At 40.0% G+C, this 117700-nt stretch overlaps 1 protein-coding gene across 3 annotated transcripts; it reads left to right on the top strand.

Annotated features, from left to right (window-relative positions):
• Positions 1 to 1206: 1206 nt before the first annotated feature.
• PHACTR3 (phosphatase and actin regulator 3) lies at positions 1207 to 114865 on the top strand. 3 transcript variants are annotated; one of them, XM_080403943.1, is made up of 13 exons: positions 1207 to 2049; positions 62524 to 62685; positions 63569 to 63646; positions 67866 to 68048; positions 73318 to 73521; positions 77787 to 78051; positions 79033 to 79280; positions 85702 to 85855; positions 105946 to 106001; positions 109840 to 109901; positions 110763 to 110903; positions 112644 to 112720; positions 114730 to 114865. In XM_080403943.1, the coding sequence occupies exons 1-13, from the start codon at positions 1941 to 1943 to the stop codon at positions 114743 to 114745; spliced, it is 1755 nt and encodes a 584-aa protein (XP_080260069.1). In that variant the 5' UTR covers positions 1207 to 1940; the 3' UTR covers positions 114746 to 114865. The 3 variants fall into 3 exon arrangements, with proteins under 3 accessions (XP_080260069.1, XP_080260067.1, XP_080260068.1); XM_080403941.1 differs by lacking the exon at positions 114730 to 114865 and having other exon boundaries at positions 112644 to 112801; XM_080403942.1 differs by lacking the exon at positions 114730 to 114865 and having other exon boundaries at positions 77790 to 78051; positions 112644 to 112801.
• The last annotated feature ends 2835 nt before the right edge of the window (positions 114866 to 117700 follow it).

The raw sequence follows: 117700 nt of genomic DNA on the forward strand, positions 1-117700 counted from the left end.
GAAGGGATAGCACTCATTGAATGAGAAACTCTTTGATATTTTGTTTCAAACCCTTTGTTCAATTTCTGTTCTTGTAACAACATTCAGCCTCATTGTTAGATGCACCAGCTTACCCCAGCCATGGGCAGACATCACTGGAACAGCCACGCTCAGGCCTTGTTCAAGTGGAGTCTTTGAAGCAAATTTTCTTATCATGCTCTACATTAAATGCAGGCCCACAGACTTTTTTTTTTTTTTTAGATCACATAGTTGACCAAACCACAGTGAATATATAGCCCACAGGTGACCCCTAATGAGACGTGTGCAGCTAGATAATTTTGCTACTCCTATCACACTGAGAAATGTATTTCCCCTTTTTTCTTTAAGCAGATGTGGTGAATTTTGGGTTAAAACCTCCAAAAACACAACAAAGGGGCAACACCACAGAACTACTTCATTTGCCCCTGCTTTCAGAAATGGCTCAACCACATCTGCTTTATATACCACACGCAAAATATTTCCCACACGTTTCTGTAAAAACAAATACATACGCAAGCCAATGACGGCGTTGGTGGAACATTCTCTGACACAAAGTTTCATCCCCTAAAACTTGGCAAACTTCTACCTGCCTCAGGGTAGGAGCTCGGTACAGCCACTGCTCCCGTCTGCCTGGGGAAGCTCCTTGCAGGTACGTGCATTGCCGAGCGCACGCTCCGTACAAAGCCAGAAGCGACGCTCGCTGCACGCCCCCGACGCTACCCCGCTACTATAAATAAGGGGAGAATCTACGTGACCCCCCCCGCGTGCTGCCGGGGGTTCTACAGCACTTTACCAGGACAGCGAGTAAGAAGCGTCCCTGGGTTTTACGGGTCAAACCCCCAAGCAGCTCCCAGCTGGAGCCACGGGCGCACGGAGCAGCCCCCGGCTGGCGCCCGCCGCCCGCGGTGAAGAGTGCCCGCTCACCGCAGGAGAAATTCCAGGAGCGCAGTCACGCCCCGTGAACAGATTCCCAAACCCAACTGCAGAGTGGGAGCCGACATGCCCCGTTTCCCAGGGTCACCGTGAGACACCTCCCGCGTCCCGCCGCTGCCCCCGCCTGAAGGGCGGCTCGGCACAGCCCCGCCGGCTCCGCGGCACCGCCCGCCGGCGCCTGCCCAGCGGGGCGCGGAGCGGGGCGCGGAGCGGGCAGCCACCACCCGCACGCCTCCCGCCGCCGAGGGACCGGGCCCCCTCCCTCAGCCCCGGCGGAGACCGGCGACGGACACCGAGCCCCGCGGCTGCGGGGGCTGCCCCCGTGCCAGAGGGTCGCGCTGGGTCGTCCCGCAGGGCGCAGCGTCCCGAGGGCTGCGAAGGACCAGCCGGGGCAGGCGCTGGGGGTCCTGCCCGGGGGTCCTGCCCCCTCGTGGGCGGGGCGGCCCCTCCCCGCGTCGCCGGTCACGTGCTCTCGGCCGGGGCGGAACCCCGGAGCCGCGCGCACCTGCGGCGGCCCCCGCCTTTGTGCAGTGCAGGTGCAGCGCCCGCCCCCCCGCCGTGACGTCACGGAGCCGCTCGCGGGGCACCATGGGAGAATCCCAATGTTTTCCAACGGATGCGCTCAGCAGCGCGGCGGCTTGAGGCGACTCCGGGAGCGACGCTCGGGGGGGCGTCCCGGGAGGGGGCGTCCCGGGAGGGGGCGGCGGCGGGGGGCCGGGCCGGCGGCCCGCGCCCCGGCTCTTCCCCACCCCGCCAGGCAGCATGGCCCACCCCCCTGAGGCGCCCGAAGCTGCTCCCTGAGTGCCCGGCGCCGGCGGAGCGCCCCGCCGCAGCCTGCCCACGGCGCCGGGGAAGATGCTGCCGCGGCTGGTCTTGCCCGGCTGACGCCCCGCCGCCGCCGCACCCCCGTCCCCATTGTCCCCCGGCCGCCTCCGGCTCCATGAGCGCCTCCTCCTCCCCCCGCCTCTGAGCTTCCCGCCCTCCACCTCATGGCTGCATCGGAAGAAGGGACCGGCTGCTTTCTCCCGCGAGGCAGGTCGCAGAGTGACCCCAGCATCCTCACCGACCCCGCGGGCCCCGGCGTCGGGGAGCACCCAGGTAACGGCCCCGCGCTCTCCGGCAGCGCTAGCCGCGGTGGGGGGCGGGCGCTCCGCGGGGCTGTAGCACGCCTGGCCGCGGGCACGCAGCGGGGACCGTGTTTTGTGCAAGTGCTGAAGTGATGCGGCGGCGGAGCCCCGCACCGGCTGGCAGCGCGGCGTCCCCGCGGCTCCCCGGCGGGCGGGGGGCTCCGCCGCGCTCCGGCCTGGCAGCGGGGCGCGCTGCCCCAGGCGCTCGCTCGTCTCCTTTGGTACTTTGGTGGGGTGAGGGGAAATAAGGGCTAATAAAGCCGGCTGTTTGCAGGGGGTCACCATGGAGACGGGGGGAAGCAGAGTCATAATTAAACGCTTTCTCCCCACCAGAAGGTAATTTTCACTTCACAGCGAGAAGCGCAATCTTAGGAAGTGTAGGCACAGAGGGCGGTGCTGGGGGACACAGCCCAATCGCTCGTATACAAATAGAATATTGTGATTAGATTATTTTTTTTCCCTTTAACAATGGTTAATGGTGTTTTCAGCTTAACTTCACTTTCAGGAATAACTCCAAATGTCTGTTGGTGGTGACTCAGTAATTTCAGATTGTCAGAATCTAAGCAATGATAAAACCCCTTTAGAAAAAAAAATACATCACTTTGATGTGATGTGATTGCACGGAAAGGAGCAACAACAAGCTAGAAGCAAAGGCTGAGAGCCAGTTTACTCTCAGTTTATGTGAATAGGTGGTCATACAAGAACTGGAAGGTTTCTTTATGAGAAAAGGAGTAATCAAAGCAGCGTAAGACAATGAATGGGGTGTTGAGCATCACTGCCCATTACACTGAATTCTAAACCTAGAAATGGGTTTGCGTTTTGGGATCAGCCTGGAGGAGACAGACCCTGAATGCAATTTTGGATTGAACTTTAGTTCCAGCCTTTCTCAGATTATTGAGTAAATAAAATATTCCAGGCTCTTTTCATACACCTGCTATACTGCTTCCTTCTGAGTCAATGAGGATATTAATATTTGTAACTATTTTAAGTTCTATTTATTTTGCCTTATCAAGCAATTCTGAAGCACCTCGCTCTGGAGTGAATTACAAATTAAATTAAGGCAAACAGTAGATGATTTATCTCTGATGCCCAACTGTTCCGATATCCTAAGTGAAGGGAACAAAGGACTCTTCTAACATGAACTGCTCGACTCACTCCCAAAGGGGCAATCTTGACTGAAAGAGGAATTTATGTTTCTGCCATTTGATTTCTGGAAGCAGAACTAATGAAAGGAAGGCATATGCAATCTCAGTTTTAATTCCGCTATATTATTTTCTGCTAATTAATTGTTTTGGCCTTTGTGAAACATACAACAAAGAAAGTACACAACATGTCTGACAAATAGACAAAGATAGAAACATTATTACGCTTTTTGTAAGAAGAAAGAACTATCAATACTAAGTAGCATTTTTTTCCCCCTAATACAGACTTCATCAGATAAGACAGTGTCCCATTGCATGGCAGAAGCTATACTAATACGCAAGGAAAGATGTCTTTTGTGGTATTGACTTATACATACACTATGTGGAGAGAAACAAAAGGTGATAAGTACATATGGTTTTTGTCCAGGTAGGTATAAATAGTTACTAGTAGAGTTAGCACATTTGGTAGGCTTTTCAGGTTTTAAATTCCTTTCTCAAATAGTATTGAACATCTGTGTGCTTCAAAGTGATAAAAAAATGAACATAGATGACTTAATTTAAATGATATTTTACCCTGCAGTGTTGTAATTAATCACTTACTATGAGCAATTTCATCCAATTGGCTACTCAAAAAAACGAAATACAATTTATACTAGTGTAAGAATTATGTATGCCATATGACAGAATTGTAACTTATTTTATTATTCTGGAAAATAATTATCATAACACCAACATAGCAATCTACAGACTCTTAAAAGAAAGTCTTAGGGGCGCTAAATGATACATGCAGAGTTTGTGTTTACATCCCAACCCTTCTGGCAGATGAACTATTTAGAGAAGTAAGCTTGAACATATAGGATTCTTTGATAATTTATAAACTAAATTACTTTTAATTAACATTTAAGTCATGCATTTAAATTACACAGACAAATAAGCCAATAAAAAAATATGGATATAACTGAAGGATCACTACAAAAACATGCCTGTATGGCATTTGAATGGTACAATATTCCCACTGGAGATGCACTCTTGTTTTGCAACATTTTCTTGAATATGATGGGGTGAAGGATTATTCTGCACCAATTCATTTGGTTATGTCTACTTTAGGGAAGTATACAGAGGTAGAAAATGTGGTAATAGATGAAGCCAGCATATACTTTAAAGAATTTTATGGGGTTCATGTGTGTTTGTTTAAAGACATCATTTATATTCCTGTTCCTGACCTATACAATTACAGTATTATTTTTTTTTTAGCCCAGCTTTATACAGGAAATTTCAGTGACATAGCTGAGAATGTAGAGGTGGCAGCATACAGCTTTTCATGTATTTACCCAAGACGATTCCCTGATGCGATGCTCCATTTTCCCTTCTCTGTTGAAATGCCAGCTTAACAGTAGTATTGACTGTACACAGCATGATTACAAGACTTGCTGGCTGGCTTGCGTAAGTTCAGAATCTTCTGTCACTGGACATATGATCTCTTTTTTGCTGATACTGAGTAATGTAAACATCAGATTCAAGGAACTCAGGATGAACAGACTGCAGATAGTAAGTGTTAGTTCACCTTCCTATGGCTTTCATTTGCAGTTTTTTAAATGAACTATTTGCTTGACGTCAAATCCCAAAAGGAGTTTCCCATATGAGAACAAAGCTCAGATTTTTGAGTATTTTTGTTTGTGGTTTTGTTGTTTGTTTTGGGGTTTTGGTTTGTTTGTTTGTTTTTTTAAAAAAGGACTCTTTTCTTCTTTCAACAAGAGCATGGAATAACTAACTGGTTCAGATAACCTTAGATGTTTGTTTTTGAGAAGTTCTGGACACTCGCAATCCTGACTGGTGCCAGCAGAACTGCAATTACTCCAAACCCTGAACAATCGGGGCTTCCTATCTAGTGTGCTTTTTTTCATAAAGCATTCACTGTAGAAATGAAAACCTATTTTACAACGTTGATTTACTGTAACAGATGTAATCTTTCAACTACAGTGAATTTTATCACATGCAAAAAACTTAAAAAATCAACACATGCCACTATGAGCTTATTAAAAGTTCCTATAGTAAGATAAACAAGGTGTTCAGTAAACTACACTAGAGGCAGTTAGTAGCTATTTATTCTAAAACAGAGATACTGGTTCACTGATTTAGATCCTTCACATGAAATTTTAGTTAAACAGCAGCTTCTCACAGTGATCATTTAAGATGTCACAGTAATGGTCTGAGTAGAAAATATGGAATTAAGTTATCTGTACAGGTTCTAATGACAGATAATTTCACCCAGCATTTAAATGGTGAATTTAGTTCCTATTGATAGAGAATATTGGAAATAGTATAAGAAGGATAAAAAGGAATGAATGTTTCTTTGTTTTAAATGAATCAGTTATTTTCTCCTTTAAAACAAAATAATGCATTTCAGCCTTTGATTTAAGTGAACTATTTTATGGCCACGGAGCAATATTTTATGAGAATTACTATAGCACAGTGAACACTGGACTTCATATTTCAGTCTTTATTTGAGCACAGTCACTGAGTGAGCAAGCCTTAAAAAGCAGTATTTCCTGAATTTGAGAAACACACATCAAAATACTTGCGTCTTGCTTAACTATGGACTGTCCCTAGACTGTGCTGCTGTTAACAAAGTGAATTTCATTTTTCTTATTGTGCCAGAATCACAGGAGAAGAATCACAATTAACACATCTTTCACTTGGAAATCCTCATAGGAAGGAGTTCTGAAACCAGTAGCATCCTTCCCTGCTGCCATTAAGATGGCTGTTCAATGTCCCATTGTTTTCACTTGAGTCTGGGAGAAGGCCAGAATATCCAAATGTATCAGATTTTGTGTGTAAAGACCCAACTTGATTGATTATAGATCTGGGGTTAGCTCTGAGCTGAAAAGCTACTCTAGAAGATATCATATCCTGCCATAACATTAAGGGGAATTTTTTGAGGCAGTTAAGATAGTGTAAAAATGATAAAATACTAGTTAAGTTCTAATTTAAAAAAAAGTAAAGGTGATGGAAGATGATTTAGATGACAAAAGACAGCAATAACTTAAGAAAACATAACATAAAGAGGGATTTCATTAGTTCCAGAGATCGTGATTTTTTCCTTTCCCCTTTCTTGTTCCCCTCCTCCATCTTTCCAGGAAAGGATCAAAAGATAAAGGAGAGTCTGAAGAGGGCAGGAGTATGAAAATCAGAGCAGATTTCAGTTATCATCATCTATCTGAGAGACACTTGAAGGAAGCCAAAATATTGCTCTCATTATATCCTTTCAGCAGTCACAGGACATAGAAAAGATTGACAATCTCATTTGATTTGTAGTCATAAAAGATAGCGCTCCACAGTCTGGAGAAGAGCACACCACGTCAAAACTCTGTATTACTTGAGGAGATACAGACAACCCTGACAATGTGTGAAAATGTCACCCCCTCCCTTAATTTTGGGATAATTCATTTTAATTTGTGTAAGTATACATTGGTACCATCATGTTTTCTCCCTATGCTGCTACTTTTCCTCCCAGGCACCATGCAATTAAAGAATGCTTTTTTTGGGATGGACATTACTGAGTTCCTCAGTGGACCTTGTGAGTGGTCCACCATGTATTCCTTCTCCTCCACTGTAGGATCTGTACCAAGGCAAGGAGCTGTTGTGGTCAAGTGGTAGTGATAGATGTTGTTAACAGCTATATTAATGTAATTTCTTAGGATTCTTGTTGGAGAGGACTGAGGAAGGGGGCATCTAAGCCTCTACACTATTTGCTGTGGTGTGCTTCAAGATCTGACAAGTTAAAGCGACTTCAGAATAGTTGTTCCAGATACGTACAGCTATGTAACTGCCAGACTCTATTTCCCTTTTTATTTCTATTAATACCGCATGTAATCAGCAGCACTGTGCACTGAATTAACTGAAGGAGAGAACAACTGCATAAAACTCAAGGCTCCTTCATGGCTGTTTCTAGTTATCATAATTCAAAAGTTTTGTAGCAACAAACGTTCTTGTAAGTAGCAGGAAAACATGCTAGGATGCTAAGAAGAGAACTGAAGCATTATGTTCCTTTACACAGTCTCTCTTTGGCTGAAGGATGATCTGTAAGAATGAAGCAAAGCCTCACAGGCAATATAAGGGCATCAGCCATCTAAGTAATGCTGAGGGAAAGTCATAACACAATAAAACGTCGAGTATAGGAATACTCTGTACTAGGGTCTTCTCTTTATTCTTCTGTTTTAAGGCTGTAACCTAGCCTGAATGGACTGTACTACTCCCTTCATATGCCAATTATTGTTTTCTCATAACTTTTTAGGGTTCATTTATGCTACTAAAGATCTACACGTTGCTGACGTGTTTTTGTTCCTTCAACAAGTTTTGAGTCTTGTGCATAGTGTTAGGGGGCTTGTTAGCAACTGGAAATCTATGCTTTTCCCCCTTAACCAAAAGGACACTGGTAAACTGCACGGTGTTAGAAGCTACTGGCAGGGGAGGTTTGAAAATGCAAAAGCGTATTAGAAGTATAGTAAGTCTGTGCTGCAGATGCTTGTAAAGAACAATGCAAAGGCAAAGAGAAAGGGGTACAACTGGAGTGCAGATAGATTGATGCCACCTTTCTGAATCTGTTCTAGTCATTTTTGTTGCAAATCTATTCATTCCAGGGCCATAAATCAGAAAGTCATGTAACCATGTGCTTAACTTGAAACGTGTGCTTAAGATGTAAGGAAATTGAGTGAGCACCAGGAGAGAAAAAGATGCTGTTGGTGCCCTGCCTGTTGGTTGGCTGGTGCTCTCATCCATTTGCAGTCACTTAGATGACTGCAACTTAAATCAGGGACCTGAAGGCTCATCTGTGATGTCTTTAGCTGTTGCATACAATTTCAAATTTGATACTAATACTTCACCCATGTTTTCCACCAGAAACATTTTGGTTTCCATTTAATTTTCCTGTATCAACAAGTCTATTCTGTTAACAGAGTTTGTTTAGCCTCCATCGTATTTCTTCTGTCTGAAACGGGAAGTGTACCAGGTTTCCTACATCCTTTCCCAACACTCTTAATTTACGACCAAAATTAAATTAGCTAGTCAGTGCTTTTGCTCCACTTTATGACTTGACCCTATGTTTCATATATGTCAAGTTTTGCGATTCTCAAGTTCTCTCGCTCAAAGTTAGAACATACCTGTTCAACCAAAGGGCTCCCAGCAGAAACTTACTGTGCCAGACATAATGGGGAGTGTGCTCAGGAATACTCAGTAAAGACTAGAAACATGCAGGGTATTAGTTTACTTAATATCCCATATCCTTTTACATTGAAATCCAAATTTCAGTCCTGTAAGGCTCCCCAAAATATTTATTTGTGGATATGTAGAGGGTTTTTTTAATGACACAGCACCAGAAAAATCATCACCATATTACCAAGTATTGCAATGCGAGTTTTACTTTAACAAATGGTCAATTGTGCTTTTGGAAAGGTCTTTTTCTTTCTCATCAACTCCCTGATCCCTTGCTGGTCTGATTTAACTGGAGCCCAAGTCCCTGTGATGCAGAGAAAGTTCACTGGAAGCACAGAACTCCCTTTTTTTTCTCTGTCCCACAGTGGAGAATCTCCTCCTACTCCACAAGCCCTCCTCCCCGGTGCATGACTCATCTTGTTTGCCTGGCAGTTCTTCTCCAGCGTGTTCCAGGAGGGGAGAGAAGGAAGAGGGGAGAGGAAATTTCCATTTCTGGAGAGGAGAATGGCTACAGTGCACTTGGGCAAGCTGCATAGATGTGACTCGATGTAGATTCTATTGCTCTGAATGTGTAGTTTTAGTACTGCACATATTTCGATTTGTGGCAATGGTGTGTTGTCATTATGTTGCATATTACTCAACAAGATGAACACTTAACACAAACTGCTTCATGCTGGTTGCCTGGGTATTTTACTGACTGAAACTCTACTTAGTTTATTTTTTGGGATTCAAGAGAGAGCTTGGTGAAGTTATGTTTTCATGCTACTTTTGCAGCAGTTAAATGAGATCGGTTAATAAGTATGCTATGCATGTTGAGGGTTGTTTTTAGGCTTTTCCAAGGTATGACTGTTCCCAGTGTTTGGAGATTTGTATTTAGCCAAATATTAGAGTTCTGTAAATGAAATAGAGACCTTTAATGGGAAAAAAAGAAAGTGTTTTACAGTTCTCTTTTATCCTAAATCCCAAGTTGGCAAGTAGTTTTAATGTTGCTGAAAAGATACTTACACCATTTAAACCTCTTTATCCAAGAAGGGGAAATACTGGTTATACACCCTTATAAACCTAGACTGGATTTATGAAAGTGAGGTCATCAAATTTGATTTACCTGGTGTTTTATGAACTTTTTTTGCACCTATAATTACTTCTGCATCCTTGAGTAATAGCTGAGGGTCCTGATTTCCTCCCAGCTTTACAGTCATTGTCTTCTGAGCAGAAAGACTGGACAGAATCCCACTTTGAAATGCAGAAACCTAAGGGACCAACACACAGTGCAAATGTGCATCTGCTCCCACATTCAGAGACCCAGTGCACCGCTGTTCTGATACTCCAGATGCTAGTTGCTTCTCTTATTCTCAGTGCTACTAGCAAAGCTCTTAGGACACGTAAAGGATTGGGTCTAAATTTGAATGTAGCAGAGTTAGAGTAGGTAGTCTTATCACGTGTCAGAACTTTTTCACTAGTTGTCTGATCTAATAGTTTCTGTTATCCCTTGTTGAATCAGAATAAATTTATTAGTTCTAGAATGTCTTAAATAGTATGTCTCCCCTAGTTCCTGGGAATCCTTTCTCATGCACCAGAAGGAACCTAGTTACGTGCACACAAGTTTTTTCTTCACACTTCTGTTTGGTTGCAGCAAATATACTCTTGCATTAACAGCAGCAGGGATAACATTGCACACTGTGAAAACAATGCAGGATTGATTTTTAAAATATTACATTGATATCTAAATAATGCATTTGCATCTTAGTGAAGAAATCTTTAGGTCTTTACAACCATCAAAGCAAGCTGTATCTCATACATCACACAGAGGAGTATTACAGGTCTGTCATACACTCTCTACAAAGGGCACTTCTGTTTCTCTCCTTAAGTCTTTTCACGCATCCTAAAAGAACTATCACAACTCACAAAAAAGATGTAGGCTCAGATTCTCCAAATACAGATGTCTCATCTGAGAAATACCTGTGGGCTATATCTGAAATAATGCATGATTGTGCCAGTTGCTGTGCAGCATATAAAGAGAAACTGTCCACACTTTAAGTAGTTGCAGTCTAATTTGAAAAAGACAGAAAACAGTGAAAAAACCCAGGTGTTTCTTCTATTTTACATATGGGGAATTGAGCTGCAATTAATTGCCTTATCTGAGTTTCTGTAGGAAGCCAGTGGCACCACTGAAAGTTGACTCTAGAGGCTTAGTCCCATACCTTACCCACAGAAATCATACACAGCAGTACTACTGTTGTGATGAATGCTGCTTGTGTATCTAGGTGTTTCAGGGTCTAGTAATCAACTTATGGGAAAAACTGGAAGGGAGAAAAAATTGCTTTTTATGGAAAAGGAAATCTGTTCTCATTGTAGAGAACTTTATTTATTTATTAAAATCTAGCTGCAATTTCTTGTTCTATGGCTTCCAGTGTTTCATGTTAATAATAATGGAGAAAATAGTTTAGGCAAGTACATCTTGGAAATTTGGTGAATTAAGGAAAAAAATATTTCTGAAACTCTGCTCTTTGCATAATGTTACACTGGGACAGTTTATTTAAAATCACAGGCAAGTCCGGTCTCTCACTTGGAGATGTTGGACAAGAATTTTTATTTGTTAAAAGTCTTCGGAGATTTGGTCTTTGTGCTGAATATTGTTTCAGCTAATAGGAAAAAAAGGGAAACCATGGGCTTTGATGTAAGATGGACAAGAATTTCTAATTACCTTTTAGTACTTCTCCTTCCTCTTTGTGCTAATGTACCTTCTAATGACCTTTTTTGATATGAAGTAGAGGTAGTTGTGAACTTGACATAGAAAATTTCAATCAGAAAATATGTATTTGTCCACATGTTCCCACCAAGCTTTGGGCAGGTATATGTGTGCCAGTTTCAGTAAGGACAGAATTTAAAGAAAAAAAAGAGATCAGTAAATGAGCATCATTCTCCTAAGTTAGGCAGAAAGGGCACTTGAACAGAATGGAAATGGTTCAGTGTATCAGCTGGACTACAGAGTACTGAAACCCTGTCTTATCTTTCTCTCTTTAATGTTACAGGCTTTATTTCAAAACAAAAGTAAACTCCAAATTTGATTGCACATTAAGTACAAGTACTCAGACTTAATTTGCACACATAATAATTTCTGCACACAATTAGTTGCTTCTCTGTGCAAATAAGATAAACTTATATGTCTGTCAAATAATAAAAAACCTTCACACTTCAGCTATGAATGAAGATAGTTAAAGATTATCCAGTCAGTTAATTTTGCACCATACTTTGAAAATGCCATGAGTTACATAATACTGGAGTCATGTTTATCTGGAAACTTAACTGTTTATGTTTGTGAGTAGTTAAGTAAAGTATTAATCTTTCACAGTCTTTAGCTTTGGAACTTGGTTTTAAGAATGCCCAATTCGTGCTGTAATGAACAGGCTACACCATTTATTTGTTTATTTATAACATCATGGCATTTTTAAACCAAATTTGTGGCTTTGTATTTTTAAAATTTAATACATAGAATTCATTACCCTGGCTTCTCTAAGCAGGTCAGATCTATAAATACCAACATGTAAGTAAAGCTAAATACGATACCTTCATTTTGCTTCTAAATGTAGCTAGAGTTTGTATGCAAATACAATGGATTCTTTGTGCCCATTAAATCCCATGCTTTTGTTTGAAATTCAAGTTGATTTATGGTCTAATGTATACACAATTTATATGTGCCCTAGAGAGAACATCATATACCTACTTGACGCAGGTCAATAGCTTCATGCTCGAGTCTGCATGAATATTTCAGTAAGATGATCTTAATCAAGGGGAATTTTATCTTGCTTTCTGTAGTACAGTAATATCCTGTAATCACACATAGTTCACGCATGCAGACCTGTGATTATAACTAAAGAAAGGCATGTCCTTATGCATAAAGCACTTCATGATTGTTGCATATAATGAAGAGACAGTTCTTGTGTTAACTTCCTTATTCTAATTTATTTTTTTTAACATCCTGAAACTGTTCTGTTGCTGCATAAACAGCAGCTGGACATAGATCACTGCATTACGTCAAACCAGTGAAGCCTTCAACCTTTTCTAAGAGCTGCTACATCCCTCAAGGCCGTGCAGTCTTCCCTGTGCCTTGCCCATGTTGATCTGTTGGGAATGTCTGTCACAATTCATTCAGTTGCTCACAGAAGTCTGCATCTTACCTCTAAACTAAACAGCCTGCACCAAGACTTGTGGGTTTTATCCTTATAAGAACATAAGAAATGCTCTGCTGGGTCAGAACTGTGGTCCATCTAGTCTAGGACAGTGTTCTTGACGGGGTCAGCAGAAGATGCTATTTAGGGAGAGCGTACTTGCCTGGGCTTGAAGCTTGAGACAGGCTGGAAGCAAAGTGCAGGGTGGCTGAATGAACACATGAGAACACCAAATTAAAATATTCAGGGTCAATCTTCTGTGTCTGACTTCAAATAACATAAGTATTGATGCTTTGGGCAAGCTTGCTCAGCATCTAGAACCAGCCCTGCCTTCTTGGGGAAACTCAGACTTCATTAGTAGAAGTCAGTCTAAGAGAGTGTCTTGGCTCCTGCAAGTACTTTTTAATTCTTTCATGATGAATTATATGGATTGGTGTGAAATATTTCATTTAGCTAGAGCAAACATTCTCAACAGAAAGGTTAACCACTATTCCGCAGAAGAATTATACGCTCTTCCCAATTTCCAGGTCTTGCCGTGTAAGAGATGAGATGAGATTGTTCCACAAGAAGTAACTGTCTAAGCCAGAATAGCTCAGCCTCCAGAGTTAAAATGCTTTTGGTTATGTATGATGGGCAGAGTTGGAGAAGATGACAGCAAGTCCAGGACTAGAGCCTGGAAAATCTCCCACACAATACTTAGTGTTGCAACTTTATTTCTGTTGGACTTGACAACTGTGGTGAGGGAACAGAGAAAAGGAATAGTTAAAAGATTTCTTTTCAACCAGCACACATTATGGTCAGCTGTGTAGTGGCCACTGCTGAATATGCACTTGAGGTATCACAGAATTACCGTAAGCGTTGCAGTGAATTGTTCCCTGCATTTCGGATGAGCATGGCAGAGTGAGACAGGTGGATTAAGAACCTTAAATCTTGACTATCCCAAATTGTTTCAGCAGCAGAGAGAAAATGACAGGACAAGTGAAAAACACATTCACTCAACAGTGTGCCAGTCACCTCTAACGATGTCTCAGAGCAAGGGGGGATTTCACAAACTACTGCAGAAAAGGGGAGAGAAGTTGGGCAGACTTTCACTGGCAGGCTTTGGCAATCTCAGCTGTTGAGACTGTTTGACGAATTCAGTTCTGTATGCTTGCCTTCCCTCCAACTACCTAAATTCTCAGCCCCTTTTGGGTTGCTCACAATGCAGGATAGCGTATGTAACCCTGACTTAACCGTGTTTTTCTGAAGTTTGTTCTTTGCAGGTGGGATTTCCATAATTTTATAAGCTCTGCATTTATGATAGAAGAAAAAAATTGTTTTTTTTTTTTTTTTTTTTTTTTTTTTTATTATAGCAGCTATGCAGACTGGGTAGCAGCTTTCTGGGATTGCAGAGGTTTCAAGGAGAAAAGTGTCCTATTTTTCAGATACAGCAGCTCAGCATAACTTCAGCTAAAATGTTTACGTCCGTAACAGTTGCTCATTTGACTGCTCTGTGTTACAATGCCTAGAAGCAGAGAATAAGTACTCATATTAGAGTTCTAACTATGCAGAGAAAGCTGTAGAAAAAAGGAAAATGGAGCCTAGTCTTTCACTCATACAAATTCCTCACTTGTTCACCATGAGTTTTAAATGCCTAGTTTCTTGTTGTAACTCAAGAAAATTTTTGGAAAAATCAAAACTGAGATAAACTGCGTATATCACTTCAGATTTCATGTATGAGACACTTAACTCTAGAGAACCTAGCAATCTGTTACACTTATTCCTGCAAGTGAGGAATGTAAGTGAACTTACTGTCATCTGGGTATCCCCTGCATTTAGGAACATAATAGAGGTCCTGAAGAACATACTATTTTACTGTAAACTCCTGATACTAATTCAGAATTGAATGATGTGGTAGAAAAAATTATGTCCTCACTAAAACCATCACTCTGCTAGATCTGTAATAAGAGCAAATATCAGCCATTGCCTGAGGCTAGTTTACTTGAACCCTCACAGTAGTGGTTAACTTGAAAGATGACATGATCAGATGCGTATTTTCTTAAGGCAAACATAGGGTATGTGAACAACAGCTGTCAAGATAGATAGCAAATAGACTTCTTAGTGTTACGGTGCACATTTTCTGCTGTAATTCAACCAGAAGAATAAACTGAAAGGAAGCCAAGTAAAAGAGATCATTTTAACAAATGAAAATACAAAGATTCATTCTTCAAAAATCCAGAATATTGTGTGTGAATGAAAACTTTTTAAGAAGGGGCCCTAACTTTTCTAGAACTCTATCCTGTATCTCTTCTGTAGTCCAAGAAGCTGTCTTTGCAAGACAACACAGGCTGATCTAGAAAACTGGCATTCCTCCTGTCTGAGTTAATGCTTTTCTAAATTTTCTTGTTCTCTTGCAAAAGAGTAGAGCTTATTGCAACTTTTTTTTAATTTTCAGTCTGTTTTCTCTACAGATTTTTCACTTTTCTACCATCTAGTCTTGAGTTCATTCGGTCAACTAGCACTTTTCTTCTGCCTTAGCAAATGCAGGAGTCTTCTGCTCCGGATGCCTTTCTCTTGAATTATTCTGTAAATAGAATGGGTGTTACTACTGTAACAACAGAGAAGACAGCAAAGCCTGCCTTCCTATAGTTTCAGCATTTTCAGACCCCAGTTTGATCTTAAACTGTCAAAAATCTCACTTATGACTTAAGATTGGATCCTCTATTGTCTAATGAATTGTCAGTCTGACTGAAAACTATTTCCTTAGGGAACTTAGAACATCTCTCCTGTGTGGATGCTTTAGTGTGTGAGCAAAACTGACCTCACACTGAGGCTTTTCCTACAGGTAATACTTAATAACATCAGTAATGTCTTTTTTTCATGAACTATATCCTTTGTTGAAAGTTGCCAGTAAGCTCCAAAGTTATTGTGGGCGACATGAGTTAAAAAGTCATTAAACAACCCTTGTTTCTGAAATAAGAACCCAGGAGCAAAAAATAGAAGACTGTTTTCAGTAGCTTGGTGTTCCATTTATATTTTTCTCACTCTTGCTCTCATAACATTACTTCTAGGATGTGATTCGGCTTTATTACAACACAGCAAAAATTTTTAGTTCTACCAACCTCTTCAAAAAAACCCTGCACTATGACCTGGGGCATTACTCATCTGATGTGGGAGATGATGTTTTATATAATCAGCTCTCTTGTGTCCTGCACCTGCAGAAAATTCATTCTACTTCACATCCTGGAATTTAGTATTTCTCTATTCCTCTATTGTTTTGCCTGTTGAGCATGTTAGATATATTTTGCAGTAACTTACTAAAAAAACCAACACCACCACCCCCCCCCCCCCCCCTCAACCCAAACAAAAAACTCGCTGTCAAGAGCTTATTCATTTTGAGATCATGGTTTGTTTGGGTGCTCTAATTAAATGATTTAAAAAAAGTTAAGTTACTGAATATGCTCTTAGCAGCTTAGACATCGTGAAGATATCAGCAGAGAAATACATCCTAGATTTTTGAATAGGTATGCATCGGATGATGTTTTCACTCTGTACAAAAGGACAGATCTATCATAGGAATACTCCCCCTCCCCCCCCTCCATCGTATGAAGATAAATAGGAAGGTCACTTCTGGTGGGTTTAATTAATTAGTTTTTAATTCAGATTCCCCTCCTACCCTCCCACAAGAAATTCCCCTGCAATTTGCCATCATAGCATTGCAGAAATCTTTTTTTGATCTTGGTAGCTGATGTAAAGTTGTCTGAGAACAAAAACTACTTTTGAATAAGGTAATCTAAATATATGTATCCAAGTAGAAAAAAAACCCCAAAGTCGATACTTTAAATCTTCAAAATTGACTTTCATTTTCAGTACTTTCTTGAAGAAATAGAACCTCAGGTATTACATGATGTTTTTCCAGAAATACTAATTTTTAAACACTAGAAAACTTTTTTTGTCCTGCTTCATGTTACTGATCTGATCTTTAGCCTGATAGTGTCTGTTAAAATGAAATCATACAGACTTAGAAATATCTTTTCTGACAGAAAGAGACAAGTCTAAGTATATCGGAGCCAATGGGAATGCATGTAGTTTAGGGATTTTGTTGTTGTTATAGATCATAATATTCTTATAATATAAGAGAGATTACAGAAATATGGCATAGTCTTATTTTGTCTGACATTGTAAAAAAAGACTTAAAGGATTAGTTGTGGTAACTTAGCTGTTCCTTTGCAATGTATTGTGATATAATAGGAAATAATGCAGTGCATATCCTGAACATGAAAGAGAGCCTCTGGTCAGAATCTTGTTAATGCCAGAAATGATTTAAAGCTAGCTAACAGCCCCAGTTTTCTGTCCCAGAAATGACAACACAAGATGTGACACCTCTTACTCTAATGCTACATAAGAGCATATCATGCATATGATTAAATATCATTCAACAGGACTAATTCCTCAAGATTCACTTTGCTTCATTGTTAGAAACCTGAGGACAGCATAAGAAAGCAGGATTAGGTTTTAGATGGTAGCTTCTGTTTTGACAGGGAATGAAACTAACTACTTTCTTTTCCAATGTCTGTTGAGAGGGATGGGCCAAGGAGGCAAAGTGAACTGTTTTCCACTCAAGTAAGCTAAGCACCTAATTTACACATTCATTGGACACAAAGCTTTACTCGCTGTGCTAACAAATCACCATAATGATGTATTTGCACACCCACACGCATTTATACACATGCTGTTGCTCAGCTTGCACCTGCAATGATGGTGAATAGATGTGTAATTGCATATGTAAGTTGTTGAAAGAACAGCTACTAGGCAAGGTCTATATAGCTATAGTAAGTGGCTGCTTTTTTCTCCACATTGCTGTGGTTGGCAACTTTTTGGAAGCTGTTTTACTACATAAATCCTGCTCTTCGATTATACAACTCTGAAAGACTTTTCCAAGGAGCCTGTATCAGCTCTACAGGTGTTAGTATTGAGTCATGAAAATGTGGGGTGACTACGTGATGGGCTTGGGTCTCTTGCAGAGTCAGAGAGCTGTGAGTCTCCCAGCTCCGGACTCTGACAAGCTCAGAGCAAAAGCAAGTGCTACATTCAAGTGTGCTGAGATCTTACAGCTAAAGGAAGTTGTGTAGAAGAGGTCAAAAACTGGTCCTAGAAGATTCCCTGAGAATAACAAATACTACATGCTGAAATCTGCAAAATTTGTCTTGTATGTGTTGCTGATGGCAGTACTGTATTTTCTGGCTTACCGGTTCCAAGCTTCCAAGTCAGATTTTGTAGTCACTTGATACCGCAGAGAAGTAATCCCGTCTTCAGAGGGGCCACTAACATTAAACATCAAGTCATGTTCCAGACTTTAAAATTGCAACTGTTATTGTGAAATTGTTAATTATACCTTCTCAAAATCAATTTATTGTTCCCTTATTTCCCATGTAACGTACACCTGTGCAGAGAAAAAAATCATTGATAACTCAGATGTTTTGTATCCTCCAGAAATAGCACTGAGATTCCTTTGTGGGTGTTTTACCATTGCAACAAGCCTGACTGACCCAGTGCTCCTGCTCTCATCTTGTCATTAGGATAGCTTTCAGAAGGTATGACTTCAAAGCAACTGTTCCAAAATAGTATGTCTGGAGTGGTTTTAAGTGGCTGCTTTGTTTCATTTCATGCCCGTAACACACTCTGCCTTCTGAGGTGTGAAGAAGGCTTCATCTATTACACTGCCATCTAAGCCTACTTGAGGTGACAACCTTGTTATTTAGGATTATTTCTCATGACAGATGGGTTATTTACAGCAGTTGTTTCCCAAAGATGTACATAGTATCCATTTTCATAAATTGTCAGTGGCTTTGGGATCACAAGTATCACAGTGCATTTGTTTAGTCATACCTAGTTATCTGCAAACCAGCAAATTCATAGTGGCTCCAACATCAGATTCCAATGAAAATTATGTTTGAACAGTAATTATATTCTTTTTTTTAGAGTTTTTTCTGAAATGTAAGTGTTCTAACTATATATTTTAATGGGCATTTCATGTCTCCATTTGATACTGCTGTCCACCAGTTTGAGGATAATGGAAGCTCACAGTTGCTCAACTAAACCAGTGTGTCGCTGCAGAACTATTTGCACTATTTAAATGTATGGACACTAAACTGATTCTCTGTCAGGTCTTGTGCTATCATATAAAATATATCCACTGAAAATTGATTTGATAGGCATAATCACTGTTTAATTGTAGTATCTCCTAAGAAGGGTATTTCATATAAGTGAAAATAATAGTGTATTACAAGTATATGGTTTTCTCTAATAAGCAAGCTATTCTGATTACCCTGTCCTAACATCATAATTGCATTTTGTATGGTCTGTCCTCAGCAATAACTCTGGTAATTACAGTCTACATGTAGTGCAGATCCTGATGGGAGAGGAAGGGGTTTGGGTTTGGGGCTTTGATACTGTTGATGTTGTTGCTTGAATCTGAATTTTAAAAGTATGTAGCTAGATTTTTCTGCATTGCAGAAAGCTCTAGGATGAACTCTAGGATAATGGGGGAGGGTAGCCATCAGGTTTTATTAATTTTTCAGGTTTTACCATTGTTGCTGAAAAAATAATTATTGTGGCTTTTATTGGGGGGGTGGGTGGGAGGGGCAAGTGGGAAAAGGAGAGGTAAAGAGGGAGTGGGAACTGTCACCTGGTTACCTTTATATTTTGGTGTGTTTGCCTGTCAACATATCAAGTGAGAAGCACAACCCAAAGGGTAGCCTGGATTTCCCACATTTCCTTTCTTCAGGGCTCATGTCACTATAAATCCATCAAGCCTGCAGTCACATCCTTGAACCAGCTCTGAGTGAGCTTAGGAGGGGCCAACTCAGAGCACCAACTTTGGCCCTAAGATCCATATATAAGAGGTTGCTAAAACTTCAGCTGTATTTAGTACTGAATTTCAGACAATGAATTACTACTATAAGAGCTGTTTCTCTAAAAAAAATTAGAATACAGAGCCAAGGATGAAGCCATTTGGCCATCATAAGAGATGAGAACAAAGCTTTTAGATTCGAGAGGATTTAATTGTGCAGCAGTCTTGTAGAAGTGCTTGGGCAAATCTAGTCTGCTAGTCCTTAAGAAATATTACATAACCATCCTCATTTTCCAATTTTTTCCACCATTTGCACTTGTAACACCTATTCTATTTCCAGAATATTCTTATTCTCCCCTCCCTGAAAAAGACTCCAGAAAACCCAACCCCAACCAAACTCTGACCGCTCAAAAGAGATGAGTCAAGCAATTATGTCAGTAAAGAACTAAGTTATTGCTAATGGTTTTATGCAGAAAGTGCTCAGATACTCAGATCATAGCATAAAAAAAAAAAAAGTCGATAACAGCCCTAGCAGAACACCCAAAGTTTGAAGTGGCCCAGATAACCCATCCTGATGATGTTCCCATCAGGGGATGGGAAGGACTGGAAGGACAGTTTCAGTGCCACTGCATGTGGAATTCTTGTTCTGGAAACAACAGAACCTCAGTTCTTCTGCAATCACTTCAAGAAATAATAGTTTGAGATTTTTTAGTTTGTGATATACACTTTGTTTACTATACAATAAGAGATTTGATGAAATGGCTTGGGGACTGAAACAGAATTCTTCAGCTGTTCATAATTTTGTCACTGATTTAACCATTCACCTAGAATTGTGATGCAGAGCAAGTAATTGCACATGCTAATGGCAATTACAATAACTAACAGGCATAATTAAGTGGTTTGCATATGCGCTCATGGGATTTTTGTGCATACAAATTATTTGTGTATTTTGGCATCTGATTTTACAAGTTTTCTTCATTGTATGTACAAGAACTCTCTTTTATATGTTGTTGCCATGCTTATACCATCTTACACAATATATTATACTACACATTCAAAGCATTTAAGCACACAGTGACCACTGATATATATTTCAACCGAAAGACTGTAATTGACTGACTGCTTAACCGGATTGGGTGAAAAATGTGTTTGTTTTTGTTTTTTTTTTTTAATCAAAGACTGATTCTTACATGTTTATCTAGTTATCTGGTAGATCAAGGACTGTTATTTACTAGAAAACACAACTTTTAGAAACATGGTTTTGTAACTGAACTTTGAAAAAAATCCCTTTATGTATCTTTGGGACCTTTCTTGAGTATCTACCTGGGGAAGAACTTACTAAAGAGTTGATAACACAGAGGCCAGAATTTGGCAGACTGCTTTTCTTTCTTTGGTTTTGTTTCATTACTTCAATGTTCCTTTATTTATTTTAATTTTTTATTTTTAAGACAGGAGAAGTCATGCTACTAAATGATTACCCCATCCTTGCTCTTTTAAGTTCTGTTTTCAATTTCTCAACAGTCAGTTTATTTAATCTTGTCACAGGGGTTTAAAATGCAGCAAACACCGATTCTGAACCGGTGAGGATAGATTATTTGTGCATTGGTTAAGCACAGAGTGTCTGTTCTGGAGCTGCATACCTCTAGAGTGTGATCATCTCCTCAGAGGCAGAGAAGAACAAAGTCTCCTCATTCCCATTTACAAAGGGCCAAATTTTAATTTGAGTGGCACACACATTGTCTGAATGAACCAAAACACAGAAGCTGTCATTAAGCTTAGCAACTTTGACTTACTCCTTTCTCCACATGTAAGTTATGCCATTTCCTTTCCAGAGTAAGCCAGGTAGAGTCTTCCTGGAGACCATGGCTAATGTGACTGTTACTGGTAGGGTATGGGTTTTTCTCTGTATGTCTTCATTTTTGGAAAATTCTGCTGAGATTAGCCTTGAGGTATCTGCATAACCCATTTCACCATGAAATGGAAAAAACGAAATGGGAAAGAATCCCCAAAATTCAGAGAAGCAGCTTGTACAGGAGGATAATCCAGAAAGTTTTAGCTGTATCAGTTGTATGGCTTGGCAGTTTTATAATGCAGCTTGACTTTTTTTCAGGGAGCAGAATGACTCACTGCAGAAGAGACAGCTAATGATGGTTGAAGAGTTCTAATGATGCCTTTTGTGTACAAACAAAGTACAGATCCATTATATTCTGCTTTCATTTTATTAATCAGTCTTTCCTTAAGCAATGCACTATCAGCTAAGCCTCTCTGAAGAAATTCTTACTGTTCTTCTGTTCCTTGGATTCGTAATAAATATATCAGTCTCTGATTAAATACCTCAATTGTTAGAGGTCATTTACAGGATACAACAACCTGCCTCTTTACAGTATGACCCAAGGCCCAATGACATAATTAAAGCATGCTCCAGTGGACAGACCAGCTACCCACAGTGTGCATCCTCAGTGGTCTCATCCAAAGTTGTAATGGTTCTACCTAAAATCAGTCTCCAGGAGTGTCTCAGTAAGTGTATGCCTCAGAACACACTGAGTCAGCCTGTGCTGGAGTGAAGCATGTAGTAAAATCCAATAACAATCCACATTTATTAAAATCACAAATTCTTATTTCGGAGCATTTGCAAACAGGCAAAACATCTAAATTCTCATGAGCAGGGTACCAAATGGTCATGTTAGTCTGGGAACACACTCAAATGGTTCAATCTATTCTGATTTGGCTAATTTATCTTAAAAGTTATATTGGTCTCTCCCATTTAACAAAAATAGGCAACATCTGTACAAAGCAAGGTTTGAATAACCAAGCATATGTTTTGTACACAGGCAAGTAAACTTAAGAGTTGCACTCAGTCATAGAGCTGAGCAATGCCATTTGTATTTGGCTTCTGAACTCATAGAATATACATTTTGAACACTGCAGAAATAATCTAGCAAGTGCAAGTTCATGACAGTGTCAGGCAAACTGTAATACAATCAAAGGGAATATGCAGACAAAAAGTAAGTATGTGCAAATATATTACTCATCAGGAATTATTTGCTCAGCTATAATAGATATCATTGCATCTAACTCAGGGCTGTAAAAACAAATCTGGGTCATTCTATAACCTTCATTGGCAACTACTAATCTTCCTAAACTTACTGCCTTTTCAGCTAGTCAAAACCCCCTAGCCTTTTGCCTCCAGTTCCCCAGATGACCTGTAATAACTTTCAGATTGCATTTTATTTAACTCATGCTGACTTGAAACATGAACAAGTTCTATCCTTCTCAAAAAATACAGAAATAGCTAAAAATGAGAATCAGAGAGAAAGCCCTCCTTACTTCTTTTTATAGTCACAGTTTGAATTTCATGCATGGCAGTAGCTCTAAGGCACTGAAGCTATTAGATCATTTTTAGTTCTACCTATTATGTGAGCTGTTTTAGAAGAGAGAAAAACCTACTCAAATATATTTAAAGATAAAAGCAAAACATGAAACACAGCATTCTGAGTGTATGCCAGCATCTGCATCAATGGCATTCATGAACTAACTGCATTCTAAAACAATCACACAGAGCCTGAATTCACAGCCTTTACATTACAGCAAAAACTGCCAGATTTAATGTATGCGGTTGTTTAATCTCCATTGTAATACTGAAAGATGGCAATCATACATCCCGACCACAGTGCTTCATTTTGTCATTAGTTGACATCAGTTTTTATCAGTCACAACGATCTAGTGCAAAGGCTGGCTTTACACTCAAATGGGGGCAAGCTGCAGGAAGGAGAAGCCACCTAGTTGCACACAGTGTGACTGGTACCAGGCAGACTTGACCATCTGTGATTTCTAATGGGCTGGATTTTTAGCTCATGGAAAATGGCTGTCTTCAGTGGAATCGGGAGAGTTAACTCAAGCTGAGGAACTGGTGTGTTCTCTTTTCTTATCTTTCACTTTCTCCCACATACACCCCCATTGTCTTTAAAATGTTTTAACTGCTTCAACTGGGCAGATGAGATGAGAAGCAAGGTAGTTTCTTGTCAGAGTAATTGCCTTATTCTCTGTTCTAATTGAGATGATAGGCCTGTGTACCCTCACATTTAAGAAAGCAATCTTGAATTGCTGTTGAAGAACCAGCCTGGAAAAGTCATCCAAATATGGGTAATGAAACATAAACTGAATGGGGTGCATAAACCCTCTCTTCTATTGCCTTTGCAGAGGGCCATTAATTCTTAGAACACAGTCATGAGTATTCTGTCTCCACCTGAGTCTGCAAGCATTGCACTGCATGCTGCACTTTCTGTGGAGGTCTGAGGTAGTGGGACAATCCTCTTGCAAGTAATGCTTGTTCGTCCAAGCTCCTGGGCAGTGGGGAATACCCACATCAAATGACAAAGTTGTCTAGCTGCTTATTTTCTTCCCATATACTAGAAGGCAAACGTTTACCTAATGGAGAGGTAAAGAGACAGGCTGTTTTTTCTGAAGTCTCTTAATAGTATTTAACTCAGTTGTGCACCTTTTTCTATTTGTGCTTCCTTTTATTTCAAAGGGATTTGGGGGTGCTTAGGGCTTCACAATGTTGTGAACACAGTGTATAAAAGGAATGTGAAATTCAGACTTTGGAACCCATTCCTGCACAGAGTCCTGTGAAACTCAACAGGACATAGTCTTAGAAATAACCATTTCTACTAGAAGGACTGCTTGTGACCCAATATGCTATTTAATTTTTTCTTATGTTTTCATAACCTGTGGGTATATGGCTTGTACATATTTTATATACACTGACTACTGTTTTTAGCCAAAGGTATTTTTGCTTCAAGAAGATGCTATAGCATTCTGATGGGCCTTTTCCTTTGATCTGTTACAACCTCTGGGTTGACTTGGTGCACTAATGAGGTCTTCCTCAGATACTTCCTTTACTTAAGTCAGACATTTGTGAAACAAGAAATTGAAATGTACAGGAACTCTAGTGAAGATGAAAAGAATCTGTATCTTAAATTTCATCTTTCATTACTGCTATGCATGTGAAAACAGAAAAATATTTTTTGCCTGTCCTCTGCATCATGTGATTTTAGACACAAAGACTTTCATTCTGCAGATGCAGTAGAAAGATGCTAAAACAGATTTCTTGTTAAAAACTACCATTCACTCTATTTTTCTAATACAAGAACATCTGTGTTTTCATGAACAGAAGTTACGTGTTGCTAAAGTAAGAGCTGAAAGCATCTTCGTTTCCATTGAAGAAAATTGTTGAACTTCCATCTACTTCAAAGAATCTCTGTATGTACTCCTGGCCATTTTAATGGTTGTCTCTAATAAATCTGAAGGCTAGAAGATCAGTTGTCATGGGAACTGGCAACAGATGACTCAAGAAAACAAAATTAAATGTTGGCTTGATGTCAACAACTAATCCAGTGCCCTGCCAACTGAAATCACAGTTAACACGAACCATGCCTAACAAGCTGTGATTTGAACAGAGTTGCAGCCAAAGATAGAGTTTCTCACCCCATGCATTTTAAAAATTGAAACTAATGAGGGGACCCAACAAGTTTGGAAACAGTAAAACTTAAAACATTGTTTGTAATTGTTGAGTTAGAGCCTTAACAGCTATAAATCAAAGTTTCTTCTTTGACATCAAAATCATGGTATCAAATTAATTACCATGTCAAGACCTGTCTTAGCATTTTTACAATCTATAAGATTGATTTCAGCTGGGATACAGTCCAAAATTGTTTCAAATTGTGGTTTTAGTGCATCTGTTATCTAGAAAATCCAATTCTTACGCTATAAGCTATTTTGCAAAGGAACATCTTTAAGCATATAATTTTTAGTCTTGGAATTTAAATAAATACTTTTTTTCTAAAGAATCGCATCTAGTTTCTTTTGTTCCTCATCAGTATACTTTAAGGCCCAAAGGGCTACATTAAGGACTGTAATTCAGAGAGTATATAAAAAACTGTCTTTTAGATACAGTCACGGAAAATACAGTCTCAGTTAGGAACTATCCACTAATACTTGGCTCCTCCTAGTGACTGTTAAATTAGCCCATATGGAGTGTAATAGAAAATAGAAGTGTCTTGAAATAACATGAGTGTGTTTAGAGCTTGTTTACATAAACATGGAGTATGAAAATCCATGCAGTTTGAAAGTACAGTGGATTAATTAATGATTAAAATCTACATGGACACTTATGTCAAGAATTAAAGTGAGCTCAGTTTAATTTAGCTTTATTCTTTTCCAAAGTAAATGAACTTAAATTGAATTAAGATTACTTTAACTCTAGGAGTGAGTATTCATGCAAATTTATTGTGGTTTAATTAAGCTACTCCAAGCAAACACAGTTAGATAATTTGGATTAGGTTTCGTAAGCATTGCCATGTAAAAAAGTCCTTAGATTCACATAAAGGACAAATTTTTAGGCTGAAATGTCTGTGTGTGTAGTACTGTATCAGTCTGGTTACTTAAGTAAATGTACAGTGATTGACTTTTCTCTTTGCTTTGGGATTTCCCATATGCATTATTGCCATGTTCTTTCTAGTGATACTACATATTCCAGCCTAGTGCATTGGGAACGTTTTCTAACCTTACCGCAGTTTTGGTTTTTTGAACTGTGTACCAGAATTATTATACTGTCAGTGTAGCTTTTTTGTCACTGGTGGATTGCCAAAGCCTGGTTCAGAGCCTGTGACAATTCATTCTCTAAAAATTAAAGCACTCTTTGGGTTGATACGTAAATCCAGTAGGACGTCATTTGCCTTTTTACATATATAAAATATATAGAGGCCTTCTAAGTTCACATTTCACATGCATCTAGATCAGTTTAAGGTCAGGAATAGATTCATCTCAACCTACCCAATGCACCTCCATGTTTTAAGTCTACACTCAAAGGAAACACAGGTCAGCTAAACTTACACAGGAAGAATCTCTAGCTTTGTGAAATACTACATATATCTGTTAAAGGGAGTGAAAATGTGTATGTCTCAGTCTGTGTATGAGGGGGCATACAATCTGTTACCTATGATGTCTTCTCTGGAAGATGAAGTTGAGGAGTAGATAAGAGGTGGAAAGAGAAATAGGCTTTTGTTGTAACAATGCAATGCCCTGGTTAGTGAGTGTCTGAGACATTGCAGACATGCTGTAGACTGCTTCAAAAAAAGTTAATTTGTGGCTAGCCTATCATGAAGCAAAGAGGGAGTTGTGCTACAATATCATGTCTTCTGAGATTGTGCAATTTATGATCTTTGTTCAAAACTGTGCCTAAAGGCATGATATAGCCCATATTTTGTACCTAAGGCAATTCAAAGAAAAATAGATGCAAGTGCTGTGCACAATTAATCTGGCTTTTCTTCCAGCACACATACAGGTAGCTGCATTGTGCATGACTAAGAGTAAATAATGTTACAAACCATAACTCACACCTAAACATTTGCATTATATTCCACATAGAACATTCTATAAAGAAAGTGGTTAATGAATAAAATTTAGGAGTTAGATGTTCTTTTGTAAAATCTCTATCAGGATAGCTTATTTCCAACAAGTGTTGTATTAATTCAACATTGCTGTATATTTTTGATGAGAGTTTTGACTTTTTAATCATAAAGCCAAGGCCCTTTTCCATGGGTTGTGTTAGTCCTGAGCTGACCTTGGTGCTGAACATGGGAGTGGTCCTCCCTGGGACACATCAACAGCGCACTGGTATTCCTAGCACTAGAGATAGATGTATATTTATGAGGGTATATATCATGTTGGTATATCTTACTCTAATTAGCTGGTTAATGTAGAGGCAGTCTCAAATTCTTGTAGCAGTTTTTGAGGGAGACTGGTGAAGAGAGACCCAAAACAGCAGTGCATGAAAGCATTATTAAGATACAAATCCAACAATTCATGACATGCTGATTTGGATCTATGTATGTGCATAAAAATAAAAATGCCAGTTTTAATCCTCAAAGCAATGAGAACATGGTTTCAAGGCTGTGGCCTGTGCAACGTATAGCATGCTTATATTCAGAAGTCCATGCTTTCAGAACTGACAGCAAAAAAAATACATACTTTTACACAATGTAGAGATTGCCTTCTCATTGATTATTCTATTGAAAGATCATCGTTTTAAATGAAAATGAGAGATTGTGATGTAAGGCTCATATAATGTGAGAAGAGATAGGAGAAGATCTCAAAGGGAATTATAGTTCAGTGTTACTGCTTTTTGACATCGCTCTTTTCATTTCCTTTTACGTTGGCTGGTGAAAAAATGGTCATCCATGCTTCAAATTATCCTCTCTGTGCTGATGAATGTTAGAAGTTATATGGATCTTACTTTAACAGGTGAAAAGGGAAATATGCATTGTGTGTGAAATTAAGTAACGTCTGTAAAGCTTCCCTCAAAAATTTATTTGGAGCTCAAACTAGTGATTTCAATTGCAAATACAAAAATTCATCCCAAGAAGATAAAAAAATACCAGCTGTTGGTTATCAAGAATTATTCTACTTCTGCTGGTTGTAGTTTTTGTACTGAGCCACAATAAACCTGACCTACTATTTCTTCTTTTACAAAACTTACTCTAGCAGTCTAAATAGTGGATAATTTATAGGCTTCTAAGCTTTTCCAACTTTGGTCAGGTGGAATTCTCTGTTGTTTTTCAGTGTTTCTGCCTGAAGGTCAAAAACATACATTTGGGACATCTGTAAAAATATAGGTAAATAATTGATGGATGTGGACATGGATTTTATTTCTAAGGGTTACATAAACAGATTATAGGATCATAGGGTGATTCAGGTTGGAAGGACTGCACAAGGCATCTAGTCCAGTATAAAGGTTCTTTGCAAGGAAGAATTTCTAGTTTCTCAGAGGATGCTACTGTTGGACAATAAACTGAATTATGAAGTTCTATCTTGTGATTACAGAAACAAGTATGCAGCATGGTTACATTTCTTTATTCTGTCAAATGCCTTGAGATGAGCTCTTATTCCTGTGGAAATCAGTGTCAGTGAAATAAACAATGCAATGTTAGATCTTTCACTGCTTTTGGAGTAGTGCTGAGTTTAGACTCAGATTATCCAACTTTCGCAGAATAATGCTTTGCTGTGTAGATAATCACAACAACGGTCATCAGAAATATGTATGATTTAGTGACATGAGTGAGCAATACTGGCAGAAGCCGCCCTTTGCATTAATTGCGCCCCGATCCTCAAAATCAGTAGCTAATAAGCTGTATCAATGACAGCTTTAACAATTGATAGTATTTCCCATCCACTGTATCCATTTACAGCATTACAACGAGTGTTGATAGAAAGCCCTTAAGTTCTGACATCACTGCAGTTGAAAGAAAGTGTTTATCATTCTTCACCTATGCTGTCAAGACCAGGCTTAAGGATTTTAATAATAGCTCAGCATTACACTGAGGGGCTTCTGTTTGAAAAACTAAAAAAATGGAGCTAGCAATGGTATACTGTTGAAATAATAATTTCAGACCTATGTAAACCAGATATGGTACTACATATTCCCCATGGGCTACATTAGGACTCTAGAGTCTTGACTGTGCTGGCAATAGGCAGCAGCTATCCCTGACCTCTCAATGTGAGGTACGTGATCTTCTCTTCCCTCTTACACTCACAGGATAACAAAGAGAGTAGCTATGCAAAATCACATATAAAAGATACAAATACAAACAGAAAACATATTTAAATTCTCAGCTTTTCACCATTTTTCCATTTCTCCCTTACAGTAATTTCTGGGCTTGGACAGGATTTGATAACACTCGATTGCATAACAACCTTTCAGTGAACCATTAAATTGCTTACACATACAACAAATTTTTATGACAGATGATAAAAATAAAAAATGACAAAAGGCCTTACTAAGAAAACAAAATAAATGTATTGCCACATTTTAAAATAAAAAAAATATCCTAATTAAGGCAGATCAAGAGACACAGGGATAGTGGTATATGAATTTTGTAGCTTTTGAATATACTGTTTAGGACATTTTAAAGATACTTCCAGGAATATACTGGAATATCTGGTCTCTCCTTTACTAATAACCATAACATTAATTCCAAATCAGAAAAGGTTACAAATGTTAATTACTGAAGTAGTAACAACGTACTCCAAGCATGTTAAGTGTATTCAAATGAAAAAGGCTTTAAAATAAGAGGAGTTTCTTCAGGTTCATGACAATAAGAGAAATGTTTCATTCTACAGTCTTTCTAAATCTAATCTCAAAGCTTCTGGTTTAGAGAGTAGTTGTTTCCAGTTTTTATGAATATGCCTCTTCTATAAGTATTCATTAAATCTGATAGAAGAAAGTCTCAAAATTGAGTCCAAACATAATTTATGAGTATTTAAGAAACACTGAATAAGTTATAGTCCTAATTTCACCTAATTTAAAACCTGTTTAAGAGGGATTCCTCAAATGCCTATTTTTCTTCAGTGTGTTTCAAAGATTCTACTGATTCTGTTTGAAGAGTTCTAAAATTAGCACTCAGCATTCTGATACACTGACAATTTTTCACACAGTAATTTTTTCTTGAAAAACAGGAATTGGAAGCAAAATACCTTGGGTTTTTGAGAGGTAACCTAGCCAATTTTCCCCCACTCACCCCTTCCTCAATAGGGAAACAAGCTCTGCAGTATCCATATATGCTTTTGTATGCCAAGTCTGTGCTATGGCAACTGTTCAAGTCATTACCTGGTAACTTTGACAATTTAATCTCTTTTTATTGAAAGACGTTTAAACAAACTGCACAATAAACCATTGGAAGATGGAGTGTTGTCCACCTTCAATGAAAGGGGTCACCATTTGGTACCAGCAAAGAATATCTTATATTTTAGCTGTAATCTAAAGAAGATCTATGATGTCATAAATAAATAAATGTCTTCTAGCACAGAAATACACTGACAGCTGAAATGTAGGCTATTATATCCAAAACTGTTACCACAGGCACACAATTTTACATGAAACATTTAGGCTACTTTACAAAATTCACATACTTGAAGTGTGTTTGCTAAGAAAAGCTTAACAAAAACTTAGTTCTCCAGTACAGGAAGAACACCAAAGTGTATGAAGGGAGTTCAGATTCTTAAAGATATATTTTTAAAAGGCATGAATTCACTGTGGAGATTATTTATTTCTGCAGTGGAAGTTGCCAGGGGAGCTTCATGTAAGGAAATGTAAAATTGAGAGTTCTGAGTCTCATGTAAAAAGGCAAGATTAAAGGCTGGGTCCTATTAAGGAGGGAGAGTTCTATTTTATTTATAGCATTGAAAAAGCTGAATGTGAAGTTAAACCATTTCAAGCTTTTGGAGAATTTTGCCCATCAGCAAGAGTACAAAACATCAACTTTCTCAATATGTTCATTCATTTGTTAGCTCAGTCATGCATCAGAAGTTTTGACTTGCCTTGGTGGCTCAGAAGGGGCCTCAGAAGCCCTTCAACATTACTTGTGTGGCCACGACCAGCTCCTTCGTTGGTTAACAACCAGTTCTGTTGGCCTAAAGAGTAATGATTCATATAAACTTCTAAATCAGAAAAGGTCTGTTTTATTTTTCAGCAAAGCGTTTAAGAAGCTTTTGCCAGATTTGCAAACGAGTGTGCCTAAATTTCAGGTGTTTAGAAGCTTAGCAAACGTGGTTTTAAAACTCAAAGCATGTTTGTGCATAAGGCATCTCACTGACAGATGAATTCTATTAACCTTGTTAAGACTATCTATTTAAATATAAGCACGTTTGGGAACTTTGCTAGGTCAGTCTTTAAATTTTAATAGAGATTTTGTTTAACATTTTTTATTTACATTTGAAACTTAGGCCTTTGGTTGGCATAGCTTTTCCCAGAACTTCAGTAAGCAGAAGGGATGAGTTCTGTACACAGAATGGTGAGACAGCCATTGTCTCTCTCTCTCTCTCTTTTTTTTTTTTAATTAACTGAGGACTTCAATACAAGCAAGGAAGCACACTTTTAGATATGAGGATGTTTGTCCTTTTCCTTGTTTGACTTTAGCTTACACTTTTCCCTACTGTATTTACCCAATTTTAGCATTCCTCCATTCAGGAATCATTCAGGGAAATGATACAGCCAGCAACAAGGTGAAGAGACCTAGAAGATGACTCAACATCCTTCTTTCTCTTATGATACAACACAGAAAGATCATTAGACTTTGCACGCACATGTCTGAGGGATTATAATAGGAAGAACTTACTGAATGACAATTAATGGCCAGATACTGATTGATGGGTCAGGATAATGCTCACTAGCAAACTTCTAATAAATACTAAAAAACAATTGGGATTTTTCTTTCCCTATTTGTTACTGCATTTAAGTCCCTAAGATATTTAATCTCTTGTCACATTACAGATATATAAAAACAATCAGGAAACCCAGATTTATCAAAAAGCAAAGTTCCCAAATTTCCGGGCTGCCTTCCCCTCTAGAGAGAATTAGATACTTCTGAATTGCAGAAAATTATACTCAGAAAATGTAAGGAAGTCCTTAGCTAGAACATATATAACTCTCTATACTGTATATATGTGCATACTAAATTGTTGACCTAAGTTGTGCCATTTACATTAATTAAAAGACTCCAAATGATGTTAACAGTAATTGAGACAGTGCTTCATTCAGCTTGTTATTTAAAGTATACCTCAGGGAATAAGTAACAGGCTGTCCATGCAAGTCTTGTTTACGACTGAAAGTCTATGCATTGGTTTTACATATGTTCATTGAATTAAAATAGATAAATCTTACATTATCTAAATGATTAGTGCACTTTTTTCAGAACAAGCAATTTACCTGAGTTGCAATGGATCATTCAGTCACTGACTAAACTATTCTGGAGAATGAATGTGGGTGGTTGTAGAAGATGCATAAGAAGACTCAATAAGAGAAAAAACTATTAATATATATTTCACAGGGCAAAGACTGTGATTTAGTTTAGATTCATAAGACTTTTTTTGAAATTTTGTTTAGATTTTCTTCCTGGATTTTGGAAGTTTACTAGCCTTTTTAAGAGTAAGAGGTATACTCGGTGCTCCAAAGTGGAATTGTTGCCAGAACACTATTTCAAGAATTACATGACCTAATATCTACAGAAGCAGCCAGTGCTCAGTTTAGTTTAGAGTTGTTTTCCTTTAGAACTGAAAAAATTGTAACTTTGTAACAGGGGTTTAATGTCCAACATTTCAATCTACTCACAGATGTAAAATAGTACTGCTCATTAGTAGGGACAAGGTATTTCTGAACAGTCAGTAAAGAGCTGAAGCAGCTGTAGAATGAGATTTCAGCAAAGAACTGTAAATAGTGATCAGTTTAAAAGTGAACAAGAATTCCTGTACCTGTGTTTTTGGCAGGTTCTGTACAGACACCTTGCAAGCAAAGACCTTCTCAAACAAGAACTGTTTTTCACTTTGATCTTATTTTCTGCATCATTGGCATAGAATACTTGAACAGAACAGTCATTGTGGTTTTAAGTCTGGTTTTGCCTTCATGCAAGAAAGCCAGTGTTTTTAAATTTAGATGGTAATAATATGTTCCCAGTGACAAAATAATGTACAGAACCATTCTGAAATATGGCTTGCTCGAAGCTGAGAGCAATGCAGCTGTTCACTGAGAGTCCTCTCTTGTTTCTTTCAAATCTAGAGCATCTGCCTTTCCAAAACACTTCAACGTTAAGTCTCCCTAATGAGGGCATTTAGGATTGCAGGAAGGAAAGACTGTTTTCCTGCATTCTGGGAAGTATGGTTAAGACTGGGTGGGGAATAAGATGAAATTTAAATATTCTAGGAAAAGTAGTAGGGGAAAAGCCCAGAACAGCCTTTCACTACTGTAATTTAAGCTGGAATCTTTTCAAACAGTGCTGAAGCAGTTTGCTGACAGTGCTGTAAGATAAAATTGCCTTGGGAGAAAGGAATCACAGGTTTGATGTGGTAGCTGACCAAAAGTTGCAGTGGGGTTAGAGGCACTTTAATGACCAAAACACATCTCCAATGTATTTGTTTCAAACCAAGACTAGAGGTCTCCTCTAGCATTTCCAATGAAAAATCTGTATTGGTTAAACAGTGTCTTCCAGCTCCTTCTACAGGAGAGAAAAAGAGAAACTTTTGCAACAAGAAGTTGATTTGCAGATTTTCATCTGGTTCTTCATTTAGAAAACTGAGCCCAGTTCTGAGCATTACGTGGGTTTTCACAGTTGCATGCAGTATACTATTAATGATCCAGGCGCCTGTCAGTGAAGACATGATTTTCATGGTTAAAATAGGAAATGTATTCATCTGTTTTACATAATATAAACAGGCCTGGATAGAGCCCAAAGGGTCCATCCTTGTATTCCTATGCAACTTGAAAAGAAAAAAGTGAAGGGGTCTGAAGGGAGAACAGTAACAGAAGGTGAAAGGAAATAACCGTTTTCTTCCTCGGCTTGAGCTACTGCATTCTGTGTGCTCCAAGCAACAGCAGCACTTGGAGGTAAGTAGGAAGGAGTAGAAGAAATGAATAGAAAAATGGATCAATATTTACTTCCTGCTCCTGCTGCCTTATTTTGTTAAACTGATCTGTCATACATACTTGGGAGTTTTAACTGAGGTGAGTGGACATTATGTATCCTAAAGCTTTGGGCATTTTAAAAATATTTCTGAGTCTATATTGAGGGTATGCTTGAGCTAGCTTTTAACATTAAAGAATTAGGACTCCTATGACATTTTGCTTGTGATATGATATGCAAGAATGTGTTATCTCTGTGATCATTAGGAATATAGAAAAAAAACCACTGGCTGTCTTTTAGCTGGAAAAGTAGGACTGTTCTTTCATATTTTGTGCTTCAAAAATCATACATTTCATAACCATGAATGTATTCCTCCAAAACTAAGAATCAGTGATAGTGCTGGCAGATTATTTGTATAACTGTCTATTACAAGTGCTTCATTTCAATGTTGACATATACACTTTTTCAATAGGGAGGGGGATTCATCTTTACTATTGTGTTGCAGAGAAGCTGGAGGGGGTAAGGGAACACGGAATTTTTCCCACTGCAAGTGTCACAGTGCTTTTTAGTTTAGATGTGTATTAGATAGCTGGTATCCTTTCTCCTGCCACTGATGAGAAAAAGAGTTTCTCTAAAAAAATCCAACAGTGTAAGAAAGTTTATTTCTATGAATCCTTTAAATCTGGTCAGATAATCTTAACAGTTGTCCAGTATGCCAATGATTGCATTTTGCTATATAGTTTGAAGATGCAGAATGTTTTTATGCTACCTGGTACTTAAGACATTTATGTATATTCATTTTCAACCTACAGTTGAAAAGAAATATATTATTTTGTAAAATATGAACTTTTTCAATAGTGTGTAAAACAACATATTGAAGCATTCAGAAGGAGATCCTTTTTTTTTAAAAAAATAAATTTGGATGTGCATTATGATTAAAATAAAGTGCCTGGTGAAATTAAATTCACATACTTAAAAAAAAAAAAGTCATCAATTCCCTTCCTCTCTCACTCTTCCTACACATTATTCATCTGGTATGTGAAAAGCTGTTCTGTGGCTTCCACACAAAAGCAAAGCAAAAAGAAAGGCAAAGATGTTTTAGTTAAATAACGATTATTCTTTGGGATCCTTTTAAAGCACAAACCAAAATGTTCTCCAAATACTGAGAAAACATCACATACATAGTTTTGGATAATTACATGTTATATACCAGAAAGCCACTACATTAAGAGTACATTAGTAAGATTTTAAAGGAAAGCACTGAAAACTTAGGAAATGGGATTATGGTTGTCTGTGCAACCTTTATTTGGTTCCTTGTGCATATGCGTCTTGATGCAGTTTTCAGGTGCATGTTCACACACTTTTTTCTCCAGTAATCTATGAAGGCAGAAGTATTTATATATTCAGAAGCTTTTCTGTAGTGCCTGTCACTATAGTACCTGCTCCACAGAAGCTCTATGCAATGTGGGGCTAATATGTCCATGGTACATAGTTGAGGGGTGTGCAGAGCATCGGAGAGACATTTAAAAATACTTTGACTGCTTCACTTGAGATGTGTGTACTACAATTTTCCAGAACTATTAGATAAGCCAGCATTTTATATGTTTAGAGAATAATGTCTGCTAAATTCTGTTGTTGATTCTTACCTACGCTACCTGAAGATTTGCACACCAACCATAATGTCAAGATGAGCACCCTGTTTAAATGACTTATTCCTTTCCCCCATGAGCAGTCTGGCAGGGGTAGGAGAGAGAATCCAGTTCTCCAAGACCTTCTCCATCTACCTATTCCCACAGTTCCCTGATCCATTCACAACCTTTGCAACAAAGCCATCATACAATTTCTCAGTGAACGATGACAGAACATTGCATTAAGATTATGCAGAAACAGCATGCATGTATGAGTTCTACTAAACAGCCCCAGACCTTCTGCTCCACAGATCAGCATCACTGTTTCATCCAGTATTTCAGCCAGTAGTCTACTGCAGAGAGTAACAGAGTAACTGAACTGAACCAGCAGATAGGAATGAAGATGAAACCTTTACCAGCACCCATCAGGTATTTTCCAATAGAGAAACAGTGGTCTGAAATCTTGGATTCCATTTGAGACTCTGGACAACAATGTGCTTTGAGTTTAACTTTTTTCCTTTCCCTTTAATCTCTCCAGCTGAGTTTTGTCTCTATTGAAATTTTGGCTTCAGATTTTTCTCTCGCATTTCTAATCCTACACTTCACCATTCCCAGGCACAATTTTCCTTCTCTTAAATTTAACTCTGGGACAGAGTTTTGGGACATATACTTTGAAAGTGAAGCCAATTAAGAAGTTCTGCTTTTAGCTATTTGTTTCCATTCCCACATGTAGTTCATCATCCTGCACTCAGCTGCTTGTCCTTCATTTTTGCCCACTGAATGGTTTCTGAGGCAATGTTGTGAAGTTGTAGCATTGAAATAACCCTCGTTAAGGGCACCTTTAAAAAAGAAGTTGAATTATACACATTAAAGGGTTAAGGAGACTTTCAGTGTCTCTTGAGGGTAGCATTTTACTTAAGTAAATGTAGATAAAATATTTTAATCTGCTTTTAAATGAACAATACGGGTTTTGCCATTGGATGTATAGTGTTAGTCAATAGATTGATTCTATAATGTGTAATTCCTAGTAGTACCAGTCCTTGTATCTGTACTAATCTACAGTGGCTATGCTGTAAGCATTAAATGTTATACACAAGAGCATACTATGAAGTCTATATTATTATTGATATTATGAGTTGATAAATTATACTTAATTTATGCACCTCAAATGTGTGGAAATATATTGTCCACCACCAACCCCTTCTTTCTGCTGGAATTACGGCACTATTTTGCAATTGTAAAGCAACTTGGAGTTAACAGAATGTGATTTATGTAGTTCTGGAAGCTTAAAAAGGAGCTGATTTATAGTAGACCTCATATGGATAGGTAGCATCATGGTATTTACTTCAGCATGGTCTTGTCACAGTGACAGCTGCTCAGCACAACTTTGTACTTGTGTGACTGGAACACTTTTCCTCACTCTCGTTGTGGTGTTAGTGGTGAACAAATCTCAACTGAGAGTGGGTAAAAGATTTCCAATTTTGTATTGGTATTTTCCTCTTCTGTGGTTTTGACCTAAACACTTACTAGGCTTTTGTGGTAAAGAGTGAGTGGAGTACAAAGCTCTTTGGAGGAAGAAATCTACTAACCCAGGGAAACAGATTTTTTTTTTCTTAATGAATAAACATAATCTGAAATCTGATTAAGCACATAAGGTACAAAGGCCCATGTGATGAACTGAATTAGATTGCTCTTTGATTTGCAGCAGTCACTTCACCTTATTACTGCAGTTTGCTTTTTCAGTTTCTAATCTCTGAAAGTGATGTCTATGAGAGGTAACTTTGCAATGGTATGGCATTTTCCATGCTGTTCTGCACTTCAGAATAGACTCACTTTTCACTAAAGCAGCTGGTAAGGAACCTAATAGTAAAAATGCTCTAACTGAATTAGATGAATGGCTGATCTCATTTAGACAACAGTTCCTACTGTGACCTGGAAAAATTTTCATATTTTTTTCCAAGAAATGAATAAAAAGGTTCCATTTTAACATACATTTTTTTAAAATTATGGTTTTTTTCATGGCACAGAACATCCTGTTACTATCTATTTCAGATGTTTATGAAAGCACTTTCATTTGATGTATTTTTTCTCATTTTTTACTGGAGAGTCCTGTGGCAGATCCTCAGTTGATATAATCAAGAATAGGTCAACAGATTTCGTAAGAGCTGTAACAACTTAAACGCTGATTATGAATCTGCCTTTGAAAAATTGTATTTGAAAGTGCTTAGTTCTCTGTGGTAGGAAAAAGTTTTGTGGTCAGAATGCTGGACTAAGGAAAGCATGTGCTCTATATCTAGTTCTTCAAAACTTCGGAAAAATCACTCAAATCTGTGCCTCAGTCTGCCTTGTAAAGTTTGATTAACCTTTTTAAAAACATTTAAATTGCAATCTCTTCAGAAAGACACTCTCAATTATTTTCTTGGTTGTTTTTACAGCTTTTATCTTGGAGTTGTTGTATAGCTCAACACCCCCCTCCAAAAAAACCCCACCAAAACAAAAAAAAACAAAACCAATCTGCCCTGCAACTTTTACAACAATAATTTTGAATTCTAAGAGACAAGTTCCAAAAAAGAAACACAACCACCTCCCTATTTGGCATGATCATAGAGCCCATCACTGTAGATAAGCCTGAGCTGTATACAAATAGGGGCTGGTTTGCTGCGAGTAGTGATCACACAATAGTCATGTTATGACAGACATCTAAAACAGGAATGAAGATGTCAGAGCTACCTAGCAGCAAATGTAAATTTAATCTTAAGATAAAAGCATATCAAATATACTCAAGTGGCTTATTGCCAGAGATGCTAATTAGAAAAAACTGTATTATGCACACAGCCATTTGCTCCAAATGGCTCTTCAGGGACCAGGTTAAGGAGGCGTTTCTCCTGTGTGGTTTGTTCTTGTTTACAGAGGTTGTTAATATTTGCATAACCATCTCAGTGAAAAAATGTGTCGTATGAATAAAATAGACTTAAATCTAACTCTGGGAATTTCAGTTTTCAATGAAAAAAAACTTTCAAGTCTTCAGGAATTGAAATTTTAAGGAAAAGCTGTAAATTACAGACAAGTATTAATAGTAGAAGATTTCAACTCCCCTCATGTAGCCTGGATCACTGCCTTTTTGGCATAAGGTGTAGGGATAAATAATTTTGGACACAGTAAATGACTGTTTCCAACATCTTAGAACCTACAAGAAAAGGTACCATTCTGAATTTCACCTTGTGTGGTTCTCAGGACTCAGTTCAAAAGGGTTTAAGTGGGTCACAGCCAAAATACCATTGTGGGGAGATAGGAGGCCCAGTGCATCCAGCATACAGGTACTTAATTTCTAGAACAGGGACTGCATAAAAATGAGGTGATTAGATAAAAAAGAAAACCCTAAAATAAGACAGTCCAAAAAGTAAGATGCCTACAAGATGCCTTTAAGTTGATAAAAATACACTATATTTGAAACCCAGGTGAAATACATGCCCATAACTCAGGATAAAGCTGTCCTAAAATACCATGAATGGCAATGGGAAAGTTAGGGAGATACTGTAGCGAAAAGGTTGGCATTCAAAAATGTTTGCTCAAATTAGGAGAACAGAATCACCTTAGAGACTCTGTGCATCTTTCTCACTTCCCCCTTACTAGCACTGCATGACTTTTAAAGCCATCAGACTTTTCTTAGCCTAAAATGGTGCTGAATAGCTTCTGTCACAGGGAAGGCATCCTCTTGCCAAAGCAACTGCCAGGAGTGCCCTCTCTGTTAAACATCCATCCATCCATCCATCCATCCATCCATCCATCCATCCATCCATCTCCATCCATCCATCCATCCATCCATCCATCCATCATCTTAAGAATCCAATGGAGATTGCAAATGATAGTCATACCTTTCATAGTAAATTAAATGACTTGTATCCCTTTTACTCAGAGAGGATAAATGAAGCCCAGATGGAAGAAACAGGTTGTTCAAGGCCACCAGACAAGTCACTGGCAGAACTGCATTAAAAAAAAATCAGCAGTGCTCCCTGGTTTGGGATATCTTTGCATGTGCACACAGCTAGTCTTTATGAAAAGTGAGGCAAGAAATGTAGTGTCACATTTATGGATGGGGAAAAAAAAAATCACACCAAATAGCAAATACCATAAAACTTGGGGTGGAAACCTGAGCGGGGAACAGTGCATGTGTTAGAAGAATAATTAATCTTTCCTGATAAGGATTTACTGAAAAACAAATGAGCTGCCCCTTAGCAACATTTTTTCCCCGATATATCTACCAAAGCTGTAGTTCTGCTATGAACCACTCTCAGTCATAGCAACGCCATAATTATTTTTGCTAAGCATTTAGCAACTGTGTTGCCACATGTCATTACAAATAAATAATGCATCTTTGAAGTGACAAGTAAGGGGAGTGTGAATGAGGAGTTGTTAGAATAATTTCACCTGGTTGGCAGGTGACCCAACCTGGGTGAGGGCACCGTGAGCTGTCATTGGGGACCATCTTACACAGAGCAGCTTCCAGTCCAGAATGTGCTGGAAGGATGATTAACTTTGTCAGAGAGTGTTTGCTTATCAAAAGCCAAAGGAACATCACAAACCTGATAGTGTAACAGCATCCAGGAAAAAAACCCACTGTTAATTCCCTAATGAAATCTTGAACCACAGATGTTAGTAGACCAAAAGCCCAAGGGGAGGAGGCTCTGCACATCAGCTGAGAACAACCAGACATTACCCAGCAGGACAAGCAGGCAGGGCAGTACGGTCTACACGGGTCCCTGTGTTACAGATCTGTTTTTCCATAAGGTCTCTCTGGCTTGCAAAACTGCCCGTCAGATAGCTGTGCTGACTGGGGAAGGACAGTGCTTGTGAAGAATTCCCTGTCACCGTTCCCCACCCTCACTAGCTATTTTCCCACCAGTCACTGCGAAGCCACACAGGTCAGGGGAGCTAGACTGTTGGCATTCCCTAGGATGAGGAATTGCTGAAAGGTCACGGGCAGTTTTACCACATCCTTCTTGCCTCTTATGCAATGCAAACCCACTAAGCTCCGAAAAAGGAATCCATGTACCATGTGCCACAGCAGCTCCTGGAAGCACCTCTTTGTTTTTGCTCTGGGCTCTCCCTTGCGTTCTCCTGCTCAGTGTCACTCAGCTCCTAATGAGGCCAGAGCAGAGGAATTCTTGATTTTCATTCTGCAATGTAGGTGCACGTGATGCTTTATTACCCTATCAAGGCTGTCTATAATGTACTTGTTCTTATCTATCCAGCTCCTGATTTACAGAGAAGCTGTGCAAGCAGATGCCTCAGTCCAGTTTATATATACAGCTGTGAATCTACCCTGTGGGCACAGTTATGACAATTATGCATGCAAGCTGGATAATGAAAAAACCAAAAATATCTAATTAAACATGGATTTGCTATTATGCAGGAAGTAGAACTGTATGAGTTTATAAATGGTCTACATAGATCTCCCTTGCTGGATGACACAGGATTACTGCTGTGAAATTTTTGCAAACTTTTGAAGTCCCTGTAAAATGAGGCATCATTGGGCAAGTACAGAAGGAGATGACAAAAAGAGGAGGAACCTGAGTAGGGAAACCTGTGATGGAACTACAAGATGGGCCTTATTAACAGAAAGCTGAATTTTAACCTGCAAATACAGAAGAACCGCAAACGTGATCTTCCATTATAAATACATTGTACTACAATCCCTTCTCCATCCACAGTACGTTCAAAGATGTTTCCATTTTAATAGATGGTCTGACATTTAAAAATACAAGTGTGGAGAGAGTTGCTAATATATTTAGACTGGGGAGCTTCATTTTGGTCATCTCTGTTTCTAGCTTCCTCTTAAAACATTCAGTAGCAGTTTCATTCCTCTTGGCTTCTATGAAATGGGGATTTTAATTTATTTATGCTGATGAGGAACTTTTCAATATCCTCTTTCCCTCTTGTCGCCATTACAGAGAAGAGGGTAAGGATTTTTAAAGAAAACTGGTTTTTATCTAGAACATGTAAAATTAAAAAGATACTGGAAAATGCAGCATAATTCAGGCTCCCAGAACTCTAGAGACCTAGTTAAAGAATACCTGTTAATGGAATTAATTTTTCATGCTCCACATACGCAGAGGAATGTATTTCAGGGAATATATAGGCTTATATAAAATCAAAGTCAATTTCAAAACCGGTGTAATGAAACAGTAGAAACTTGACCTGATGAAAGTACTGATTTGTTTAAATATCCCATGACTTGTTAATTGTACAAAAATGCCCAGCTTCACCCGCTGCACAGCGGTTGGAGTGGAAAATGCCACGTGACTAATCTGACAGTTACTTGTAATACTTAACGCAGCCAGCCCCATCTCAAACTTATGCTTCTGGTTAATCTACTTATTTGTAACTTCACTGCCAAGTATTACTTTAAAACTAAAACAAAGGCCAGGATTCAAACAAGAAGCATGGGTCACTGCCATCCCACCTTTCCCTAAAGCTGCTTGTGCCAGCTTTCTCCAAATATTGTGCATCAAAGTCCTTCAGAATTACTTACCCAGTCCTTCCCTGTTCTTTAATTTTTTCTACAGAAAGTTCACCTCCTTCCCCAGAAAATTTTGAGATTTTCTTAGAAGTCATGCAATTTAAATTAAACCATGGGTTATTGAGCCGTTATGACTCATTTTGCCAAGCTCTTCTGAATAACCATGTGGGCCAGAAAATTAATTAATTTCTATTGTCTATTTGCAAAATCTATTAATGTTCTTCAAGAAGAAATAAGCTCTGTCACTCACAGAAAACTGAACTAATCAGACCCTACTGTTATTTTTGCAGCACTATATTTTTCTCTGAAAGTAGATCTCAGCCTATTGCAAGATTGTCTAGGCATGATCCTCAAGCACCATACTACCTAGACAGCACTTTGGAAGGCAAACAAATATATGCCAGTATCAGAAAGAAAGAATGCAAATTTCTGTTTTTCAGTTTTGGAGAATAAGACTTGAAAATTTGATCCACATGCACCCTAATGGTACAAAAAACAGATCCAAGGAGATCCCAGAATTTTTTCCCTTTCTCTTGCCCCTCTCCCACTGGAGAAAAAAAAAAAAAAAAAAAAAAAAAAAAAGGGTGTGGGTTTGTATATATGTAATTTTCAAGGCAGTGTTACAATTCAGACACCTAGCGATAGTAATAGAGACAAAGGACTCTTTCTCTCCCTATGTCAGCAAGCCAAAAGTCTTTCTCATTTTTAGTGCCAGAGAAAATAGGACTGGACCTATTTGTGTGGCACAGGCATGGTGCCCTTTGTAGACCATAACTAGCGTCTTAATACCTGCACTGCCACTGGAAGTCAGCTATAAACAGCGGCATAAAGCAGAGAAAAACAGCAGGATCCTCTCAGCTCTCCCATTACCCCAGATAATGACAACTTTCCCCAGTTTTTCTTATTTCTCTCAGGAAGATGGAAGATAGGTGATAATTCCCTTTCAATACAGCATTTAACAATCATCTTGAAGGTGATAAATGCTGTACTCAAGAGAGATTAGCACAGTGAAACCCAATTACAATGAATAAAATGAGATAGCAACTGCAACAATCTGCAAATCCAGAGATCCTTGGAGCTCTGAGAATAACTGATATTGTACTATGCTGGCAGTTTTGTAAAAGTATTTTAAAAATTTCCATTTGAAGGAAATGTTCAGCATACTTCGATAAATTGAAGGAAGTTTAAACAAATAGCTTTATAGAAAAAATATTAATCAGAGTGGTTTTGGTAGTGGAGGGTAAGGATACTTTTCACCTCAAAAGTATCACTGAAAAATGTTATTCAGATATTTTTTCCAGCTCTAGCTTTTGCTGTGTCCAATGAACTGATGGCATGGGTAAAAAGCCTTTGGATCTGCAGAGCTGTCAACTAGTATAACTTTATAGTGTGTATCATATTTGGAATTTGGGATCATATAATTCGAGAATTGGAAAGTTGCAAAAAATCTTCAGTTTTCATGTAAAAAGCTGAACATTTTTTTAATCTTCCTGGCTGCAGACAAGAGACAAGGAGACAGCCATTGGACTAGAGAGTCCTTGAAGGCAAAATAAAATCCAAAGTTAATCCATCAGTCAATCAGTCCTGTGATTCTGGATCTCTGACTCATGATTTTAAATAGTTTGAGGCAAAAAACTGGATTTGGCCTTCCTTAGTACAGATGTTTACTGTGGCTATGCACTTCTGTGATTATTCAGAAGTCAATTTATGCCAAAAGACAAACTATTATTTTCTTCCAAGCATACAATAGTATGGCAACTTACCAAATACCAGTATGAAAGCCAGGTACAGTTATTTGCACATGCAAACATTTATCTGTCATTCCATAACTACTAAAACATAGTTTGATGCTTTTCCCACTGGGCTACTTTATTTTCAGAGTACTTCATTATTAATTATCCATTATTCAGAATTCATAATTGATATTAGAAGGCAACACATCCCTGAAAAAAATCCTATTTTAGGGACCATCTGTAAATGAGGGGCTAATATATAAATGACCTACAGCACAACTGTATTCTGGTCTACATAGCTGTCATTTTTCTCTCATCTGGGAATGGAGCTAGATTCATAAGCAAACCAAGAACGAACCTTTCCCCCCTGCCCCGGACAGAGCACTGTTGGAGAGGGGAGAAAATCCCAGGAAATTTGCATTGCTTATCAGTACACAAATGAACATTGCTGAAGCTTCAAAACAGTGTTTGGAAGATACTTGTGAAGTTCTTTGAATAAAATGTTGAACAGGGGTCTAAAAATGAACTCTGGTTATTCAAAGTAAACAGTGTAGAAAGAAAATTAGTATTATTGTAGAGGAGAAAGAAACTGTTTACTTCTTATGTTTCTGCTCACTAAAAGTGTGATTAATTTGAAGAAGGCGAGATGAGATAGACCATGTGCCATGTATTTCCGCTGAAAACAGCCAGGCAACATCATACTTGACTTCAAAATAAATTCCCCTGTAGCTCTGCATCTTAGTAGGGCTTGATTTTATTAAATGTCATGCTAGAAACTATTACTTTGCTGTGTTTGTATGAAGTAGCTACTGGTGCCATCCCATCTGTGCCTCAACCCTCATTAGCCTCTGCTCTCATTTTCTACAAAGATTAATCTATTTTGAGAAAAAGCATGGCAAGAAATTATGCTTATGTAGCAAGGTCTCATTCTGCAAATTGTGAGAACTGTGAAGTTGTCCTTCTGCTTGCACTGAAACTAAGGCTGCAATGTCAAAGAGAGATGATTAAATGAGTCTGCAAAAAGCCATATATTGGCGATCCTTGGTTTTGCTGGTGTAACTGTTTACATGTACGTAGTCAGACCTGGCCAAGAATATAGCTATTATATGATTCATACATACAGCTGTGGCAACTATATATCAAATGAGGTCTAAATATGCACATACTTCATGTACAGCTGCACACCACAATAATTGAAGATATTTTTCTATGACTGTTGGTGAAACCATACTACACACCATTCAGGTCTTTTAAAAAAAAAAAAACAGGTACATTATCCATTTGTGCACCTTCAGCTTGCACTCATTCCAAATAGGACTGACCTCACAGCTTCTGAATTTTTTTCACATTCATAGCAAGATAAGATAAATCATGCCACTAGGCAACTCTGTGGAACTTCCTCGGCCTGTGACTCTGTGTAGTCAGAGTTTGCTGGGCTGCAGGGTTTGGCTAAAGAGGCTAAAAGGCAGACTACAGGAGAGTCTCTTTCCACCACTGGTTCAACTTGAGACAGGTCACACTACATGTTGTGTTTTAGCTTTCCTCCTTTGTAAAGCATTGTAATATATAATTACAAAAAAGTATTATGTAAGACTCAGCTGTTATATTAACATAACAATTGGAAAACATGATACTAATACACGATGCCGAGCTATTCCATGTGGGGTTTAGAACTTCTAATGACCACAATGTATCCAGGTTACTTTGTAGAACAAGATGCTGAGGACTACTTTACTGAAGAGTCTGTATGTCTCAGGTGGCTTTGAGTTGCCATGGTAAAATTTATTTGCTGAGTGCCAAAGCACATCATGGAGGAAGATAGTTGTTTTCCTTCTTAAATGGTCAAAACATAAGTTATACCTGCCTTTAGGCAGGCTCAGCGTACCCTGAAGCTACCCGTGAACATTTGCAACAAATAAAAATGTCTGTAATTTGAAACAGGAACATTTGATTTTTTACAGCTGTTTTTGCCAGTTTTGGCTTTGGAGATACTTAACTGCCAAAGCTTTTTACTTTTAATGTTGACTAAATACTAAGTAGCACTGCCCTTCTCCCCTTGCCCTTCTGCCAACTCCAGAGGGGGGAAAAAAAAAAAAAGAGGAAACACAAAAGTTGAGATAAAAAAATACCAGGAGAGATCAGGAAAGCTAAAGAACCCTTTAATGGGAACTGCAGTTCAACTGTGTTTACAATCCTTTCACTGTGCATTTGGGCACTCAAGCATTATAAATATGAACATTCAAGACAGCACTGTAACAGATGCCAATATTTAACTTCTAACTTGTGCCTTATTTTGCTTTATTTGAAAGTCATCATACATGCTAGTAGGATTAATTAGGTGCATTATTGAGAATGGTTAGAAACAGCATGGCTGAGCTAGTCTGACTTTGCACTGGGTTCTGCTAGGACTTATCTGCTAGGGAGTGTAGTTGGATTTACAGTGTCTCTGATGCTGACCGTGCCACCTTAACATCAAGCTCCCAGACCCTGCCTCACTTTGACCTACATGAGAAGCAGCTATTTTATAATGAAATCCATATTACTAGCACACTTCTTGGTTATTTTTTAGAATATTTAATATGTAAATATATAATATAACATATAATATTGCATGCATACATATATACTATATAGATACACTGTGTCGATACAGACACACCTATAGAATATCTACCTAATTTGGGGAAGGTGGAGCATGTATGCATTAGTAGTGCACAAGCAAAAAACCCAAAGTCAAAACCAAAGAAAAGCAAACATGAGGAAAAGGGTGGTATCTTTCCTCTGAAAATGGAGCTGTTCTGCATCACCCTGCTGCCTGGCTGGATGCAGCTCATGCCCTGCAAAAATACTCTCCTTGCTGTTCATGTAGCACGTAGCTGCTGTTGAAGGTTGAGGTCACTGAGCAGAAGTGATTTGTACATAGGCTAGAGCTTCCATGTGATGTCTCCTTTTGCTTCTTGCCACCCAGACCTCCCTGCTGGGGCAGCAGAGAGAGACGTTCCATTAGTTTCACATCACCTTCTGGTACCGACAGGCTCATTGTGTTAAAGGCTGATGTTAACACCAGATCTGTGCATGATTGTTTTTAACAGCAAGACAGGTTTCAATCAGATCAGCCATAGGCAAACGATCATATTTCTGTCAAATCAGCCAGAGCTGTGATACAGAGTTTATGCCAGCTCTGTGCTTTTATGCCAGATTGATGCCAACTGTGGGCAGGCAGACAATGCTTGATATGGCATAAAGTGCAAGTGGTGCAGACAAATGATACCTGATCCAGCAAAAATCCTGCAGGAACAAAGTTGATGGATCAGCATTTTTTGAACACATTTGAGACAGCAGCATGAATCTCTACTGGATCTGCACTTTGTATCATTGCGACCATGATAGTTTGGATCTGATACTAAATGCTCTAAAACTAGATTTACTGGATCCCAGCCCAAGACTTTGTAAACCAAGGTCTACTTGTTTGTGTCTGTATCTTCTAAGGGTTTATCTACCTTGTGGAAGAAAAGTTGTGTTAGGGAATCTGAGCTGCTGTATCTAATTCAATGCCATGCATAGTTCATGGATAACTCCTCCCATCCAGCACCCTACTGACAGCGCTTCTTAGCTCTCTGTTTTAGAGCTCATAGCTATACAAATGCTGCAATGCTATTTAAGAACCCTGGCTTGTTTGGCTTACTCAGAGATGTCTAGCACAATGCTTCACCATACATTTTACAAATACCTTGTTTCCATTTCCTTATTAAACGAAAGAAAGAACAAAATCAAAAGACGTGCTTTATTTTCAGCTTTAGCATTCTGTTCTGGATTTGGTTTTACAGTGAATCACATGCTTTGGGTAACATACCCATGTGTGTTTGCAAATATGATCTCCGAGTGATCCCACCAGGAATGCACAAGACATGTAACTGTCGTAACTCCAGAGTAAATTACTAGAATGGCACCTGGGCTGTGTGGTCAGCATGTGAACAGTATCACCAAGCACCAGCACATGTCAGAGAAGCAAAGCCTAATGGATCAGGTGTCTGGAAGCAGGATATGAGCTGTTCAGTATAACGTGTCCTCTTTAAACTCCTGGGGAGGTATTCTGTTTACTGATTTATTGTGACAGGAATTCTTAGTCCTGTGCCCACACAAAATGTCATCACAGCTAGTATCAATTTCATACCTCTGCAGGAAGATCATGGGGACAGGCTAACACCTGCTCTGCTAATCATGGGCCATTTAGGTCAGGGTCAGGCTTTGCTGATCAGCCGTGTGGGGAAAGTTATGCTGCTTCATGAGCTATGCCGACTTCTGTGCATGAAGAAAGATCTGTGGTTTTCAGTGCTGTCAATCTGGAATCCTCAAATTTGCTTCCCTCAGCACTTAAGGGACAAGCTGGGTGGGCATCTAGTAAGTATGCAGCCACTGCATGCTACTGTGTGGAGAAGGATGTCTTGTCAATCCTTCTGCCTTATTTCCAAATAGATGTGTTTATTTTAAAGCCACTAACTGAACTCATCATCCAAAGGCTATACCAATAGCCAGATGTCAGAAACATAATTTTTTGTTCTTTCAAGCTTTTCCCCAGTAGCTTTAAATAGAAGAATAAATTTTCCACAGAGAAAGAATCTTCTATTAATAGCATTAGATCATTTCAGCACTTGAAAGGAAGAAATTAGGGGTTTTATGGGTTTTTAAAATACTTTTTAAAATATTGTAAGTTCTTTTATTGTACAGGCAAGAGCATCCGCCTTCACAGTTTTAATTATTGGAGAAAAAAAATTGTCTCTGAGTTCAAAAAACAAAAATAGTGAATGAGACTATGTGAAATGGCTTAAAATAACCATCTTCAAACAATCTGGTCCTATGTGTCACTTCTTTCTCATGCTTTGATAATCTCATCTCGGTTGTTGAAACAGACTTACACAGACTGCATAGGAGGCTTGAAGATGGTGGAAAGAACTTCTGCTTAATCCAGTGCAGTGAATTGCCAATAAGAGGTGATGTTCTGAAGGGCAGTCTCAACAAATTTCCTCACTTCTCATAGAGAAAATTTGGCCAGTTACATTTCCATGATCTCACATTCTAAGACCTCTTCTCATTCATTTAAGAAGATGAGAAGAAAACAAGCCATAGGTTTCTCTGCCTTTTCCAAATAAACTTTTTTATCCTTTTATGCAAAATACTAAGAGGATATTCCAAGTGGCAAAGAGCTTTATACACAGCTTCACTTAAAAGTAAAAATCATAAAACATGTTTTGTTCTGCAGTCACAGAAGTTTCAATCATTTATTGTAATGAATGGGCAATGTCAAAGGAACATATGGTATTTTTAACTCTGCTTCATTACCCAATGTGGTAAATGAATCCTGAATACTTGTGATGTCTAAAAGCTTTCACTGAGAAGAAAGGCTTTTCCTGCATAGTCTTGATTAAAGTCAAACTGTTATTGTCCAGAGGATCAGTAAACTGTACTGAGCAGGAAGAGAAGGCTGCCTGCAGGATAAATAGCCAGATCTGTACAAATGGTGAAATGATAGCAAAGAAAAGGCTTGGTTGTAAAAACAGAACGTGTATAGAGAAGAGGAAGGGTAGCCCAGTGAGAAAGGAAATAGTTTCTGAAGAGAAGATGTAATTTCAGTGTGACATACTCTTTGTCTGACCTTATGTTCAGGCATTTAGGACTGAAGCTCTGTTAGATAAGCTCAAACGAACATGACTGAAGCAGGACAGTGTAAGGCATGATACATGCCTATAAATGCAATAGAGCTGACAGGCACATTTGATACCAATACCCTCTGCTAATATGTTTCATGTTTTTTACTGTTATGTTTGCTGTATGAATCCATTTGACCTGCTAATGAATTTGGCTTATGCTTGAGTAAGTTGACCTTTCTTTCTTTTTCCTCTCTTACTGCACAAGATCCTTGACCTGGTTTGATATGCTCTGCACAGTCTAGACATGAGCCAAAGCGTGAGGGATCTGGCTTATTCTAAACAAAGTTACAGGACTTTAGAGTGAAGAATGTTTTTTTTGCCATGAGCTTCCCCTGGTGTTTCTAAATGTAATATTAGAGGTAGCTTCAAGCAGAGATTTAGTTTGGATATGACTTCTACTGTACAGGAAGGAATAGGCAATGATGAACATGTTAGCTTGGAATAGTGTGGATCAGCATGGCAAGCACTTAACCTTCCCATTCTCATAAAGGCCTGTGGATTTCAGTTTCTTGGAACATTACAGGATCAAATCCAAATTATGCCTAGACCAGTGAAATTTAATACCATCATTACACAAAACAATCCACAAAATCAACAGCAGTCTGAAATCTCTGGAAATGCAAAAGAATGATGGCATAAATTTCAAGACACAGTAATATGGAAAACTTTAAATATTTTAAGTTTTTGTCGCACTTGTAAGTAACCAGTTTTTGCAGCTAAGATATTGTCACTTCCTCTGTTCTCATGTAAGTTTCTGGCAGAAAGAGGCTTTCAGGAGATTTTTGTGGCTTTTTAGTGGTATACCCCAAAACACACATAGGCTTCCTCATGAGGAAGCAGTTATTATAATATGGGGGGGGGGGGGGGGGGGGGGGGCTTGTTTCCAGCTCTCCATGACTCACGCAAGCAGCTGAGAACACAGTTAAAATACAAAAGCCGAAAAGGAACTGAGAAGAGGGAGTAGTTATTCTACTTCTCTTTCTCTTGGAAGAACTAAAAAATACATAAATTTAGGTCAGACAGGGTAAAAATATTCCATGCTTTTTTCCCTTCCATGCTGCTCGGGCTTTGTGAGAGATAAAACCAGGCCCAGGATATGGTTAAAACAAACAAGACTATTATTTACCTCATGCATTGAAAAAGAAATTCAGTTCATATTCTACGGTGGATTTAAAATGAAAGTTTTTTTCACAGATCTGCTTATCACTTTTGCATATAAAAAAAATTCAGCAGAAATGAATTTAAAAAATAACATAGAAGGAAACAAGGAAAAAGTCCAAATATTTTTGCTGATGAAAGGCAAATGTTAGAAGAACATTCATTAGATGATTCTTTCTCAAAAACATGACCCAAATGGAAATAAAGAGCTGGAGAGCAAAGAACTACCTGGGAATGTTAGTTTTAAAGAAACATGTGAATTTAAAACCTGTTGCCAGCAAAATTACTTGTCTGTACAAAGACAGAGCCTCTTGGCATGCTATTAATTCTGAAAAGGGTAATTTTTTGTTCTTTTGCATAAGCACTGACCAGCAGAGTAGAAGCGTGATCATGCTCTCCCTAGACACTTCTCAATATCATAGAATCTCATCAATTATTTTTTACATCATTACATTATAAATTAAGTCTGTAAATGGAGAACAAGGGCAATCTTACCTTTCAGAAAAAAATGTGCAGAACAGGATTTTGATCAGCAATTTCTGTCTGTATGTGAAACACAGTACAGAGAGGGTTTGTTACACCAAGGCAGATTTAAGCTGCTCCACATCCACCATGCTGGCCCTGACCACTAAGTTGCCTTGACAAAGCAAGGGGAAAATTTATTAGTAGGAAATTCTTATGCAACTGAGAGCTGCTACAGCCTCTCCTGTTTCATCTGCAGGCTGATCTAGGCTGAGCAGGACAATGCCTGATGCATTAGCCACATGGTGACAGTTATGGAAACCTTCCAGGCACTTAAAGGCAGGTGTGAGGAATCTTTACCAATGCTGCTATAGACTTGTGACTGCAAATGCTACTAGTAGACTTCTAAAATATCAAACCCGCCATTTCTCAGTAGATATCATTTAAACGTTAATTTAGTTCATGGCATTCCTTGTACCTACTTTGAATATGTTCATATGCTACCTGCTTCCTCTGTTTATTTCCGTTTAAGGTAGTTCTTTCCAAGATGGTGTAAGCACTGTTGTCATTAGACATCAGGCTTGTACATACTATTGCCTAATGTTCCTAGAGAGAGTAACCATCTGCAAACATATTGTTGAGGTTGTGACCTCTGCAGTTGTAAGCAGTACAACCCAACAAGCCCGTAAACTTTCTTCTTGAAAAGAACATGAATATTAAAATGGTAGTTAAGACATTTCTCTTCCCTTCTTTCAAATATAACCATTTCAAGAAATTATTGTGATACATTTTCTGACATGTTTTTAGCAACGTTTGTATAGCTTGTGTGGAAAGTATGTTTTATGAAGTAAAACATTAATACAAAACTCAGTTTTTGCACTGCATAAAGACTCACTCCAATTAATGAAATCAGAAGAACTCTGGTTAAGTGCAAAGCCCTTTCTCCACTAAATTTAGTGCACTATAAGACTTAGAAAAGAACAAGCTAGAAGAAACTCGTCCATCTGTGCATTAGACTAAATTGGCTTTTTTTGTTACAACCACAGCATCATTCTAGCAAGTTTGAAATTATCATTATTTTGTTAATTTATGCATAGCAATTTCATTGATGCTAAAATGTCCTGCTGAAGGGCTCTAAGAAGATATATGTCATTCTAGAGACTGGGATATATAGAACAGACAAGTGTAGTATATGAACATTTCAGATAAGCTGTAATATGGCTAAAACACAATACAAGGGAATTTTTACTTTAGAGAAATTGAAGAACCAAGGTCTTGATGAAAGTTAGTGACTTTCAGTACCAACAGCTCATAGGAATTTGCATGTGTATTTCGGGGCTTTTGAATCTCATAATTTAGTAAGAGAAATAACTAACTTTATCCTTCCTCTGGAGAGAAAATACAGGAAATCCTAGTTCATTTTTGGAAGGATGGTTGTTTAGTTTGGTTGGCATTTTTGTTTTAAAGAAGAATCTTGTTTCCTTTGCACTTAATAGGGAAAGAGCTTGTTCTCTGTCAAGTTAGAGTCATAAGATCACACCACTTAACAAATGCCTCCAGAAGATACAGAGTCCTCAGCACCCTATTCACAGACTCACTTCTAAGTGGCTGCATTACTTGCTAATGTAGACACAGCCAATACAGTACATTAGCAAAAGGAATTGCAGTTACTTTCATAGTTGTTCTCCCTGCTTGGCTGCTGGGTGATGTAGAGAGTTAATGGACAGAGATCGCTGTTCTGCCAAATTCTCATTTTGTTGTTGCCATGTGGGACATTGTCTCTCCATTCTTCTATTTCTTACACAGGGCAAGGATTACAATTTAGCAGTTTATTTTTCCTTGCTCCTACAATACAAGAAAAAAATAGCCTGGAATGGAGTCATTCCAAGAGCAGCAGAAGAAACAGCTTTATATATTTTGAGTAATTTCCATGTTCATTCCTTGCCCTGAAGATCCTGCCATTCCCGTTAGGAATAGATTGTGGTCTTGTTTCAGACAAACAGTGATAATCACTACAGTAAATTTGATAAGCAATTATTTCTCTTGGCCCTCGACTAGTAAAGAATTTAATTTTAGAAGGCATATTGCTGTATTAGCACTTTAAAGGTTGTTAACCAGAGGCCATCAATTTGGAAGCAGAATCTCAGTTTTTAAAGTATGGACCTCCCAGAAACTCATTAATTTTTAAAGATACTCAGATCTCTACAGTTGAGCATGTTGCAGTTTTGTTAGATCAGTGCTTTAAAGCCCTTATCTGAGCCTTGAGATAGTGCCATGGTGATGTTAACTTTAACACAAAACATAACAGGTTAGAAGTGCTATTGCCCATGGGGACTCTGCAGTGTCTGACTGCTCTGCGTGTATGCCCACATGTGAGTCTTTTCAAGGATGCTGAGGACAACAGAGGGTTTGTGGTACCTTGGTATCCTTTGAAGACTGCTGAGTATTTAGTAGAATTACCTCTTTGGGAAACACCAGTCTAGAGTGGGATAAATGGATCTTTTAGACACAGTGCTCCCCTCTAAGTATTTCCTACATGTGTATGCTGGTTTTGGCTGGGGTAGAGTTAATTTTCTACATAGTAGCTACTCTGGGGTGATCTTTTGGATTTGTGCTGGAAGTGGTGTTGATAACAGGGGATGTTTCCATTGCCCCAGAGCAGGGCTGGCACAGAGCTGAGGCCTTCCTCTGCTCCTCACCCCACCCGCGAGGGGGCTGGGGGGCACAAGGAGCCAGGAGGGGACACGGCTGGGACAGCCAGCCCCAGTGTATAAAGGGATATTCCATAATATATGGCATTGTGATCAGCATATAAAACTGGAGGAAGAAGGAGGAAAGCAGGGGACACACATTTGGAGTTAGGGCATCCTACGGCGGGGGGAGTGGGTGAGCAGGCAACAATGTGGTGCTTAGTTGCTGGCTAGGGTTAAACCACAGCAACATGTCTCATATTAACAGAATGTTACGTGCAGCAGATCAAGCCATCTCTGGAAAGTATTTAACCATTCATTCAGATGACATGACCTCCTAAGAAGGGTTTCATCACAATTTACACAACAACCAAATGTAGAAATCACCAGCAGTTTTAAAACAGTTTTACAAGGAGCCAGATTGGATGCATAACCTTCAGACAAAAGTTGAGTCCAGTCACTGTGCCTGTTTTCTATGTACCTTTCTCTATAGCTGTTCTGATTTATGTCATATTTTTGTTGTCAAAGTATTCCTTTTTCCACATCTCTGTCCTATTCTGTATAGGAGGCTGGGAATATGCACCAGAGACTGTTGACTAATGTGTATTTGTTGCCAATGGCTGTAAGGAAAGTGGAAGTGCAAAGCAGCAGGAACAATAAAGAAAAAAATAAAGGGCAGATGCTCGTGTTTCACAAAGCAGAAAGAATGTTTTCTCTGCAGCAGTGGCATTGAACAGTGACAGAGCACCAACAGAGAACTGTGGTGCATTTGAGGGAAGAAGGAAATTATGTATTAAATTACAAGGGCATAAAGGGGCATAGGGCATGATGATTTGATTATTTCTCTAATACACAAGTTTGGGATGCATATAAAGTGAGAGCTGATTGTATGCCTGACAGACACAGACTCCCTTAACAGAAGAAACTCTGTAAAACAGGTCAGTTCTGGGGCATGAATCCCAGCAAAAAACAATGCATACTTCCCTGTTAGCAAGCATGGTGCTTTTACACCGATGACTTCCCCGAGTGTTACATGTCCCTCTGAATCTAACTGCAATCAGGGATAAGCTGCAGTGAAATAGATTTGAAGGTGCCTCTTGAAGACTGCACAGGGTGTGTTTCTGTCTGCAGACTCCCTGAGGAAGCTATAAAAAAACATCCTTTCAACAGGTTTGCAGCAAGGCTACAGCTAATTAAACAACTGCAGGTGATGAAACACTGGTCCTGCAGTGCAGACAACAGCTTTACTACTACAAGTGCATGGCAAGTCTAATTCAAGGCATTCCTGTACTTCCTGGGCTTGGCCTCCTGTGTCTTGCAGACCAGCAGCACTGCAAGAGGCTTGGGGAAACTCCCCAGTCCTGGGAATTTGTAACGTGTGTGGTACAAAACCCTTTGCAGATGCGGGATGGACAAGGCTTGATGCACAGTCTGCCTCTTGGCTCTCTGCAGAGACAGTGCTCATTTGACTTTATTTGAATAGATTTTTTGTGAATCTCAGGAGATGCTGTTCTGTCTGCTGCCTGAGCAAGTTCTCACTGGGCAAGAGGCATGCAAATGTCAAGTTTCCCCTCAAAAGAGGATATTGTACAAGCTTGGGTAACTGAATTAACTGTGATCATACAGCAATCCTTCATTAGCCTAATTTTCTTAGTGTTTAGTTCTTCCTTATCCAGGTAAAGAATGTTGTGAGTTCCTTTATGCAAACACTGAAAAACTTATTTTCTTAATGAATTGCTAATGTCACACTGTGTGCTGTAAATCACAGGAAGTGCTATTGGGACTTGACACAATGATCCAAAAGCATGAAAGGTTCCTGATTAATTTCTTTGCAGCTTGGCTCATATGGTGGTAATGCTGTCAGGTGATATGTCAGCTTCCCAAAGGGACATTTTCTGGAAGAAATCACAAATCTCAAGCATATAAAGTGTATTTTTCTCTAAGAGATTTAGCTGGAGTTGCCACTTCCTTGCTCTCTTTCCTTTGATAAGTATAATCTGTTTCTCCATTCATTTCAGCTAAAGCTGGTTTTAAAATCCAAATACTTTGAAGGGAGGCTTAGCATGACAGAATGGAAATAAACTTCCCTTGCAAGCACAACCCCCTCCTACCACCCAAAAATTATGTTTTGGGTTTTTTTTTCTCCTCCTTCAATTAAAGAAAAATGTTTAATCATAATTTAACATACTAAGGAGCAGTAGAAATTATAGAACAAGGATACATGGCAAACATTTCAGTGTGAAGTGAAAATGGAAGCTCAGACTCTGGAGACCACAGGAAAGATAAAAGGAATGCACAGGAACTTGCATTTTCATGCAGGGAAGTATAAAAATCTAATCAGTATTCATACCACACAGCTAAAAGAAAGGAGATACAGCCCAACAACAGTCTGTATTCAGTGGAACATGAACCCAGAGCTGTTTTGGGTATGGTGCTCCTAAAGGACCCTATTCCCCCTTTTTCGTTCTGCCATTTATCTTAGTATTTTCACCCGGCCTTCATGTATCACCATGAGTCTGAAATCTGAACAAATTTACTGTGCCAGATTTTCCCCCCAAGGTAACTCAATGAATGACGCAGTTATTATGTGGATGAACCTGGCCCACTATCCATCTGCTTCCAATGGGATTAAACTCCATCCAGGGTGGGAAATCATGAACATAAAGGATTACAATTTTGAGAACAGAGAAAAGAATTCAAGACATTTTTACATACACTGTTGACCATATAACACCTAAAAATTTGGACAGGTAAATGCCTGAATTTGCACCTCAATCCTGTAATTTTCCCTACTTGGTTTCAATATTTTTCTGGTGTAACAAATATGATGTGTCAGAGCAACAATCTACATCACATCAGCAGCTGTGCATCCAAAATTAGCTTATGATTACATTCAATAATGTACTACAGTTACCTTGCCTTATCTAAACAACTAAACTGTTAGGAACTAGGTTTTCTGTTTTACAAAGGATTCTGTATAAATTTTTCCAAACCAACGCAAAACAATATTGAAACATTCACAACTTCAAACACAATGTCCTTAAAAAATTAAATAAATTACAGGTTCAACAAAACCTTTTTTCTCATTTCTGATTTTAATTTCTAAGAGTCATTCAAAATTGGAAAAATCTAAATACTATATGTTCAAAAAAAACTGAGATGGAAACTTCAAACGGGAACATTCCACTGCAATTTTCTTTCAAAGACAATCAAGAAAGAGAGCATGTCTGCAGAAATGCAGGTGACAGAAAACATTTTTAGAATGAGGAAGAGCTCCATCACAAGAAACATCTATCTAGTGCAATAAAAAAGCTCTTCAGTTTGAATTCTACATCTCTGGAACATAGCAGAAGTGTCCAAAGGCTCCTAGACACAAACAATTTACTCCTATTCGGCACATTTGATCATTGTGATCAGTTCTGCCTCATTTAGGATGCTAAACAAAGGAAAAAGGGGTTTGTTCCTGCTGCTAATACTCTTTCCCAAAGCTCGCAATAGGCCTTACTCTAAAACCAAGACAACCTTTCTGCCTTCTTTCCCCTGCAGGTTTCACTCATTAGCTAAAAAATACTTCTGTATAGAGCATCCTTTGTAGAGAAGTACCATTTCTTGTCTAACCTCACAAACGTCTGGCTTGCATGATTCAGGACTGACTAGTAGTTGACAGGATCCCTTTAAAAGCTCAGCTCTCCCTGTGACATCCTCAACATCCTTTATAGAGGTAGACATTAATTCTAGGCAGTGCGAAAGTTAGTAGTGGTAAAGGCACCTCTATCTCAAAAGCTGAAAAGGTCATTTTGATTCCACTCACTGTCTTTACCCTCTAGAGTGTACCAGAGGGAACCTTTTTTCCTATTTTAACTCTGTATCTGAGTTGCAAAGACAGACGCAATGACAATAAAGGGGAAAACATGCAGAGCTGCATTACAAACCAATTCATCAGAAAACAGAGCATGCCTGCCTTACAAATTTGCCTGCAGCTCTTGTCTCTGTGTTATTTTTAAACTGCCTGCAGGTTGCAGATTCTTCAGTGGTCCTTCTCCTACCAGTGTACGCAGAGGATTTAGCAAGGCACAACTTCCATTACCATGAATTTAAGTTACCAAAATTCCTGACACTTTAAAATTCAGCACCCTTCATCTTCCCATAAACTTCTTGCTGCAATTTGATTATTCACAAGAGGGCACCCCACATCTCATACAGCCTCTGTGGCAAGGTCAGTATAACTCAGCTCTGCATTCCTGATGTTCTCAGCTGCCATACATCAGCCTGTGAAGTGCAGCCTGCAGTTGCTATAATCAGCAACCGGGGCATCACACTACGGATTATTTGGCTCATCATGAAAAACCCAAGAAGATAGATCCAACTGACTGAACCCAATGCTCAGTTTCACAACGTTGTTATCGCTCAGACATGATTGTCTTGGCACCAAAACCATCTGCTGTACAAATAAAGGCTACGTGCAGGCATAGGGCATTTTTTCATCACACATCCAGGACACAGACTTCACACTATTCCCAGCAAACCTGCCCTGCTTCTGTGGGAGGCTGGACAGGATGGAGTCAAGACTTGCTATCTGTAAATGGGAGAGCTTCTATGTGCAGAAAAACTTAATCCATGCACAATTCCTGTAGAGAAGGGACTAACAGGAAAAGTATTCTATTTATGTCATCATGATATTTCAAAGAAGAAATCAAGAGGCATTTTTCAGCAGCACTGATCACTACAACCGCTGCTGATGTAAACAGAAGCTGCAGATGCTCAGACTTTCTGAGGGGTCAGACCCTGCAGCCAAATGTAATGAATATTATGGTTTGTTTCCTTCTCCTCTGTTGCCTGGTTTATTCTACAGCCCAGAGCAGTACTGCAGAACAATACCCATCAGGTCAGAACCTCTCCCCTCATCTGATTTAGGATGTCTCAGACATCAAACCATTCACACTCTTGACAACCGTTAGGACCTCTAGGAATTACCCTAGCTAGCACTGTGAGAAGCACTGGCCCAGCATCATCGGCAGGGGCACAGCCACATTCACTTCCACCCCGCTGACACACTCAAAGCAGATGACAATGGTGTGATATATGAGAAGTTTGTTTCAGATCTGGAGCTCCAGCACAGAAGCCTTTGCCCTCAATAGGGTACAGCAGGGGCTTGAAAGCAATTTCAATATTAACAGCCAACAAGCTTCAGTCAGAGCAAAATCCTCTTGTCCCACGTGGCTGGTGACTGTCTTCTTGTGGGACCAACTGGTCTGTCTCAGCAGCGATGGCCACACAGAGCCTGGTCTCCCTGTGTTGTGTAGGGTTAGGTTGCTGTGCTGTGGATTAAGCTTGTGCTCACTTGACCCTGTACAACAGTCATCCCTCAGCCTTCTACATTACACAGCTAGTTAAGCTGTTGCTTGTTTCTCCCTGCTGATTTGGTGAGTCTTGATTTGGCTTTTGGCTGTTTACATTTTGCAGACATCCTCTATGTAATTGCATGGCCTGGCCCCAGGCTGTCAGGCCCGGGGAGAAATAACCACATTATTCCACAGAACAGTTAGCATAATTAAAATATTGACTGCAGAATAAAAAAATGTGCTGAATATTTCACAGAGTGGTTGGAGGGTTGGCAAGTCTTGGCAGCTTGTTGGCTGCAGGAACTGGCTGATATTTAGGCGCGCCTTCTCCTTCAGTATTCATTGCTGTACGTGGGAACTGCTTTTTGTGCTGTCAACTTATCTCCCAAGCAGCCAACCCACAACCACGAAAAAATGAACTGACTGGAAATGTGGAGCTCCAAGGGCTTTCTTGTGATTCTTATTGCCAGTGAGACCATTTCCTTGTTGTTTATGACTTCAGGACATCTGTCTTAGTGTGTCTCTATCTATTTTTATTTGTGTCCATTTCTCCAAATGCACAGTGTAGGAATTGCATATGGTGAGAATGTACCAGGTGATAAAACCATTTGCTTAAGAACTGCCTGTACCATATGAGAAGCATTAATAAAGTTAAAAAGCCCACGAAAACCTCCACTGCAACATTTGTTTTAGCTACTATTCCTTCTTTGACATTTGCTTTCTATCTGTATTTCATCTGTAACCAAAGTCTGAGGCATAAAATGCTTGTATTTCCACAACCAAGAGGGCAGAAGGGGATGGAAGAAACTCAGTTGACAGGGCTTGTAGAAACTACAGAAGATCACTACTGGGCACCTAGGGAGTTCTTAGCTCCTTTGCGATATCTCCCCATTCTCTTTCTTAGGGAAATATAGGAGATAATAAACATTGCTAGAGACACACAGGTTTGGGTTTGAATGACTTCCTGGTTCTGTCTACATCCCCTGCTATCTGGCAGAAAAGTTAAAATGATCTCATGCTACCAGTGTTAACATGTGGATGATGCCTAAACCACTCTGCAGACACCTACATCCTGAATGAAATGCAGTAGGATCAGTTACTTGCCAAGGTACTGCTTTAAATCAGCTTCTTATTTTAATCTTCACTTACATGCTTGAGAAATTCCTGGAATGGTAGGAAGTGTTTAAGCAGCAGTGCAGTCTCACAAGCAAGCACCGGGGACAGCTGAGCCGAGGAAGTCCTATTCCACTGTAGCTTCCAGGGACAAGGGTCTGATTTACACTCTGATCTACAGCTTTTTTGAGATGAGCTAATGTTGTGAACATTTCCATTCCCACTCAAGGGATGTCACAAAAAAAATGGCCAAATGCTATTTTCTAAGGCTTCTGTTACAGCTTTAAAGTAATCATAATAGCAAATTAATAGCAAATCTACTCTGCCATTTTCCATTCTCATTGGCATCTCTGTCATCAAGAGTAGCTCTACTTCTTCAAAGCTTATTTCTGTGATACTTCTCACTTTTCAATATGCAGTTAGGAAAGCAGCATACTATCTTGGCGCTCCAGCTGTGGTCTGTAGGCTACTGCCTTCCTTCTGTGGTAGGCTCATTGCTAGTTTCTGCCCTCAACTTAATACTGACCTCCAAACTGTAAATCATAGTATCACCTTGGGTAGACACCTTTCTTTTAAAGGAAAAAAATATACTTTTACGCACATTTTAAATCTCTTCTAAATTAAACCCCAAGATAGACTCTGTGGAATGACACAAAAGATGCTTCAAATTCAGTGTACAGAAAGAAAAATTCACTGGGCATGCACAGCGTGGGGCTTGGGGGTGGGGATTGTTACAGCCTTTTCTCTGTTCTGATAGTTCACATGGCCAGGTTTTTGGTTTGTCTCCACTGAATGATTCATCTCTATTACCAGTATTTTCAAAATTAAATGGAAGAGGAGGAATGTGTTCGTTCCCCTGCTGTGTTTAATAATCTTCCAAAAATTGTTTCCTGTTTACTTGGAAATCCCCACCTCCACGCTGTGATTTAAGCATTTTCACCCTGTTAACCTAAAAACAAAGCCTAGAAGATGCTGTATAGTTTTTATCTTGCAGTCATAAAGCAATTTATGATAAATGTTGTTCCAGAGAGAAATTACTTGGAAATGTATACATGTTCATAGCTCCACATTGCTCATTTAAATCATAACTGATTGTTGAAAAAAAGATACAAATTGTATTCAGTTTTTATTCATGTAACATGTCTGGTGACTGATGGAAGCTTCTCTTTAAACAATCACTGTATTGCTGCTCAAATACAAATCTCAAAGGCATCAATAACCCCATTTGCAACTGTGCTTTTTTTCATGGTACTCGCTAGCACACAACTGTGAATAGCCAGTATGTATTGTTTTGGGCAAGACTTGCCTATAAGCAAAACTTACGGTGTATTTTCAAGACAAAATACTAAAAATACCTAAACTGCTTTTCCAGCTGAAGCATTATCTCTGAATTCCTGTGGCTTGGCTGGACAAAAAGGAAAGAATTTTCCCCTTAGCTTCCTCAAGGAATAAATTTGCACAGTAGTTCTAAGATTTTACTTACATAGCACATATCAAACTATTCTTATATAAAAGATTTGCAGTAGCTCACACAAGTCAGTGTGTTCTGTGTTAGCGTATGTGAAAAGAGTCATTTAAAAGGCAGCAATATCCTGTGGGTTAAGAACAGAACTGGAATCTGGGAATTCAGAAGGGACCTGAGCTTTCTCACACTTCCTCTCAGCTTTTCATAAAGGTCTAAATTTTCCTAAATGAACATTACGTTTACGTGATTAACTGGAGGCCGCATGGGCCTGATTTACAGATGTGTTAAATTTCTACTGCTCCTATTAAAGCTATTGGGAGCTCTCAGCTCTCCACGTTTCAGAAGGCTGTAATGCAGTTACATGCAGCCCTTGGGAAGGAGAGTAACACCATTACCTTGGTGAGTACCAGGCATGGACAAAGGTAGGAAAAGTGATGCAATAAAGCACAGGGAGTACAAATTCAGCACCACCCCCACCCCCCCCGTGGGCCTGATAGCCCTGATTAATCCATGAGGGATGACAGCAGTGCAGATACTGAAATATTTGGCATCCAGACAGGTACTGTGCAAGACCAGAGTCAAGAGAGGAGCTGGTAGGAAGCACCGGGCTGGCACAGTGAGGTTGGATGCCTCTCTGGCTGGCATCCTTAGCCTGGCTGCCAGCTCCAGCAATGCAGACACGTTCTTTCAATGTCTTCCACTGCTTATCTCTGTGACTAGACCGAATGCTTGTTTGCTGGTGAGACTCCATTTGTCTCCCATTTTTAAGCCTATGCTGAAGCTTTTTGTCTAACAGCTGCATTTCCTTTCTTCCCCTCTCAGATGAGATGGAGCAGTCCCCTGCAATGCGTTCTGACTACTTGGTCTCAGGGATTCGAACTCCGCCAGTGAGGAGGAACAGCAAACTGGCCACACTGGGCAGGATCTTCAAACCATGGAAGTGGCGGAAAAAGAAAAATGAAAAATTAAAGCAGACATCTGCAGGTAGGATGAGAACAAGACAGTGATGCTGCACATAGCCAAAGCTTACCTTGGGCAAAATTTGCTTACACAGGAAATGTTAATGGTGATCTGATTTAAACCTAATTCAGAGATTTCAGCATGTTGCAGATTAACAATGTTTTAGGCCAGAAAGAGCCCATATAGGCTGACTTCCTATGTAATACAATATAGTACCTTTAGAAGAAAAGGTCAAATTATGAGTGAAGCACAAACCTCAACACAGACTGCTTTTCATGGGTTGTCTCTTCTCCAAAATAGGCTACATTTATTGCCCCAAGTATCATCACCCCTTTTATTTGGGGTAGAGATTATATATGTCAGAGTAACATTATGAAAAGTGACAGGAGGAAGCCACAGCATGAAAAATGCCTTCCCTCAAGCTGCTGTCTCTGCGGTGAAGGAGCCCAGCACACAGCACTGCATGCTCTTGCTAGTCTCCAAAGATGTCCCAGAAGACCAGCAAGAAGACAAACTCACTTGCCTTTTCTTAAGATAGGGTAGTGCAATTCCCTCCACTTGCCCCAATATCCTGTGGAGTGTCACAGGGAAGGACATCGCTTCCTGAGGCAGCTCCAACATGCCATATTAAACAACATGAAAGCTCCAATATCCCTCTTACTTGCACTCAGTGTGATCAGACGGTAGGTTAGATCATAAATCTCAGCTCTACATGTGGGTGATTTTACAAAGGAAAAGGCACAAACAGGCTGACCAGTCCATGCTCCCCAAAACAACATCCTTGCAGTTCTTTCTAAGCACACAGTGGCTGAGACTAGAGGGAATTTTCCACATTGCATCTTTCTCACTCCATTATATGAATACTCTGTTGTTAACTGGTGCTGTGTTATGCTACTACTTCATGCAGTGCTGGAGAAGAAGATGACAGCACGACAAGGTCGGGATGAACTCATTAAGAAAGGCCTTCTGGAGATGATGGAACAAGGTAAGTAAAAATTCTTCGTCTGTTTTATCAAAATATTTTTCAGGACAACAGGAAACACAGAATTGCAAAAGCAGAAACCTAAAACTCAAATGTATGTACAGGAAAACCTTCAATCCAAACAGAGTGGAAAATTCAATATCTGAATTAAGCATGTCTGTCTTCACATTCCTCCCTGCTGCAATCAATCCATGCAGTTTAGTTTTTGATGGTTTACCATCCTGAATGCAACTCCATTTTTGTTTGATTTATACATGGTGCAATCTGAACTGGTATGCGTGTTTCATGCAATTACTCTAAAGCTAGCTAAATCCTACTGTCAAGAAAGTCAGATAAACCTGGTATAAATATAAACTTAAACATACAGATGCATTCAGCTAACATGTACAACCCATGAATCCAGATTTCATGGAATGATACTAATCTGATGTTTTCAACTGTCTTTCCAGTAAATCAAGTTTGTGACAAAATGTATTAGCATTCTGCCTGTTTTTCATTCACATGGAAAAGTGAAGCATTTGGTAGTGTCATTTTAAAGCTTCCCTGAACGCAAACCAGGTTTAGCAGAAGTCATTGAATGAACGATGTGTCAGAAACATGCACAAAGGACTGTGGTTCTGTATATCCCTGCTCCAAAGCCCTGACAGATTCTCAAGGGAGGCAGAGATCTGGGTGACTATTCTGCAAGATCAAGTGAGCTCCCAATGTTACAGACAACTTCCCAATTGCCATTTCCACCTAAAGAGAGATAAAAAAAGTAAATCCATCTTTCTGCTGTAAAGTTTTCAAAGTAAAGTACTGTCATGAAAAAAAGATTGGTGTTTTGAATTTGACCAATCTGATAGATAGAAATTATGCTCTTTGAAACTAATAATTGAGTTTCTTTGTATAAAACAAATGCCATGCCTATAAATAGCCTGTGGGACAATACTCAGTGATGCTATGCTGGAGTGTAACCGAGCAACTGAAGAGTCAGAAAAAGAGCATTTTATACAGGATTTTTTTTTTTTATTGCAGTAAAGCAATTTTCATATTATTTTATTGGATATATTTTAATATGAGGTTTATGTTCAAATTAAAAAAAATCGATCAAACCATCAGCTTATTCTAAAATGGAAGGTTTTAGAAAGCTCATTTCTAATTCCTGTCCATTGAACTCTTTGTGTCTCATAATTCTAGATAATTAGTTGCCCTATTAGCATATTAGCACTATTGCATAGAAAAACACACCCCATTTCTGCTAGGGGTAAGGAAGTTTCCCATAATCCATGAACTTGAAGACACGCACATCTAGAGCTTTGCAAAAGAACAGTAATATAAAACTTCTGTAGAACCCATTAAATGGTAATAATAGTAATGAAGCAATAAATATCTTTCACGCAAAAAGAACTGGCTGGGAGGAAAACAGATGTTGCTAAGTTGCAAGATGATTTTAACAAAATTATAATAGTTTATACATATAGTACAGTGAGGAGTGATGACAGGTTGTACTTTTAAAAAGGCAGCTGCAAACTGCTTACCTGTCTGCAATGAAGTTACATAGAGCTCCTATAAACATCAAATTTTCATTACCACCCTGCCACCCAGAAAGGAAAGAATGGCTAACAGTCAGTTGAAGGACACTGCAGCTGCCTGCAAGTTATTTTTCTTTACAGAGTGTTGTGAATCTCCAGGGTTGTTTTATTATATTATTAGTAGAAGCAGCTTATTAACTGGGATGAAAAATTGACCCAAATAATTCTCAGTAAATGATTAGTGCCCTACTTGGACCGAGCTGAAGTGGCAGCAGTTTCAAGGCTAAGTCCTCATTTATGCTTTAAGTTGCAATTATCAAAGCAGCAATACTATGCTAAAAGACTACAGTAAATCCTAAAATCCCGCTATTTCATCTGGCTCTACTCCACTTCCAGGGACCTGATTCCTGCTTACTTTCATAAATAGCCCAAACTTGGGATGATGCTGTAGTCTAAGAAACCTCCAGATCTGCTTCATGCATTTACATAGCTGTGTCACACTTCAGTTCTGCAGCACAAGGTCTGTCAAGCAGCATTTTGAACTGGACTGTTTGGCTCAGAGCAAACCACAACGCTAGTGCAGAATCTGCATCAATATGCAAGCAGCCCTGGGTGAAACTGTACCATCCTTGCCTTGGTGATGAGTCATCCTAACAGGTTATGTCACCCTGTCTCCTCACACAACCCAAACCCCAGCTGTCCAGACACACTGTGCAGTTGCACAGCCTGGGCCCCTTCTGTCCTTCTCTCCTTTCCAGTTCTGCTTACAGAGGGCAAATGCCAACCTGCCCTTGAAAGCTCCTGAACATGAAATACAGCTTCACTCATGGAAACCAACCTGCACTCTGTAAGAGGTCACCGGGTGCAGCGTCTGCCATACAGTGGGATTCTTTCCCAATAAAATTACAGCCCTACTTCTGATTACTTTGCAATACTCAAGACTGCTGCTTTCCTTAGTAGTGGACCTAAGGTCTGTGCTTTCTCCCGCCCTGGATGATCTCTAAAATACAGTGTTGGGACCCACTACCAATCAAAGCAGTACACCCACTATGATCAAAGTACAAGCTGATCATTTCTGATCAGAAACATCACTGTTTTAAGTCTCAGGTGCTCCTCAACAGAAATCCTTCAACAGGGTTGTCTTCTGCTTTGTCATTATTTCATTAGTCATTACACTTTCCATCGGCTGGGATCTGAAGGAACTCATGTCTCTGAGTGCAGTTGCATTGTGGCACAGCTGTCAGCAGCTTGCCTTTCCGAAGGATGTGAGGAACGTGCAAAGCAGAATTACCTTGAAAACATTTAGGGAGCTTCCCCTGATATTTCTCCCCATTGTGAGCACAAAACTTATCAGATGTACCTGTACTTACAGCACTGAGAGATAAGGGCTGCCAGTCAAATAATGAAGGCAGCTGTTAATACACTGATGATTATGTATAGGCTGCCTTCACAATGAGCTGAAATGTAGGCAATGAACTTTTTCCCCCTCCCCTTCCCGGTATCATAGCAACTGTGCTACTGCAAGGGCTATTTTAAGAACAGTAACTTTTCACCAAACGTGATTATGAGGCAGACTGAGTGAGCTCAGCGTACAAAAATACTGCATCCCTTCCGCAGCATCTCTGGGCCAAAATCTGATACCCTTACCCAAAAGCACAATAAATTATCTGCAGATTGTCCCAATAGTATTACAAAGGAGTAGTTTGTGAATCTGTGAATGCTAGCTATTTTAAATCAACGTTCAAGAAACTTGTCATGATATCATTGCAAGAAAACATAGCCCTGTCAGGAGCTTCCAGAAAGGAGTGTCTAGGGCTGAGAAATACAACTTAGGAGGTCAGGGGTGGACAGCAGACATGTCCATCGGTATGGAGCACTGGCTAGAGCAGGAAGGAATTGCTTGCTTTGGTTTGCAACAGTGATGTAGATCTTGTAAATTCTGAGAGTTGTGAAGTAAAAAGACAGTTTGTATTCCGAGGACTCTTGCCTGAATAGGAGAATACTAGAAAAGCTTCAGTCATCAAAATGCATACAGCTGCAGGGATCACTGGCACAAAAATCTTTCAGAGTAAGCAAAGGGAGCAGTTTCTAGGTCTGCATGAAGAGGGATTTGAATTTCTGATCAGCTCAGTCACACAGGACATGCTTTTCAAAGCTGAGTAACTAAAACTATGCTCAAAACCTACAGTTTGGTAGGGAATATTAGCAGCCTTGTCTTCGGTAGGGCTCTGTCATTACTGCTGGGGCAGCTGGAGAGCAGCGTGGCGGACATGGAGCCTGACAACTCAGACACATCAGACTAACCTGCGAACGCGCTGCACCATGAGCTATGCTCGTGCAAGGGATCGCCTTCTCCCAGAGCCCTCCGATTTCCCATGCTTGTGCTCATCTTCTGCACAGCAGGTGCTTCCAGAGGACAGTGGCCTTTCTGTGCGTGCACAATGCCATTTGCCCAGGCTGCTGGATGCCCACAGGAAAAGGTGCCCTGCTGAGAAAACTGGGTGGATATTAGTATCCAGATGGGCTGGTTTCCACAAGTTTTGCATTACAGATGCTTAACACTGTTAGAGATCGGATGCTGCTCTAAGACAAATCTCAGTCCCCTGAGCACTAGCAGCTTTGAGGATCACTCTTCTCCAGAGGACAGCAGGGAGTTTCAGCTTTCACTGCTCATGGTTTAGTTAAGATTAAATGGTTTGGTGTTTTAGGTACCGAAGGCAAAGCCAACACTGGTGACGATGCCACGAGAGCAACGCAGAGTGACCCTCCAGCTCCTGTGTGCCAGGCACTTGCCTCGGAAGAGGTGCAGCAAGACAGTACAACAGCAGCCACAACAAACATGACCTCGTTTGGTGAGGAGCTGCATTTGGATGAGCTGAAAGAAGATACAGGTATTGGATATAAAATGTTTTCAAAAAACTGTAAAGTGTTACAAAAATACTTCTGCTAAGCTGCTTTATGAAGGGTCAAACATGTCAGTGCAAAGGGCAGAGCACTTTGTTCAGCCCATCCCATACTAGGTTAGCAGTCAGTACTTAAAAACTGATTTTTGAGACTGCTACCAAACCGAGGGACTGCACAAAGCTTGGCTTAATGGGATTAGCTGGATTATGAGACGATCCAGTCTTGGCATGGTGCCCCTTGGTATTAGCAGTGACTGCTGTGAAGACGACACAAGCTTCTCTTAAAAGCATTTCTTAAACTTTTGTGCCAAGCCTGAGATTGTTTGTCCTGGCTTAGGAGAACAATGTCAATACACAACCCACACTGTCTGTATCATCACCCTGTCTACAACATTCTGCAAATACAAGTGAAGTTCAATATCAGGAGCACAGATAAGCTAAACCAAGCTCCTTTCATGCAACTGTGCTCCGCAGAGCTCATCTGTGACAGCAGCTCCTTGGGACCAGGGCAGCCAGGCATAACCCTGGAGGGTTTCTATTCACTTCCTGACAACCAAGAAATGCAAAGTTGCAGAGATAATGCTTTATCCTAGCTTGTGAGGACTGCCATGTAGTGATTACAGATCTTCCTCCCCTCTGGTCAATCTTTACACCTCCTCCATCTGCCCTGGTTGCCTTTTGTTCTCCATCGCACCTTGCTTCCTCTGGGGTCCCAGCCCCTTGCCATTTTCACCAAGCCCACCCCTACCTGCTGTTTGCTGAACAATGCTGCCTGTTTATGCCCTCAACTTGCTTCAGAATGCTGCCCTCAGCAGCTCAGAGTGCAAATCATTCTCTGAAGCCTTTTCCATTTATTTACTTTATCCTTTCCCACTTCCTTTTCCTCCTGTCCTTTCCATCCCCACGACTCATACAATTTTGTTCCCTTTTGCTATTTTGCTTTTACATAATATTGCTCTTCTGGCCCATTTGTAGCTCCACTCCACTCTTAATTGCTTTGACAACAGAAACTCCCCAGAAGTATCTCTCCTCATGTTTGCTCATCACAAAGATTTTTTTGTAAGCTTAATAACACCTTTCCATCACCCACCACCTTCTTCAACTACATGTGTTATCCCATCAGGAAATATCCCAAAGCACTGTTGGCTTCTAAAGAGTTATCCTTTCTTTTTTGTCTCTTAAAATACAGACAAAATAGAGAGTTGGATATAGGCAACCTCTCTTAATACATGCCCTTAATGCTCTTTTCCTTTCTCTTCAAACTCTGTCCTTTATGGCTGTGTTTGGTTTTGTTATCAACTTAAAAATTAACTGAGGCAAAACCCATTCATCTCCCTGTTCTTAGAATAATCAGATCAAGATCTTGACTAGAATCTTTCAGGTCTTTTTTTCACTCTTTTCTGAAGCATTTTATTCCATATCACTAAGGAAACTTCTCTCTGAACTTCTAATCCTTATCACCGGGACAAGCTATACTGGAAAGATGACACTAATCATGTATCATGTAGTTAACCTTATGGCTCTGCAAAACCTAGTACTATGATTTAAAATTTACCTTACACTGTGTTCAAAATTGTGTATTGAGGCTTTCAAAATCATCCCCATTTCTTATGTATTTTTCTCTAACCCTTCTTCTTTTTGTTGTCTCCCTGGCACAACCTTTCCTCTCCTGTATTTCTTTTCCTCCACTTTTTGAGGTGTCATTTTTCTATGTTCCAAAAGACAACACTGGGATTACCTTTTCCTGTCTCCCTGGTCTGGGACATTCCACTCCTATTTGTTGGAAATCTTATCTCTTTCATTGGTGGCCTCTGGATTTTAAAATAATTATTGTTGATTTAGTCTTTATGTGATGATTTATCCCTATCTCTGTATTCTAGCATTCCTGTCTCTAGTGAGTCCACTTTAAGGAATTAATTGGGTGGGATAGTTCTTTAAAATTGTCAGACTGTATTGCTAAGTTTATTATAATGTTGAATTATAACACTTGTCCTTGGGCTCAAATCCAGGCCCAGTACAGTAGGTGCCCTTCCACAAATTCATATGAATATTTGACGAGCTAGAAACAAAATGAATATATCTGCTTTATACTCAATACGGCATATTTCATCCCAATAATGTAGGAGGAAGGTCAGGAAGGGGAAGAAGAGGAAACAAAAGGAAATATTTGTCGACCTCATGTTTGGTTAATACACAGAAAAGAGTAGCCTAGGCAGAAAGAGGGCAGTTTTTCCCACCCAACCTAGCCAGTGGGCTTGGGGGCAGTCTCAAAAGCAGGATTTCTACCTAGTTGTGAGATGGCATTTTTACAAGTGGCACTCCATGAATAATTAGCTACTCTGGCAAGGAGTCTAGTGCTGAGCACTTGGAATATTTTCAGCAGGATAATATTCACTGTGTGGTATGAAATCTGTTAATAGGTTTGTGTACTCAAGACTCAGATCAGCCTTCAGCCCAAGTCAAACATGTGCTGTTGTTACCATAAACAACCACAGAAAAAACCAGAAGCAAACTGTTCTTTGCAGGGAATGTAAAATGGACATTCGTTAGACAAGAGTGCGCAATGCCAGTTTGTTTTCCTCATACCACTCTCAGAACAGGATGGAGTTCAGAAACAAAAAGATCTGTCTGACTGAGGCTGTGTGATTTGGATCCACCTCCTCTACAGGAAAAGTCCCTCTATGGCTGCTCCTCTGCATCCACGCCAAACGGCACTTCATGTCACAAGGAGGTCCACTGATTTCAGTGAAGCTACTCCCAGAAGAAAGTATCACTCCACTCAGGGGAATGCACTCAAATCTGATTAATTTTCCTATCACGTTACTAACATCTACTGGAGCTCTTAATCTTTCTGTAATGCAACCCATTAGTGACTTTATTTTTCTCTTCCACATTTTGTCTTCTATGCAGTAGGCACAAAAAAATACAAAGTGATGTCAGCCTGGAACAAAGGATTTCCATAGAAGTATATTTAAAATAAAATTATTTCCTTCTATAATTCAGGCAACTATTACATATGGCAGCTTTCCTATCAGCCCAAATTTCACAACACTTTTTGTTAACAATGCATATTTATTCTACTTTCCTGTCTTTTTTGAATAATAAATACTAATTCCTCTTCTTCTAGGCATACTCATTAATCTGTTTGTCAACAAATTAAATGCTATTATCTTGCCAGTGCTATTGTTTCCAACTGCCTAAGTGCTCTGGTGCCTCCCCATGCACTCTGAACATGAGGATGCTGAATGTTCATTAATACAGAGAGTTTGTATTCCAAACAACATAAAGCTGAGCCAAAAGATTTGTGACGTGGCAGCTGGGGGTGCCCACTGCTAGGAGTTTTATTAAGAGATGCCCTAGAATGGTTTGGAGGGAAAGGTTTAGACAATCCAGAGTGCCAGAAGGAGCAGGATTTGTCATTTATCCAGCCCAAGCAGTTTGGACATCTCTCATGCTTTGCTCTGGTGAGACCCCATCTGCAGGACTGTGTCCAGCTCTGGAGTCCTTTAGCACAGGAAAGATGTGGACCTGTTGGAGTGGGTCCACAGGAGGCCACAAAAATTATCAGAGGGCTAGAACATCTCTCCTATAAAGAAAGGCTGAGAGACTTGGTGTCACCCAGTGTGGAGAAGAGAAAGGTCTGGGGGAGACCTTATTGCAGCCTTTCAGTACTTAAAGGGGGCTGATAAGAAAGATGGGGACAGGCTTTCTTGCAGGGTCTGTTGCAATAGGGCAAAGAGTAATGGTTTTAAACTGAAAGAGGGTAGATTTAGACTAGAGATAAGGAAGAAATTTTTTACAATGTGGGTGGTGAAACACTGGAACAGGTTGCCCAGACAGGTTTTAGATGGCCCATCCCTGGAAACATTCAAGATCAGTTTGGGTTGGGCTCTGAGCCACCTGGTCTACTTGAAGATCTCCCTGCTTATTGCATGGGGATTTGGACTAGATGACCTTTAAGGGTCCTTTCTAACCCAAACCATTCTAAGATTCTATGCTGAGGAGAGACTTACTGACCTTCCCATTTGGATGAGTGCTTCACTTGCCAGGGTAAGAAAAATAACCTTCCTGGCTACTACTGAGCCTATAGTGGCTGGAAATGTAGTTTGGAGAGAGCCTGGCCATAGCTGGGGTCCTGGATCAGTCTCAGCCTCAAGCCCCTTTGTGGGTCCTCACATGAACTCAAAGGTCTTTTCCAACCTATCATTCCATGAATGATTCTATGTGCCAAGGCAGAGTTCAGGACATGTAACAGGGTGTGAGAGTCAAACAGTGAGGCACTGTGCAAGTTCAAGCACTGCCAGAGTCAGCTGGTATCTGAGCAGGTTTCAAGGATGTTAATTTTGGACTTCACTGTAATTCCACCTATGGCCTGCTTTAGCTTCAGGCCTTTCTGGATCTATTCCCCTGTGTCCTCACCACAGCCAGGTCAATTTGATGAACTGCTCAGTGATTCAGCCTGCACTAACTTGAACAGCCAAGTGCTTTTGCTATCTTTCATGAGACAATGCTGAAATGAGCACTGCTTCACCATCTCAAACTAAGGCTTTGGTGATTGAAGTTTTTCTGAAGTACTTCACCGATTCTCTGTTCCACATTAGCTGCTGAGATCGAACAGCAAATCTTTTTTATGGCAGGCTTTTCCTGGTTATCGACTTTAACCTCAGGAAAGACTCAACAGTTCTGGAGTCAGATACAGCAGGAAAAAACTTGGGATGCAAATTGAAGTCATGTATTAAATAAGATAAAAACTAAATTGCAAAAATAAATGTGCAACAAGCAATTGGAAAGTCAACTTTCATGTAATACTACCAGTTGATAATCTGTGCCCTTCGGCTGTGTGTTCCTAGCACAGAAGAGTACTCAGTTCCTAGCACAGAAGAGTACTCACTCAGTAACTGTGCCACGACAGCTGCATGCTGTAAGAAAATTCATTGCAGTTCTCAAAAGTTGCTTTGCCCTGCTGTCTTCATTATTAAAAAAAAAAAGTGAGCTAAAAAGGCTTTAGGGAAGTAAGGGATGCTCAGCAGTTTTCTCAGGAACATCAAAACTAACATTTCTATAATAACCTCATACATTTTATTCTTCACCTGCCTTGGCTGGTTGGCTATTTCACATAATAACTGTTTTCACTGTGGAAAAGTGCTTCTAGCTGTGTGCCATGTGTTCCGTTTTTCTGAATGTTCCTGGCATTGTCCCCTGGCCTATCATTATTATTAACTTCATGTTCCATTAATTTTACTCATCTTCCTACTAGCCAAGAAACCTTCAGCACCCACAGAAGAATTAGAAGATGCCAGCCTGTCAGCATCTGAAGACAGTCCACAAGCCTTACTTGTATCTGAATCCGCAGATTCCCCCCAGAAACAGACAGAAAGAAACCCAGCACAGCTTCCCAGCCCTCCATTGCTCCCAGTGCCACCACCTAAGGCAATCTCCAAAATCACAAAGAACATAACAGGTCAGTGATTACTGGTCAGTTAAAGACTTTCCCATCCCTTATGCATTGCTTGCCTACACAGGACAGGGTGTAATTTCCCCCCCACACACACACATCTTTTATTAAGCCTATTGCCACAAACCGCTTTGAATCAAGCCAGTTATACTGAATGAACAGAATGCTAATGATTTCAATGAACTGAGCGGTCTGGTTGCCTGATAACAACACACTGATATTTGTACTTCACATATTTATCTGAATCACTTGGGGGATTATTTGTTGTAAGTCTATTACACTAAACACATGTAAAACAAATGAAACCAACAGCAAACATCTGCTGAATCAGATGCTCATATTGATACGCCATAAAAGACAAGGAAGATTTAAACATTTTCATTACCTAGACTCCTACTGGATAACAGTACAACATCCAAAATCAAGTTCAAGTCAATAGGTTCTGTAGAGGTTTCTGTCTGAAGGGTTTGCAGGGTATCACAGAACACACAAGTGATACACCTGGCTCCCACAAAACAATCCTCTGTGCCAGACTTCATTGAACGTTTCAAAAGCAATTCCTCTGGACCTGATTTTCTAAAGTATTGCCAATGTTGTTACATTTTCCAACATGCTGGCACTTCAGAAAAGGTGTTAAAATGAATATGATTTTAGTTTGTTCCAATTTTTGGGCCCCCTACATATGGTAAAAGCAGTTAAAAGGGTTTTATTGCAAATTGGAATCAAGTACTGTCATCTAAATGTCAGACCTGTTGGATATTTAGACTTTTATTTGACAGCCATTATCTCAGCCCTGATTTGCATCCATACTCATCTACTGGCACAATGAATAGGGTTTTCCAAGTCAACAAAGTATCAGAGGGGCACTGCCATTTGACCACTGGGGTTCACAGAAAGTATTGAGGTTTTCAGTCTTTTTGAGGAAAACTGCAAGTATTTGTTTCCCATGGAAAACATCCATATTTTGTCCATACTTAAAAGTTGCAAGAGTTTAAGTGGGACCTGGATTCAAAATGGTATCATAATGTTCCTTGGGAGCTGCTGATCAAATTGCTCCAACATTCTGTGCTATGGGACAGGCTCTAGCCTGCCCCTCCCACCATGCAAAACAACAGGCATGACCAGGACGCCCCTTTGACAACTGATGAGAAGGCCATGCTCTCCAAGAGACATAGGCTATTTGGAAAACCTGACCCATACAGAGGGTAATGAGGTTTTACAGTCCCACCAGGCACCTCACAGCATTTTGAGTTGAGATATATACTGTGTCAGCAAAGTATTTCCTGTAACATCTAAGATATTATGAGTTTTGGTATTTCATTCTCATCTAAATTTTCCACAGAGAACTCTTAGTTTTCTCAATGAACCCAGTAACTATAGACCCTTTTTCAATAGTGATTATACATGTGTTTATTTTTGTGTGGATGTGGAGACAGTGGCAAGTTAAGACTAAACAAATACTGCCAATGAGTGAAAGGGAATACAAATGTATAGGGAGAGAGAAAGAGTGATTATGAAAGAAAAGCAAGATGAAGAGGTTGAAAAGCTCTTTTGTGTTTAGCTTTTTTCCCCCTTAGCAATGTTAGAGATACTGTTAGTAGATGAGTGAGGAATAAGCCAAGCACCAATTAATCACAGAGAGAAAGGGAACAGGGCAAGGTGCCAAGACATCACTTTGCAAGATTATTCACTGAATAGCTGTCTTTAGGACAAATAAGGTGTGATCTAAGGAAACTCTCAACTCTTAATAATGGCTCAAGCTGCAATGAGGACAAAATCGGTCCTTGACCTGTTCCAGGAACAAGCAGGTATAAATATAAAACAAAGTCTCCTCCCTTCCTGCTTTAGGGTTGAGCTGAACCCAGGGTTCTTGCTCTGAGAAAACATGGACACCCTCTCTCACTGTGCAGTGGTAGAAAGTGACTTAAGAGGTTTTTAGTTTTTCAACCCCTCAGGCCATGAGTCAATGGGCAATGACTGATCATAAATGTCCTTTGTGCATCTCCACAGCAGTGCATAATCAAAATCCCCTTGAGTGCTGAAAAAACATCTTCACTTAGCAGAGGTTGGCTGTCTCCTGGCTGCAGCAACCATCCTGATCAGTGCAGAAGGAGCTTTGGGGTGGAAAGGTGTCTCATTGCCAAGACATTGCACATTGGGCACCTAGACACTTGAAGAAATGCCCTTGTGCTTTCATACATTTCAGGTTTTAAATAGGGAAACTTCTGGACTAGCTTGACCCCTGTCTCCTGTATGCATAGGCAGATCACCAGGCTGGAGCACTTTTCCTATGATGACAGGCTGAGAGAATGGGGATTCTTCAGCCTGCAGAAGAGAAGCCTCTGGGGAGGCTACAAAACAGCCTGCCAGTACCTAAAGGGGGACTACAATAAGCTGAAGAAGGGCTTTTTTACAAGGAGGGTAGATTGAGATGAGGTATTAGGAAGAAATTCTATACTGTGAGGGTGGCAAGGCACTGGAACAGGTTGCTCAGAGAAGTGGTGGATGCCCCATCCCTGGAAGTGTTAAGGTCAGGTTGGATGGAGCTTTGAGCAACCAGATCTGGTGGAAGGTGTCCCTGCCCACGGCTGGGGGATTGGAACTAGCTGTTCTTTAAGGTCCCTTCCAACCCAAGCCATTCTATGATTCTATGAATGAATCTCTGGCCGTTGGTTAGAGTTCTGAGTTGGAGGGAGAGAAATGTGCAAAAATTTCTTCTAAAAATGAAGAAATGTTAGACCTTTCTTAGAATAAGAGAGATTTTATTGTGGATGCAACTTCCTTCAGTGAAGGATGCTTTATTTCTTACCTCAAAAATGTGAAAAAGAGACCAGGCTTAGCGTTGCCACTCTCAAATTTTTGATGTTTGAGTTTGCTCATAGTTACAGGTGCTCTTCTTCCTACTTGTGCTCTTGCTGTTGCCCTCAGTAATTCTGCTCTCCAACCTCGAGAAGCCAAGCTCTGTTTGCAGCACTACCCTTACACAGTTGTACCAGATTTCCAGCAGTGAACTTAAGAAAAGGCATATAGTTGGTAACCATTATGCAGAATTCTGGGTCTGAGAGGAAATATTTAACAACTGAAGTTAATATTCAAACCTACTTTTGTTGTCTCCAGTTTTCTAGTAAGTTACCCTGCTAATAGGAACCAAGTCCTTTTTCCATGGGTATTTCAGGATAATCCTGGCCTGAGCAGAAGCTTTTCTCTGCTATGAACTGAAGGATTTATCTCAAAAGTAAGTGAAAAAAGTGAAAATGATCTGTGAAAACAAGTTTGTACAAAAGCTGTACAAGCTGTGTCAGTTTAAATTCCTATTTAAAACACTAGGTGGCAACAAGAGGAAAGAAATACTCTTGTGTGTGACAAACTCCCATTGCCTTTCTATACTCAGACCGAGCTATTGGTGTAAAAGCCATACGCCAGAGGCTTGGGATGGAGATACACGGGAAAGGGGAAAGGAGAAGAGACCTGCAGAACAGAAAAACTAATCAGCATCTTTCTCAGGCCAGATGTTCTTAAAAGTATGAAACTACCAAATTTAAAGCCAGGGAAATGTCTACTGTGATTTGGGCTCAGGTGCTAGAAGAATGTATATATCAAAGTCTAATTTCTAAAAAAATGCTTATATTGCATAAAAATACATGAATCTGGGGGTAAAATAAGCTTAGATTGCCCCATCCTTCTTTTTTCTTCTTAGTGCTCAATACCACATCTTTCATTTGGATTTCATTTGGCAAGTTTTGTTATGCGAACATTATCTCTGTATTATAATTATTTTGGCATTTCCTCAACTGGCATACGAAAGACAGAGGTCTAAGCTGTGCAGAAATCACAGAGGAGTAGATAACAGAAATCGGTACATTTTGTCCTGACTGAGAAACACAGTGCATAAATTTTAATACAGTCTGCCAAAGTCCAGCACAGAAAGTGCTAGATTGGAAAGCCACCACAGTACAAGCCATTGGTGGTTACAAGGAACAATACTGGCAACCAAAAATACATTGGTGGGCTGGAAAAAAGGCGAACGTGATACTGTGGGAAAGAGGGGAAATGGGACAGGCATCTATTTTGCTAGCTCAAAGATCTGGGTCTATGTAGTAGTATGTGTGTTTTGAATTCAGATAGTTACTCAGCTTAACCAGTTACCTCCTAGCAAGAACAAAACATCACCATTTTCCTCTGTTCAACACAACAAATTAATTTAGTGCAGAATCTGTGTGCAAAAAAATAAGAAGGATTACACAACTTCTTATGCTCTTGTTTTTTGACAGCAGGAAGTGAAATCGATGACCCAGCCATGAAATCGCCTCCTTCTACTATTCTGAAGAATTACGTCATTGTTGGTTCCTCCCAAATCTCAGGACAAGCTGCCCTCTTCCATCCCTCTGGCCAGAAAAGTTCAGATACCCATGTCAGAGGACAGGTAACACCACCAACTGGTTCCCCTCACCTGGCTGCCGTCCACCTGCCTTTACCTCCCAGCAGAGTCATTGAAGAACTCCACAGGGCTCTGGCCACCAAACACCGGCAGGACAGGTACCTACAGCCTCTTGGCTATATGGGTGCATGAGGAGAGTTATTCCACTAAATCATTTTTCTTGGTGCATGCTTCTGGCCTGTTAGCATTTTATTTAGTCCTACAGCTTGTGTTTGCCTTCCTCTTGATGTCACTACTTTGAACATCAATCTCTGGTTAAAGTGCTTAATTTGGCAGTTAATTCAAAATATGTTCTTCCTTTATAAGGAGGCTACTGTAACATGGAAATAGGTTTTCAAACAGGTAGAATCATTTGATAGCCTTTGAACTATTGGAAAAGAAGGTCTCCCCACAAGATACCAAATTAAAGTAGCTAAGGCATATATCCTGCTCTATCTGTGCTCTACATATGAAAATGTTGCTATTGCAGTATATGTCTCTTGGCTTATACATGAGCATATACGGTATCCACTTTTAATACAAATGCTTGTGTAGGAGTACATTGGGTACTTTGTCTGGTTTTCATTATAAGCCCTCCTGTGTATTAGAGGAGGACAGAGATAACCTTTTCCATCATAGAGCTTTGGAGTTAAGTTGGTAACATTTCTTAATTCTATAACAGTTATTGTCATGGGGAATAGATTAATACAATATTATTTCCAGGCCCTGTTAAACCTTTGTCATGATTGTAAAATATCAGAACGGTAATATTTTATGCCATGTATGTTTTATATTAGAAGGATGTGCTGCGTGGGTTTTTTTAATCAGTACAGTGTAACATGTGGCTGGATATTAAAGAAATAAATTAGTCATCACCCTTCTGTACCTTATTTTTATGAAAGAGATAGGAAAGTAGATCTGTGTTAGCTGTTCTCAACACAGTCTTGAGAATGCCATCTTGCGTTGTCCCATGTTGATCTCTCTACCTTAGCCTTTACAAGCTACAAGACATTCTGCTCATTCTCATATAATGATAAGCCCTACTTGTAGCAACAGAACAGTCTTTTGTAAAAACTGGGCTGTGCATCTTCTATCCACAGCTTCCATGGAAGAGAAAGCAAAGGTTCTCCAAAAAAAAGAGTAGATGTCCGTCCATCCAGAACATCTAGCATTGAGCGCAACAAAGAAAAAGAGAACTCACTGAGTTACAGCAGTGATTCAGAAAATAAGCGGAACTCAGTTAAAGAGTCGGATGAGAACAAAGAAAATATGATCATGAACTCAGAGCTCAAGGAAGACACTGTTTTTTATCAGGATGAGGAAGTTTTGAATGACTCTGTTATTTCTGGTAAGGAAAGTCACTTATTATATTATAAAGATATGATATCGTAGCCTAATGGAATGCTCTAAACAAGGCAGCATGCAGCAGAAAATACCGAGCAGTATAAATTCCTCTATTGCCACATCAACTTTTTGCAAGGAATCCTGGTGAAAAGCTGAAGTTAAATTTGAGTCATAGTGACTGTGAACATGTTTGTCTTGGTAAGTACTTGGTAGGTACTGCATGCTATGACGATGTTTAGAGTTACATAAGTCAATATACCTATATGCTTTACCCTTTTAGGTACTTATGTACCCTTTATACCACTATATATATGAATGACAGGACTTGCAGACACATCTCACTGTCAGCAGAGAAAGCTTTCTGCACACCCAGCACCAATACTATGGACTGTTATTCCAGGGCAGTGATGGTACAGTGAAAAGTGAAAGAGACCAATGAATCTAGGAAGGACAAACGTCCAGAGAAAATACCTTAAAGAAGAAAGTTGCTTTCCATTTGGTCAATTTTACCCTTTCTTGAGACATATGGGGATTGCATTGTATAAACCTGAGCAATTATTTTATAGTAGGCAAAATAATTGTCTCATGTTAGAAAAATTATTTTTCATTCAAGTTTTTAATGTTTTCCATGTTAGCAAGACAAGGATTCAATCTGAAATGAATCCTTCAACCTCTTCACCAATGCATTCAAAGAAGGCAGGCAGAAAAAAATTCATCAAAAAATAATTGTGATAACAGATCAAGGATGAATTTTAAAAGGTGTCTATTAGTATAAGCCAGCAGACAGGACACATGAGTTCTGATAAGACACCTAGTAGCAGAATAGACTACTGTTATAAAGCAAAAGATCATTTTATTTAAAAAGGCTGAAGATCACTGTGGACCGCCTTGTCCTTGCAGGTTGTAAATATGCATTTACAAACCCCCCTAATTTCTTGTCCAGTTCTGGTGGCTTGCTCGGCTGGTGTTTAAGTTCAGGCACATTTTATAGGCACGCCAAAAATCCAGGCCATGCGAGTTTCAGCTGTTTGATGTCTAAGAAGGCTGCCATGGACAGGTACCCGGCAAGCTGGCCCACACAGCTGCTTCACACCTGGACTTCTGTGGTTTGAGTGGTACAGCCTCAGCTCCCGAGGAGACAACAGCTTTGGGAATGTGACTGCTGCCCATTTACTCAGCACAAGCTGGGACATAAGCAAAGCATTTCTGGTCTTGACACTGTGGGGCACTGCTTGTGCCAGCATTCATTCAAATGCATCCTTTTACATTTCAGAGAGGAAGGAGAGATGCAGTAGTGACAGGGAAACCACCAGAATAATTCCCTAAGAAGCTCCAGACTCTTTCTAGTTTAAAAAATCTGGGCTGGTTGGCAAGTCAGGAGGTAAAACTATCCATTAATCCAAAGTTGTTTTACAATTAGTGTACTGCCTTAGTACCTCACCAACTTTGCCATTGCACATGCAGGACAGTGTGCATCAGCGCAACAGCCCTGAGGAGATAGGTACAGGTCACAGATAACTCTGGAAAAAGTGAGGAACTGTACCCTGGCTTTCCATTAGCACCCTACTCAATAAAAAATCTTCAAAACCTCTAAAAACACAAGGCAAACCAGTATTGTACACAAGCTTAAAAAAATAATGTAACTAGCATGTAGTCCACAACTGATTCCACAAGCAAGATCTTTCCATCAGCACACAGTATTAGAATTTGTCATTTGCTTAATAGAAAGAACAGTAAACATATAGGAAATTAAATGTCAAGATTCAACTGAATTAAAATAGGAACTTTTGTCAGGAACCTGCAGACCAAGCATGAAAAAGGTATGAATTTTCAAAGCATTTATTGTTGACCTAGGTGAGTTGCCATAAATCATGAAACAAGTCACAGCCAAGATCCTGCTTGAGATAGCTTGGTCATGGGGCTGACCAGCACTGAACATGCCATATTGACCAGGAAAAATAACCCTTAGGAAGAAAATAATTAAACAAGGGTATTTGCAGGTTCACTTTCTACTGAGATAATGATCAGGAAGAATTTGCCTCAGGGTGCTGAAAAAGGATGTGGGCAAAACTAGTTTGGGGATTTATTTCCTCTTTGTTCTCTGGTTTTGTTTTACTCATTTGTTTATTAACTCTGAAACATCAGATACAGGTTTTTGCAGCAGGTGGAATAACAGAACTGGCCACCAGTGGGCCGGTCAAGATGAAAACAGGTAAATTACCCAGTTTTCCTGGCATGTCTTCCTGAAGGGGGTAACATCATCTCTGTCTTTCCACTTTGTCAGGCAGGTATTTTTTTCCCCCAGGAATTAACCCAATTGATCAGGAATGTGGAATGGCTCCTTAGGCTAGTAGGTCAGCATAATACCAACCTCTTACATTTTTATTTGGTGAAATACCCTGAAGATTAATCGGTACCCAGCATATACAGACCACAGGAGTGGCTATAGCACAAGCCTTTTAGAAATCCAGACATCTGGATGAAGTGAGCACAGCTTATTCTGAGTGGGTTACATGCTCTCTACATCTCTAATGCAACAGCAGGGTTTGGGCTAAAGTTGAGATTTTTCAGATATGATTTCTGTTTTTAATTTCACTAAGTAGTAGACTTTTTCTGAGTGTGCAGCAGAGCAGCCTGGGAGGAGTCAAGGCCCTGAAAAGAAGCTTCATTTTACTTTGTTTCAAGCAAAATATTGCATTATTCCATCTCACTTTGTAATACAAGCCTCTAGGGCATACACTGAGCTAGCTTAAGCCAACGTCTCCACATCTGCTTCAAAACCTCACCTCTTGCAAAAAGGTCCAGTCTTTGAACTGCAGAGCATCTGTTTCAGCTGGCCTTTAATGAGATGAGGACAGCAGAAAATAAGCCTTGACCTCATCTGAGCAAATAAGCACTGTGATTCTAAGCCTTGCCCTCCCACAATTCAAAGATCAGGTGAAGTATGGTATGACAAGTAGTTTTATAATAGGCTGAAGGGGGTAGGGATAGCAGTGCATGCTTATACCTTAGCTGTCACCAATGAATGGGAGAATAATCTTTTAGGGTGCATTGCCAAAAGAAGGGTTTGCTACACAGGTAGAGCTCCCTTGTTTCCTTCTAAGCAGTTCTGAACAGAGACATATGCATGTGCTGTGGAGTGTATACATATATTGCTTTCAGTGCACCCAAGATGCACTGAACTGCCTGCAAATGCACTTACACAGATGGCCAGCACATGGGCGGTGTGTCTGTCATGTTCTGGAGACACTGAGCTTAATGTGTGTGTGCAGTCTCTCCGCAGCAATCTCCTGACATGACCAAATTCCTCTTACCGCCTGTTTAAAATTTCCAGGTGAAAATGAGAACATGGTCAGGGATACCCAGGAGTCTGCTAGCCTCAAATGTGCTTCAGATTGTTTCCAGGAGGAATTCTGTGGGTTCCTGTGCTGTACGGCTCAAGTACTGCAAACGCCCAGTCTGCACCCACTCCCAGTGTGGGGAAGCTTGAAAAACCTCAACCAGTCCCAAGTCTGTGGCTTCATGAGCCAAATGTTTTTGATGGAGTCATATATTCAGTTAGCAGAAAGCTCTGTGTGACATCAGCCAAATCATTTAACTTCTTTGCCCATCTGTTAAATGTATACCTACTACTTCACAGAGGACTGTGTGGTTTAATTTAATTAATGTTTGCAACAGACTTTGAAAGCATTAGGAGGAAGGTGCTAAATAAGGGCACAGCTTTTAGACACTAAGTAGGGTTTTGAGCTAATTATGGTTCCTAAAAAGTTTCATTTTAGACCACTGCAACTATCAAGAGACTTGTCTCTGCTCACACAGGGAGATCTAACTACTCTCTGCCCCAGTCTTCCCAAAATGTATGCATGGATGTGGTAGTGACTCCTCCCCTCAACATAAAGAAATTCAAGATCAGTACTGATAATAATAATAATGTAGGTCCACATATCCCTAGCAAATAAAACCCCAAAGTTTGGGGATGAGAATCTATTTAGGGTTTAGAATCTTGCCAACCTCCAGAGCATCCTTTAAAAAATAGACTAATCCTATCTCAAATGCCAAACAAAAATACCAATTAAATGTCATTTTCTTTAAAAATGAGGTGACCTTTTCTAGAAAAGGTGAAATATAAAATTAAACCCCCCAAACTTTAAAGTAAAAAGGAACTAAACCAAAATAACCTCCTATTACACACCATGTTCCCAAGATGAAGCAAATATAAAGATTTAACTGTAGTTCCTGTGTACCCTGACAATACTCGGAACCCCACCTGACTGGTGCTACTCTGCAATGGTGATTTTTGGACTCTGCTGAAGCCCTGGACTGGACACCAGAAAAGCCAGTACAACACAGTAGAGATGTGCAAGGATCTGGTGTAAATTTACTTGCTGTTGTGGTTTAGCCCCAGCCAGTAGTTAAGTACAACGCAGCCACTCACTCACTCCTCCCTCATGCAAGGGGGCTGGGGAGGAGAATCAGAAAGGAATGTAAAACTCGAGGGTTGAGATGGGAACAGTTTAATTATTGAGACAAAATAAAAAAAAATAGAGCAATAATAATAATATTTATGACAATAACAGTTAAAATGAAAAGGAAGGAGAAGGGAAGAGGAGTGAAATCCAAAGGGAAGGGAGAATAGAAAACAAGTGATGCCCAATACAGTTGCTCAACACCTGCTGACTGATGCTCAGCAATCCCCAAGCAGCGATCCACAGACCCCAGCCAGACCCCCTCCCCGCCCAGTTTATATATCAAGGATGATGTCCCATGGTATGGAATATCCTTTTGGCTAGTTCAGGTGAGCTGTCCTGGCTGTGTCCCCTCCCAGTTTCTTGTGCCCCTCCAGCCCTCCCACCAGCATGGCCTGAGAAACCGAAAAGTCCCCGACCCAGTACAAACACCAACCAGCAACAACTGAAAACATCAGTGTGTTATCAACACTGTTCCCACACCAAATCCAAAACACAGCACTGCACTAGCCACCAAGAAGAAAATTAACTCTATCCCAGCTGAAACCAGGAGACTTGCTTACAACCTACCTGTGACATGACTGCTGGAAGGCTGCAGTCCTACCAGTATGACTCAGCAGCTCACTGGTTTAAATAGCACTTCTCTGTTCTTTCCCCCCCCCCTCACAAGCAAGCTGCCCCTCATAAAATATGGACATCACCTGAGACTTTCAGTCTGCATTTGAAAATAAAGATGGCTTTCTAATTTACAGCCATTTTATTGTGTACCTTTCCAAACACATGGCAAAATGGTTTTGTAAGCTCAGGAGTCCAATTTTCATTTGTTTAGCCTGATGAAGTCTAAAGAGTTACACCAGAGATAGAGGAACACCTAAGCTCAAACACAGTTCCCTCCAGTAAGAATGAAAGGATGTTTCTAATGTCATCGGAGGGGCAGCATCAAGGACTCAGCATCCAGCACACTGAAGAGCTGTATACTCCTACTCAAAACAGTCACTTCATGTTCTCCTAAGAACTGTTCTTTTGTAATGGCAATGTTTTAGGTTGTGTGGTTTGATGGAAAACTTGTGTTACCATGTTTTTAAAATAAGCACGACAGGTCATGCAATCACAGTACATATTTGTGCCTCTTCATGCCCAAATGCCCAACTAAATTGACTGCATTCTGCAGGTCATCATAAAACCTGGCCTTTTCTTTTATGCCTTGCAGTATTTGCCCCTGCTCTCTTCAGAGGGAAAGGCTGAATGTCAACAGTATAGTATTGATTGCTAAATGAAATTCTGTTATGACTCACTGTCACGCTGGACAGAATGTAAACATACAGAATGGCTTACAATCAGTGTTTGTTACACACGGTGTCTGATAACAATTCTGATTTTCTAATGCCAGAAAACCAGAATGACATTTACTATATGTATGTGCATGTGTGTGTGTGCATATAGGCACACATTCCAAGCAACAACTTTGATTGCTTCAGTTACCATTACCTATTCCTCATTATACCTAGTGACCTGGAGAGGAATGTGTGCATGTCCTGGCCACTCCTGACACTGAGCAATCCAGTCCTTCTGCAAAGGAACCACTACATGGTTCAGGAAAGGAGGATTGCTCTGGACTACAGGGATGCTCAGAAGACTGAAGCAAGATGCACAGCCTTTGACTTCTAAACTAGTGATGTGAATGTGTCAGCTGCAAGTAATTTTCACCCGAGAGCACTGCTTCCTTATAATGGATAACAAAGATAACAGAAGAATATGATCCTTCGCCATTTGGAAGCAGTTTTGTGTCAAAGCCCTGCATAACTGTAGTGCTACTTACTTATATTAATGTGTACAACTGCTCATTGCACGTTAACATACAGATCACTGTCAGCCTGTGGGTTTCCTGCTCTTCATATGTTCATGTTTCATCTCCAGGAGCTGTCTTTCTAATAGCTTTCCTCTCAATGCATATCCCAGGTACTTTGCCAAGAAAATGCAAGAAAGAACTGCTGGCAGTAAAACTACGAAACAGACCAAGTAAGCAGGAGCTGGAAGACAGGAATATTTTCCCAAGGAGGACAGATGAGGAAAGACAGGAAATCCGGCAGCAAATTGAAATGAAACTCTCAAAGTAAGTCTACCTAAGAACAGGGAGGAACCTCCCTTTATGATGGAGCGTCCTCTCAGTACTATCAGATGAGACACTGTCACCCACCGAGTTAATTTCCTGCACTGAATCATACACAAACTAATAGAGCACATTTTTAGCTGTCAATCAGCCATATGAAAAAAAAATCTTAACTCCCAGTTCAGTCAGGATTCCCTTGATTTCATTAGAAAACAAGAGAGTTGTCAATGTGGGAGACAAAATTCTGCCAAATGTACCTGCAGCTCCACTGATGTAAACAAGTTTTAGAGGTCCTCCAGAAAGGATAATAAATAAAATTTATTATCCTAAAAATAATAATATAATTATTTATTAACCAGATTTTGCTTTGTCAGCAATAACTGAATTTGAGGATAAAGGCAATTGTTATAGCTGCATATATGCATTGGTGGCTTTCAGGAAGAAGCAGCTTCAGCAGCATTGCCCTCCCATGGGTGAGGTGTTTGTGTTAAGTTCAGCAGCAGGGACGGTCTGGTTTTCATCAGTAACCAGGGCAACAGGGTAGAGCTATGAGACAAATAGCATTACTGTGGCATGTAGCCTAAAGCAAAGATTTAAGGTAACTGTGAGACTTAGACTGCACCATTTGGTTTTTGTGTGTGTTTTTTTAGGAGCTACATTTGGCTATCTGCAAACATGAATATTTTAGATGAGACAAAGTGGATTGTTAAATAATCTGTGCTGCGCCTGCCCACACTGGGACAGTGAGCACTGCTCACCACCAAAATGCTTGGAATCAAATTGAGAAACATGAATTGAAGTTCATTTTCAAGGCTTATTAAATATTAAATATCTCAAGCCTCTCCTGAAAGAAACATTTATTGATATTTAGGCTAGCTCATTCATGTATGTGCATTTGATTAAACTCTACCTCAGGGGACAGGGAAAGAGAAGCATACATGGATCAGAGCACCAGTCCTAATGGCCCAGAGTTTATGCAGGAGAACATCACTGTCATCACCACACTTGCTTTCAGCTAAGAAACAAGCTGCTGAGTGAACACAGATGAGATTTGGGGTGCACTTCATGAATCCCTGCAACACTGGAGATAATCACTTTCCTCCAGTATCAGTGATTGCCATTTATTCTTTGTAGCATGGTAGCACTTCACACCTAAAGAACAGTGCATTGTGCCAGTGACTGCACAAGACAGAGCAGATGACAGTCCTTGTCACAAAAAATATGTACATCCCGTAGAAGTAGAAAATATCCCATTACAGTTTACATTAAGTTCAAAAAATTACAGACATTGCAAATCACAGATGTGCCACATTAATACCCATCATCTTAGGAAGGAACGTTTCTATGCAACTGTCATGAACCTTGACATTGATCATCTTGACCTTGCAAGCCTTGTGTATTCACTTCAGGGAAATATTTCAAGCTGCACTCCAATATAGTTAATTCCAGTATTTCAGCCTGTCAATTGCTCGTGAAACATCTTTATAGGTCAGGAGCCTAATTTCATGGCTCTAAAATACACAAAAATGGTTTCCACCCCACTGCATCCCTAAAACCAAATTCAACCATCACAGAGTATTCACTGAGTGAGATTATCTCATATCCAGCCACCCTCACATTGGCTAGAAGGTCACACCTCTTTTCAATATAGCCTGACTTATTATTTCTTAGTGTGAAAGATCTAACAGAATTGCAGCTTCAGGTGGTCTAACTACAGGTTTTATCCCTTTCTTTTAATTTACCATTTAGCTTGCTTAATAATGAGCCTAATGAATTATTTTAAAGGAGGCATACATAAAATCAAGTGTCAGTACAAGGATTTAAAAAAAAACTGCTGTACTGGTGAAGACAAGGGCTAGTCATTACTAGAAGCCAGGAAATGTACTGTCTATTGGTAATTTCAGTGAAGGAAGCCTCCGTACAGTCTGCTGTGGTCTTACGGAGCAATCTGTGGTGCAGGCCATTAGTCACATTGGTAATGCCTAGAGGATGGCTAAAAGCCATCTTTGTTCCAAGTGCTGGAAGACAGGCTTTCATTTAGGCTCCTTCCTCCTGGAACGTGGAAGATTCAGTGCATTTCAGGGAACAGACGGTGCAGAGATTGCTGGAATAGCCAGGAATGGCAAAACAGATTGGAAGCAATCTCCCACACAACTTCCAGCGCATGTGTGCCCTGGCAGAGCTCAGCTTAGCTCTTAACTCATCCACTAGAATAGAACATAACCGTGCAAACAAGCTCAGGTGGTGCATGCATGCAGGAAAATATTTACACCAGGAAAAGCAAGTATGAGTCAAAAAAAACCCCACCCAATCTCAAAGTAAAAACAGGCACTGGTAAAGGCAGAGTCAAACCCCTAGAGATAGCCCTCTAGAGTTTCTGACTAGGACTGACTAGGTCTCACCCCACAAAACCCACACCACCCCAGAGTCCCCACTCAGAGCATAACCTGTCAGTAACATGGAAATGTAATCACTCCGAGAAGAGTGAAATTCTTGGATGAGATTCTGAGGTCTTTAAATTCATTTTACTGTTGTACAGCATATTCTTTTTGTGACAACTTGAAAGTTTATCACTACGGAATGTACTTCTCAGTGTTCAGGTGTGAAGTACTGAAAAGAAAATGGGATCCAATGTTTGTTCTCTGTATGATTTTGCCACTACCTATGCAGGTAAGAGCATGCTGCTGCACTAGTAACACTTTGATAAAAGCAATGGGACTTGCTGGCTCAGTTATGAACCCACACCTACCATCAGGCTATAGACCTGCACTTTAGCACAAAAGAATAATGTACAGGCAGATTAGTGAGTAGTTATTCAATGGCTGTCTGCATAAGAATAGCAGGTAAGCAGGCAGTTGTTTTCAGTGTCAATATTTTTCAGCACATTTGTAGGGATTTGGAAGTCTATAGCTGTCTAGCAAATTGCCTTAGTCCCACAGCTTAGCTCTGCACTCTGGAGGGAAAGCTGTGCTGACATATAATGTGCAAAATATACTGAATAATAGGGTCTATGTAACTTCAAAAATGGTAGACAAAAGAATAATATTTTTTTAAAACCACTGTATTTTTTAAATTGTTTTAGTTGTAATACATTTCTAACAGCAGTTACAAACCTGCTGAGAAAATCGACCCTGCTATCATGCTGATGAGTGTTTATGCAGTCAAAGCTAAAGCCCCTATTTTTCTTCACTTTCCTACTCATTCCATCTCAAAAGAGAGACTGAGGAATTCTGTTACACCTTTTGGGCCACTACTTTTACAGCAGTGCTAGTCCACTGATTTATTACTGACTGACAGCAGCACAAGTACAGATTCAAGTATTCGTTTATGTGCATTACTGCATTTGAAAAGTGTGTTTTTCCCGTATTTCATGCTCCCAGCCAATTTAGTCTACCACTTGTTGCCGTGGAAACATGCACTTCTCCCTCCTCCTCCATCCAAAATGGCAATATTCCATTTTCCTCAGATTTCCCTTTCCAGCAGCGCTTCTCTTACTAATTCATCCATCCCCAGTGCCCCGGGCCATGTTGTGCACTTGCAATATTCTATTTTGCATTAGGCAACAGGGCTCCCAACAGGTCTTGGTTCCCATTATTATGTGTTCAGAGTGCAGATAATAAGCCCTCAATGGAATTCACTGAATTGAGAGCTCTTTGTGTCAAGAGGCAGAAAAGACATTTGCAAGTACGATTATTTGCAATAACTGCTTTCTGCCTTACAGACTTACTTTGTTCTAGAAGGGGTTTAAGCTGAAACATGGGGGAGTAAAGTAGCTGCTAGACTGAAAGAGTGACGCAGGAAAAGGTTGTTTAATTAAATTCGATATCTGACTGTTTAAAAAGTTAATGTTTGAACTGCCTGGGTGGCTGGTGCTTCTCAAGTATGTATAACCACAGTTAAAGATGCTCCATTATTACTTAATGTTTCAATGAAAACATGTATTCCTGGAAAATATTATACTTTTAATTTTCACTTCATTTTCTGTATCACCTCCCTGGATATTTGCATAAGTAGACGTGATGCATTAAGCGGCACTTAAAAGATTACAGAGACAGGAATTCGGATACAGAAATGTAGGCATCAAAGGAGTCGGGCAGGAAGAATCATGGTTTTGTGGACACGGAGCAGAACCAAAACTCAAGAACCTAAAGCTGATCTTTACCATATTGAAAATCTTGGCAGGGGTAAGCAGATCATGCTGGGGCAAGGTTTCCTGGCAATATAAAGTGAAAAGGAGGTATCTTTATTCAGTACTTTACCACATCTGGAAATCTGCAGTTGTAGTGCTGCCCTGAGGTTCTTGGAAAGGCATTTTCAAGTTGACTTGCCCAGAAACTGCAGACTAGCTAAATGCACACCCAAATTAGACCCTGGTTTGTACCTCAACCTCATGTAACAGAGCGTGAAGTTCACAGTGCTGCTGAAGACCGAATACTAAGAAAACAGCACTTCAGATTCGCCACCTAAAAGCATAAAGCATGACAGTTCAACACACAGCAATCACAAAGGAAAATTTTACCTATTGACAGAACAAAAGCTGTGCCCTGTTTCCCAAGAATGGCATATCCAGTGGCACTTCCTGACAGAAATGTCTCAGGGCAGCTTTGCTCGCTGAAAAGGCATCAGCCCTTCAAACTGAGAGGTTCAGTGGAAAACTGGGTTTAATCCACAGAACCTTGGGGAAAATTTTATTTGATATTAACCAAAGAGGGGGGACAGGACACCAGACAGACACGGGATGACAAACTACTAATACCCCTAATGCAGAAATTAACTACATACTGAACTGGGCCCAGTTTAGAAAGCAGCCTAAATTCACCTGGAGATTATTGAGGGGTATTGATGAAGCTCTGTGTTCAGACTCCGACTCACTGAACTAGAAATCAGGGAACTGCCCTGATTTCAGAAGGCTGGGAAGACTTGACACAGATTTATTCCAGAGACAGAAAGGCAGGGGCAAGCCCAAAGAAAGGATCAGCTGTCACCGCTAATTAGCTGTGTACAATTTAATGCATTTCATTCTTATTTGGCAGGAATTATCCAGGTAACCTTGTCACTGATGCTAAAAATAACCCCATGAGTGCAGCATGGGCGTCTGTGAAAGCCTTAGTTCCTCACATGAGATGGGAGCTATATATAGAACCACAATTTAATTCTGTGGGTGTATGTGTAAGCTGAGGGAGTCTCCCGTTCTCACTCTGTACTAGACAGTAAGACAAGATGCTGGCAGCAGGGACCAGCTGGGGGGTTGCTGTTGGGGATTTGCATGTGGCTGCAGTATTTTATTAACAGCTTGCATAGTGTCCAAGTGCTTTTCAAACCAAACCTGGTGCTGTGCAAGGATTTGGGATTTTTTTAATGTTTTGTCCCTTTTCCATTATGGGCTTAGCTTTTCAGGCTTCAGAAAAGAAAAAGGGGTGGTGGTGGTGCGGGATGTTGGAAGAATAGGGGAGGTGCAAAGTGATAACTGAGATTTTTTGGAGTCACCTCCAGGATTTAGATGTCTGGATCCCATAGGCATTAATATTCCCTATGCTCTTCCTTGGTGTCAGGCAGTGACACACAGTTGGAAATCCTGTTTTGTACCCAGTGGCAGACAGCACTGTCCTTACAGTCAAGGGGACTGAGGTTTAGTGTCTGCTACCAGGGTTATTCTGAGACATTATTCAAGGATAAAAATCAGAAGGAAAGGGAGAAAGCTCAAGTTTTGTCAATGTCTCCAAGCAGTAAGTCAGTTTAGCCTCCTGTTTACAGGGCTTTTTAGGTCCAAGATAGCTGCAGTGTGCCTCAAAAACACATCTTATGAGAGGTTCAATTACATCTGTACATGTCATACCTTTATCTGTCCCTTTCTTTTAAGGACTGAAGAGCTCCTGAGAAAGGTACCCTTTGTTCCCTTTCAGGTCTTACACCAGCAAAAATAGAACAAGCTTCACTAACGTGAATCCTTGGCTAGCAAGTAACAAACCTAACTGCCTTGAGTGTGCAATCACAAAAGGACACTCTGGACAGAAGCTCTTTAACCAGAGGTGCTTGCTTGCTTCAAAAATGAAGCACACTGCATGCACAATTAATTATGGAGCACCCTATCAGCTCTGAGCAAGAGCCATGATCTGCAGCTGAACCAGAAAGTGCAATTTGCTGTCTCAGACCAGTCCACAGCACATTTGGCAAGAATTTTTGAATATACTAATGAATTTATAAAGGGTTGCAACAGAGAGGACTTAGTCCTGTGTGCTAGTTTTTCATTTGAACAACATGCACATGACTCAAGGCTGCTCTCCGTGCAGGTTTGTTTTGCTAAGGATTCAGTGTGCACCTCCTGTTGAAGATGTTTTGTATTTACTTTGTGCAAACATGGGGAAGTGTCATTGCAGAGGGCAGTTACTTCTGCTCAGGGACAAGAAAAAGTTTCACGTCTCAGGCACAGTTGAGAGATTGTCTTCTGGGAAGACACTAACTCCTTGCACTACTCTGTTCTACTTCCCTGGCTCCAGTGCTGGGAACTCGTAATCAAATGTGTTTTCCACAGCACAGCAAACGCAAGGGCAGCAGGTCAGTGCACAGCAGGGAAGGGAAAAGCAAAGCAGCAGGTATAAACACAAAGAGGAATATCCAGGGCCTTTTCTGGGACACTGAGTCAATTCCTCGAATAGGTCTTTTAGCATAAATAGCACATGTGAAACTAGAAATAAAAAAAATCAGGGTTCAGAAAGGTATAATGTATCACAAGGGAGCATAATTATGTAAATAAACTTGCAGGAAAACTGCTAAAGGAAGTGTAATTAAATAAGGAAAAATAGTTTTTAGGGAAGAAAATAGTGCACTTGTTTTGCCCTGCCAAACTGCTTACAAAGAGCAGCACGTTGTCAGGTGCAGACCCTCTTGCAGAAATCAGGTATCTAACATGCCTGAAGATCTGGGCCCCAGCCCTGTGAAGTGACAAGCAGTCATAAACCAAAATGGAAATCTGCAGAAAGCCAATAACGCTCTGTAATGTTTCATCTTATACTGGATTATGATTCAGGTCCTTAAGCTACTTTGGATGTGGAGCACAAGTAATTACAGAAAAAAAATAATTTAATTTGCAGAGCTTAATCGACAGGGATCAGAGTAAGCTGCTCTGATTGTCACAACCATTTGTGCTGGTTTATGACAAAAACCTGATCAGAACAAGGTGCTGTAGCAGTTGTGAGCTACTGATAACCCAAGTGCTGAGCCAGGATTCAGGCATTCGTGGTGGCAGCCCTCACCATTTGTGAGGATGGTCACTGTGTTGCTGAGATTATTTAGGATCAGGGGTTTTGCTTTAGACCTGTTGATGAAATTAAGGGAAAGTGTTTTATGCACTTAAAGCCAAGCACTTCACTGTAGTTGAAACAAAAGCATGATAGGATGAACAGTGTGTATTTGAAAGACTATGAGCTGGTATAAGCAAAAACTCAACCAGAAAGGGGTATGGCTGCATGTTTTTCAGTTTTAATGTACCCAGTTTCAGACTTGCCACTTGAAATCATATAAGAACAAAAGAGGGAGAGGTGTTGTGTTGGTTCTCTCCTCCGCTCTCCTTTTAAACCTAACCAAATTTATATGCAGACTGGATATAAACAAGTTTCACCATAACTGTTGCTGTGAATTGCCTGCAGAATACCTGAGCGGATAGAAATCACTTTTCCCACAAAATACGTAGTGTGGGTTTTAGTTTGGGGAAGGGAAGAGACAGAGCTTTCTTACTGTTCAGTGTCACATTGGCACACGCCGTACCTGAAGGGCATATGGCTGCTACCACTAGAGCAGTATGTTACCATTGATTTATGGGGCAGTGTTGTCAGATGCGTCATCTGCACCTTTGCGTGAAGAACTCGCGCATGTTTTTGGACTCTGTTCCAAGAGCTGGCTCACCACATGTGATCTAAGGAAACTGCAATTCATACAGTGCAGTTGCTAGCCTTCCAAATATTGTTAGTTACTACAGGCTTCTTCTCCTGCGGCTTTGAGCACAACTTCTGTTGCCTGGCTCATTCAAGATCTTAATTCCTCCCAGGAATCAGAGGCTTGGGCTTGCTGCTTTCATATAGGAAAATCTGGGTCAGTCTAGCACAGTTTCTGCCTTTCAGAAATAACAGAGAAGGCAAGGGGGGTGAAAAATGAAGGCAATAAATATTTAGAAAATAGGGAGGGGAAGGGAATGAGGGAAAACAGGTCAGAGCAGAAGGTCACTGTTTTTTAATCAATTGCTACTTAATAGATATTGTACAGTCAAATAAATTATTAAAATGTATTCTAGCTAAATCTTTTTTATTCCATTGCCTGTGCCCACCTGGCAAGCTGCAGTTGTATAATCAAGTCTTCTGGGGATTTTTGTGTTTATTTGTGTGGCTTGGGAGCTACTTGGGTCAAACAGAGCACTGTAAGTTTGCTTCAGTATTAGTTTTTCAGCATAATTAACTCATCCAAATAGCCAGCACATTTCCTTGACCTCTCCAGACTCTGGTGAGTGTTTTTTTCCCTGGAAAGCACTAATTTTCTATCTTTTCCAAGAGAACTCCCAGATTTATCAATCCATGCTTAAGTATTTATCCAGTGAAATGAAAAAGAAACAGACAGCACCTTTGGAGGTTGAGGACCTCTTCCTGTTGCAAGTGCAGTTATGCAGAGGACTGTATCAAGGCAACAGGGAAACACACCTGCTTGAAGAACCAGCATGTTGGTAAAATCTGAGTCTTAAATTGCATTAGAGACAGGTTACTTCAATCTAATTAGTGCAATGTTATACAAATATAGGAGTTATTTTGTTTTGTTAAAACTACACAAAATACTACTCAGCCAAGAGACAAACAGCTGAATAGAAACATGAGTGCCTCACTGTCGATAAAAAGCCCTCAAAATCAAGACTACATGGCTTACGGCTGAACAACCATTGTCATTTGCTTGAGATAATCACATTAATTAAGCAAATTAAATTCTGAATTAATTAATACATCACTAGTTTTTCAGAAATCATGTTAAAAAAATAAAAAGACAGAATCTCACAACAGTCTTTCCACATAGCAGCTGGTCTATTGCAAAAGGATCAGACTAATTTGAGGGTGCCTGCAAAAGCCATACTCTGGCCAGGCTACACTGCAGCCTTGATAATTATAATTATCACAGGGAGTGGCTACAGTACTTCCAAATACCACCCAACAGGGGAAAAATCTTCCTTCTCAAGAAAAGGTTTAACAAACCAGTACTAATGTGGTAAGGAAAGTTATATTTATAGGCACCATGCAATCAAGTTTAAAGAACTTTTTGCAGCTTGTTTACAACATAAAGGAAAAAGGTAAAGGGAATGATAGATGTGGAAATAACAAGCTTAGGTCTACAGGGATGATCAAAGCAGGAAGCTCAGGGTTAGCATGGACTTCTGGTGGACTAGAACGCCAGCACTCCAATGCCGCATTACCTGTGACTTGCTGTGCATCAGCTGCAATGAAAAAACTTGCTACAAAAGCGTGGAAAACCCGCATATGATGGAGGTCATTTGCAGAGAGTCAAGGCTTGTCCCAGCTTTGATAAAGTCACTACCCGCTTACATTGCTGTGCTTAGTTTACCCTTAGCCTAGCAGTCACTCAGCAGACCAAAAGTAACTTTAAAGAGACAAAGATGTGGTGAAATTGAGTCCTTTCACAAGAACATGGAGACCTCACAAAGGTTTGCTGTCGCAGCCTTGCACTTTGACAGTAAAAGACAATGTATGTTGTACCACAAGAAATCATAGCAGCAATGTCAATACTAAATGTTCAGGTCAATAGGAAATGTTACATAATTAAATTCTTACATTTTATTCAATTGAGGAACTCTGATTTCAAAAGCTCAGGATCTTCTGTCCTCACTGAAATTTCCCAGCAACCTCTGTTTGGATTTATACCACCATAATTAAACACAGGATCCTAAATGGAAGACCCTAAAAAGGAGGGTCCCAAAAAGCTTTGGGGAAAAGGAGACAGAATATGAGGGTAACATTTTAAAATTCAAATCCTCTCTGCATTTTCATCTAAGTTAGCCTGTCTATAATGCTCAGTGTCACGCTTTGTGGCATCAAGTGACAAGTCATACTCCTTACACAGCCCAATTTAAAAAGAAAGAAAACCAGAATCACTAAGATACCATTTGCATGGGAAGTGAATAAATCCCTGGAGGGTCTGCAGTTCTGGTATTCCACACAAGACACTTTGCCACGTTTTCCTATTTTGTACAACAGAGATAGCCATATAGACCAGCTTTGCAGAGCACTATGAGACCTGCTGGTGAAATAACTACAAAATATATGATTATTCCTGTCGTTGCGACCAGGGGAGACACATTCCTATGGAGTGCTTGGGCCAAGTCTTTGAGTTTTCAATGGAATTTCTCATTTCACTTTGCATGCTGACAGCAGAAACACTCTTTGCGTTGAAAATCAACAGATATCATCAAGAAAAATTTTGAAAAAAAGCAAAATATTTAAATAAACACGAATGCAGTAAAGAAGCAGGATTCAGAGCATGCTGTGGGCAAAGGCTGCGTGGCTCTGGCCAGCCTTTTTTAATGACAGCATGAGGGCAAGCTGTTGGGTCTAGCTCTGTGCTGAAAAATGCTGGGCTAACAATAGCGTGCATGAGAGAAACAGAAAATAGTACAACAGATGGTGATATGCTATCTGAAGGCAGGGATATCCCATCCTTTTGGAGATGCTGTGTGGGTGAGTGACAGGCGAGAACTAGAAAGTAGTTGTGTTGCCAGGGAGAGTGTTCCCAGAGAGATTCCTGCAATTTGATAGCAGGTGTGCAGTCATACACAGTCCCAGCAGGGATTGTCTATCCCAGAAGCATTTGCAACTTTAGGAATCACTACCATTTAGGGTTTTTTTCTTTAGGGATTACACAAAGCCAAGATAGCACTGCATTTCCCTTGATTTACTTCAGTAATTAAGAAAGCTGTCCCTTGGCATAAAGCCTGACACTACAACCAGTTTGCATGCCCTCTCCCTGCCAGGGTTTGAAGCTGCTGGGTTAGTAGGCTCACACAGCTTGGTACCACCAGCTCTGGGGTAAATCCTTGCTATTGCTTTATGCAGCACCTTGCAATGGCAAATACGCCTGCAGATGTTTATTTGTCACTGCAGACTTGCAGATTGCCAAAGGGTCCCTTATATACAAATATAGGTTACAGCAAACAGAGAAGTGTATTCTCCAGAGCTCACATTGCACGGGGAAATCTCTCAGCAGCTTATATCCATGGCAAGAATGGCCATTCTCAAATCATTTTGCATTAAATGAGGGGGTGGAGGAGAATTTACATCTAGTCAGCCTGCCTCTGCTGACAAGCTATGCATACCAATATTTCTTTGTCTGCTCTCTGCAAATCCAGCTGTGGTTTCTTCCAGTGACCCAAATCCCACAGCTGTACATTGCAGTGGCATTTGTTGGTAGGGGCAACTGTTTATAGGTTAATCGGACAGTATTGCAGGATCTTAACGCTAGCTGTGCAACAGTGAGCATCCTTGCTGAATTCAGGACATTTTGGGACAGTTGCATCCGTGTACAGTATCTCTACGTGACGGACTCTGAAACCTAGCTAGTGCTACAGCCCAAACTGGCATGTCTTTCTGTGCTCCTGTCTCTGTTCCCTCTGACTGTGGTGGCTGAAATCGTGTTCTTGGCTGCCCAGGAAGTTCAGTCATGAGCAAGCAGACACTTCATTTCTTACAGGGCTCAAGGGGGGCAGGCAAGACAGCCTCAGTCTCCCTGGAGGAGATCAAGCACGATCATTGTGTCAGGTATTGTTTATACAGTGAAGTTAAAACATAACTTCTCTTTTCTTTCCTTTCTTTTTGTACAAATCATTACCCAGTAAGCACCCAGGAGTATGCAACTGTTTCACTAGGGGTACTGTTGCTCAAGCAGTTACTATCCAAGTTGGTTTTAGCATCACTTCAGCAGTAGCAGATGCCTTTATTTAAACTAATATAATGGTAATACATACATAATGGGATAGAACTAAACCCCTCGGATTTATATGATTCCTTTTGTTTGCTTGTCCTGAAGCATCAAACCCACAATGTTCTCAATTTGCCCAAATCTGAAATATGTAACATTTCCCACAGTGGAGGGGGGGGCGGGGAATAAAAGGCACACACAGGGCTACAGAGTTCTACTCCTGCTTCTGAGGGGGAAAAAAAAAGGGGGGGGGGGGGGGGGGAGAGAAAAAAAAAAAAAAGAAAACCCCTGTTGCTTTGCAATGAAACTTCATTAACCTTTTTCAGTGCCTTGCATAGTGTGACCAAGATCATAATCAGCATGTGGTTTCAGCTGGAAGACCCTTCACATACATTTTAATACACAGCCTTGAGCCCTCATTGGCTTTCAGCAGAGGAGTTGCACTGGGAGTATGCTCCACTTGCACTGTTCTTTGAAGAGCATGTTCTTTCAGCAGTTTTTCTTGCTGAGCTATTTTTAGCTTGAGTGTATTCCCCAAACCAGTTCTTTTCCCAGCTGTAAGGCAAAGCAGGAACAAGAGCAAGCAGTAATGCTGCTCATGCTGACATTGCTACCAAAAGAAACACTCATCAAACTACACACTCGGAGCATGTCTTTGGCTGAATAATCAGTTGTACTTTTCTCACCCTAATGACTAAATATTGTAATTCTATTACAAACAGGAAAGATCCACTATCTAGCAGCTCTGTTAAACCACCGAGTGGAGGAGCAGATGGAAAGGAAAGGAGAAAGCTCCTGTTCTGAAATAAACAGCTATTACACTCACACCCTAATGTAGGAGCATTAATTCTTGTATATTAACCGATACCTCAACAAAAGATGAAACCCTTTACGTTATGTCGGTCCTGGAATGTGCCACAACATCCTCTGAGAGTTCTTAACTGCATGTTGAGACAGGTATGAAAGCAAAAGCCTCCTGAAGGTGTTGGAGGGGTGCTCAGCATCTTCACTGAGCTTTGCAGCAGGCCTTTGAACTGAGAGGCAGGCTCTACTCTCCAGCTGCATCTGGCCTTTCTTCCTCACACAGAGAGAACTATGAAACCAAAGGTCAAATACAGCAGGGCTTTCATGGGTGGTGAAAACAGTGATTACCGTAAAGCTGCCTCCATTTGAATCGTCTCACATAATTAGATCCTGGCTCTGTTGGTGTATTTCAGCCCACACAGTGCTTATCATCAAGTAACACTATGCAACAGCAAACCTGTCACAAGGATGTAGGTCGTTCAGGGACAGTGGGTTATGGTACAAGGGTCACACTGGGCAAGTGTGTAGTTTTTATTCCAACTGAAATCTGAACTCCTCATTGCAAAGCTTATATCACAGAAATTATAATGATGGACAATTGTAATTGCCTGGGAGATAAGTGACAGCATATTTGACTGAACTCTTCCTGATTTTCAGCCTTGAAAATCCAGACAGAACTAAAGGCCAAACAAATGAATAAGATATGTAATTAAGGCAACATATACGGCCTCTGCATTTATCTAGCATCTTTTACTGGACACCTAAAGGCAGTTTCTTATTTGGATGCAAAAAAAAAAGTTTATGAAGGAACGTAGACACAAACACTGGGCAATTTTAAAGCAATGAAGTTTTTGTGTGCAACTTTCAGAACGTATCATACCAACCCACCCTTTTCATGCTGCTCTTTAGCCTCTTACTATCAAAGAATAGCAGCAAGTACTCTCATCCTGTTATGGGAAATGCTGGCACGTCACTCAGCAACCAATTTTTACATGCTCCAGAATTACCTTGGGATAAAAACAAGTGTGTGTCTCCATGCCTGCCTTCTAATTTTGTACATATTGTAAAAGGCAAGTCCCTCCTACCGAGGATTTACCACTACCCGTAATTGTACATTGCGAGCAGTACTGCACTGCCACAGTGCAGTGCGTGGGTGACTCAAAGCCCTGGCACACATCCTCTTCACAGCTACTTATAGGAAGGATGAAAATAAACTTCTTGTTGAATTGAACATGATGTTCTGGTAATAGAGATGCCAATTTAAGAGGCAGAGCCTTCACCTCCTGAGGGGCAGCAGACACAAGCTGCTTTATGAGGAGCAAGCACAGGGCACTCTCATTTCTCCTCCCTTTGCCTGGACTGGAGCTCTCCTGTGAGAGGGATCCTCCCCACCCCCCCCCTCTTCCCAACTATCTGCAAAACTATCCGTCACAAGAGACAATCAATGCAATTGCTGCTGGCTATAGCTCACTTACTGGAGGCTGGATTGATTGCTCACTTGTCAGTCCAGAGTCCACAGGCACATGCACGTGTCCAAGTCTACCCATTCTACCCCTCCCTTCGCAGAAGATTATCAGAATCACATGGATCTAAGTAAGTAAGAGCAGAAACAGAATTTCAAAGTATGTCTTTTTGGTTTCAGCTATAAATCCAAAAGAAATCCAGTTTTATGACAACAATACATACAGATACAGGGCAACAGACTCTATACAAAAATATATTTGGGAAACAAAGGAACACATTTTGAGGACAGATAAGAAACCTCACAAACCAAGAACATGACCTTTTTTGCACTGGATTCTGCTGAACGCTTGCTAGGGTCTGCCAGGCAGGTGAGACCGCAGATTAGTAAGGGAAGCTAGAAAGGAAGGACCGTCCGAGGTGTGGGAAGTCAGCATAGCCCCATACACACACAGGTGAGCTGTACCTCCTCCACATTTCCCTCTCATCAGCTATTCTGTGCCCACACCTGCAAGCCCACAGGTTGCTGTGGCTTTGCTGAAATGCAGTTCCCACAGCAGACAAGAGACATTGCTAAGGTTAACTACGAGGACAGAGAACTTGGCAGCATCTCCTGCTTATAGGACTTATTGATGCATTGCCCATCTGATAGCAGACCCTAGGATCCTAGCGACACGCAAAACCTCGGACTGCTGGGGATTCAGTCACCTGTAACAGTCCAACACCATCAACCTTGGTGTAATGCTAGTCCCAAGACATTAATTCCCATAAATGTGAAGGAGACAGTCAGACTGTGTGAAGTAAATATTGAGCTATCGATCAGCAATCACAGGCACATGTGAGAGCTGTTTGGCTCATGAACATGTGACCTTGCTCCAGAGGAGACAAGCAATTAGTGGTTTTCCCCTTGAAGCTGACTCCAGTGTCTGCACCTGTGCATGTGTCCTATGTGTTAGTTAGCAGGATCTCAGACTGGACGCTCGTGGCAGAGGGCTGCTGCCCACTCCACCAGACCAGACACCAGAGACTTTCCCACCCATTGGGCTGGTAGGGGCAGGACTCGTTATCTCCCTGGGCAGCTACATTTTTTTGCTACAATTATACTGCGCACATGTAAGTCAAGGGAAACAGCCAGACACGCATAGATTTAGTGCCCCTCTCAGAGCCAGCATGGAGCACTCATGAACGTCACAGGATTTCCATGCACTCATTGCATGGAGGAAACAAGTATGAGGCCACGTGCAGAGTCTCAGCACCCGAGATACTTTGAGACCAAGAGCACACATGGCTGTACCTGCAGGGTGTTTTTGGGGTGAGCCACATGTGACAGAGCTAACCTGCAATGGCCTGCTCCTCTCACCCTCTGGTGAGGCAAAGTTTTGCTTCTGAGAGATGGCAATGTATAAATTTATCCAGTCATCTGGCCGAGCCAAAAGTATGAGAAAACATTCTAAATGCAATCTGAAAATACACCCAGGACCCTCCCCAAACTTCAAACAGCTGAAGAATACCTGGTACTTGAAGATGTATGCTAACTTTGCACAGAACAACAATTACACAAAAACATTGTCATTTTTTCTGAACTGAAGAAAAAGCTGTCCACGTAGTGTCGTGCTGCCACCCTCCTACCTTATGGTGACTGCTTTAGCATTACGAGAAAATGTTCAGATTTTGGTCTCTATCCAAATCTGGAGCATCACTGACACGTGTATCCAAACATTACTTACAGGGAAGCAACATTGGTGCCTCCAGTTCTGCTCGGTTTCCCCAAGGCAGGCACAGTCACCTCCACTGAGGCGCTGCCCCTTCAGCTCCACTTACTTCTGCTCTTGGCATCCCTTGGTTTAACCTAATGGGGAAGCAAGTCCCTGGAGTGGATACTCCTAACATCCATAGCATAGTATCATAGCAGTATCAATGACAGTCCATGAATTTACACCATGGGGGATCTGGATAGAGGTAGGATTTGCCAGCAAGTGACTTAAGAGTTTTCAAGACCCTTCCAAAACCAGCTGGCCCTGCAGAGGTGCTCAGAGGGAGCACCCCTGCCCCAGCAGGCAGTACAAAAATACTCAAACCTAGATTTTTATATCATCCAAGAACACAACAGCATTAACTGGATGCTTTTCCCAAAAGCAAGAAACAGGTATTTAAATTAAAATCAACAGAAAAACCATTACTGTGACAGAAGTGGTGCACTGCCTTAGTGCCGCCAGTGGAGCTTAGTCACCTCACTGAGGTGAGTCCCATGGGGGGCTCTGAGTCCCTAGGTGAAAAAAATAGAAACAGAAAGCACAGGACTCACCCAGCCATGTCCAAGTCCATGTCCACGTCCACCTCCATGTCCAAGTCCACATCGTAGCAGTGCTAGAGCTTCCTGCCCACCTCAAACTTCAACATGGCCCCCAGCGGGCTGCGGGCTGGCCCCGGGGTGGAGCCCTGCAACCGCCCACACTCAGGTGCAGGAACTTTGCTGAACCGAGGGGAAACGAGTAAGGACTTGAGTTTGCTTCAAAATGGCCTGCACTTGTGTAATACAAAATCTTCCCTCTGCAAAGCTTGTAGAGCTCATCCGCAGTCCGCAGAAGGTTCAGGTTTGAACCTTCACAAAAGCTCCATCATGGCAGGTGCCTACTTCATCCTCCGGGATGCCACACCAGCTTGGGGATGCAGTCTGCTGATAATGGTTATTCAGCTGGAGTTTGTTTCCTTTGAACATAGGAGACATGAGCATTCCTTCTCTTAACCTTAACCTGTCAGCCCCTGCTCCCTGGCCTGCGCTCCCCAGCAGCGAGGAGAGCCGGCTGCCATTTCCTCAGCCGGGTGTCCCTGAGACGCAGAGCGCCCGAGGCCGTGCGGGGCAAAATGGCCGCCGCCTGAGGGACCACGCGAGCTCATGTGTAGGGGGTGTCTTTTGGCCCTCTCAGAGGTGGGATTTCATATTTTAACAGCTTCAGAGAAAAATATGAAATAAATACCAAAAAGAGAGCACTTGTAGCTGAGAAGAGCACACAGAGTTCCACAGCTGAGCCACTGACCTGGCAGGGGCTCTCGGAAGTGGACTTGTCCTTACGTCCCTCTGGGCCCGGCTCAGGGGAGTTCTGAGGGGAGCCAGAGGTGCGGGGGGTGCTGCACATCCCATCTGAGGAAATGAAGCGTGTCTGGGGCCACCCGAACCCACAGAGGGGTGAAGCACCCTCCGTCCTCCCAGAGCAACTCGGGCAGGACACGTCTGCTCCACAGTGAACACCTGCGGCAGCAGCTACTGCTTTGCTGTGATGGATGATCAGGCAGGACAGCGGGCTCTGCGGGCAGGCACGCTTCTCTCCCAGCGCAGGAGAGGTCATCCTGCAGAGATGGCCTCATCCCGATTCACTCCAGCACAGCCCAGCATGGACCCACAGCCCCCCGGCCCTGGCGCACCTGTGGCTGCTGCCCCCGTTATAGTTGGCAGCTCGGCGGAGGCCGCTGGAGCCCCTCGCTGTCCCTGTCCCCGCAGCCCAGCTGCCATGTGGCACAGCTCGGGCTGCGGCGAGGGGAAACGAGGGGCGTTCTGGGCAGAGAGAGGCTGCTCCCAAACAGGAAAAATGACAGAATCAAAATGTCCCTACAGCTTGGCAGCAATGATTTAAGTAGTGGTGCCACTTCTTACTAGTTCATCGTGCCTCTCGCGGTATTTGGGGTCTTCACTCTACAGCTTTCCAAAATCCTGTTAGAATTTTATTTTGAAGAAAACTACACATCTCATTTCGTGACTACGACAAAAAGCTTGGAAGTGTGGCCCATGTGTCTGAAAAACTCAGGAAAAGAATTGGAATACCCTCTCACGTGTATATGCCTGTGTGTATCTGCACCTTTTCCTTCTGTTGTGGGGAAAGCAGAGGGTGTGCATAGAAATGCCATTGTCTCTGGGCACCTACCGTCTATTGAAGCCAAAAGGGAAAGAGGGTTTTAAATAATTAACCACTGTACATATTATAACTATTTATATATAAACATACAGAGCATTCGTATACATATGCATTCTCACACTGCTTTAGTAATTTCTGTTAGGCTTTTAATCCCTCACTTTAAAAGGGCCTCTGAAATCTAATGTACAGATTCCGGGGGATCTATCAATCTCGCATGGAAGAGCTGTAATTAAGAATGGCTTGAGAGAGAGGCATGCAAGCAGCAGGTCGGGTGGACCTTTCATTTGCAGATAAGCTCTCCGAGTAAATCATTCTTCCCGATTTATAGTATAAAACACACATTAATCTCCTTCGAACTAAATGTAGCCAGAGATGTATCATTTCTGAGACATACAGGGAAATGAGGGAGGAGTCCAAGGGTAACATGAATTAAAAATACACGTTTAAAGCCTTTAGTAGGGCATTTCAGCATCATTACTGTTTCAGCTCAGATTGTTGCAACTTCCACTGCTGGAGTAACTGACTCATTACTCCAAATAGAAATCCAGAGACCAGGAGAAAAACCTTAGGTTATACAAAGTATATGAGCAGGAAGAATGAAAGTTAAGCTGGAGGTGTTCCTAAGCACGAGAGCTCATCATCCAAGCAAGCTTGTTGGTGTGAATCTGGTACAGTAGTTGTGATGCCTTGCTGTTGCCAGAGATGAGAGCTTTCCCAGTGATCTCAGGGAAATTAATCAAAAAGGATAAGGACATGCATTCATATTTTGGGCTGTTGGTCTGACAATATAAGAATACAGAGTTGATTCTGAAGGTCTTTCTTAAGGTTTGTAAAACAAGGAGAAATTATAATCAAGTACTTTACTGGTTCTTTTACAGTCTGTCAACAGTTACTTCATTTTTTCACCTCTTGTATATTTGATAAAATGTAGATCTTGTTATAGCATCACTTTATAATAATTCCTTTATTTCCTGTACACAGTAGAGGGATAACTACTGCAGCAGTGGTTTGCAGTGTGATCCCTGCTCTGAATATTTCTTTGTCTCTGTAACTTCATCTCTGGCTTGGCAACATCTGCTGGAGAGGAGACGATGAGAATCCGTAACGTTGCCAGAACGCAGGCCAGAAAGCATCATAAACTCTTTCCGATCTGCTTGCTGGATTATTACTTGAAAGCTAGCAAATGCAGCATGTGTGTGTCTGCCTAGGGGAGGGGTTCAATTACCTGAGATTCTCTGCAGATATTAGCAGTGTCTCGTGGGGAAGTCTCATTTAGTATGCAGAATAAAATCGCTACGGCACTGATCATATGATTTGAAGACTCAATCCTGAAGCAGCACTACTGAAAAGGGGAGGTGAAACTGCATAAGACACTCCGTTCAGACAGCATGAGGCTGTGAGCAGCACACGATTTTTATTCAGCAGGCAGGAGAGCTGCTGGATTGGTCTGTTAGACATGTAGTCGGGAAACCACAGGAAAGCTTTATTTCTGGCAAGTCTGCATTTTGTCAGGATGCACCACTGGTGTTACTAGAGAAAAGGAAGCCCGCTGCTATGTGAGATTAAAAAGCAGAGGCAGTGATAACTACAGAAGATCACTGTGAAACTCATTTGATAACCACCTTAAATATCCCCTCAAGAGTGAATTTAACTGTTGGGAGAGCACTGGTTCCAACTGACTGAAAGTATGGTGAAAAGGATGCGTGTTCTGAGGAAGCGTCTCACTGACAGCAGAGCAAACTAGAGGAAGAACTTCTACCTGCATTGCTGACATTTGGGAAAAATAATATAAGTGATCTGGTGGCAGGAATCTTGTATTTTTTGTTTTCTTCCTGAGTCCTGGAGAGGGATTTTGTAGTCCCCTCCCCAAGGAAAACACCAACCAGAATTCAGAATACTGCAGACTTTGCAAAGAACAGGCATGGTACAAAATGTGATTTTGGTGTTTTTCCGCAGGCGACTCAGCCAAAGACCTGCTGTTGAGGAGCTAGAAAGAAGAAATATCCTTAAACGTGAGTATTTTTTTCCTAAAGTATTTTATATGTGCTTGTTGAAACCAGTGATTGCATTTCTAGAACATATTAAAAAGACAAATTCATTCACTGGAATTATTTTCTGTATCTAAAACCTTTAGTTTTTCACGTCCTGAGTTTCAAATGCTGCAGGAATCAGAATTTACAACTGGATAAAGGCATGCAATTTTGTATGGAAAAGAATGACTTGTTCAAATGTAGGCTTTGAAATCATTTTCATTCGGATCACAGTGTTATGGATGTCTAGGAGGGCAATACAATCGTAGTGTCACACAGTGCAATGAGAATTGGACTGACATTTTTCAAGATGGGGACTGTCATGGCAAACCATACACTGAATACCACCAAGGCTAAAATGGAATGGAGAAAGCATCCTTGCAGAGGTGTGATTCTCCTAGCAAGTACATTCATATCGTTAGAGAACACCCCAAAGACAGGTCAAAGAAAAACCATTCGGAGATATTAAGAGTTATTAGAGGGACAGTTCCAGGCCTGTTACAGTCGCTGTCACAGGGGAACTTTCTCAGCACCTCTCAAATACATAAGGCTGAAACTTGCAACTCTTTTCCTAAAGATTGGTGTTCTGGCCTGGGGATCAAACAAGTGATGAACATATAATCCCTTTCCCTACAAGTGCTGGGAATCCTCTACGTTAGGGGAAGATGAGAGAGGGCTTTGAAATTGTCTCCATTGTGGGTCCTGGGGAGGAGGGAGGAGGGAGGAGGGAGGAGGAGGAGGAGCAGGCCCTCTGCTTGAATGGAAAGTATATCACTTCTGTTATTTTCATGGTCTATTTAGTGTTGAAGACAAAAACCAGAATAATGTGAACAACAGTTCTCATTAAACATAAACCACAAAGCCACAGAAGTTTGTCATACACGCAATGCTGTCTGTGCTATTTAATTCATATTTAATTATCAATATGATTGTAATTTGCTACGATAAAAGCTATCTACCTTTCGTTACCTAAAATTTAATGTTTCAGAACTTTCTTGGTAGTTCATTGAAAAAACCTTATGCTCTTGCCATTGAAGTTATTGGAGATTTCATTTCAGTTTTAACACAAAGGAATTCCACAGTCAACTTACATTTATCAGTGTCTTCAGTACCGTTCCAGTGCATACAGGGCACATGGTAAAATTAGATATATCTAACACATGCATAGCTAAATGAAAAAACAATACATTCTTTGCAAATGTGAATGGATGAACCTGGCGTAACTTCACCTGTTATCTGTGACAAGAGGCAAGAAAAAGCAGTAACCCAAGATTCTGCAATATGTGGGGCCAGATTTTTAAAAGTCAGTACCCAAGATCTCTGAAAAGCTGTTTCTTTGGGTTTTTTCCTGGCTAAGGAATAGCTGATCTCTACTGAAAAAAGATCTGTTCCTTTATGTTTACTTTTTGAAGCATGCTGGTTACATCCTTAATCTGGGTTAAACTGACCAGCTTTAATAATAAAAAAGTTTGAATACATTCATATAATGAGCTTAGAGACAGATAAAGCAGAAAGAAGATAAAGTAGAATTAAAGATATTTCCTGAATGCCAGCTAAGCATACTGGTCTAGATTTGTGTTTCATTTAAAAAGCTCCCAGCATGGAGCAAATTCATTGACTCCAGTACTGTTCCAATGCATACACCACACACAGTAGAGTTAGATGTATCTCACAAGTGCATAGCTAAATGAGAAAAAGGATACATTCTTTGAAAATGGGAGGTTGCTCAGGCTTTACACAGCGTCAGCTGAGATCAGAACCACATCTATCTTATTTACCTCTTCCATTATATAAAAAGCTAGGTACCTTGTAAAGAGCTCAGGTCATCACTTGGCTGTCAGTTGTAATCTTATAAGGCTAGACAGATGCACCGACTCTAGTCTCAGTTATGAGTGAATTAGTAAATTAGTAAAGTCACCTATTAAAAGGTATATCAACAATCTCATTATGGACTTTAAAAACACCTGGATTGGGTCTGGCATGCAAAGCTGTAGCAGTATACATGCCTTCAGTGAAATTACTACAACCTCCTCCAGGTTGTAAGGGTTTGTACAGTTACGTTGCATTCACAGAGCAGCAAAATGAATTACAGCACTACACACGCCACTTCATAATTGGGAGTGTCTCTCTACCGAGATTTATAAAACCAGCCCTCACTAATGAATGGATCTAAGCGTAGGCAGGGTGATGTTGATGGGAAAAACCTCTCTGGTTTGCCTCTCTAATAATGCCTGAGTTTTATAATGCTCTTGCTAGCATTTCCTACCAAATCTTTTTTATTTTTTCTAAAAGAACTATTTCTTTTATTTCTTGGAGCTGGGGATAAGCACTGAGCCTGAGTGACTGTCTCACAGAAGTGGGTCACTCTACATGTTTAGTATATTTGCAAAAGCAATTTTTGATCAGGAATGTGTATTTGTGGGTTTTCTTTAGGAACTCTCTTGTTGCCTATCAGTGTCATATCTTAAAAAGGCACTACACCACCGAAAATCCTCTTAATACATAGGAATATCTACTCTAAAAGGGGTGAATTAAAACTAAATGAAGCATATTAGTAACTTCTTGCAGGTACCTCTACATCTTAGAATACACTCTACTTTTTTAAGCCTGTTCTCTTTATAAACATTCCAGAATTAAATAGCTGTTAGTCCCTGACAGAGCACTAATTTTAGCTGTCTTAGTCCCTTTTAAATTTGAGTGCCTTGCCACTGAACTGTAATAAAGCACATTATAGTATTTCAGTTTGATTTGATTTACATTTCTACTATAGCCAGTTGTAGCTATGCACTACTATGTTATTTTAAATAGATACTTACAATTGTATTTCAGTGTAACCTAATGAGCATATAAATAAGGGAGAATAATTCCTCATTGCTAAAAACATAATTTTGGAAACTCACATGCAGTGCTAGTGTTTTTTCCAGGCATATTAAAAATCACATGTATGCTTTAACACTGGAAATACCCAATGCAAGTGGCATAATAAACTTCACAGTAGTATCTAGAGAATCCCAGAATGGTTAAACATTTCTCTCTAAGTCTTTGGGATTTGTTCAGGTCATAGGCTTGTGCCTTAATTTAGTAACAGATAGTACTAGAAATAGAAATGCCATTAATTCGTTTCCTAAGGCAGAGGATATATTTCACACAGTGTTACAGCACTCTAGTCTATTTTTAGAGCCAGTGTGTAGGAGTTATCACGGCTTGAATGTTAATAGGCACAACACACAAAAGCAAGCTGGCTTAAGTTAGAATGGAACGCTACAAAAGAAAACCCTGAGAGAATAAAGAGGTTCTAATGTCAGTGGCATATCCTGAATAGCAGAGAAAAAAGGCATGCAAGTCAAAGATAACTACTGTGGCAGTGTGACCAGCTAAAGATATAGCCTGAGAATAAGGCTATACTGGACAGAACATACTTTTCCTGGAGCACATACAGTAAATCTTTTCAGCATCTAACAGCCATGAATGCTTCCAGCAATATGAAGCATAAAAAATGATGACAAACTAAGGAATATTTTGATTTTCCTTCTACATTTTATACAATTGGAGAGCTGGTGTGGCTGCTGTTGTTTTGTTAACCCCCCCTGGAGCTGGAGTTTAGAGCACTGGAAAAGCTGACGTTGGCACTGGTACATTATCCTTACAGAGAGGTAACTGTATGTTTTAACAGAGCACAAGAAAGATGTACTGAACTGACAAAACATACAACTAAGAATCAGCTACTGATTTTTCCGTGCTCATTTTTATTGCCTGGAACTTTGGAAAATACCAATCCTCCTCATGAGGGAAGTCATCTTCTTTTTTATATTCTCCACAGAACGAAATGATCAAACAGAACAGGAAGAAAGAAGGGAAATCAAACAGAGACTGACAAGAAAGGTAAAATCTTGCAATAACTTCTATTAGGTTTTAGAAATTTAGCAAAGCTCACATAATATCAACCAGTCACAGGGTCATTATTGCACAAAACCTCCCTTAATATACATCCTCCTCAGCAGTGCCTGAGATAGTGGTATCTAGGAATATGAATTACAAAAACATCTACCTTATCTCGGCTACATGAGACTTAGTGGAATATTTACATATAAATTTTAAATCAGAAAATGGGTATTTGCTTGCACACTGCCTATTTTGCAACTATCTTGCTAGAAAAGGATGACTTAATTCTTTGTAGCAATCAGTAGCAGAGCTGACTCCCTGTGGAGCAGCAGGTGTGCTCCCACAATAAATTTCTCTTTGCATTTAAGGTACTCTCAGAAGCAGAACTAGATCTTGTTGTTCTGTTCCTAGGAATCCCTACTGGAATTCTAAGCCAAATATGCTGATAACTTGTTAAAGCCAAACTGAAATTCTTACAATTGGTCCAGTCCTGAAAACCTTACACAATCTGCCACTGACTGTAGCAAGGAACCCCTACAGAATACGCTATTATACATAGATGATCATAAATTCATGACTCCTTTACTTAGTTAAACACATTTTATCAATATCCAGGTTAAAATATTTTCCTCTTTTGTCCATTATAAAGCCATTGTGCTGCAGCCCAGAACTCCATTTAAACCACTAACACTCTCCTAACAACCCTCTGAAGGACTGAGTATTTCCTTGGCATTTCCAAGGATTTTTTTCCCATATGCATAAGTGCACGCTAAGCTAAGATGGGAAACAGAAAATGTTGCACGTTTTACCAATATGCTTGTTATTAACACTGGTTTTATTTTACAAATCTATTTAATGCAGCTTAACCAGAGACCTACAGTTGATGAACTAAGAGACAGAAAAATCCTGATTCGATTTAGTGATTATGTGGAAGTGGCAAAAGCACAGGACTATGACAGGCGAGCAGATAAACCGTGGACAAGACTATCAGCAGCAGATAAGGTACTGACATAATTAGAATGACATATTACTGCTTTCTACTTGCATTGTCTATAATGGTATGTCAGATTCTGCAAAGACATTTAATCTCTGTAAATGTTACCATCATTTTTTATGCGGAAACCACATTGACCAATGCATACTGTCATAAAAAATACTATTTATAAAAATAAAAAGGCTTCTACCCAGCTTGTCAACTGGGGAGAAAGAAAAAAAAACCAAAACCCAAAACCAAAAGGTGGATACGATCTTTCATAATGGTTTAGGGCTAGAACTCAAACATCTCCAATTACAATAGCCGATACACTATTAACATTTATCCTCAGACTTGAAGTTTTGCCCCAAACATGCAAATATCCTCCATTATGTTTCTAAACATGCAAATATTTCCTTTCCTGTTTCCTATAAATACTCAAGGAGTCGTTTGATCCCACATTTTCATGAATATAAACAACCACTCATTTTTGTGCCCTTGCATACCTGCTACGTAGCAGATTTACATCCCAATTTCACTTTCACATCTAGATGCTTGAGTAGTAAGAAAAAACGTTCGGCATGATTCCAGATAGAACAGTTGCTGAGTAAGTTTCAGGGCTGCAGCAAGCAGAATGAGTAGGAATGCCAAGATGATTACTGGGTAAAAAGGCAAATGCAGAACTGTTTTGTCGTGAGATGTGGAGATCAAACAATTCACTCTCCATTCCTGTGTCTCCCCAGTAGAAAGTGCAACAAGCAGGTTTAGAGGACTCATATAGAAAAGGAGCAATGTCTTTCTAGGTGTTCTCCTGAGCTCACTAAAATGGTGAATAAGCTATTATATATTAATCAATTGAAAAAATATTTTGTATTTTCCCTGTACATACTGGGTATGTATTAAAATTTGGCTTTTCCTGTTTTTACTGGTTTTGTATTGTTAACTAGGCAGGTTTATAAGCTAAAAAGAAAGTGACAGAGTTTAACTGCATATACTAGTGGCGTACACCAGGAATGCAGGGTTGGGAGTTTGACCATTGCATTGACTGAAAAACTTCTGTTTCAGAGACAAATACATGATTTTTCCTAATTTTCCTTTTAATAAACCAAATCTCTGATATAAAACATGAACCATAGGTACAAGCCTCATAATTTTAGGCAGCTAAACTACGAAGTACCCAATATAAAAGAATCTGTGAAAGCATCAGTATGTTCCAGTTCACTTGCAATTGCCATTTAAACACAAGAATGCTCTCACTTTTATAGTTTTGAAGTTCCTTATTAAACTGAAAAGACACCATTTTTTCTTCACTTATGACTGTGCAATCCTATGGATACAGGTGATAACAGTCTGGACTGGCATTTGCAAGTTGTGGTAAGGCAAATGGTCTGATCTTTATTAAAACTGATAGACACTCAAATTCCACAAAAGTCAGTTGACCAGCTGATCAGTTTCTTAGCAACTTCTCTTAATTATTAATAAATTTTAACAGGGATCTTATTAAATGTGAGACAGTAAGCACTGTGGTTTTATTCTCCTGTCAGAATTGCTTCTAGACAGAAGCGACCCTGTCAGCAATCAGTAACAAATAAGTATCATATCACCAATAAATATAACCTAAATATTCAGCATCTCTACTGGCATGGTATGCTTTGCTATACCTAATACCGGGTATTTTGACTTTGGAAAACTCCTGTTCTGCAAGTCCGGTATTTTGTAGTGTTTAGAAATACAAAATAAATTGTTAATCTTCTATTTTTGATTCCTAGGCAGCAATTCGGAAAGAACTAAATGAATACAAAAGTAATGAAATGGAGGTACATGCATCAAGCAAACATTTGACAAGGTCAGTTTTCCAGCTATTTATTTCCAGTACCTGCTGCCCGAGTCCTGAATCTGTAGATCTTGCTCTTACATGCTGAATGTGGGAGAAGAATATGCAAAGAAAGCTCTATTTTAAAAGAAAACAGAAGCATTTATCTTCCTGTTTAGCACCTGGCTTTTCTGTTTGGTGGTTTGGGGTTCTTTTTGGGTTTTTTTGGTGGGTTTGGGTGTGGTTTTTTTGATTAGCATGTACTGACAAGCCCTCAGACCTTCTCCAGAACATCACTCAGCTTGCGTTCTTTGCGCCAAAGATTCAAAACCTATGACAAAAATTAAATGTAGGGTATAACATTAAAAAAATAAAGTACACAAACAATAAACTGTATAAAGGGTTTTGAATTTAATGTACTTGAGTGTGCAACCTTATCACAAAGGTTGCAACTTCCCTGCTAAGAAACGTAACATTCTACATACCGTAACAAGCCATACATAATGCCCGTCAGTAACATGTTTGTTCTACTTCGGTTTGTTCTAACTGGTTCAGCCTGTAGCTGTCAGTATCCCTCAAATGTCAGTCCAGTTGCTACTGGAAGGAGTGCAACCCGCCCTGAGCACCCTTAATGGCAGCCCAGCAGTGAGGTCAGGAGAGAGCACTGCTTGGACTCTCGGCACTCTGCAGCGGCTGGGCTGGTGTGAACCTTGTCAATATAGTGCTTGCTTCACGTGCCAGCACTGATGACAGGTACTAAGTTTAAACATGCAGGAAAACATTCATTTCCCTCTTCTAACTGGGGAAAAACATGAGGGAGGCTGATTCCACAGCCATTGTTACTTGCAGAAAGACCTTGTTAGTTAGAGAAAAACTGAAATAGCAATTGGTTATTTCCTACAATTTCTATTAGGTCTCTTGAGCAAATCCGATTGCTCTTAAAACACAATCTTAGGAGTTGCTGGGAGCACAGTGTGCTCTTGCCATGTCTGTAAGGTGTACTTGCTGCTAAATTAAGTTGCCTGACACTGCACTAGGGAGCTTGGTGTGCAGTCTGGCATCCTGGAAGGCTCATTTCAGCAGTGCCTGGGCCCACATTTCCACGCTTATTTCGGAATTGGCAATGAATTCCAGCTTTAACTGAGCTTTGGATGTTCAGTGAAAAGATGGTCTCGACAAATACACTTTAGTCACAAATACAATGTATATTGATCTAATTGATATATTTATAGAATTCCAGCCTGTTCATGCAATTGTTAGGCCCTTTTAATATTACAGGACTAACACTCAATGTTTATGGCAGACACCACTGCACTAATAGAATGAAATAAGTGGAAAAAAACAATGGAAAGGCTGCATTTTAAGTCTGAAAGTGAGATATACATTCTCCAATTGAAGCTACCTTGGGAGTTTAAATAGATTATAATGATATATTTTGAAATTTGTTCAGGATATTAGGAGTAAACAGGCTTACAATTTACAATTAGTGCTACAGCATTACAAATGATTGGGACTTTAATTACGTATCTCAGCCAAAAGAACAAGCCTACAGAGCAAGAGCAGATTTATTGCAGACAGCCTCTTAAGACATTACATTAAACCAACAGTATGTCTTCATATTTTCCAAAGCATCAGCACAACATTGCTTAACTCTTATAACAGGATCACTGCACAATAAAGAACATTTCTACCAATGACAAACTGTGGTTTAACTCCTAAAAGAAAAGAATCAATCCCACACCTGTATTTGCAATTGCATTCCCAAGTAACTCTAAACTTGTTAAACTGGGCTTGTTAGACCGGACCCTGAGGACTGTAACTGCACTAGTGTCATGGCACATGTCAAAATGTGCTGGTGAAAATTAAGACTTAAAAAGTTGCTAATGTTCTTCAGTACTGTTACTGTACCTTTAAAAAGAATTAATAGTTTAAAAAAAAACAACACCCATTTTTTTCTTAATCTAACACAGAATTTTTAAAAATTATATATATTTTTTAGTTCATTTCAAAGTGGTTTGAAAAATATCTCTTATTTCTCCTAGATTTCACAGGCCATAGAAATTTTCTTCTGAGAAGAATCTGTCTTTACTTTTTGATATTGCTGCTGAACACACATCAGGGAATATATAAGTCTTTCCCTAAAGTTCAGTTCAGGATACCTTGATGTTTATGTGAAAGAAGGACTCTGCAGATGAAGTCTCTGCAGCACTTACAGAAAGAGACACCAGAGATGTACTTCGCTCTGAAGTCAGAAGAGCGATGGCCTGTGGAGTGGGATGATCTGCTGAAAAAGACTGAAGTAAAGCTACTTGAAAGAACCTACTACTCTCCTTTAACACTTGTTTTAAACTGTTTTGCAGTCTATCTTGGAAAAGGAGATGTTGTGCATGTACAGGCTTTACCATTCCAAGGCCTCTGACATAAATGGACATGACACACTGTCATTCAGTATTATGTTGACAAGACATTTTGAACTTACCGCAATTAGTTTGTAAAACACTTAAGTTCATGTTCTAAAAACTAATTTAATGTATTATAATTTCATTCTTTTTTATATAATGTCTAACAGAATCACAGCTGCAAGCATTTTTGATTCCTGTTACTTTTGTTCTTTAATTAAATGACTACTTATTGCAGGAAATTAACATGTTTCCTAAAGCTCTTTTTTTCCCCACAGAGATTTGGGAAGGAAAAAGTTTACAATTATTATGCACCAGATCATATCACTTCTTTATGTACACAGAGTCTTCAAAAGGATGATCTTAACTAAATTTTCCATCTTGTGGAGTATCAATGTTTTGAACCAGATCCTAACCAGCATAACATGATTGTCATTCTACGTAAGTTGAGGTTCTGGCACTCTGAAGAATGACAATGGAGTTCACTGTTATTCTCATTCAAAATTACTTAAATTGGACAACTATAGACAGAAGTGTAACAATGTACTTTGATGTTTAGCAAACAAATAATCTAATGCTTTCTTGACAGTAAGAAGAAAAAGGTTACTAAATGCTAATAACAGAGCAAATAGAACTGGTTGAGAAAAATGTAAAGCCAGACATTCTAATAATGCTCAACATCTAGAAGTATCTGAGAATTCTACTCAAATTATTACTAAAATGAAAATCAGAAAACAAAAATAACAACTAATAGCTAGAAAGCCTGCCTGACAAGATAGCAACAAAATGGGACACACACAAGACAAAAATTTCTCCAGAAGTCTTAAATGCTATCCTCTTAGGAAGTCGTTGAATGTTAACACCGTGAAAAAGGCACTCTCGATCTTGTAGCTTCATTGAGATGATCTCCATGAGGCACAAAAACAATAAACAAAATAGGGTATGTAGAATTGTATAGGCTATTATTAAATTGCTGCAAGGTGGTGAATAGAATCGATGCAGAGTGGCTGGACTAACTTTCAATTCTCTTCTGCTGCTCAGTGTGGGGATGAAACAACAAATATAGTGCCATTTGTTGGATAAACTAACACTGATGAATGGAAAGTAAGAACATACAGTGCAATGCTTAAAATGTATGTCAGAAAGGGCAATGCTAGAAGAAACAGAGGAATCATGGGAGATGTGGTGCCCAGGACCAACGAAGCTTGCTAGCTTTGTTGTAGCTAGCTCTAATTTTGTACAACTTTCTAACGTTCAAAAAATTATGTGACCTATTAGTTGAAGACTTGAATTACCTGATTACTTCCTATCCAAAGACTTTTTTCCTATTTATTGATATTTTATAACCTGCTGAATTACAAATTTCTGGCTTTTCACAGAAATATGTAACATTATAACTAGCCTTTTAACATACTATTATATTTATCAATCATTTTACTTTTATTATTAATAAAATACTATTAATTCTAAACAACAATATAATGATAGTCCATGTATAATATACAAAAAAGGATAAACAGAAAGGAGAAAAGTTTCTTCAGCAGAAGAACCATTTTAAGTTTCAGAACAGTAGATGACACTTAACTACAAACTTGGCTAATAAACCATGAAAGTAACACTCCTATCTAGCAGCAATGCAATACTTTCACTGGTAATAAAAATATTGTATAAACCATGTTAAAATTATGTTGAAAAATATAATAAACAGGAAAACATTTTAAAGGTGACTTAGCAGCTTTTTAAATTTCACACAATGCCTATGAGCTGTATTACTAATGTGACTTAACCACCTTGTAGTTATGCAGCAATATACTTCACTTCTTCCCTGCCCCAAAAAGCAATCACCCTGTGCTGATGTTTGCCTGTGTGAATACTCCCTGGTGATAGGCTTCACATTTTTACATTTGTTGAATTTGGTTGTACCTGCTCAAAGGTTTTCGAAGTTGGTGGGGTGAGGTTGAGATTGGACAGTGAAATTTCATACCTCTACTTTAACATGAGTCCTCACTAAAAATAGAAGTTTTATTATTTTTCCAATATGCACTCACCTTAGAAAATAATTTGGGCTTTGCAGTGCACTTTTTAAAACCTTGTGCAGTTAAGAGAAAAATACTGTTTTGCATCCGAATAAAATTAAATTAGACCACTTAAAAGTTTAACATCTCATGAGGTCCATCTAGTGGAGATGACAGTGATCGCAAGCTCAAAAACCACTCAGAGGCTCAGAAAAATTACAAAACCATTAAGTACACTTACGTAGATGGGATGAATTGACCAAATTATTTACTGGCAATTTCAACACAATAATTTCCAGAAACGTCACAGCCTTATATTTTTATAATCAATTAGAAATATATTTCATTTACAACTCCTTATGCTTACAATAAACCATTTCCTATCAATGAAGGTTAAGAACACCAATTACTCTGCATTCTACTCTCAGTGCACACTGGATAGGCATCTATCACACCCATTTCTGATCTAAGAACCTGATTTTTAAAGACTGTATTTTCAACAAGAATAAAAGCAATCTTTTTCCTAAATTCATAGAATAATTTAGGTTGGTAAGAATCCAGGTCCTTTCCCAAAGCCGTTGGGTCCCACCCCTGCTCTG

The sequence above is a fragment of the Falco punctatus genome, assembly GCF_963210335.1.
Source record: "Falco punctatus genome assembly, chromosome: 10".
NCBI classification, from domain to species: domain Eukaryota; kingdom Metazoa; phylum Chordata; class Aves; order Falconiformes; family Falconidae; genus Falco; species Falco punctatus.

What these genes read in the sequence shown, in the direction of transcription:
- PHACTR3 (XM_080403941.1), top strand. Translation starts at nt 1,941, where the DNA reads ATGGCTGCATCGGAAGAAGGGACCGGCTGCTTTCTCCCGCGAGGCAGG. An exon ending in CGGCGTCGGGGAGCACCCAG is followed by an intron (nt 2,050 to 62,523) that starts GTAACGGCCCCG and finishes TTCCCCTCTCAG; the next exon opens with ATGAGATGGAGCAGTCCCCT. An exon ending in GACTATCAGCAGCAGATAAG is followed by an intron (nt 110,904 to 112,643) that starts GTACTGACATAA and finishes TTTGATTCCTAG; the next exon opens with GCAGCAATTCGGAAAGAACT.